Genomic DNA, 107,216 nt, shown 5'->3' on the forward strand with positions numbered 1-107,216 from the left:
GGAATGCTGGTGTGGAACAGTACAAGTAGGGTTTATATCACTTTAAGCATAATAAATCTGTGTTGAAACGGGGTTAAGAGGAATTCAGTTCTACCATCAATTGTAAATGGCGTTTCCAAAAGAAAAATCCTCCTGCAACGTAAAACTTCAGAAATTCCTTTCCTTTTTCATTAACATTACTGTGAAGAAAATAATGCCATTTGTGTCCAAACTAAAATAAGTAACTCACAGGACAAATGCATAAGTGTAAAATCTTCAGCATCCAGAAAAATGAACTGAAGTTTCTCTCTTTTTTTTCCTTTTTGTACTTTTTTTCTTTTTGTTTTGTTTTGTTTTACCAGTCAGGCCATCTTAGGTTTATATACAAAAGTAAAACTGAAAATATAGTTTTGTTCTCTGTACATGTCTTAAGTTTTTTTTCCTAAAAAAGGAAAAAACACCTTGTCTACATTTCTAAATAGAGTAAGATAAAACCAAGCACAAAGATCTCTTTTTCTGACAAGTTCATGTAGTCCACGAATTAGTCCAATGAAATAATGTCTGGTATGCCAAAGATCGATGCCGTGTCTGTGCTGCTTCGATTTGCAACTGGATGGCCATGATTCTCTCGCAAGCTGTTGGAGGACACAAGACTGCTGTTACTGCCACTATTGCTACCATTAGTGGCTGGGAGCGTACTGCTGCCTCCTGCATTCAACTGATCAAGAAACATCTGGGATGAAGCGTATGGGAAAAAACGAGGGTGCAAGAGTTCTGGATCATCGGATGCAGAAAACTGCCGCCGCTGCAGCGGCAAGAAGGGAAGTGTTGTAATGCTGTGGAAAAAAGACAACATTGTAAAGTTACACTTCTGATTCCACAGGTTTTCTTTACAGCAGCACAAAGGAAGTACAAAGTATCTGTGTATTCTAAGCTTCCTGGATTCTAGAAACTGACAACCATTTGTCTATTCTGTGTTATCCAAGTATTACTTTGTAAAACAATTTGTACAAGCAAGTGGACTGAAAACTTTGTTTCTAAAGCCAGAAGAAAATTGGAAACAAAGTTAGTGCTGTCTGCTCCTACTGGACAGTAAGCCATCTCTCACAATTCCAGACTATACTGAGGTACTATTGGGATGGTTGAGAAGCAGTGTAATTTCCCTTTCTTACCCCTTTCTTACCCCTCTCCAACCAAAAAAAAAACCAACCCATCTATTGGAAAGAAACTACTCATACTTCAATAGAATCTTTTGGCCAAAATTAAGAGAGACAACCACCCACTACCATGACATTCAAGTCAGATACTATTTTTACAGTAGGAAGGACCTCTCATACAGCACTCAAGAAACAGATACAGTTTTAAGGAAACACTGTGCTTAAAATCAGTAGGTGGCTCACGGTTCTCAGCAATACCGGGTTTTTTTGGGGTTTTTTTCAAATGTACGAGCAAGCCCCAAAGAAGTGAGCTTTCAGCTTTAAAATGACATTAACGAGAAATACTAGTTGCCAATGATCCTTTTTAAATTTAAAATAATTTAAAAGTAATTTGCATTTGGTCTTTCTGCCCGTGGTTTCCATTTTGCATTTCTCCACACAATGAAAGCAGACTGCTCAGGTTCACTTCCTGCTACACCGATGATGCAATATTTGCCATGCAAACTACAAGGCAATGATTACTTCAGAAGAATTTCCGTTCCTGTTTATTTTATTATTCCAGAAAAATTTCTCATAGCATTCAAGTTTTGTAAAGCCTTCTTTACAAAAACCTACACACTAGCTCAATTTCTGACTCTCTGGAATCCCTTTAGAAGGGATTTACTTAAAATTAACTTATGCTGCATTACTCATTTTTCTACCACTTACCTGATTGTCTCCTGATAGGAAAGGGAAGAAATCTAATCCTGTGAAAGTCAAAATAAAAAGGTTTTCAGTTTCTCAAGAGAACGTTGCCCTCTTCCTTTCCCCTCCTCCCCCCAAAATCAAATAATTTAACCAAAGTGTGATGTGGATGATCATGACATTTAACTCTTAGTTATACTTAGACAGTGAAGTACAGTTTGTAGGAGAGATTCAGTGTTTTTATCCCTTCAAATAAGAGTTAACCTGAGTTATGCATACAATTATCTTCTATGATCCCCAAAATAACATTTTGTATGACTGGACCACTAATCAATTGCATGTTTCCACTCCTTCACAACAGCGTGAACTTTTCACGTGCAATTTCAAAGCAGCGAGAAGCCAAACCTTGTAAATCATAAGGCATAGGTGTCATGTGGAATGGATGCCTGTAGTCCTGAATAAGTGATGTATTCATGTAACTTGTGTCAACAGCAGGAAGGCTTGGGGTTCTTGAAACTGGAGATGCTTGATGGGGTAGGTTTAAAATGCTGCAAAGGAAATAATGTTTTTCACACTTTGTAAACATGGTTGGTTTAAATGTTAAAACAGTTTGAAGATTGCAGATTTCTGCTTGCGGAAAAAAACAAAACCCAAAATACCAACACATGCATTCTACAGAGCTTTAAAAACCAAAGTTAGTTCTGAAGACATAATTCAAAATGTGGCATGCATTACAGTAAAAGCATGTGTCACTCAGGCAAAAGACATATCCCTGACACCAGAGAGGACAGCCCCCGCCAAATTTCCAAGTCTTGTTCCAAAGCATAACGGTTACGGGGTGGGGGGGTGGGGAGAGACGACCCACATTTTTCTCTAATCTGCATGGAAAATTTCAGCCCCCATGGTTATATTTTGTCAAAGTTATAAAGATATGAAAACAGGTCTTATAATGGAAAGTGTTAGGCAACTTTAACTTTAGTCACAGGTAGCACTGCCTATCTTAAGAAACGTATGAATAGCCATCACGAGTCAGGACAAAAATACTGAGGATTTAAGAGTTATATGTATGTATATATAGTTAAAAGTCCACATAAACATCCCTACAAATATTTCTATATACCACACAAGTCATTTCCTATGGAGCAACAGCCAAGGAGATCTTGACAAGACTCACATGATCACCGAGTGGCTTTTATTACTGGGATAATAATCAGTACAATGGCACAATCCCTCTGTATAGACCCAATGTTTTCATCCATGCACGTTTTGCCAGTGCTGCTCTATTAACAGCATCGCTATTTATCTGGTTATTCTGCTATTCTATATAGCTACTTTGCTGGTGGTAGTCTTTGGCAAAAACAGACAATACACCCACATCACACTATGTAAGTTTCTCATATCCAGGGGCGGTTCCAGGCACCAGCACACCAAGCGCGTGCCTGGGGCGGCAAGCCACGGGGGGTGCTCTGCCGGTTGCCGGGAGGGCGGCAGGCAGGTTGCCTTCGGCGGCATGCCTGCGGACGGTCCGCTCGTCCCGTGACTTCGACAGACCTCCCGCAGGCGTGCTGCCGAATCCGCGGGACCGTGGACCTCCCGCAGGCATGCTGCCGAAGGCTGCCTGACTGCCGTGCTTGGGGCGGCAAAATACCTAGAGCCACCCCTGCTCATACCGCTGCTGTTCTCATTTGTGTACTTTGTTGTCGCAATTCTCTGCTAGCACAGATTAATTTCCATGCCTCTCAAAACGTTTGTTAAACTACACACTAGCTCAAGGCCTTTTCCAGTGTTTTCCTTTTTTATCACAGGTCAGTAAAAAATGCTTCATCGTTGTACTATGTTTTGTAGTAAAACTCAAACTTCAGCCTGTGAAGCTGCAGCAAGACAAATATTCACTTCTGCTAGCATACCACCATGTTTATAACTCCCGTCTTTCTGTGAGTTACAAGTACTGAGATCAAAACCATAGTTTGTGGTATCAAGTTATGTCCTGAGTTCATTACAACAGACTTGAATAGTGAACTTCCCAGGGGCAATTAAATTTCGCTTGAAATTTGTTTTCACCATTACTTGTCGTGAACATACTTTCATCTTAACTAAAAATAGTGTCCACTTTATTCTTACCCCTTATTATTCAGTGGTGATGCAGGAGAAATGGAAGGACAGCTCCTCTTGGCAGACGGTTCTTCCTCCTCTTCATCTGAGGAGCTGTCTATGGTTAGATCAATCACTTCTACTTTCTTATTTTTATTTGATTGATGGTGAGAAGACACCTGATGATCCAAAGAAGAACTTATGCATCCTACAAAGATTAAAAAAAAAGGTAGTTATTCAAGGCATAATTTATATTGTAGATGCATTACAATGAAGACAAGCGTCACCTGGTTAAATTAAAATTACACATGCTTGCCATAAATAAAGTTTAGAAGCCAAAACAAAAGTGAAAAGAAAACTACTTTAAAAAAGCATTAACAAAGCTTCAGAAATACAGACAGGCTCACATGGATGTTAATGTTACTCAAACATCTTACTTCAGATTAATCAATAAAAAGCTACCAATACACGAAGAGAACTTTCATGTTCCGTTGCTCATAGAATTCTAGTACTCTTTTAGAAACAAACCCACATTTTAATATTTTACACAATGTGGGTTAACAATACGGGATTTAGCTTGCACCTTCAAAAATTTAAGACTTACCATCAACTCCATTATAAGAAGCAGTTACTTCTTGAACCTCCTTTTTTGATCTCATGGGAGCCCATGACCCATCCTCCTTAAACTGAATTTCATCGCAGTCTGTGCAGTACTTCAAGATTTCCATAAACAACCTGTGAAACAAAAACCTTAATATCCATCTTCAAAAAATAAAATGGAACTGGAGAAGCACTTTAAATTAGATTAAATTAAAGTAAATTAGAACCACTCTTTTGAAAGGATTAGTCCTACTTGAGAATTTTGGGCATTTTTCTCTCCTTAATACAAGTTCTCAACAAAGAAACTGAAATTTTAAATTATTATTTAAAATAATAACCTGCACATTCACTTAATGATACAGTAGAATCTCGATTGTCCAAACCTCAATAAGTTGAACTTCTTGTTGGCAAAACAGGTTCGTGCCCCGCTATGTATATTATGACAAAAATTTCCCTATTTATCCAGATTTAGTCAATGACTTCCCTGACATTTACATAATCAAGAGTATTCTAGGAATCCAAACATTTGGGTAACTCAAATGGACTATAGTACATTGCATCAAGAAATGATGCACAAATTGATAAGTAAGCACACTTATTTCAAGGCAAAAACAGTGAGAAACAATCACTGCTCATAACTGCACACCTCAATTTGTCTGGGTAACCATCAGTTGCTTGTTTCCCTTAAGATTCCTTCCACTATGGATGCAGTAATGTTAACAAAAAATTAAACAAAGCTTCCTTAAACTGGCTGTGAACAGAGCTGGCCTAACCATGGATCAAGCTGTCTGAGGGGCAGCCATTTCTGAAGCAGGCTCTCAGGAATTATTTCATGTGTAAAGTGGACAGGTCTAATGCGTAAAATGAATAAAATGCCTCAAAAGAGGTGGCCAGACAATACTACTTTAAGGAATGAATTTTCTATTCACTGTACAATTAGTTCTTACTTCTGTAAAAGAATATTCTATGTTGATCCCTACTGCTAAGGGATAAAATCTAAAGGAAGGATTAGGAGAGGGAATAGTTAAAATAGCATAATCACTTTGATATATCTTCTTTACCAACAGAGCTCTAGATATTAGCTGTTTAGTGACTCAAGTGTAGCAATCCATAGAGATTTACCATTGGGAAATACGTTTCAACTTGGGAAAGAGCGATCCTTCCCAGTAACATTAAGCTTTTTCTCCTGAACAGAACCACATGATAATTTCCTCATTCCCCCCAGGACACACACACTGCTTTTGGAGAAGCAAATTCCTGCCCAGGTGGACCGGGATCTACAGAACTAATGCTGAGCACTGAATCCAAATGTTGCATGTGTGCATAGAAGCTGGTGCTTGCTTTCAGTGGGGTTTTTAGGTTCTTTTTAATAAGTAGCATCAGGGAAATAAATACATGTAACAACTCCAAATGTGGGAATGTGCATACAATTTAAGACAGGAATGTCTGCTTATAAACTATTCTCAGACATGGTACAACACAATTACAAAGTATGCACCGTATTTGTTCCAAATGTTACTTACCCATCAATAATGAGGTGTTCATAAGGAGCCTTCTTGTCACAAACAGGACAAACCCAAGTAGGTTTCTTCTCATTCATTTGAATGTACAGAGTGGCATCAAAACACTGCAGATGTGAACAAGTCAGGGCCCTACAAGGGATAGTTAGCCGCATTTTCCCAAGCTTTAGGAGGAGAAAAAAACAAAACAAAACAACTGTTGCCTCTTTTGAAAAAGAGCTGTTCACCTGTTTTAATCAGGAAGATACAACTGTGCTACAGTTCAGTTTCTAAGCATTAAGTATTTTGAGAAATACAAGTTCTGATTACTATATTCAAGCCACACACCTTTGCTCTGGCTTTTCTGTATACTTTATAGTATCAATAACAAGTCCTACTACAAATAGATTTTTGTTAAACGAAGTTGAGACATGGGAAATGGAAGACCACTTCATTTTTACGCTGCTGGCCCAAAATGCAAAGTCAATTTACCTTTTGTCACTTACCATAGTGTTTTAGACTAATAAATATGAAAAATAATTATTCTCCCTCATTGGTGTACTAGGAGCTACAGCTAATTTGCCATCCACTACCACACTAAGTCTCTTTCAGCATTGCAGAGTATCTACAGACACACTGTGCAAGACTATATAAGAGATGATGATGTTCACTCCCAGCCTTTGATGCAGGAAGTGTCTTTTTGTTCTGTTTGTTCAGCACCTATCACAATGTGGCTCTGCTCCATAACTGGGGATCCTGGCCAACACCATCCTCCAAATCAACAACTGCCCACCTGAAGTATGTCCAAAATGGAAAAATCTACTCCAAAAGAACAGTGCCTAAGCAACGTAGATGATCACACTCACACGGCATACTACAGATAGAGAGTGGGCTCAGTCTAAGATTTAGACAAGAAATATCTTGACAAAGAAAATACAGTCCAAAACCAATCCAAAGCCTAAAAATATTACAGCTCTCTCATTTAAGTAAAATACCTAATGGAACTGTCTGCAGGATGTTTCAGAAGCTACAAGGTCATGTGCACTCCTAACAGGCAATACAGGACTAGTGCCACAGGGGTGGCCACTCGCTCTCAAAACATCAAAGAAGCTAAAAACACCAACAAAAGAGAACAAAGGCTCTGCTTGTAGTGAACTACTTCCTTCCCAAAGCTTCTCTGCAGCAACCTTTAACAGGGTAACCAGACAGGAAAAGTGAAAATCGGGACGGGGGGTGGGATGGTGTGGGTAATAGGGGCCTATATCAGAAAAGACCAAAATTAGGACTGTCCCTATAAAATCAGGACATCTGGGGTACATCCAGACTACCCGCCATATCGGCGGGTAGCAATCAATTTTTCAGGGATCGATATATCGTGTCTCACCTAGATGCAGTATATCGATCCCCGAACGCACTCCTGTCGACTCCAGAACTCCACCGGAGCGAGCGGCGGTAGCAGAGTCGACGGGGGAGCCGCGGATGTCAATCCCGCGTCGTGAGGACCCGAGGTAATTCGATCTAAGATACTTCGACTTCAGCTACACTATTCATGTAGCTGAAGTTGCGTATCTTAGATCGATCCCTCCCCAGCACAGATCAGCCTCTGGTCACTCTAACCTTTCAGCAGCCTGAAATACCTGCTTCCATTCTCAGCAACATTCATCCACACAGTAGCTTCTAACCCTTATCTTTATTTTGTTTATTCTTCTTCCCTCTGGATTTCAATCATTAACACAAGTCAGCTACAGATGGAAGAGGGGAGTCATACATGTCCCAGAGGAATATGCAGTGATGCTGGTATAGAGATCAGTCAGCAGGAGGTGCTATGCATGCCATGTATTTGGCTACCCTTCCCCCAATACCCATGACCAAGCATATTATTTCTTTCATGCAGTACTAGTCCCCTGATCCATATCTGTTCTAAATTCATCTCCCTCAGATGGTTGGTCAATGGCTCATTTGTCTTTTGGGCATAATACAAATTCACCAACTACAATCAGTATCATGATTAAGCATGTTGGAAACAGAAGACCTTTTGTTTTCCAGAACCTGGATGCTTACATATGATGCAAAATAAACACCAATAGCAGCAGCAGCGCAGTGACACAAAACTCCCCAGGAAAAAACAGGTTAATGAGAATTGTAACAAGATTTGAGGTATAAAACGTTGAACTCGTTCTTAAATACACAACACCAAATAATGCAATGTCACACCCATGAAGAAATAGAAGTTTTCTTCTCATAATACCATTACCATATTGCATATATAATTTCTGAGTACTAGTTAAGAGTTAATAGGATGCCTAAATACAGTGTGTGCAATGTGGACAAGTAACAATGGTCTCATTTCCCAACTTTGGCATGAAAACTTATTAGGTTAGATCCTTCAGTCTGGCCAAGCTGTGTTCATGTTACTAAGGTAAAAGATGCCGAGGGGATGGAAAACACTCACAGATCCTCTTTACACACTACATAAAGTTACAATGAAAGGTTCAAGTCCAATATTTTTGGCAGCAGTCTCACAACATTTAGCCTAATATATTGTCAATGTAAAGAACGGAGTTATCGTCACAATAAAAAGAGAAAAACTAAAAAAGGGAAGATAAGAATTTGCAGAAAATTGCAGAACCACAATAGTTGCCAGATTTGGGGGGAAAACATTCATGTCAATTATTCTCTCCTGTCCTCAAGGCTGAGGTTATTTTTGGAAACACACACACATTGTCTTTCAAACTTCCTCATGAAAACTGTCCTATCAGCAGCCCCTTGGCCTGCTGAATCTTGGGTCAGCTCCTTCCAGGTGCCTGCTTGAATTTCACAAAGTTGGGGTAGGGCTTATTTGCAAAAGCAATTTACAAGGCAATTCGGAACATATTCAGAGGTGATTTTTCAGCCTCTTAGAACCTTTATATTTTTCTCCTCTCAAATTTAGGGCCCAGTCTCACAACTACTTTTATAAGCAAGAATTACTCCTATCAGGGCTGCAGGATGGGGCTTTTAGCAGCCATTTTTCATGTTGGGCTGAATACATGCCATGCTTTACAGTCTTTGGTTCTGGTACTTGAATTACTGGCGATTAAGAACATTTAAGAAAAAAAGATGAGACTTTACTCTCAAAAAGCGGAAGAGATTTTCTTCAAACTTTCCCAAGGAAAATTTACCTTGCGTCTGAGACCAAGCATTGACGGTTTCGGAAAGTTACATATTAGCAAATTAAAACAAGGGTTTTGTCATAGAATTATTTTCACGACCATGAATAGTATGTTATTAGTCACCATCCTTTCGTTTATATTGCAAAAGCCACTTTACAGGACACACGGGAAGATATGATATCTGTCCTTAAGAACTTCTGCAATGACAGAATCGTGAAAGAGGAACAGTGAAGCACTTTTAAACTAGATTGCACTAAACAATGGGCACGCTGAAGGATGACTCCCAAAGTGTGGGCATGTTACATACACATCATCAGGATGATACAGAAAAACATACTTAAAATATTCTGTTCTAAACATTCCCATTTATTGGAAGAGACTAGGCTTAAAGAGAAAGAGGAAGCATAGACTGCAATAAAAACTATTCCACAAGAGTTACTTCTCAATGCTAGCTTGGGTATTTCATTTATATTTCACATCACTAAAAACTTAATTTTTCATTTCTGCATTAACTTTAATTCCGCTATCTTTAAGCTTGCAGCCATGGAGACTGCCTTGCAGAAGTCCTTCCTGCTCTAATGTGAATTTGTCTGAACCAAAACTCAGTCAAAGAACTAACATTTAAAAAGCTCTAGCTAAAAGGACAGACTCTATGAGATCTCAAATTGCATAAAAAAAACCTCTTCCTATCTCTATGCATGAAAGAAAATACCTTTAAGCTTGTTTATTCCTAGATCAATTTCCAGGCATGTTTAAGAGTAAAACTGATAGACGGTTCTTTCCCTCTATAAACAGGGATGAGTAGGACAACAAACAGATGTATTGTTTTAGAAAACTGGTCAGCAGGAAACCAAAACAAAAGGTTGCAAAAACTATGAATTGCCAAAAGTACCAATAAAAGGCAATCAGCTGCTACTGAAGTAAACATCTGTAACCCCAAAAGATGCACAAGGCTTTAAGTGACTGAGCTACTACATTAGCACTGTTAACGCCTACAAATTAGATAGTTCCTGGATTTAGTAAATGAATTCCTATTATTGCTTTTCACTGAACCTAAATAGTCTTTAACTTTAGGAAAAAAGAGCATTGTATTTAAAGAATTAAACCATGACAGCACAGTACTAGTACTTCCTAAGGTACTGAGGTTCCAACAGTTCAAAGCAAAAATTTAACTATGCAAAGATTCAACAAAATCAAGTTGTTAATATTATGAATACAAGTGTGTTCTTGACCTTTAAATTAATGCATTATTTGTATTACATCTCTCAAACCTCTTAAGAACAGGATTTCACTTTTTATAAAAGCAATACCGCTGCACTCTCTTGCGCTGAATAAAAAGAGTACTTTTATCTGGTGACATAAGTGTTAAATACTATTACAGCTAATATGTGCCATACCAAAAAGCCTTACGAATGAAGATTAAATATCAAAATATCCAGCACAGCTATAAACACATAATAATCTGCCTAACCAATATTTTTATGAAAAAGAGTCAGCAAAGTGAATTGTGCTCTTTGCAACGTTGAGCTTTTGTACCCCAAAATATCTTTCCATTGTCAGAATCTAAGAGGCCATTTAATAACCTTACAAATAAGCCCCAATTTTGCCAGGCAACAGAGTAAGTAGCTAAGTCAGCTTTATTCTTGAGAGTCGCATTTCAAAACTGAAAACTTTCAGCGTCACGCTTAAGTGGATCTAGACAAATCAGGAAACAGATGCATCCTTATTCTTGACACAGTTTAGGTTTTAGCTGCAATTAAGACACTCTGTTGACCAATGACAAAGCACACAGTAATGAAGAAGTATGTTACATTTCATGGGAAAACTAAGGGTATACAGGATGCAAAATAAAGTTTAAACCAATTATTCATATTGTAATTCAGCTGGTGATAAGAACTGTAATATGTACAAACTATTGTTTAATTCCTCTTATTTTCCAGCTCCTTTTACCTCAGTTAACAGTTCAATAAATCTGTTTTGATTAATGTATTTGATCTCATTTCCAAATTCCATGGGACTAATAATTAAAGTCATTTGTGAGTTGCACAGATTGGTATGTGAAGCAAGCAATCCTATTTCAAATTTTGCAGCAACCTTTATTTGCTTAAATGTCCTTTGGACTATTGATTCTTTTTTTAAAATTGAAAACAATAAAACTCTATCATTGAAGTGTACATATATACCGATCGACTTCAGTTACAGGAATTTAACTCTTTGGCTCCAGGAAGCCAGTTGTTGGTGTACATGTATACGAGGATACATTCATCCTATTGCTAATAATGGCTGTACCACGGCCAAGCACCCAGGAGTTAAACTATGTTCAATATCTAGATAAACTATCCTCTTTTATCCCAACCCATCAACACTTAAAGGTGATTAACTTAAAGCATTTGCATAGCTCCAGTGAAGTGAATGGAACTACAGTAACTACTCACTTAAGGTTGTAGTTATGTTCCTGAAAAATGCGACTTTAAGCAAAACAATGTTAAGCAAATCCAATTTCCCCATAAGAATTAATGTAAATGCGGAGGTCAGGTTCCAAGGAAATTCTTTTCACCAGACAAAAAACTATTTTATATATCTATATACAGACTGTTTAAAAAGTATACTAACAATTTAATACTGTTCACAGCTATGATGATTGTGAGTCTTGGTTAAGGTGATGAAGTTAGAGGGTGGAAGAGGGTGGGATATTTCCTAGGGAATGCCTTGCTGCTAAATCAGTGGTTCTCAAACTTTTGTACTGGTGATCTCTTTCACATAGCAAGCCTCTGAGTGCAACCCCTCCCCATATAAATTAAAAATACTTTTTATATATTTAACACCATTATAAATGCTGGAGGCAAAGCAGGGGTTAGGGTGGAGGCTGACAGCTCACAACCCCCCATGTAATAACCTCGCGACCCCCTGAGGGGTCCCGACCCCCAATTTGAGAACCCCTGTGCTAAATGATGAACTAGCACTGGCTGAGCCCTCAAGGGTTAACACATTGTTGTTAATGTAGCCTCTCAGGCCACAAGGCAGCAGGAATGGAGGGGAGGGGAGACAGCATAGCCAGGGGCGGCTCTAGGTATTTCGCCACCCCAAGCACGGCAGGCAGCTTGCCTGCGGGAGGTCCCCGGTCCCGCGGATTCAGCGGCACGCCTGTGGGAGGTCCGCCGAAGCCACGGGACCAGCGAACCCTCCGCAGGCATGCCGCCGAAGGCAATCTGCCTGTCGCCCTTGCGGTGACCGGCAGAGCGCCCCCCGTGGCTTACCGCCCCAGGAACGCGCTTAGCGTGCTGGTGCCTGGAGCCGCCTCTGAGCATAGAGACAGAGACAGACACACACACCTTGTGTTTGGGAGAAAGAGAGAGAGAGAGAGAAAAATGCACACTGCCCCTTTAAGTAAGCTGACTCACTCTCAAATGCATTGTCTTTTTAAGTGGATTAGGAAGTTAAGACCAGCAGCTGCTGCCTCAGGCTCTCTCTGTCTCTCTCCCCACCCTGCTCTATATGGAGAAGGAGGAGTAAACGGGGTGTAGGACCGGGGGTGGGGGACTCCCTGACATTAGCTCCCCCCCAGCACAGCAAGCAGGAGGCTCAGGGAGCAGCTCCAAGGCAGAGAGCAGGAGCAGCACATGGCAGTGGGGGAAGGGATAGCTGCAATTGCTAGCCTGCTGGCAGCTGCTGCACAGGGAACTTAGGGGAACAGGGAGCTGATGGGGGGGGGCTGCCGGTCCACCCTGGTTCCAAGCCCCCACCAGCTAGCTGCAAGGGGCTGCTCTTCCTGCAAACAGTGGGCAAAGCAGGCAGCTCCTAAATGACACATTAGAAGGAAGCATTGCACAACTTTAAACCAGCATGTTCCCTAATTGATCAAAAACCTAATTGATCAGCAACAGTAACAACATTAACCAGGACAACTTTGAGAAGCTACTGTATTCACATGCTCAAAGTTAATCACGTGCTTATGTGCTTTGCTGGATATGGGGCCTAGGCACTGGATCCCAAACTCACAGAGTTAACATATAAGTGAACACAGCTTTTAACTTGCATTAAAAATTGTCCCGTAACAGCCACTTTAGTTTCATCAGAACGAACTTTGGAGGAGTTACTTTGACACTTACTGGACAGAGAAGAGAAACTCTTAAACTGGTTGTAGCTATTTCACTGTCTGGGTCTGCAGTCAGTTTCTCTTTTACTGCCATTTGAAGGAAGGAAAAAAAACAGAGAAAGGTTTGTTACACACACTTCACCAGGATGATATAGTAAAACACATGCTTAAAACAATCTGCTTTAAACCTGCAGTGTGCTATGTCTATTGGGAATGAGCAACATTGATTATATTGTCCCAAACTCCTGCAGTCTATAAAGCTGAAGTAAAATATTCATGTGTGCATATGTAGACTGTAGTTCCTATGCAGTTTCTACTCTCCTAAAACTTCAGTGGAGCACCATGAAAGGAGAAACTTCTTCAACACAATATTTCATTTCTAAAAAAGGGTTTCTGCATGAAAATACTAGATTTTTATGGGTAAGCATTTTAAAGGGATTAGCTCTCTAATAAAGCAATATCAAGTTCTTCGGTCAACTGCTGGATTTAGGCACATTAGAAAAAAAAATTTTGTTGTTAAATTCTGCATGTAGGCTAGCATTGCTCTGCCTCTTGGAAATAAGTAGTCAGGGGCTCCAATGATTCAAGGGAAATGCACTAAGGGTGGCAGAATTGATAGGTAAAAGGAAGAGCATGACCAGGCAGGCTCTCTTATAGAATTAGTGTTGTAAGGATTGCAGTCAAATATACGCCCTGGTTCCTCCTTTCTACCCTCCATTTTTGTCTATAAAAAGAGTTACAAAAGTAACACAGTTGAGATTTAAATGCACAGAAATCAGGCAATTCCACAGTTGCTACATGACCCTTAGCTGCCCCTTCTTAGTGGGTATTTCATTAATGTGTATCCTGGTAAGTGTGGTGTGGCCAAGCACAAAGTCCTTGAGAGGAGACGAATAGCTCAGGAAACGTCGTTGGATTGCCTGATTTTTGTGCCCTTAAATCTCAAATCATAATGTTACATTGACATAGTTTCATACACAGGACTATTCAATATTATTTTTGTACTTGGCATTTAGTTGTGTTCTATTCTATGACGGTTCTGATACTGTGTTCATCATTGTAGTACCTGGGTACCTTCCAGAAGTAAATGAAGCAACATGACAAAGATCTGTGACATGTTTGCTCCCTCATCCTCTCCCTGGGAAGAAATGTGCACAGCAGTGTGTTCTGTTTGTTACTTTTATTAAAGTTACCGGAAATTACACACACATTGCTGTATCTTTGTATTAGAGAAGGCAAGATCAAAGAAACACACTTTGCACCTAGACAAGAAGGTGATGAGGTTTGGGATGGTCCTGTGGGGAAAGTCATTCCACAGTTTTAGGCCAGCCCCCAGACAATCACTGTCTCCTGCACACATGAGCTTTACTTCCATTGTGCCAGAGGAGCTAAGTTGTCAACCATGGTCAACACATCAGTATGCTGGTATCAGGGAACAATGTCAGCCACTGAGTTCACATTCGGAACTCTGAGCAAAAGGCCAGGTGAAATGAGTTTACTGGTTTTTAAGAAATTAAAACCGGATTAGTTGAGTGGCCAAAAATTCTCTTGCATTTTTACTCCACGGTGGCAATGGTATTACTGGGCTGGCTCATAATGCAGGCAAAGGCCTTTGATTACTCAGATTTAGACCATACTTCAGTGATAGCCATCAATGGAATGAAAGGATTCTAGGGTTCTCTCTTTTTAAAAGGAAGGTTTGTGAGTTCACCATATTTTTTTCCTGCGAAGGGTGAGTTAAGCAATGATAAGTATTTGCGGGGAAAATAAAAGGCTAGAGTTGCAAAGTTATAGCATGAGTTGCGTGGAAGCCTGAAAGAGCAGTAACTATCACAGTAGTGCAGTGATACAGAATAAACAACTTCTCTGCTAGTGAAGATTTAGTTTCTGAAGGGATCAGAAGGTTTTTCCTTTCCTTCCTTATTCCCATGATTCAAAAATATAGATTTACAAAAAGTAGCCTTGCATATAGTAGCAGAGGCCAGTGCTAAAAATCTTTTTACAAAAGCTGTTTCTTTATATTTAGATCAAGAATTTGAATGTATCAGGCATACTTAGTGCTTTAGAATGATCAGGATTCCTTATTCCTTTTGCTCGTAACCTCTGTAGTAACACTGTAGAAGACAGCTGTTTTACAAGATAAACTGCCATAGAGTAATTCTGGAAAACAAACATATAATGAAACAACTCAGCTGATATAATCCAAACAACAATCAATCTGCACAAACACCATATAAAATTTATAATCTCAGCGATTAGGAGGACCTAAACATCAACCATTGCTACAAAATGGTGGCATAACATTTTCAGAGTAATGAAAATCCATTGTGTCTATGTTCTTAGTTGGTACTAGGAAGTTCTCAGGACCAGGATTTTAGCCTTTAGTAGAGAAGCAGCAAAGTGGATCACAAGCTCCACTGAGATTAGAGCCAGTTGCAAGGGAAGTTATACATTCAGCTATTCTAACACCACAGTTATAACTCTTCTCAAAATTTCAAATGTGCAACTTGGGGCATTTTGTCAACAAGCAATTTATAAAGGATAATTTCATATAAATAGCATTAAGGCAAAGTGCAGTACTGCACACACATTTAAGGCTTAAGACTAAGGACAGGGTAGGCCCACTGCTCAATGAGGAGGGGGTAACAGTAAAGGGAGACTTGGAAATGGCAGAGATGCTTAATGACTTCTTTGTTTCGGTCTTCACTGAGAAGTCTGAAGGAATGTCTAGTATAGTGAATGCTTACGGGAAGAGGGCAGGTTTAGAAGAGAAAATAAGGAAAGAGCAAGTAAAAAATCACTTAGAAAAGTTAGATGCCTGCAAGTCACCAGGGCCTGATGAAATGCACCCTAGAATACTCAAGGAGTTAATAGAGAAGGTATCTGAGCCTCTAGCTATTATCTTTGGGAAATCATGGGAGACGGGGGAGATTCCAGAAGACTGGAAGGGGGCAAATATAGTGCCCATCTATAAAAAGGGAAATAAAAACAACCCAGGAAACTACAGACCAGTTAGTTTAACTTCTGTGCCAGGGAAGATAATGGAGCAGGTAATCAAAGAAATCATCTGCAAACACTTGGAAGGTGGTAAGGTGATAGGCAATAGCCAGCATGGATTTGTAAAGAACAAATCGTGTCAAACTAATCTGATAATGTTCTCTGATCGGATAACGAGCCTTGTGGATAAGGGAGAAGCGGTGGATGTGATATACCTAGACTTTAGTAAGGCATTTGATACAGTTTCACATGATATTCTTATAGATAAGCTAGGAAAGTACAATTTAGATGGGGCTACTATAAGGTGGGTGCATAACTGGCTGGATAACCGTACTCAGAGAGTAGTTGTTAATGGCTCCCAATCCTGCTGGAAAGGTATAACAAGTGGGGTTCCGCAGGGGTCTGTTTTGGGACCGGTTCTGTTCAATATCTTCATCAACGATTTAGATGTTGGCATAGAAAGTACGCTTATTAAGTTTGCGGATGATACCAAACTGGGAGGGATTGCAACTGCTCTGGAGGACAGGGTCAAAATTCAAAATGATTTGGACAAATTGGAGAAATGGTCTGAGGTAAACAGGATGAAGTTCAATAAAGATAAATGCAAAGTGCTCCACTTAGGAAGGAACAATCAGTTTCACACATACAGAATGGGAAGAGACTGTCTAGGAAGGAGTATGGCAGAAAGAGATCTAGGGGTCATAGTGGACCACAAGCTTAATATGAGTGAACAGTGTGATACTGTTGCAAAAAAAGCAAACATGATTCTGGGATGCATTAACAGGTGTGTTGTAAACAAGACACGAGAAGTCATTCTTCCGCTTTACTCTGCGCTGGTTAGGCCTCAACTGGAGTATTGTGTCCAGTTCTGGGCACCGCATTTCAAGAAAGATGTGGAGAAATTGGAGAGGGTCCAGAGAAGAGCAACAAGAATGATTAAAGGTCTTGAGAACATGACCTATGAAGGAAGGCTGATGGAACTGGGTTTATTTAGTTTGGAAAAGAGAAGACTGAGAGGGGACCTGATATCAGTTTTCAGGTATCTAAAAGGGTGTCATCAGGAGGAGGGAGAAAACTTGTTCACCTTAGCCTCCAATGATAGAACAAGAAGCAATGGGCTTAAACTGCAGCAAGGGAGATTTAGGTTGGACATTAGGAAAAAGTTCCTAACTGTCAGGGTAGTTAAACACTGGAATAGATTGCCTAGGGAAGTTGTGGAATCTCCATCTCTGGAGATATTTAAAGTAGGTTAGATAAATGTCTATCAGGGATGGTCTAGACAGTATTTGGTCCTGCCATGAGGGCAGGGGACTGGACTCGATGACCTCTCGAGGTCCCTTCCAGTCCTAGAGTCTATGAGTCTATAAGGGAAACAGTCACGTCAAATTTGGTCTAAAGTTCAAGTTTTGAAAAATAAGCTTTTATAAAACCAAAGACCAGTAGACATGCTTCCATGAACATTTTTCATTTAACTGCATTTGAAGCAAATGGTCTTTAAAAAAACAAAACAATCCACCTTTGTATTCTCTGCAGTGTTTACAACCCAATCTCTACAGGCACAGACTCTGAAAGGGAAGTTGATTACAGAACCCCGAAACCAGTTTTACTGTTGGAGCCAAGAGAACAAACTAAAACTACAGTTGTGAAGATTTTAGATTTTTAAAGTTATTTTGGGGTTTTCATATTAACAATACCCTATCATAAGAAAGTGCATTGTCTTTTTTAAAATAGGCTATGAAACCACACAGTACAAGCAGAAACCCCAAGGGCAAAAAAAAATTGTGTCCTCATGTTGCATGATAGGACCACATTCAAAACCATTTGGTATAAAATTTTCTCTCTCTCTCTCTCTAAACTTGAGCACGATTAACAACTATTTTCTTCAAATAGAGAATAATCAGGTTCTTTTAAATAGTTTATCACAGAAAACACATGCTAAGAATATTCTTTGAGGGCAAAGCCCCACTTCTGGATCCATAAGCCATTCACATTATTTGTTTAGGATAATGATAAATATGAGAAAGGACTTCAACAATAATTGGCAGGTAGAGAGGGCTAGAGGGGACTCAGTCCCCCAAAAATGTATTTTCTGAGCCACCTCATGTCTGCACACACATCCAGCTCAGCAGAAAAACCTCCCATGTGACTGAGCCAGGGCCAGAAACAGGCTGGGGAATGGTGTAGGGATGGCCCTGCCTGAGTGCTGGGTTCCTGGCATGTGGAACTAGATTCCTCAGCCCCAACTGAGTGTGCTGGCTCTCAAATGGCACTTCCCAGGAAGTTTCACTAGGATGGGGTGAGCATCCCTGGGGAACGATCTTGAGGTAACTGGACCCAGCCCCACAGCACAGAAGCAGCCACCTGCATGGTGAGCAAGGGGTCGCCTAAACGCCCCCCCAAAAGGATATTTTTACCAGCCACCTATGATTTCAAGAATAATATATACCATAAAATTTCACCATTTAAATATCGGAAACATCACATTATTTTAAATATTATACTCTTGCTAGAGATGCTTCCATCATTAAAAACCTCTACTGCTTTAACATGTTTAATGCCTCAATTAGGATAGAAGTTAGGGAAATGATAATTAACATTGTGAAATTATTTACTGACAGCTTGAATCTACAAAGCTAGGTACTTGCCCAAGGCAACTGTTCACAGAAGTCTCTGGAAAGCAGATTGTGTAGAAACCACAATTAGAACTTCACTAAAGGTATTCTCTACCAGCTAAGACATGTAACCCAACATTTAAAAAGAACAAATGCCCAATTTTTATCTACCAGGCACATCCATAAAACAAAACTAATTTCTACTGATTTATTGGCAGGATCTCAAATAATAGAATTAGGAAGCATTACTATTTGTGGGGAAAAGATCTGACTAATCATTTTTGTTAGCTATACTGGAGCTTATTTGCCATTACTCTTCTAGTTTTGATGACTATAAATTCAAAAGCTTTTCCCAGATACAACTATGCAATTTCAGTTATAGCAAATGTCCATTTACACCCAGAAAACTTTGTGAAAACAGCTACTTCACTATAAAAAGCAGCATGTTGTTGTTTTTTTCAATATATCACCAATAGACAGAAATAATTTGCAATAAACTAAAGCAGGTGAATTTTTTTGGAAACTTGTTTGACATTTTGAGGCTTCATTTGTTTTTGTTTTTATTTTTTCTTCCTTAAAAAGCCAGTAGTTTTAAAAACAGTGTTCAGCAAGCATCTGTTCCATAATCTAACTGGAGATCTTATCGTGCTTCAACTTAAATCCATTTTGATAGGGGGAAAATACAAGAGTGATATTGTATACCTGACTCTTGTGCACAGATGGGCAATAACTATTTTTCTACGCTGTTTCAATGAATCACGAGTTTTAGTCCACACTTGGAATAGATGACACTACATCTCAGGCTAATTCTCAGACTCTAGAGAAATAGGATGGCTGCCGGTAGCAAAGCCACATCTGATCAGCATTCCTCAAGTCCTCATTGATTTTGTTAAGCATATCTGGCTTTCTTCGTGAACACGCACACACAAGTTCTCAATGCACTGATCACTGATAAAAGGATTGCATCTCATGGACTAACTAACAAAAAAAAAACACTTTCCACAGGCTATTCCAGATGGATAGAATTTCAATGGACCATCAATCATTTAAAAACAGTAATTACATCCTCCCTTCCCCCTACCCCCAAAGATGCTATAAGACAAAACCGGTACAGTTAATAAAGTATGTGGATAAAATACAGCTGTGAGAATTGAAGCGTTAAATGGCAAGTTTAAATCCCCACATGCACCATTGAGTTTTCATACTTTCAAAGATTTACCTCTCTCTGCATTTTCAGAGTTAAGAAACACTCCCCCATGCAACGTGTTATGCACTGGTAGGCTGCCATTACAGATCTTTTTGATCTAAGGTAACATGCTATAGCACACAGGCATAAAGCGGTAGGGTGGGGGAAGAGGAAACAGAACACCCCTTAGTTACCCGTTACTATATTCCGTAAGTGTTTGTCTCACCAATTAAGCTTGCTTGTTAGCTTTCTAACGTATGCTGAAGTACAGATGATTAAAACTTTTCTCTAATACATAGATCTGACCAAACAGTAACTCACTCTTCCAATTTCTGCAGTCCATGAAACGACGATGGTGTTTGGTACCGTTGTAGACAATCTGACAAGTGAGGTAATATTGATTGGTCGGCTAGGTCGCTTTGGTTCAACACCATTTTTGGTTGGTGGAAGATAGCCCTAAAATGAAACAATTATTTTTTCATTTTTCCCTTTACAAGACATATACCTCTACCTCAATATAATGCTGTCCTCGGGAGCCAAAAAAAATCTTACCACGTTATAGGTGAAACTGCATTATATCGAACTTGCTTTGATCCACCAGAGCACGCAGCCCCGCCGCCCCCAGAGCACTGCTTTACCACGTTATAGCCAAATTTGTGTTATATCAGGTCATGTTATATCGGGGTAGAGGTGTATTTTAATCTAATTTTTCCTAACAAAAATGCCATGCACTGTTTGTGGAGGTATATTAACCTGCTTTTTTCCCCCCTATGTATTTAAAAACGCAATCAGTAGCAAATATCTAAATCTTAGAATTGCTAACACCATTCCAATTTGAAAACTACACAAAAATCAATCTCATCTTCCCAATACAAATTTTTAGATTTAGGGAATTTTATGCTAGCCATTCTACATCACTTAATGTTGAAAGTTTGCCACGGTAAATCTCAAAAAACTATGCAACAGTCATAGTAACAATTCCTAGAAATCATGCTAAAAGTTACACAATCACAGACAGGTATTTAGCTCAACATTGCAGAACCAGGCTTATAAATTTAGTTTATAATATTTATCTGTATGGGGACACCAAGGGTACGCGTACACAGCAATTAAAAACCCATGGCAGGCCTGGGTCAGCTGACTCAGGCTCACAGTGGTTGGGCTGTGGGGCTGTAAAATTGTGGTGTAGACATTTGGCTGGGACACAGCAAGTGGGGAGAATTCCAGGACCCAGCCTCCAGCCTGAGCCTGAATATCTATACCATAATTTTACAACCCCTGTGAACCCAAGTCAGCTGACATGGGCCTGCCTGTTTAACTGCTGTGTAGACATACCCTTCGACAACTGGGTACTTAGGTCTGAGCCCTTTCCCTTTCACAGAAGGGTTACACTTTTCAATAACAGTTTGCCTAACTCTTTATCCAGTTCATTCACCCAACAATCGGACTCCCCCCACCGTCATGTCAAAACAAACATTAAAAAACATGGAAGTCACTATTCTTATGATATTTCAGGCAAACATATATCCTTAGCTGAACTACTCACATGATACAAATCAAACGAATCTCTATTACTTACTGGAAGGCTACATGGTTTCCCATTTACTTTCACACACAGATTGGGTGGGAAGTGATCTTCTTGTGGACAACTGGTTTCTGATAAACAAAACCTAAATGCAAAGAGTTTTGATCACCTTTCACATTTAAAATGTCTTACGTTCTTAAAGGACTTCATGTTACTAGAAATGTATTTTTGCTACTGAATTATGTATGTGTGTTTAAGAAGATTCAGATGACGGTCTGGGCAGCATGTAGAATTAAATTTTTAGCTTTGATAGAGAAGTCTGGAATTATTGGGTTGTTCTGTATTGCCATGTGACCAACAGCAGAAAAGCCCCAAGCACAAGTACTTGTTTGGATGAAGAGGGCTTTAGGTTCCTCCACGTGTGTCTTGCTTCTATGACTCGCTCATTATGAGACAAAGCATGTTCCTGATACCAAAATCCTTCAGTGTCTGCCCAGTTTCTCTTCCCTGGATCTCTGCCTGAACTCAACTTACTAAAAGCCAAGGTTTTTGCAAAGGAGAGAATACATGCTACCTCTCCAACTATTCCTTCTTTATGCAAGATAAGCAGGCCACGCTGCAGCAGCTAAGGCTTCCAGTGTTAGTCTGATGCTCAAGGTCAGATCTTCTACCTCAGTTCAGACAGTTTCTGATAATGCTAATCTCAGTATTACGAAGGCATATTTCAGTATACGAAGGCATATTTTCTGCTGGAAGACAGACCCTCTTTTGTCCTGTGAGGTGACTGTAGATCCTCAAGACCTCATACTTGCCAGCCTTACTGATAGGCCAGATTTAAAAGTAACCTTTTAGCTTCTCTAGATGTCTGCTATGGGACTCTCACTATCCATTCAGAAAAACCACTAAAATACAGAGATTAATAGGACCAAACCAAACTATGGTAAGTCTGTCAGTAAACCCAAAACAGACTGATTATGATTTCCCCACCTCCTGTCTCCCTGGTTGAAGACAGGGAATGGAGCTGCTATGCTTGGCAGCTGCACCAGTTGAACAAGTCGATAGCACCCCACAGAAACCATGCCAGAAAACACTCTCTATTCCTCTCTAGATCTAGCTGAGGGAGGCCCAGGCACCGTATCCAACAGACCTGAAGGGGGCAGAGAGCACAAGCACAACCTACAACAGCAAACAGAGGGAAGCAGTGGTCACAGCAGAGTGCCTTTAGGCCCACGTCCAGACTAACCCGCTGTATCGGCGGGTTAAAATCGATTGCTCGGGGATCGATATATCGCGTCTAATCTGGACGCGATGTATCGATCCCCGAGCGCGCTTACATCAATTCCGGAACTCCATCAACCCGAACGGAGTTCCAGAATCGACACGGAGAGCCGCGGATATCGATCCCGCGCCATCTGGACGGGTGAGTAACTCATTCTTAGAAATTCGACTTCAGCTACGTTATTCACGTAGCTGAAGTTGCGTATCTAAGATCGATTTTCCTCCCCTAGTCTGGACGTGGTCTAGCGCTGCTGACAGACTGGATGGAGAGTCAGGAGGAGCATCTGGAAAGCTGCACAGAGCAAGGGCAAATAGCTATAGTCTACTCTTTTTGCAGTAGCCCCAGGCTGGGACTTCTAGCAGGAGTCAGCTCCTTCCTATGCCTCCTTCCCCCACTATTTGAATACAGCAGGATTAGACTTATTTCTTCCCTCATAGCCCCTGAAAGAGCAATAATGATTTACTAGGGAGCATACACATTAGAAGGAGATGTCATAATAAGGTTTATATTCCCAAATATTTAAAACTCCACTGGCCCCAAGATTATACTGTATGAATACTGTACCTTAGCTGGACCTGTACTGTGAAGTCACATTTGGTCCCAGAAATGTCCCTAGCAAAGATAGGACAAATACAAATTAAAAATATGGCATATATTAATAACAAAACCTGAAAAGCAAAGCTCTGATGAGTGAGTACACTACCATAATCTGGGATACTTCATCTCTTGTGTTGGCACGCTCCTCCAAAATGGAGATTTATCACCTGAGGACTCATCAAATGCTCACTGACTATAAAGAACACTGGATTAAGCCTCTTGCCAGTAGTTGTGGCCCATTATTTCACCACTCTCTCTACACTTTGCATCTTCGCCACTATTCATGAACCACCTTCCTTTTCTGGTCTGTCAAAGTATCACGCTCTTGTCTTTTAAACCACTTCTGAACTATTCATCTCTATCATGTTGACCATAATAACTGAATCAATATTCTCAATCTCTGTATCTTCCTTGGTTTTATATATTGGAAGAAAAATTTCCACGAGCATGTTCACATGCTTAAAAGGAGGAATCACATAATCATGCTCATCCCCTCCTCCTCCACCCTTTGTCACTCTCGTCACATCACTAAAATTCAGGTTATGAGCTCTTTCGGGCAGGGTTGTGTATTTTGTATGTATTCTGTGAAGCGCCTAGTATATTACTGGGTATTAAGACAGATTTGGGTTTGTTTTGGTCTTTTTTGAAGATACTGTAAACTGATTCAGTTTCAGAGTTCAGAACTACTACCCTGATTTATAGAAATGCACTTACATTGAACTGCTGATCTGCTGCACTTGTTGCGGTGTCAATGCAAATGCAAAACAGGTTTCTCGAAATCGCTGGCTATTATCTGATGCTAGAAAGAAAAACAAGACAGCATCACTATAAAATACAACAATATAGAAAGTACATGTAGCATGGTACCTTGCTTTGGAATAAAACTAAAATATCTTAATATATATATTTATATCACACACGATATAGTGTTAAAAGTACCTGCTAATTTGTTTTATCAACTTATTTCAAAGGCACCTAAATATACACCTTTAATAAAGCTTTTATAAAAGCTAAAGAAAATAACTGAACATTTTCATGAAAATAATATTAAGGCAACTGAAGAAAGAGCATTTTCTATCTACCAGGCTCAGAGAAATAAAAAAAGGTTAACATTGTCAAGACTATTATTTGGCTTTAAGTACAAAATGAGTGAAAATGCTTTTCAAAGAAGCCTTTATGATCACATTTTTTCTCGACTCATTTTCATTATACGTTCCTGAATTAGTCTATGAAAGTACAGTAATTATATACATGAGAAAAATACAGAATTTACAGTTGAATGAGACGAGCAGCTCCCATCAAAACCACAATATATATTATACACTCATGCTTCGTGAGATGTACAACAACTCAGACATAACAGTTGTGCTTAATTTATTAAAATATAAATCTTTCAACATTGGATCCATCAAAAAATAAATATTATGCATGTATCAACACACCTGTTGGGGAAGAAGGAGTAAATGAAATTCTAAGCTACCCAGGTTTGTGCCTGCAACTTCTCCCTTGCATGAGGATACTACAAGGATCACTGTGTTGTCACAGACTGTACAATCTGTGGATAAAGTACTTTCAACTGCAAAGCTATTAAAAATGGTACCTTTCCTGCACACTAAAAGTTGCTTGCTTTAAAATATAAATATATATTATTTTCTCCATCTAGGAAATTTTAACATGATTATCACTATAGTATCAGAGGACAATTTATAACAAACAAAAGAACATTCAGTTTAAATTACTTCTAACCATTTGTATCACATTCTGATGACTAACTCCTGCTTTGTGTTTTAAACACCTACCAGTTTGATAATTTTCTACTTTGCTACCATGCACTTCCAACTCATTCCTGAGGAACCATGGATGTTTAACAGGATACCAGAAGGATCAACCAGTAGTAAGGCAACAATATACCCGCAGCTTGGATCCAGTTATAAAATGGATACTATGCAGGTATTTGATGGATTCTAAACATCACAGTGACATCTTTAAACTACATTCAGATCTTTATTTTGTGTCAATATCACAGGTGTTGGGTAGTGTCATGTGTGCGCACTGACAACATGCAGAATAGCTCATTTATAAGATATTTTATTGAGCCGTCACTTTGTTCAATACATACCATGAACAGTACTTACAAGGGATAACAACTGTTGCACTATTAAAATTTGTGTGCAGGCAACCAATAAAGCCATATGGATATAAGCAGACAACACACCAGTAACAGCTTTTTCTTTTTCTTTTTTTTATTGGGGTGGGGGGGAGATGGAGATGACTTTAAACAGAAAAAACTGTGTGTTTATCTACTTTCCTGTCACTTATACTAAATCAATTTCATTAACAGAAATCACCCAGGATATATCCTGGCTGGTTAAAGAGATGGAACATATGTAAAGTAGGACAATGTTTATTAATAAACATTTATATTATGGTAGCGCCCACAGATCAATCAGGATTAAGGTTCTAGCACATAAAATCAATCTAACAGCTAACTATCCCTGCGAATCATTCCTACCAACCCCAAACTCATGCTGTTTATTCTTTTTAAAACTCAGAATTCCATTTCTTCCTCTGCCAGACTAGAGACAGCACACTCTGGTTCAAAGACCAAGATCCAAATCAATCACAACTATGATAATTTATGAATTTTGGAAAAGTATAAATACAATGCACACAACGTACAATATAAACAAAACATTTTATACTCCATCTATATTACACAAACACACTACAGCCAGATATAAAAACAGTTTAATAAGTGATCTATTCTGTTCAACCCAAGATAAACTAGCCAATCATTCCAATATGCTGCCCTGCAAAAGATGATAAGATGATTAAAAAAAGCGGGGGGGAGGAGGAGTGAAGAATTTGTTCTCTTTGTTTCTGGTTTTGAAGATACGAAAGGTGGCCTGAAGAATTCTTATTTTGATTTTTAAATTTCTTGCTTGTTTTTTACCTTAGAAATTTCAAGTCTGGTTTTGCTAGAGAAGCTCTGGAAGGTCTCAGGGATGTTTGTTGTAAGCTGCAACACCTTAATTGAAGGACAAAGGTGTTGAATGTTTAACAAAGGCTTCCTTTATCCAACATTTAATTATTCAGTGAAGTTAAATAGGTGTTAGCAAAAACAAAGTTCTAGAACAGTATGGCTAGAAATCTCTTCCTCTCAGTTGCTTAGCTTTCAACTTGATAGACTGGTGGTGCTGCAAGAGCCAATGTGAAACCTAGGCCATGTCTACATCTAAAATTTTGCAGCGCTGGTTGTTACAGCTGTATTAGTACAGCTGTATAGGGCCAGCGCTGCAGAGTGGCCACACTTACAGCAACCAGCGCTGCAAGTGGTGTTAGATGTGGCCACACTGCAGCGCTGTTGGGCGGCTTCAAGGGGGGTTCCGGGACCGAGAGAGCAAACCGGGAAAGGAAACCAGCTTCGCCGCGGTTTGCTCTCTCGGTCCCGGAGCCAGCCAGCAAACCGCGGGGAAGGAGACCTGCTTGCTCGGGGTTCCGGGACCGAGAGAGCAAACCGGGAACGCCGCGGTTTGCTCTCTCGGTCCCGGAGCCAGCCAGCAAACCGCGGGGAAGGAGACCTGCTTGCTCGGGGTTCCGGGACCGAGAGAGCAAACCGGGAACGCCGCGGTTTGCTCTCTCGGTCCCGGAGCCAGCCAGCAAACCGCGGGGAAGGAGACCTGCTTGCTCGGGGTTCCGGGACCGAGAGAGCAAACCGGGAACGCCGCGGTTTGCTCTCTCGGTCCCGGAGCCAGCCAGGAAACCGCGGGGAAGGAGACCTGCTTGCTCGGGGTTCCGGGACCGAGAGAGCAAACCGGGAACGCCGCGGTTTGCTCTCTCGGTCCCGGAGCCAGCCAGCAAACCGCGGGGAAGGAGACCTGCTTGCTCGGGGTTCCGGGACCGAGAGAGCAAACCGGGAACGCCGCGGTTTGCTCTCTCGGTCCCGGAGCCAGCCAGGAAACCGCGGGGAAGGAGACCTGCTTGCTCGGGGTTCCGGGACCGAGAGAGCAAACCGCGGCGAAGCTGGTTTCCTTTCCCGGTTTGCTCTCTCGGTCCCGGAACCCCGAGCAAGCAGGTCTCCTTCCCTGCGGTTTGCTGGCTGGCTCCGGGACCGAGATAGCAAACCGCGGCGTTCCCGGTTTGCTCTCTCGGTCCCGGAACCCCGAGCAAGCAGGTCTCCTTCCCTGCGGTTTGCTGGCTGGCTCCGGGACCGAGATAGCAAACCGCGGCGTTCCCGGTTTGCTCTCTCGGTCCCGGAACCCCGAGCAAGCAGGTCTCCTTCCCCGCGGTTTGCTGGCTGGCTCCGGGACCGAGAGAGCAAACCGGGAAAGGAAACCAGCTTGATTACCAGAGGCTTCCTCCTTCCACGGAGGTCAAGAAAAGCGCTGGTGAGTGTCTACATTGCATTACCAGCGCTGGATCACCAGCGCTGGATCCTCTACACCCGAGACAAAACGGGAGTACGGCCAGCGCTGCAAACAGGGAGTTGCAGCGCTGGTGATGCCCTGCAGATGTGGACACTCTCAAAGTTGCAGCGCTGTAACTCCCTCACCAGCGCTGCAACTTTCTGATGTAGACAAGCCCCTAGATGTAGAATGTGGGTGAAATAAACTAACAGAAAAAAGCATTTTTAAAAACTCTCTCTCTGTCTCTCTCTCACATGCTCTTTCTGTCCGTCCGTCCTCCAGTTCTACATAATAAGACAACCAAAAAAACTCAAATCATAAACTCAATTTTCCACCCCCTTCTTTGCAAGTCTCTTTCAGTCCAATAGCTTGTTTTGTTTTTTACTAAGCAAAAATACACAGGCCCGTGACCTTGAAAAGTAACTTCAAATCCTCTGTGTTCAACTTCATGGTGCTTCCCAGTTCTGCCAAATTGTTATCTTAAAATGTAGAAGTACATTCTTCTGTGCTGACATGGGAGCTTCCATAAAAGTCGAACTTCTCCATATGCTATAGCCATGGCGCATTTATAAAAGAATGGATGCCTTTTGCTTGAATTGATTTAGTTCCAAAATATGTTATTTTATGGAAACTATCATCCCTCAAATTCACAAAACTCTTAAAATATCTGATGCAATCATCAAAATCTTAAATGATCCTTTTTAAATTTAGAATTAGTTTATTTAATTAAAGAACATTACCTAGATTTAAACATACATTGAAAGGGGATAAGAAAAAAATTAGGCTTGTTTTTGCTTTTTTAAACCATTATTGTCAGTTTGTATTCCAAGATAACTGCAATGAAAACATGGAATGAGTTTTTTCTACTCTTAGGCCATGTCTACATCTAAAATTTTGCAGCGCTGGTTGTTACAGCTGTATTAGTACAGCTGTATAGGGCCAGCGCTGCAGAGTGGCCACACTTACAGCAACCAGCGCTGCAAGTGGTGTTAGATGTGGCCACACTGCAGCGCTGTTGGGCGGCTTCAAGGGGGGTTCCGGGACCGAGAGAGCAAACCGGGAAAGGAAACCAGCTTCGCCGCGGTTTGCTCTCTCGGTCCCGGAGCCAGCCAGCAAACCGCGGGGAAGGAGACCTGCTTGCTCGGGGTTCCGGGACCGAGAGAGCAAACCGGGAACGCCGCGGTTTGCTCTCTCGGTCCCGGAGCCAGCCAGCAAACCGCGGGGAAGGAGACCTGCTTGCTCGGGGTTCCGGGACCGAGAGAGCAAACCGGGAACGCCGCGGTTTGCTCTCTCGGTCCCGGAGCCAGCCAGCAAACCGCGGGGAAGGAGACCTGCTTGCTCGGGGTTCCGGGACCGAGAGAGCAAACCGGGAACGCCGCGGTTTGCTCTCTCGGTCCCGGAGCCAGCCAGCAAACCGCGGGGAAGGAGACCTGCTTGCTCGGGGTTCCGGGACCGAGAGAGCAAACCGGGAACGCCGCGGTTTGCTCTCTCGGTCCCGGAACCCCGAGCAAGCAGGTCTCCTTCCCTGCGGTTTGCTGGGTGGCTCCGGGACCGAGAGAGCAAACCGGGAAAGGAAACCAGCTTGATTACCAGAGGCTTCCTCCTTCCACGGAGGTCAAGAAAAGCGCTGGTAACTGTCTACATTGGATTACCAGCGCTGGATCACCAGCGCTGGATCCTCTACACCCGAGACAAAACGGGAGTACGGCCAGCGCTGCAAACAGGGAGTTGCAGCGCTGGTGGTGCCCTGCAGATGTGTACACCTTCAAAGTTGCAGCGCTGTAACTCCCTCACCAGCGCTGCAACTTTCTGATGTAGACAAGCCCCCAGTTATCAATTGAATACCCACTCCATCCCAACATCTGAGCAGAAATCAGCATCTGATAAACCAGTAGTACCCAAAATATGGGCTTCAGACTCTCAATGATCTATTCTACAAAGGTGTGCTTGATCACAAGCTGCAGGCTCTTCTCCCCATTCCCAGGTGCAAAACAACATTGTCCAAATATTGCTTTTCCATGTAAGCAATTGCTGTAATAATCACAGGAATTTTACCCAACTGCAAATGGAAAGGAAGAGTTCTTATGAATTAAGGAAAATTGGTCCAGAAGCCATTTCAAATAAGTCTATCCACCTTAAAACAAGATTTCAGAATCCTAGTCGGACAAAGCAGTAAGCAAATGATCATCACTATCATCACCATCTGCAGGAAACTATGTAGCTCAGTATGTTGGTTAAAGCCAATATTAGTCTGGATGTGGCCTACCAAAACTGTGCCTGATACTATTAGTAAGGAGATTGTCCATCTGAAAAATAGCATTTAAGTGTGAATATGTCAAAGTGTAGAATTCAGTGTGCACTCTATTAATTGAATTTAACCTTGTAAAATTAATATATTCTAATAGGTAACAAAGACCATAATTGTATATTTGCATTTATATAACTTTGTAATATCAAGGTCATAGTCACTTTTTAAATGACGATTGTCTTGAACTCTTAACAACCTAGGAAGCGTTTAAGTTCAAATACATGTACACGTAGAATGTCCAACTGGGTGTCTTGTGTATGCATGCATGAGAGAGAGCTTTAAACAAGATGTGACACACTATACCTCAGGGGGAGCGCCCTGTAACCCCCATATTCATCATTTATATATAATTATGATCTTGCATATAAAGCCTGCCATGTGAGGTATGAGGGGAAAGGTAATGATTTGCTGAAAGTCACTGTTCTATCTAAATCTGTATCTCATTAGTGCACATGAAGTTATGAGATTGTGTTGTATGGCTGTCAGTTGGGGAATCAGCCAGATATTAGCTCCCCAGAGACAACAGCAAGGAAAATAACCAACGCCCAGACGGGCATCAAACAACCATCAACAACCATTGTCCAGCAAGGGAGTTGCAACTCAATGACTCACCTGGCGTAAGGCCACACCAAGGGAATTGCTCAACCTCGCCTGGGGACCCAGCAATACCCACCAGACATGCCTGGACTTGTGTTCTCCAAGGACATGGACTAAGGGTATAAAACAGAACACAGGGGCCCAAGGCTGGGCCTTTTCTTCCCCCCCACCCCCTCCCCACCACGCTGCAAGCAACAAGGACACTGAGAAGACTGAAGACTCCAACAACAGAGGAGACTGGCCCAGTTTTCAAGGGGTGAAACCCGTGTACTAGGAACTGCAATATTCAGGGGGGTGAGAAAAACTTTTAATCTAGATGTTGTCCAGTCTAATAGGGTTGAGACTTTAGACTGTGTGCTTATATTTTATTTTGGTAACCACTCTGACTTTCTGCCTATCACTTATAATCAGTTAAAATCTATCTTTTGTAGTCAAACTTGTTTTACTGTTTATCTTTACCAGTGGGTTTGCCTGAAATGTTTGCTAAATCTGCTCAGGTTTTGCAAAGGTTGTTGTATATCCACTTTCCATTGATAAAGTGGTGAACCAATTAATAAACTTGCACTGTAGTGCAAGACGGTATATTCCTGAGGTACGAGGCTGGGAGCTGGGGGGATTCAATTGGTGCATCTCTCTGTGTGATTCATGAGTGGTTCTGGGACCATTCATGCAGTCTAGCTAGGTGTAGGGCTTCACATGCAGTTGTGCTGAGTGATAACAGCACCTGGAGGGGTTTGCTGCTTCTCACTAGCAAAGCATTGTGAGAGAAGGCCAATGCTGGAGAGTTAAGAGGGCACAGCTGTCCCACCATCCCAGGTTGCACCCCAGAGATCCCGTCACACAAGATATTCATTAAAACCATTTAGAACTACCACATTCAAATTTTTCTGAGGAAGGACAAGTGCAAGATCTGAAGGTCAATCCTGCCTCAAAATATTACTGTGGTTGGTGACTTTGTGCCACTAACTGCACCTGTCTACCCAGGCATCTAAGCTCAGCATTAGTATCTGTAGCTGGTTCTTTTCAAACTCTCTTCCTTACATATGAAGAAAAAAAAATACAGGAATTAATTTTATTTTAAATTAATTTTAACTTCTTCTTTCTGATCTATTTCACTGTATCTCAGCTCTTCACATTTCAGAATGCAAAGCCTTTGTATTAACTCAAAATGTAGTTATGTGCCATGCCGTGGCCTCTGAGTTTCATCAGTAACTGGATCTCCTCATTCTACTTATGTATTTGGTAAGTCTTCATAATATTATTTTTCTTACTAATTTGTCTTAACTGGTTCTGCTTTTGACATAACATATTTTAAAAAGTGAACCAAGAATAAAAAAGACCATGTGGAATCAGCTTATAATAGACAAAATATATTAAATACATAGTACAAAAAACACCATGAATAAACAAGAGTGATGATATATTAAGGCATCACTTAAAAAAAATTCTAAGAAAGCCAACAGATGATCTAACAAAACTTTTCACTTCTCAGTCAGCTTCCGAACTGGACAACTGGCTGCATGTGGTCACACTATTAGTGAAATAACATCAGCCAAATTCTGAAGGAATCCAGTAACTGATACATTTTAAAAAGTAAGGTGAACATATTGAAAATTGTGTTTTCTGTTCAGTCTGGATGTAAGATACTGTCCATAAAATTACTTAACGCATTAGGAGATGGGTGGGTACTTAACACTGCATGACAGTGTTTGTTTCAGTGTTACAAAATGTTACAAGGGTTTGGGCAGATCCTGAAACTCACCAAAAAAAATGTGTTAAGTAATTTTATGGACAGTCCCCATTTTAAGGCACAAGATTACTGAGACTATGTCTTTCCTAGTTAGCAAGCTTGGGAAGAATACAAAATAATAACTACTAAGGGACCAAACAGATATGAACAGTGTGACTGATTTGGAGTTGCTCTGTAATAACTTATGAATATTATGTTCTATTTGTCTGACAGACAGTTATAAGGGGAGTATGTAACAGATAATTACAAGGGGTTAATTCAAGAAGGGATTTGCTGCACTTGGGCAGGAAAGAGGACAATAACTTCAGATAACTACCCATTTACCCAGATCTTAGGGACAATCCAGTCCCACTCACTTTGCTGTGCCACCTCCAAACCCCTATCAAGCCCAGTTTATGAACTAGGATCCTCTTACTAGACAGGGGAGAACCAAAAGCCCTGGAAGCAAAAAAAATTGGTGGGGGAAGTGAGATTATCCAGGAAGGAGAACAGTGGTAGTTGCGAACTGCTGATCAGAAGTGATTCTCTCAGACCCCACAGGCCTGGAGTAAATAGGGACCTGCCTAGGCACTCTGCCAAGGCATAGCAAGCTTCTAGGTAAAACAGACATGCATATAGACGTTTTAATGTTTTAAAGTTCTTTTTCTTTTATGTTTTGTTGTGTTCCTGTTAAGATTCAACAACAGTTTGGTGTAAGAAAGCTGCCTGGTCACTGTATTAACCATTGGTCACAGTTCCTGAAAGTCTGGTCACAGGATTCTCACCACTGTGCGTCTTGATTACTGCAACAGCTTTTTCCCAGGCATTGAGAAATGCATTCTTCTGCCGCTCATAAAGATTCAGAATGGTGCAAAGATAATTTTCCTAGCCCATCACTTCTACCATCTTACCCCCCTCTGAATCTGAATGCAGTGGTTCTCAACATATTTATCATTGTGGACTGCACATGCAGCTCTCTGTGTGTTATGTGGGCCACAGCCACACAATATATATACACACTACCTGTATGGCCCTGAGGATGTCACATGGGCCACAGCTGTGTGCTGAATGGGCTGCAAGCGGCCTGCAGGTTGACAACCACTGCTCTAATGGCTCCCATTTCTCTACTGCATCAAACATAAGTGGCCTGGCTGCACTTTCAGGCCCATCATACCTCTCATCTCTCGCATTCAGTACTGGGGACCACTCCTGCCTCCAACTGGCCCATAAGGCCAGCCTCCTACAACCACTTGTTAAGTTTTCAAACAAGAACCTTCCTGCTTTCTCCCACCTCACATTTGAGAGGTCCTCACTGTAAACATCTGCAAAATTAGCTCCTTATCCTCCTTTAAATCCCTCCTTAAAACTCTCCTTTGTCGTAATGCCTACAAAAAACATGACAACAGTTAGGTCATTGGTGTGCAGAGAGCACAGACTGACCAATAATGTCTCACTGTTTCCTTGTACTCTCCCATCTGTCTGTATCCACGTGTGGTGCCTCTTATACTTAGATTATAAACTCTTTGGGGACAGTCTTTTTGTTCTGCATTTGTACAGTGCCTAGAACAGTGGGGTCCTGGTCCATGACTGGGGCTCTTAGGTGCTATGGCAACAAAGTATTTTTATTAATAAAGGTTCCAAACTGAGTTGGGCCTGCTGAGGGAGAATATTACTGAGCTCTATAAAATCATGACTGGTGCGGAGAAAGTAAAGAAGGAGGTGTTGTTTACTCCTCCTCATAACACAAGAACTAGGGGTCACCAAATGAAATTAACAGGCAGCAGGTTTTAAACAAACAAAAAGGAAGTATAACTTCACACAACACACAGTCAACCTGTAGAACTCTTTGCCAAGGGATGTTGTGACGGCCAAGACAATAACATGGTTCAAAAAAGAACTAGATAAATTCACGGAGAATAGGTCCATCAATGGCTATTAGCCAGAAGCTGGAAATGAGCAAATCATTTCATGATTACCTGTTCATTCCCTATGAGACACCTGGCACTGGCCACTGTCAGAAGGCAGACCTTTAGTCTGACCCACTATGGTCGTTCTTATGAGTAATCACTGTTAGTGCACAAGGTACTCTAGGCTAGAGCCAAGTCTAAGAATGGCAGGATTCCAGTGACAGGTAAAAGCAAGAGGACTAAACAGCTGAGAGGGAGCACTCAATAAGAGCAGAAGATGGGACAGAGCAGAGCTAGCCCTGTACCTGTGTGTCTTAAGTCAAGTCTCTGGTTACTTCCAAATCCTTGGAAGGTCCTCAGTCCCCTGGTTAAAAAGCTCCTATTAGTATAAGTTCACAGTCCAGAGGTCTGAGCAGGAAAGAGGCAAAATGCAGATGTTTGAAGAGCCTTTTACAGCTTCTGCCAAGTGAAGGGAAACCGATTGTTCTCACTGTGGAAAATTACAGGGAACAAGAAGGTGTTCGATGTCACATGGGCAAGCCACATGTCATGTCCATGAATGCTTTGCTAAGTCATAGCAGAAGCCATCATCCATACCCTAGTGAGAACTTCAAAGAAGTCCATTAAGTGTAGATAGGCGCCTCTCATGGTCCATTGTGAGTTAAGTGTTCCTTGATGGGCCATTTAACTTATGTAATCCCTTTAAGATGTGCAGGCTAAATATCTTGTGGATGTTACCACTTGAGCAAACATTTGAAATACAGGTACTCAGGTAAAACAGCAAAGAATCCTGTGGCACCTTACAGACTAACAGACGTTTTGGAGCATGAGCTTTTGTGGGTGAATACCCACTTCGTCAGATGCATGCATCTGATGAACTGGGTATTCACCCACGAAAGCTCATGCTCCAAAACGTCTGTTAGTCTATAAGGTGCCACAGGATTCTTTGCTTTTGAAGATCAGCAGTTTCTCTTTGAAGTCTGGTCCTGAAGTTTTTTTGCTGCAGGATGGCCACCTTAAGGTCTGCTATAGTGTGGCCAGGGAGGTTGAAGTGTTCTACATTGCCATTCCTAATATCTGGTTTGTGTCCATTTATTCTTTTCCTCTATGGAAAAGGATAAATGGACACACATCAGACATTAGGAATGGCAATATACAAAAAACTGTAGGAGAACACTTCAACCTCCCTGGCCACACTATAGCAGACCTTAAGTAGAAAGTATTTGGTACAGGATTAAAGTTGCAACATAAATCAACAGAAATTCACAGTGAAGGCTAATATGTGTTGCTTCTCTCTTAATTTGATTTCACCAAATGCTCTTGTACCAGTCCAGTGTACCAGAGAAAGGCTGCCACATGCAATCATCCTAGGGGAGGGGCAAGAAAAGATTGAATCCTAACCAGGACCAACATACAACAAGATATCCCTAACCAGCTTCACCACTGCAATCCTCAACATCCTGCATACAATATATACTTCCCTCTTGCTAACCCACCACTATCACCAAACCCCTCTCTTGGCACTAAACTTCTCCCTTCCTCTCTAATCAGAGAAACAAGTATTAGCGGCAGCACCTTTTGAATGTTCTATCCTCTGCTTCACTTAATTCTCTACAACTATTTAAACGCATACATATACTACAGAACATAGGATAGAGTCAATTGGAATCTGATCACTGCCATAGGAGAATTTCAGAGGGGTAGCCTGTTTTAGCAAAACACAACAAGGAGTCTTGTGGAACCTTAAAGACTAACCTATTTATTAGAGCATAAGCTTTTGTGGGCTATGACCCACTTCTTCAGATGTATGGAGCCTGCCTACTGTAATTTTCACTCCACGCATCTAAAGAAGTGGGTCATAGCCCACAAAAGCTTATGCTCTAATAAATTGGTTAGTCTTTAAGGTTCCACAAGACTCCTTGTTGTGTTTTGCCATAGACGAATGCGACCACTTACAGGGAAAGGATGCCACTAATCGCTATGGTGTCTATCACAAGGGTCCACAGAGCAAACTGGACACCTGAACAGATGAATACTTGGCTTCATTCATACATTGCCCAGACATAAGAAAGGCAAGAACACATGATAGCTTGGAACAGAACAGTCTAGCACTTAATAAGCAACTGGCAATCAAAACTCCTACATTCCTTTCTTTGTTCTGCCACTAACTCATTTTAACACCATGGCCAAATCATTTAATCTGAGTGTCTCATTTTACTCATCTGTAAAGAGAGTCTTGTAACACTTCTCTCACAGACATTGGTAAGCTTATGTTTGTGAAGTCCTTTGAGATCTTTGGATGAAAGCTGCTAAAGGAACGTGCAAATCAGTCTTCTCTCTCATGGAAACTGACCTCTGGTTTCTGCCTAGATTCTCTGAAGGAGAAAGGTAATCCCATTTGTCTGGGCTGCTATGAAACGGCACTAGATAATCTTTTGTGGGCTATAACCCACTTCAGAAGCATGGAGTGGAAAATACAGTAGGCAGGTATACCTGCCTACTGTATTTTCCACTCCATGCATCTGATGAAGTAGGTTTTAGCGCACGAAAGCTTATGCCCAAATAAATTTGTTAGTCTCTAAGGTGCCACAAGGACTCCTCATTGTTTTTGCTGATACAGACTAACACGGCTACCCCTCTGAAACTAGATAATCTGTCACTGTGCAGACAAAGCACTTACCTAACTGTAATTGCAAGACATATATTGTCACTAAAGTTCAATATTTCAAGTTTTGGTCAGTTTGTTGCAATCTCACATTCATTTATATACACTGAGCTTTTAGCAATCAATTTTTAAAAGTTTAAAGTAAAAAACCCTAAATTTAACAACAAAAACAACTTGTTGAACAAATGCCTAAATGCAAATAATACTGACAGACGGGAAAGACTAAGGGCTACAGTTAACTTGTGTAAACATTATACATTTTACAACTTTCCATTACATATTTTATATACAGAAGAAAGCAATGGAAATTCCATGCAACTGGATCAACAGTTATTTACACTTTACATCTTTTTAAAGCATGCATTACAGTATTTCTGAGTAATGAATACAATCTCTGCAAACTTCCCCAAGGTCAAGAATGAACATCACCATTGACAATTGTTACCCCATCCTCCTCTCCTCACTGCCCAACACTCCATTTGTTTGTTTCTTCCACCAGCTGGATCTTGTCTTTTACATGGTATGTTTGTTTGCAGCAGGTCCTGTAAGTTACTATACTTTTGTACAATGCTAGTGCCATGGAGCCTCAACTTGACTGATGCCCCTTGGCACTACGGCTAAATAACTGTGGAACAACCCAAGTTCTTCACTGAGCACCCTTTCTAAGAGGCCAACTAAGGCAGGCATCCCTTAAACTCTGTCCAAAGTTTTCAAACCTGGGTGCCTAAACTTAGATTCTATTTAGGCACCTAAACATGAGCAGCTTGGTTTTTCCAGAAGTGATGAGCATTCACAAATCCCACTGAAATTAGTGGGATCTGCAGATGTTCAGCATCGCGGGGGAGGGCGGGGGGAACGAGCCACTTGATTTATTTAGGTACTTAAATCTGCATTGAAATTTTTGGTCTCAATCCCCAGAGCACTGATACCCATAAGGATTACTTAGCTGCTATTAAGGGCCTGGCTACACTTACATTTTATAGCGCTCTGACTTGCTGGCTTGTGGAAGTGGATTACCAGGTGCAACCACACTTGCACTTCACACGTGCGACCACACTTGCACTTCAAAGCACCGCGCTTTGACGTTTCCAGTGTAGCCAGGCCCTAAATAACTACTGTTATCAAGGCACCCTTTACAAGAATATCACAATGCTAGTTAAAGGAGCCTCATGAAGTGAAGTATATTTCCAACCGATATGGACATGAAAGTGGCTGAAATTCTATAACAAGCATGAGAGTTTGGGGCAGTCAAAAGGCTTCATTTTGCATGGGAATCTGCCCCTTAAGACATGCAAACAAAGCCCTAGGGCTAGGTAATTCAAGGTAATAATGGCAACCACCAAATCTTTGTGTTTAGATGTGTACACTACCTAAACTGAACACACACACACACACACACACTTTAGCAAAGCACTTCTGCACATGCTTTACTTTGACAATGGGCCTACTCATATGCTCTGAGTTAACCATGTGCTTAAGCGCTTGTTAAACTAGGGCCATAGCTCCTTCTGGCACAAGCTTTCACTCTTAAATATAAAAATCCTACTCTGGTCTTGGACAGGAAACATCTAACAATCAGCCATTGCGGGACCCATTCAGAGGGAGCAGCAGATATGCCTTTGAAGACATGCATACTCCATACTGAAGTGCCTTGTAAGACGCGAGATTTCAGTTCTGAAGATAGCAAGGCATAGAGATTGAGCAATCTGCTATACTGTAAACTGAAAAACTAAAATTCCATCTCCTGCAGCTGCAAAACTAACAGCTTGGTTAGAAACTACACTAGACTTGAAAATATGGATACCTTAGATTATAGAATGCTTGATTTTTTTTAAGGGCTACCAAGTGCAAATAAAAGTTGAAACCAAAAATTACAAGAAATTAATCTGTTGTGTTTCTTGTTTAGTCAAACCACAAGAAAGAAAAATTAGCAGTTCACTCTTGCATTACTAAAAGAGTTGTAAAACCGGAAATCAGAAAGCTCACTGCAGAGCTGAAGGAACTTGGTGTTTTGTTGAACTTCCTCCCACAAAGCACATCAACATATGTGCCTTTTCTTTCTCTCACTTGTTAAAAGGAGATTGAAATTTTTTATTAAAGTTAATGTTTAAAATATAATAAAAGTTTAACTTCCCGAATAAGCCTCACCTTGGTTACGCATAGCAATGGGTCTGCCTACCAATATATGAAAGGCAGCAATTGCTACTAAGTCAAGTATTTGCAGCTTCAAAATTAGGTATCTAAGTGTACAAAATTGTCTAGTGAATAGTCTGGACTGCAGCCAGTGTTACCAAAAAAACTTCACTAGGGGTACGTCTACACTACCGGCCGGATCGGCAGGTAGTGTTCGTTGTATCGGGGATCGATTTATTATGTCTCACCTGGACGCGATAAATCAATCTGCTAATCAATGCCCGTACTCCACCTCGGCAGGAGGAGTAAGCACAGTTGACGGGGGGCGCCGCAGCAGTCAACTCGCCGCCGTGAGGATGGCCCGGTAAGTCAAACTAAGATATTTCAACTTCAACTATGCAAATCACATAGCTGAAGTTGTGTATCTTAGTTTGAACCCACCCACCCCCACCCCCACCCTCCAGTGTAGACCAGCCCTAGGGCTGTAGTTCAGGGGTATGATTTACTCTCAAACGCACTGAATGCCCAAAGGTCAGTAACCACTCCCTTTAATGGCTACTTTTCAAGTAAATGTAAACAAAAGGTGTGCCACTCTCCCAACTGCTTCCAGAAAACAGACATAAGGGAGCAGGATTTCACCCAAGGAAATTCAACTGAAGAAAAGAACTGGGTCTGACTGAGACCCAGGCCATCCAGCAGAAGTTCCTTCCACTTTCCAGACACAGGAATCATTGGAGCCAGGAAGCCAAGAAACACCATGTGTAGGGTTGCCAACTCTGACAGAAGCTATTCCAGGAGATCCCCCCCCACCACCCCAATATGACAATGTCATTTTCTTAAAATATCCTATTAAAATCTCCTGGATTGCTTTCAATAGTCACCAGGAGATTGATGCCAATTCTGGAAGACTCCAGGCCAAACCTGGAGGATTGGCAACCCTATTTACATAGGTACAGGGACATCACTAAAAGCTCTGTTCTTCGGTCTTCCCCCACTGTAAGGCTAGGACAGGTAGACAAAATCATAGCCTTCCAGCAGAGAAAGACAGAAGAAGAACAGAGCTTTTGAGGATGTCCCTGTACCTATGTAAAGGACTTCAAAATCAAAAAGTACATGGCTTATATCTGGAATATCTTTTACATCAGGATACAGGAAGTGCCAGTTTATAGCAGAACATAATTATTTGCTATATGATAGGTAACCCACTTTATTTAGCAAGATTCTAGAAGAGTAAAACCTCCCACAGTACTCGTTACCTTTTTAAGAAACAAGTTCAAAATTCGCAGTTACAAACACACAAATACCATCTTCTTGTAAGAAATGGACGTCAGTATTTCCAATGCGGCTTTCATCATGGTGTAACAAAGTGGAACTGTTCTTAATGTTTCCTCTAAATACTGTAAGGGTGCCTCGGTTTCCCCTATGCATTTCTTAAGTCTCTGGGCGGTGGGATGAAGGCCAGTGTGCATAAATGGCTGGCACTCTGTCTCCTGGTAACTAATTGCCGGGGCCCTTCCCCCCTGCAAGGGGAAAGCTAAAGGTGTTGGAGAACAAAGATTGGGTGACCTCCTGGCCTGGGAAAGAGAAAAAGGCCAGAGAGGATGGGCTGGAGAGTTTGAGTTTGGAGCTGACTGGGAAAATGGAGCAGAGCCCAGATGGGGCTCTGGCCTCCCTGTCTCCATAAGAGGGACCTAACTGAGGGGGTCTTATTGTCTGTACCTGCGAGACCCGTCTTGGACTGTGTTCCTGTCATCTAAATAGGGGCAGGCAACCTGCGGCACGTGAGCTGATTTTCAGTGGCACTCACACTGCCTGAGTCCTGGCCACCAGTCCGTGGAGCTCTGCATTTTAATTTATTTTAAATGAAGTTTCTTAAAACATTTTAAAAACCTTATTTACTTTACATACAACAATAGCTTAGTTATATATTATAGACTTATAGAAAGAGACCTTCTAAAAACGTTAAAATGTATTACTGGCACGCGAAACCTTAAATTAGAGTGAATAAATGAAGATTCGGCACACCACTTCTGAAAGGTTGCTGACCCCTGGTCGAAATAAAACTTCTATTTTACTGGCTGGCTAAGAGTCACGGTGAATCGCAGGAAGCCGGGGATGCAGGGCCTTGTTTCCCCCAAACTCCGTGACACATGGTATCTGAGCACCAACAAAGTTATGGAAGATCAATCATCTCTCAGTGCTAAACACCAGAAAGAGCTAGTTTGTAAGTCTTACATTTAGAATTTAGTCCCTATGCTAACATAAAAACAAGCAATTAGAAACCCAGAAACTGCCTTTCAAATAGGATAGACACAAACAATCACTCTAGAGAGAAATATCTAGGTCGCTCATAGTTCAAATACTTTAAATACTTTAAACATAATTGCTAACATAACTGCAGAAAGGCTAACTATTGTTTCCATTATAACTTGTTGCTGAGTGATTTCAAATTTGGTTCTCCTGATTTGAGAGCACTCAGTACTTGAATGATCAGGCCCAAAGCATGTACACTAAGGCCATGGCTACACTGGCACTTTACAGCGCTGCAACTTTCGCGCTCAGGGGTGTGAAAAAACACCCCCCTGAGCGCTGCAAGATACAGCGCTGTAAAGCCTCAGTGTAATCAGTGCCGCAGCGCTGGGAGCGCGGCTCCCAGCTCTGCACGCTACACCCGTAAGGGATGTGGTTTACGTGCAGCGCTGGGAGAGCTCTCTCCCAGCGCTGGCGCTCCGACTACACTCACACTTCAACTGTAGCCATACCCTGAAATGTAAACTCTTTAACCTGGAGGTAAAAAAATATTTACAGTATTTACCCATTTGATAGCTTATTGGGTAGTTCTACCGGAGAAAACTCTGCTTCTACTCAAGTCAATAATTCTCACTAACTTCAATAGGGTCAGGATTTTACCCCCTTAGTTTTATCAATAGCCTCTCTCTCTCACACACACACACTTTCCAAAATAAAGGCCTAGACCCCTGAGCACCACAGCTATTGTAACAGTGACAGATCCCAGTCGTCAGCAGGGTGGATCAAACCTGGGATCTCTGGAGCTTAGTTCATGAGCCTCTATTGCATGGGTCCCCAATGCGGTGCCCGTGGGTGCCAGGGCGCCACCAGGGCGTCTAAGTGTGCCTGCGTACTGGCCAGCGGATGAGCATTTGCTGAAATGCTGCCAACAAGCAGCGTCACCCAGAGGCATCGCCACTGAAATACCGCCAAAAATTGGTGGAATTTCAGCAGTGACGCCTCTGGATGACGCAGCTTGTCGGCGGCATTTCGGCAGCGACACCTACTGATATTGCCACTTGTTGGCGGAATTTCAGTGGATGCTCGTCCACCACCATGGTCCTCCATGGCTCGTCATCTCGCGCCCGCCAGACGGAAAGGGTTGGGGACCACTGCTCTACTGCATGAGCTAAAAGCCATAAGGCTGTTAGAATCATAGATTATTAGGGTTGGAAGGGACCTCAAGAGATCATCTAGTCCAACCCCCTGCTCAAAACAGAACCAATCCCCAAATCACCCCCTCAAGGATTGAACTCACAACCCTGGGTTTAGCAGGCCAATGCTCAAACCACTGAGCTATCTCTCCCCACAAGGGAAGGGAGCAGGGACAAAACTCTACATCTGAGCAAAGAAACAGCATGAAGTTTCCTTTCTTCACCAGGATGCCTGTGACCTTGCTCCCAGCTGTAAATGCTTCTCAAAGGGGGACAGGACTATAAAAAGAAGGGACAGACCCCAAAACACTCCCCACCCATCGCATTCTCTGTACCAGAGAGGACAAAAGGAAACAGTTACTGGGCTTTGGAGAGGGATCCTGACATGAAGAGTTTTGTTAGTAATCTTGCTAGAAGTATGTGGTGAGAATTGTTTGAATCTAATATAAATTTAAGTTAGACACTAGTAAGGACTTTATATTTTTCTTGTATGCCTCAGTACTTGTACTCATTTAAAATCTCTCTTTGTTACAGTTAATAATCTTGTTTAAATTGTTTTCTGTAATCCAGTGCACAACTTGAAGTGTTCAGGTAACTGGCAATAAGCAGTGTGTATATTATTCCCTTAAAGGAATAACAGATTTAATATCAGAGGGGTAGCCATGTTAGTCTGGATCTGTAAAAGCAGCAAAGAATCCTGTGGCACCTTACAGACTAACAGATGTTTTGGAGCATGAGCGTTCGTGGGTGAATACCCACTTCCTCAGATGCATGTAGTGGAAATTTCCAGGGGCAGGTATATACATGCAAGCAAGCTAGAGATAATGAGGTTAGTTCAATCAGAGAGGATGAGGCCCTGTTCTAGCAGCTGAGGTGTGAAAACCAAGGGAGGAGAAACTGGTTTTGTAGTTGGCAAGCCATTCACAGTCTTTGTTTAATCCTGAGCTGATGGTGTCAATTTGCAGATGAACTGAAGCTCAGCAGTTTTTCTCTCAAGTCTGGTCCTGAAGTTTTTTTGCTGCAGGATGGCCACTTCAAGGTCTGCTATAGTGTGGCCAGGGAGGTTTTTGTATATTGCCACCAGGTGCCACAGGATTCTTTGCTGCTTTTACAGATTTAATGTATTTGTACTGTCCAGGAGAGGGCTGGACCTACATTCCTAGGGGAAAAGCTGGGACTGGGAGTTTTGAGGTCACCCTGTGCTAATCTTTCTGGCTGGTAAGAGCAGAGATGTGGCTGGCTGGCTGCAGCACATACAGTCATAGCTGGGAGCAACTTACATGCTGGAGGCTGTCAGCAGTCCAGGTTGGTGGCTACCCAATGTTCCAGGACAGGGGTGACATGGCCCCCACTAGTCTAGATTGTGCCACGGTATGTCACAAGGACATCTAAGAATTGGGGTTTATTACAGAACAATGCTTTTGAGGGTTTGGTGTAATGCCTCATCACTAGGCTTGACAGAATTAAGTATTTTTTTAATAATTTCAACAGGTAATATTGATTATTTAAAATTTTTTTTAAAAAAGTTATTGATTTAAATTTTCAGTTATGAGAAATTATTAATGGGAGGTCAGACAATTATTTAATGTCAGGAGACATTGAGATTCAAAGTCAACACTTTACATACAAATTGCCTGCATCACGTATCCAAATATAGGAAGTAAATATCCTTATATCATCAAATCATCCCCATTTTTGCTATTCATTCACTAGTCCATTTGTAACGAGCCTAATTCAAACATTTTTCTTTCTATGCCTATCTGTACCTTTGATTATCATTGATAGAAATATATTTTTATTGGTTTGTGTACGTGCAGTGAAACTGATGCTTACTGACATTCACCAGTAAAAATCGAATCCTTCCAAGCCTACTCACGACCAATATGCATTGCTAGAACACACTTAATTATAGATTATACGAAATCAGCTCACATCAGGTGCATCGTCCAATACAGATGCTTTCTTGACTTTACAACACTTAACACTGCTAAAAATCAACTGGTGTTCTGTATACCGCTCAGCTGGAACCAGACATCTCCTCTTCTCATTTAGAACAAAAAACCCTCCACAAGCCTATAGGCAGCCCTCTTGGGGCCAGAAAGGATGTTGTAAATCCCTTCAAGTCTCAATGCTCGAGACAATATAACTATAATTTATTTTTATTAACTGCAGGGCTGTGGAAATGCTAAACAAGAGTTGTGTACTGGAAATGCTCTGAAGGGAAAATGAGAGAATCTGCAATTGAATAGAGCAATGGCAGGTAATGATAATTCTACTACTCCGTGCTGTGGAGTCTGCTATTTTGAGTTTTCAAAAAGAGCTCAGCTAATGTAAAACACTAGCCAAACAGAGTGAAGTTTACAAGTCCAATGTTGCTTTGTGAATATACTGCCCCTGCGCTGCTACAGCTCACTACTGCAAGCTATATGGTATATTATAAGCCCAGAGAAGGTCAACAGCGATTGAATAGCTACTGTATAGCCCTCTAACCTTGGCTGTCTGTCACAGACAACACAGCACCAGGAGTTGCTGCAGCTACTCTAAATGGAAGGTCTCCAATTGTGGGGGAAGTAATTAGCATTCCAGTTTCTAATCAATGCTGCTCGTTTTACAGGCATAAAAACTTGTATGAAAGCTAATGTTTAAAATCAAGTCTACAGAAGTTAAGAAGGAAGGTATTGTACACCTGGGGTCAGGCTTGAGTGATGAGAGATTACAAGTATAGCTTACAAGGTTCACAAGGTACATACATACCCAGACTGGAGTGCAGGAGTTTTCAAAGCATCAGTGAATAAGTGATCTCGGGTATGCCACCCATAGAATGTATTTAGAGTCCAAGTCAGTACTGGTGTAGCGAATAGGTGCATGGGTGGGTTTGTCAGGGAAGGGAGTGGATTATTTCCCTACCCACAGTCTCGTTCACTCTACATTAGAAGATATTTTAACAGTCTGGAGCTACATTCTGAGGAAACAAGTGACAACAAACTTACATCGGTTGCCTTCTTTTGTTCTTGACAATAGAAAAAATGGCGGGTAAATTCCATTTGCCTACCTGGTAATCACATTAATTAATGAACTGGCTACCTATAATATTTGAGTACAAAGGATATAATTCTATTTTGGGAATGACAAATGAAAGATCTAAGCCTTTTCCTAGAACGTATGTAACCGAGTAACTACTCTGAAAAGGATTAAGTGAAACCTAAATAAATTAGGGTGCACAGAACTCAAGAAAAGTCTTTGACCAGTACCAGAGACTGACAACAGGTTCCATTTGTGAGAAGCAGGGAGCTAGTCTCTGAATCCCAATTAACGTCTCCAGGCTGGTCTCATCATGGGAAAAGGGGGATGAAATCAAAAAATTCCTATTCATCTATAAAAGGTTCAAGGAATAAAAGAAACCAAAAAAACACAACAGTGCAAGCTGTATTTCCAACAGGAGAAATCACGAGGGCCTGGAATGTGCATCAGCCATTTGAAGACAAAGCAAGTGGTCTAGACAACTAACACACTTTGAGGGGGAGGAAGGACTTCCTTGCAACAATGAAGGGAATACCCGAATCATTTGGGGGCAAACATCCATTAAATAACCTAGACATTAACGAAAACCACCATATACCCAAGAGCATAAAACAAATATTTTACTTTATTAGAGAAATTAATACACAGCCTTTTTCTATACAATAGTTAGTGGCACAGTGATTGTCAAGGAAGGCAGGTCCTCAATTATATTTACATTTAGAACAGGGTTCGGCAACCTTTCTGAAGTGGTGTGCCGAATCTTCATTTATTCACTCTAATTTAAGGTTTTGCATGCCAGTAATACATTTCAACGTTTTTAGAAGGTCTCTTTCTATAAGTCTATAATATAGAACTAAACTATTGCTGTATGTAAGGTAAATAAGGTTTAAAATGTTTAAGAAGCTTCATTTAAAATTAAATTAAAATGCAGAGCCCCCCAAACCAGTGGCCAGGACCCAGGCAGTATGATTGCCACTGAAAATCAGCTCGCGTGCTGCCTTTGGCTCACGTGCCATCGGTTGCCTACCCCTGATTTAGAACTACCTGTTTGTAACCCAGTTATTTAAAAAGTCTTTTCAAAGTTTTAACATTTTTTTTTAAGCTGAATCAAGTGTTTACATCTACCAATTGCTAAACCTATGGGTTTTTTCCTTACTGACATAAAAAAGCATTAGTATGCATTCCTCTTATATTTGTGGGGTTTTTTCAAAATGCCCCCATTCTGCCTGTAGTCAGTTCTGCTAAAGACTAGACAATTACTATTTACTCTGCACTATAAGAAGAAACCAAAAGGACTGGTTCTCACATGCATGCCAGGAGTTCTACTGAAATCATTGGGACCACCTAAGCACTTAAAGTTAAGAAAGTGCTTTGTTGAACCAGGAACCAGAACAGGAACACAAATGCTGCTTTGTAAGACTCCAAATTATTCTAGTCAGCTACACAAATGTTATAAATTATAACCACAAATACAAAAGTTTGCAGATCTTTCATAGGTTAGTAAATTTAAGTCCAGGAGGGACCGTTATGATTATTTAATCTGATTTCCTACACAATACAGACCACAGATTTTTTGTTCTTGTTTTTGCTGGGCCCAAGTTTTTGTTGAACTTTCTGGTTTAGCCACCTGTTTTTACTTGTTCAGACTTCCTTATTTGTAAGTTCCCTTTTCTAATGCTTAGCGCCACAGTGCTTGTTTTTTCCCATTCCTTCCAATGAGGATGTTGAATTTATTTACACTGGAGGCACCAGTACTTAGTGTCTTAACTATAGTTACTATTTGAACCAACTGATGGGTGTTACTTAAGATGATGTGTCTGTTCTTGTGAACTACAGAACAAGCTGTTCCAAGAGGCAGTCGTTTCTTGTATCTAGAAATACTGGTTCTCTAAATCCTGTCTTGATTAAACATTTAAACCAGCTTATATGCTAGAAGCTGAAGCCCCTTGATCCCCATATTATTATTGAAGAGATATTCTAAATATAGAGTTAACAACATTTATAGCCTTACCTAGACTAGTTGGTTTTATCAGTTCATCCAGCAAGTCGTAAAAAGGTAATTTCTGAAGCTTTATGTCTGGATGGACAGGGTGGAGCGCAGATGTTAGGTGGGGAAGTTCCAGTTCATGTTTAGGTCCCAGAAGAGAAACAGGAAGCAATGGTGACGTTGCAGGGTGGCCATCGTAAGTGAGCTGTGGAATGGTAGATGGAGACAAAGTTGCTGGCATGGAAGTTGAGTGTACGCTGGGGAGAGACAAGTCTGCTGGTGTCATGATTTTCTGAGGGAACCGCCGCCTATAGAGTTCTTTAATTTTCATTTGGACAGCAGGGCTGCAGCCGGCTTTTAACAAATGCAGTGCTTTTGTGAGAAGTTCGTGTTTGCGTCCGTGCTTGTTCCTCCCCGCGTATCCCAGAAGTACTTGCAGCTCAGAAACTCTAAGGCTCATAACCATTTGCTTGAAGACAAACAAAATTCATAAATATTAGTATTACAGTTACCACCTCTGCAGCGTCAATACTTTTCTGTTAATCTTTTTCATCATAGCTTATTTAGAAGCTGATATTTCTATTCCATCCTTGACTATCTAAAACACAACTTAAAATGTGATCGCGTTTATTGAGTACTAGATCTAGAAAGTTTGTAACAGCCTTTTTACTTTAAAGGTACTGATCTTTCATTTGCTAAGTGTGATCCAAGACCATCATGGCAGGAGTGAAAATTTTAGGAGAACGCAGACCAGCTTCAGAAAAAGACCCAGGAGGTAGAAAGGAGAGAAAAGGGAAGATTTGTAATGTGAGATACCAGTATATTATTCATAACTTTAATATGTTTTCTTTCAATTGTACATTTCAGTAAATGCAGTTATGATCCAATAATGTTGGTTCCACTAATATGACCAAAATCTTAGGGAGTGCTTGGAGTGCAGGACACACATTTTAAAACCATTTTGAATTTGCTTGTGCTACATGGAAATTTAGAGTAGTGTTTACAACAAAAAGAAACAGAGCATAAATCCGTTAATTAAAAGAGAGAGCAAGAGAAAGAAACCATCTCTAAAATTCAGAGTCCGTTAACTGACAAGTACCAACTATACTAATAAAATAACTTCAGCATAAAGCTTGTACTGTATTCAAGACAGGTATTTGGAAGGATATTTTGTTATCCATGATCTTACTTGATTCCTAGTCTTCGGACTATACGCTGCTGCCTATCACCATAATACTTGAGCATAGTCAAAAAATGTTAAAGTCAGAAGAAGAAATTACAAAAGTAGTCAGTGTATTTCTTTTAACTATTTCTTTTGTCGTCACTGTTTTTCACCCCTCTTTCTCCACTTCTGCTAGTCAATTTTCAACCCCCGTATCAGTCAAACTTCTCCCCCACATCCCTACTAAAAAGACAGAGAACTTAAGTGAAGGCAAAATAAGATGCAGCTACCTTAGCCACCATAGCTAGCAGCTATTAAGGACTAGCATTCTCCAAACTTGAAAAAATCTTACATTTCATCGAGGTAACTTCAAATATTATGTTTTTTAAAATGCATTCCATTTAAGCTGTTTACCTTAAGTGGCTCCTCTAAACAGGAATGAACAATAAAATATTAACTTTAAAAAATAATATACAAGTACATGTGTTTATGGTCTAGTCCATTTAAGTGTTCTGAAGGACATATCACCTTGGTTTGCCTCAAGATCCATTTTCTCTTAGCCACTTACATCAAAAGCATTATCTGGTGCTGGACTTAGGTTTTTGGGATGGGAATTTTTACATGCAAAGAAAACCTTTCCCACGAGGTGGATAAAAAGAGAGTCAAATCATTTGATAATGTTTAAGTTTGGTGATACTGTCATTTAAAAAGGTGAGAAAGAACTTAAATCAAATGGCAAAGAGGAACTAGAGTGTGCATTTGGGGCAAAGGGAGGGAGGGAGGGAAAAAGCCGCAGGTTTCAAAAATACTTAGAGAAGATTTTATTTCATTTGGCATCGATAGGATACTACCAAATTCACAGCTGTGAAAAACAAGTCATGGACCATGAAATCTGATCTCCCCTGTGAAATCTGGCTATAGTAGGGGAGGGGCAGGGCTCAGGGGGCCCCAGTCGGGAGCTTTAACCATGGGCCGGGCTCCAGGTGCTAGTCGCAGCCCAGGGTGAGGAGGGGCAGGACTTCCTTTTCTCCTGCAGGGGTCGCTCTCAATCCTGGGTCAGACCCACTCCAGGAACCTCCCCACCTGCAGGAAGCTCCAAGGCCCAAACTGTCAGCCCCCAACCTGGGCAGAGAGGCTGCAGGAAAAACCCCAGACATACAGTAACCCATCCCCTCCGCTGCTGGCACTGGTGTCGACCTTATAGCTTGGCATCTGGCCAGCAGTCACTGCTCTCTGGCTGCCCACCTCCGAAGGCGGCACCCCTGCCAGCAGCAGTGCAGAAGTAAGGATGGTAACCCTTCACTCCCACAACTCCCTTTTGGGTGAGGTTACAACCTAAGTTCCCTCTAAGCTGCGCAGCTGCCTATTAAAACCCAGGCACGGGCCCAGGGCTGCGGCCAGGGGAGAGGCGCCCCTCCCCGCCCGCCCCAGTGCAGACCTGCCAGGGAGAGAAGTCCCTCCCTCAGCCCAGCCCAGACCCCGAGCTGCTGTAGTGAGAGGGCTGGGGGCAGTCCTCTCTCCTGACCGCAGCCCCAGGGCAGCCTGTACCCCAAACCCCTCATTCCCAGCCCCACCTCAAAGCTCACACATCCCAGACGCCAACCCTCTACCGCAGCCCTGAGCCCCCTCCCACAATCCGAACCCCTTGGCCCCACCCCCACTATATGAATTTTCTTATGTGCACCAATATGAAGGTGATGTGTGACACATCACCTCCATATTGGTGCACGTAACAAAATACATTCTGTACATGAGCATAAAAAATTAGAGGGTGGGCATAAAAAATTAGAGGGAACACTGGTTACAACACCATGAAATTTCATATGTAAACATCTGAAACTGTGAAATTGACTATTTTAAAAATCCTATAACCATGAAATTGACCAAAACGAACCATGAATTTGATAAGGCCATAGGCATTGACCATCACTGTTAGCTGAATTACTATGAATTTTTCAGATGTCATTTCCAATTTAAAACTAGCAATTCACTTCTATTTTCCTTTTCAAACTCTCAAAATATTATATATAGGCTTCTCCTTTCCATTTATGATTGCATCCTCTGGTTCCTTTACTCTTGCATAGTCTCTCCTCCTATTTCCCAAGATGGCCTGCTGAGTGAGACCAATGACAAGTCTAGATTGCTTCACTTCTGTTAGGGAACTGAGAGGACTTGTGTGTACTGAACGAAACTGAGAATCCTCTGTGCATACATTACTTCCCTACAACCCCAACAGAAACAAAGTCCTAAACAAGGCTCTGGTCAGTTTCTCTTGGGAATCTCTGCTGATGACTGGGGAAGAGCTATTTTCAGAATAGCAGACCAATGTGACACACCACTCTGAAGGATTTTCCTGCAGGGGAATTTTGGAAATGCAAGGGGTTATGGGAAATTAAAAGCCCACAGTCCCAAAATGACCACGTGTTTTTTCTTGTATGGAATTTTCTAAAACCCTATCTTTATTATTCAGTATTTCTGATGTCAATTTACAATGATAGATGTCAAGATAATATTCATTGGGTCTGAGGAGTAATTAGTATAAGTTGCGGCCTAAAATAACTCCTATATTTGGTAGACAGGTAGCATCAGGCTTCCAAGTTTCCACAACCATGGAAACTGCTGAGGAGTCCACTCCCTACCGCCGTTTGCTGCCTTAGTATAATGAAAAATCTAAGGTTCCATAAAAAATTTTTAAAAAGGTGTTGCCACCTGTGGCTATGAAGATAACTTGAGATGCAAAATGAGTATAAAATGATGATTTGCTGTATTCCCAAACTCTTCAAACCACCAAAACAATAGTTCTGATATGTATACTGCCTCACTCACTTAATGAATTAACTCTGAAAATATGACAATATTATAGAGACCTCTCACTACCTGTTTTAGCAGAAACATGCTTATCCCACAAACCCAATCTTCTCCATCTCCCTAGATGTCAAGAGTCTGAAATGTTCCCCACCCCGCTCCTAAAACCTCCAGCTTCCTGCATGAAATTTTCTACAGTGTGGGTAGGTATTGTCAATATAAGAGTCTGTGGTGTACTAAAAACTAAAGGAACACAATATTAAAAAAAGTAGCTGCTGTACTGATTATATAATTCATTTTCATATTTAAACACCTTCATTTTAATTTAAATAAAGTTGTCACAGAATTTCTACATTTCTGTTAACATAAGAATGGCCATACTGGGTCAGACTAAACGTCTATCTAGCCCAGTATCCTGTCTTCCGACAGTGGCCGGAGCCAGATGCTTCAGACGGAATGAACAGAACCAGGCAATTATCAAATGATCCTTCTCCTATCGTCCAGTCCCAGCTTCTGGCAGTCAGAGGCTTAGGGACGCCCAGACCATGGGGTTGCTAACACGATCCAAGGACCACGCTGCAGAAATTAGGGCCAGCTCAGTGTAGAGTACACATGGTTTGGGCACAGTTGAGAGATCTATTAGCATCTTTTACACGTGTAGCTACTCTATACGCCTCTTCTAGCTAAAGGGTATTTCTTTATATGGATTTACTTAAGCAGAGCAGATGAGCTATTTCATAAAAAGAGAGGGTGTCTTAGAACATTTCACTCACTCACAATATAGTGTTGACAACTGAGAGAGAAAGTGACATTTAAGTACATCTGAGACACTGAAATACAACATGTAAATCTTCCTTGTGTTTAAAGAGACCCATTTGTTAAGCTGAAGGGTTTAAACAACTACTATAACCATTTCCTCAGTGGCTAGAATCCCTCATAATTCTGCAGTTTTCTTGCTTTGGTAAGAATATACAGATTCAGTTCTTGGAAACACTGGGGAAACCCAGACTGGATAAGGAAGTTTTCCAACTAGAGAGACACCCTATGAATAGGCATTTTCCCCTTAAAGGTAAAGCACTCAACATTTGTAGTAAGTACTGATATGATGAAAGCATGATCCATAGCATAAACAAACTTCATTAACCAAAATAAATAACATTCTTCACTGGATTACGCTTGCAACATTAAGAAGCTAAAAGTGACATGGTGTTCCCTAAACAAGTGTACTCAATCAACTTGAAACTATTTTAAAGTTGATTTTTGAAACAAACTAGATTTTAGGTATTGTTAATTTTTGTAGTTTTATGATGTTTTCCCATTTCATTGATTTTTCCCCCCTGTTGATTTTATCCCTCCCTCCCTGTTGTAGCACAAGAGCTACAGGAAAAATATGGGAACTCACTAAGGTTACATCTACACTAGCATTCCGCCAACACAGCTGTCAGTTAGGAGTCTGAAGAGGTTTGAGCCCTGACTGACAACTGCGCTGGCAGAACCTCCTAGTTTAGATGGAGTTACACCTCCAAAACTGTGCTTTTACTAGTACAGGTTGTTTTGCTGGGAAGGTGAGGCAGTGGAATAAGCTATGCAAGAAAACCCCAGCTTTGCCAGTATAAGCTGCATCCACACTAGGAGCCCTTTGCCAGAAAAGCATTTCTAGTATAGATATGGTCAAACTATAGTGAGGAAACACCGACTATACACCAAGTGCTGTCAAGCAAAGTAAACAAATCAGAAAAAATACTTCTCTGATTTTTCCAGCCTCAGCTACATGTAAATGTTTTGCTGATATGGCTATACAGGCAAAACTCCTTTAGCAGAGACGTATTTTAATATAGTACATGTCATAAAGCAGAGTATAAGCAGCTACGTCAAAAAACACAAAGGGCCTAGGACAACTTAAGGGCTGTTCAAAGTGCATATCAGGGTAAGATGATAAACAAGCAGTGGAAGAAAAGTATCTGTATTTTGACTCATTAGTCATGACCTTGTAACACTAGAGGCTAGATCTAACTCGAAAATATAAAGCTGATATTTCTTGTTTGGCTACATAACACACAAATATATGCTCCTGTGTAATAATGTGGAGCATTAGTCATGAATGAGAATTATCTTACGTATAAAAATCTCACCCTGGTCTTCCAGTGCTGTGTCTCCCGGTTCATTTTTCACTTTAAGATACAGATGCACTGATGGCCCTGGGCGAGTCATTTAATTTCTGTATCTCAATGTGAGTGATGTGCAGACTAAAACATTTCAAAAAGAGCACTCTACAAGTATTATTCAAAATTGCCCTCTTGGCTTTATGATTCTTATGGCCTTGTTCCACCCCAACTCTGACATGGTTACACACATCTATTTCCCTCCTAACAGAAAAGGATGTTCTGCCATTTGCGCTGCCTCCAGGAGTCTGTCTTCCCCAATCCTTTCCAAACAACTAACTACTTTTAAATTAAGCCAGAGTTTTAGCAAACACTGGAAGTAAAGATTGTACAAGCACCGAAGGCAAAAGAAGATAACATCTCAGGGCATTTAAGGGAAGGAGCAAAGGAAGGAGATTTTTGCCTAAAGCTCCCACATTGGCCAACACTTTCTTATTTCAGCATGTGAAAGATACAACTCAGCAAATGAGTATTTCTACATCACAGTAGTTGGTCAAGTGGCATACTTAGAGAAGTCAGGAAGGACAAATTAGTCCAGTATGCCGACTAAAAAGTTGTGACCCTTCTATGGAATGTTACTGCATTGGCGGACACTTTTAAATATGTATTTGGATGGGCACCCAACCACACTTTTTGCCTAAAGCCACACAAAGACCTTTATGACACTCCACCCAATATTCTAAAAGGTCTTACTCAGTACCAAGGAAGCTGAAGACCTTATTCATCTTTTAAAGGAAGTAAATATTTGTTTTAAAAACAGAAAGGAGGGGGAAGGTAGATAAAGACAAAGGGTAGAGTGGAAGTGGAGGGGAAAACTATAACCCAGGGATCGGCAGCCTTTCAGAATTGGTGTGCCGAGTCTTGATTCATTCACTCTGATTTAAGGTTTCGTGTGCCAGTAATACATTTTAATGTTTTTAGAAGGTCTTTCTATAAGTCTATAATATATAACTAAACTATTGCTGTACGTAAAGTAAATAAGATTTAAAAAATGTTTAAGAAGCTTCTGTCATAAACAGATAGTAGGAGTTAATAGAACAGAAGTACTTTATATCTCTTTTGCCTGTAAAGGGTTAACAAGATCAGTGAGCCTGGCTGTCACCTGACCAGAGGACCAATCAGGGGACAGGATACTTTCAAATCTTGAGGGAGGGAAGGCTTTGTGTGTGCTGTTAGTGTTTGGTGGTTCTTCACTCTGGGGGCTCAGAGGGACCAGACGGGCAACCAGGTTTCTCTTCAATCTCTCAGATACAGGCTCTTATAAGGTCAGAATAGTAAGTATTAGGTAGATAAGGTGAGCTAGGCTTATGTTTGTTTTCTTTAATTGCAAATGTGTATTTGGCTGGAAGGAGTTCAAATTTGTATTTTGCTAAAAGGATTTTAATTTGTACTTGTATACTTAGGCTGGGAGGGTATTCCCAGTGTCTATAGCTCAAAGACCCTGTAACATATTCCATCTTAAATTTACAAAGATAATTTTTACTGTTTTTTCTTTCTTTAATTAAAAGCTTTTCTTGTTTAAGAACCTGATTGTTTTTTTATTCTGGTGAGACCCCAGGGGACTGGGTCTGGATCCACCAGGGAATTGGTGGGGAGAAAGGAGGGAAGAGGGAGAGAAAGGTTAATTTCTCTCTGTGTTAGGATTACTGTGTCTCTCAGGGAGAGTCTGGGAGGGGGAGAGGGAAGGAGGGGGGGAAGGTGAATTTTCCTCTCTGTTTTAAGATTCAAGGAGTTTGAATCACAGTGATCTTCCAGGGTACCCCACGGAGGGGAAGCCTGGGAGAGGAAACGGTGAGGGAAAGGGTTTATTTTCCTTGTGTTAAGATCCAGAGGGTCTGGGTCTTGGGGGTCCCCGGGCAAGGTTTTGGGGGGACCAGAGTGTACCAGGCACTGCAATTCCTGGTTGGTGGCAGCGCTATAAGTACTAAGCTGGTAATTGAGCTTAGAGGAATTCATGCTGGTACACCATCTTTTGGACGCTAAGGTTCAGAGTGGGGAATTATACCATGATAGCTTCATTTAAAATAAAATTAAAATGCAGAGCCCCTCAGACCGTTGGCCAGGAGCCAGGTAGTGTGAGTGCCACTGAAAATCAGCTCGCGTGCCGCCTTTGGCACGTGCCATAGGTTGCCTACCCCTGTTACAACCTTAAAGATTAGCTACAAGTGACAGGGAAGCAGCAGAAAAAACAACAGAATGTGGAAAAAATGGAAGAGGGAAAAGGTACTACCAATAGGAGAACTTTCCCACCTAAAATCAAAGATCAAAATCCCAAATAATTTCTTTTAAATTGCCAGGAATGTAACAAGGGCAATAGTTATAAAATGTCTCCAAAACAAGGACAGGGGGCAGGGAGAGAACACAAGTTTGTTTCCTGGGGTTCTTCTTCCTTCCCGTTCTGAGGTTTTTTGTTTTTAAATGTTAACTTATTTTCTCTCAAGCCCCCCTCTCCCAACAAAAGCCTCTCCAACACTATAAATCATAGTTGCTGCAGAATTTCTACTGAGTTTCCGACAGGAAATACACACTTAATGACAGAAAATTATCAGAGCTAACAGCCCTGGTGCTGATTCCAAGGAAATGCAAAGGTTTTCTTTTAAATATATAACTGATGGAAGTCAAACAAAGTCCCAACGGCATATAAATGGATTTTAGAAGTCTCAGAATATGCCACTAATAAGAACTAGAAGCTGAGAAAAAAGACATCAAAAATTTGGGGTAGCTGTATAGATACAAAGTTTAAGACTTTTACTGTATTACCTGATCCTGCAAACACTTATGCACATATATAATTTTACTCACTTGGTAACTCCACTGATTTACCTGGGACTACTTATATGCTTAAATGTTCGAGGACCCGAGCCTGATATATAAAAGTCCAAGTTATGCTCGCTGTAAACAGGAATCTCTGACGTTATCTGTATATTCATTGAAATAATTAATGATTTACAAAAACAAAAACTGAAAAGGAAAGCTGTCTAATGACCACACTTTGCTCTACTCTGCGCAGAGTATAAGGCAAGGGCCAGCGTATGCTAAGATTTTGTAAGGGCTTCCATCACAGAGATATTGAGGGTAAGTCTACACTACAATCCTTACAGCTGCAGTGCTGCATGCAGCTATTGTTGCTGTAGTATAAGCTCTTGCTTCAGCAATGGAAGGGGCTTTTCTGTCTTGAGTAAATCGACCTCCTTGAAAGACAGTAGACAGATTATAGGAAGAATTCTTCCATCGCCCTACCAACATCAACACCAGAGCTCAGGTCGGCTTAACTATGTCTCACAGCAGTGTACGTTTCTCACACTCCTGTAACTAGATCGATCTAAGTTTTACATGTAGACTAGGCCTGAATAGATAAGGAGAACTGGCAGCAGTTATTGTTCAGATGAGCCTTAAGGATTCAGACACATTTAGTGTTAGCAGAGTTCTCCAACTGTTTCCCAGACAAATACAGACATTTTTTTCTTCTTCTGTGATTCAAGTTATAAACTACTACACCTCTACCCTTATATAACGCGGCCTAATATAACAGGAATTCGGATATAACGCAGTAAAGCAGCGCTCCGGGAGGTGGGGCTGCATGCTCCGTCGGATCAAAACAAGTTTGAGATAACACGGTTTCACCTATAACGCAGTAAGATTTTTTGGCTCCCGAGGACAGCGCTGTATCGGGGTAGAAGTGTACTCTAAGAAGTTTTTAGCATGGTTCTAAAATATGGTTCTGAGGTCCTCAAAAATTAATCTTTGTTCACTATGAAAACCATACGAAAGGCTTAAATCATAATACAGAAAGGGTCTCCATTAATCTCACTATACCTACAACATCCAGCAGTATTAACACATTGTTTCACTGCCAGATAGCTCTTTGACCCTAGGAACAAGTCTCTCTCTCTGGATGTTCTGGTAAAATCTTACAGTTGCTGGTGATGAGGCTTTGTGAAGTTCCCCTCTGGTGTTACCTGGACTGGTGATCTGCTAGGTCACTCCAATTCTTGACTCTGGGAGCCAGCCTTAACCTGCTCTGCTGTGAGAACCCCCACTTCTGGGCTGTTCACGTTCAGCCTTGGGCATATAAGCTGCTCCCAGCTACTTGCAACCGAATCACACTAGCCAATAGCTCCGGTCCCAGACATAACCCTGGGAACCTCTGTCTTGCAGTGTCCAGTTATGCCTGCTGGACGCTGCAAGCTTATATGTGTTCGTCAATTTAACAAAGAAATTGATATGTACCCAAGGGGAGCCTCTGACACGCTTCAAATCAAACACACTGCTTCAGGTAGAACAAACAAATTTATTAACTATAAAGATAGATTTTAAGTGATAATAAGTTGAAGCATAACAAGTCAGATTTGGTCAAATGAAATAAAAGCAAAATGTAGTCTAAGCTGATCTTAACACTTTCAGTTCGCTTACAAACTTAGGTGCTTCTCACCGCAGGCTGGCTGGCTGCCCTTCAGCCAGGCTCTCCCCTTTGATCAGCACTTCAGTCGCTTGGTGTGGTGGTGTCTGTAGATGTAGGTGGAAGAGAGAGGAAGAGCATGGCAAACGTCTCTCCCTTTTATCATGGCCTTTCCTTGCCCCCACCCCTTCAGAGTCAGATGAGCATTACTGAGTCTCTCCAAGCAAGGTTGAGGAATCACCCTGGTGTGGCCTCATGCAGGTGAGTCATTGAGTTGTAGCTCCCTTGCTGGACAATGTCTGTTGATGGATTGTTTGATATCCCGCCCAAGCATTGGTTACTTTCCTTGCTGTTAATTCTGGGGAGCTAATATCTGGCTGATTCCCCCAATTTACAGCATGTTTTAGTGACAATCATACTACATAATTCCCATAACTTTATAAGCATTAATGATATACATGTATGGATAGAGAAACAACTTTCAGCAGATCACAACCTTCCCCCTGGTACCTTATAAGGCATGCTTTATACGCAAGATCACAATTATATGAAAATGAGGGTTACAGCATGCTCCCCTAATACAGAACTACTCTAAGAAGTTTATAGCATGGTTCTAAAATATGGTTCTAAATGAGGTCTTCAAAAATTAATCCTTGTTCACAATGAAAACCATGCAAAAGGCTTAAATCATAGTACAGAAAGGGTCTCCATTAATCTCACTATACCTACAGCATCCAGCAGTATTAACACATTGTTTCACTGCCAGATAGCTCTTTAACCCTAGAACAACAGTCTCTCTGGATGTTCTGGTAAAATCTTACGATTGCAGGTGATGAGGTTTTACATCACGTATGGCTAAGATCTGTTCATCCCTTCAGGGATTTTACAAACTAAACAACTGGAATTCCAGGATCACTGTAAGATTTATGAAAGTATTAGCAAGGATGTCAGGAAGAATAACATATTCCTTCTCTGTATGAAGCCACATTCCCTAATCTTAAATCCCATTTGTAAGACTAGCATGCTGTTAAAATAGAACTATAAAAATTGTAATCAGCCAATTGAAAAATTGCAAGAGAAAGTAAGACCAAAAAAATTCATGGAAACCTCAAGCCCCTCCATGACAGGTTGTAACTTCCAGCATCTGTCTTATGAATACAGAACACTAAACGGCTGAAGTTACAGTAAGTCAATATGGAAGGGAGGCAAAAGCAGAAAAGTACAGTAATAAATATACAACACACTATAACCTTTATGGAGCATATTGCTATTCATAATGAAAAACTCGGCTCCTTTCTGGTATTACCCAAGAAATGTTTTCCCAAGGAGGTGTTAAAAAAAAATAATAATGTACAGAATAATTAGGGCTAACTCAGGTGATTAACTCAAAAAAATTAAATCACGATTAATTGCACTGTTGAACAACAGAATACCAATTGAAATTTATTAAATATTTTTGGATTTTTTCTACATTTTCAAATATATCAATTTCAATTACAACACAGAATACAAAGTGTTCAGTGCTCACTTTATATTATTTTTATTACAAATATATGCACTGTAAAAATTATAAAAGAAATTGTATTTTTCAAGTCACCTCATACAAGTACCATAATGCAATCTCTTTATCATCAAAGCGCAACTTACAAATGTAGTTTGTTACATAACTGCACTCAAAAACAAAACAATGTAAAACTTTAGAGCCTACAAGTCCACTCAGTCCCACTTCTTGTTCAGCCAAGAGAAAACAAGTTTGTTTACATTTATGGGAGATAATGCTGCCCACATCTTGAAAGTGAGAACAGGTGTTCACATGGCACTGGAGTCACAAGATATTTATGTGCCAGATGCGCTAAAGATTCATGCACCTCCTCATGCTTCAGCCATCATTCCAGAGGACATACGCATGTCCATGCTGATGACGCTTGTTAAAAAAATAATGCATTAATTAAATTTGTGACTGAACTCTTTGGGGAAGAATTATGTGTCTCCTGCTCTGTTTTACCTGCGTTCTGCTATATATTTCATGTTATAGCAGTCTTGGATGCTTACCCAGCACATGTTGTTTGTTTTAAGAACACTTTCACTGCAAATTTGACAAAATGCAAAGAAGATACCAATGTGAAACTTCTAAAGATAGCTACAGCACTCAACCCAAGATTTAAGAATCTGAAGTGCCTTCCAAAACCTGAAAGGGATGAGATGCGGAGCATGCTTTCAGACGTCTTAAAAGAGCAACACTCTGATGTCAAAACTACAGAACCCCAACCACCAAAAAAGAAAATCAACCTTCTGATGGTGGCATCTGACTCATGATGAAAATGAACATGCGTCAGTCTGCACTGCTTTGGATCGTTATCGAGCAGAACTCATCACCAGCATGGATGCATGTCCTCTGGAATGGTAGTTGAAGCATCATGGGATATATGAATCTTTAGTACATCTGGCACGTAAATATTCTATTATGGTTTAACAGCACGCTTAACCATGATAAAAAAATTTTCAATCGATTGACATCCCTAAAATAATAAGTATGTGCCAATCAGATGTTCCTGCAATACACAGGTGATGATGTATCATCCTTACCTGAGGAAAATCTTATTTTATTTATTTCTGCCCTGAAAAGAACAGTTCATAATCATTCGTTTTGAACAAACGCATTTATTTATTGGTTCCTTTTGCAAATAAAAAGTTTCAGGTAACCTTATTTTATTGTTAAAAATAATCCGCTGTCCAAGTGATTTCAACAGACTGCAACTGCAAGGAAAAAATTGAACTAGGATTGATCCAGTGTGCTAGTTCTCTCTCTTCTAGATCAGTCACCTTAAGCAGCTCACATGTAACACCACCCAGTTCATGGCTCTGATTTGCTAATGCTATGCTTCTCACTCCAGTGGCAAAAGTATGACATTCAGCTTCAAAAGTCAGATACCATTTACTGTATAATATTCTCACACAACACCTGTCAGTTTTCTTGCTAATAATACCACTGAAAACGCTTTAATATATCAGTTCAAAAAACCGTTTTAGCACTTCAGAGTTATTAAAAATTCTTCTTGGACATCTAAGAATAGAAAAATCATCTTTCTTGCACAGTGGCTTACTGATTTATTATAGATTAACTCCCATCATTTTGTTTTAAGGTCACAGAAATGAGCTGTATTTGATGTTTAGAACCTGTGATCTTGTTTATAACAGACTCAGCAGCTAGTGAAAATTCCAAGATGTCATGAGAGTACATCATTGTCAATATATTACTGGAGTGTGGATAGTAAAGGAATAGCCTCAACCTCTCTCTTTTTTTTTTGGTAGTTTGGCCAACAAACTTAACAAAACAAAATAAATCAAAATAAACAGATGAAAATACCCAACTTATCTGTGTAGGTGGTGGTTTAAGGCCAAGATTTTTCAAGTGTCACTAGGAATTTCTATAAAAAACAACAAGGAGTCCGGTGGCACCTTAAAGACTAACAGATTTATTTGGGCATAAGCTTATTCCCAAATAAATCTGTTAGTCTTTAAGGTGCCACCGGACTCCTTGTTGTTTTTGTGAATACAGACTAACATGGCTACCCCCTGATACTTGATAGCAATTTCTAGTTATCCAAAATGCCCAACTTAAGAAACCTGAGATAGGGACACTCCCTCCTGAGTCCTGCTAGTGGCTGGGTGTGGTACTGCAAAGGTTGTACCCTTTATTTTATTTGTAGGAAACTCAAATTTTCTTCCCAGGGCGTTTGAGCTTAATTTTCCCCAGTGTATTTAGTCTTGCAGATGGGACTTGTTTTACAGTGCTATTCATTAATATAATGCTAAAAACAAGTAATTACAAAAAACTAATTTAACAGGTTTTTTATATGCAATAGTGTGTGTGTCAGTGTCAAGAAAGCTTTTATGGGTAAAGATGAATGAGGAAGGTAATAAAGACATGCTTTCAAGGATTTGGGATAGGGTAATTGTCAGACAAATTTGGTTTTTTATTACAAATGCTCTTACCCTTGACTAAGCCCTCTAGCTGGTTGATGGGACGGTTTTAATTCATGTGTGACAAGACTCACTAGAGTCTACCTAGGGCTACAAACACAACTGGTTGGACCTTGACCAAATTACTGTATTTCAAAGGATAACATGGGGAAACTATTCCATGTCATCTGTGAAATCAAGCCGACTAGTAGCCCAGTCATCAATGGAGCATTCAAAATTCAAACTTTTGTCTATCCCATTTTCCCTTCTAGTATAACCAGCAAAAAGTATCAAAGTGGTAGCTTTTACAAATCACAATGCAGCAAAAAAGACAAGCATCCATTTTTCCACCTTTTGATGTCCAGATTTTAAGCTTCTGCAAACCTGAAAAATTAATGCCCAAATACACAGCAATAAGTATTAAACTGTGATTTGCAGAACAAGAAATCCCATATATGAAACGAGGTGCCACTTTAGCCAGAACTCTTGACTACAGCATTGGCTAGAGATGGAAGCTGTGTTTTTATTTTGTAAGTATCATTTAGTGCAGAAGATATATACCCAAGTCAATTTTTAAAAGAAAAGATGGACTAAGATTTCTTACACTGAAATAGAATGCAAGTGGAATGTAATTAATGTTCTCATACTGTGTTGGGGGAGGGAATGAGAGGACAGTTGGAAGTTGTTTGTGGAATATCTTAAGTGCAAGAATTAAAGCAATTCAAGGTAAAGACAATCTTTGCACTCAGTTTTGTTGCTACTTGGTTTTGGTAGCAGTCATTTAAACCTCTTCAAACTTCAATAGACACATCCCTCTCTTCATCCTTGTCGGCCGAATTAAGTGTTTGTGTTTTGAGTAAACAAGTTTGTTTCCGTAGCACAGATGTTTATGCCCCTTCAAGTTAAAGAAAAAATCAACATCTTTTTAAAAATATTTTCTTTTACTTTTGAGAGCTGCAAAGCGATCAGTTCTTCATATCCTGAAGAGTATACACTTTTCTATCCTTCACAAATCAGAGCATGATACTGAATTTTTTTTTTACTGTTTACCATGAAATGGAATGAAACAACAGTAATTTAATAAAAGTTTAAATTGTGCAAACAGCTAGAAAGAGGATAAGACACACCAAAAGGTACCTAAAGTTTGCAACAGCCGACTTTGCACTCCATGGTCACAAATTCCCAGGCAATGCCATAGGAGATAGCAGCAGACTGCACTGTCATTCATTACTTGAGATATCTATACAAGTTTCTGTTTACAGCTCAGTATCTAAAGTTCATGTCAATGCTAGATACTGAATTGCATTCTGAAGCCACACCCCCACAATGTAACCATGCCTATACCCTGGTGGGTGACAGACATGAGCAAACAGATGTTCCATTTCCTTCGCTGCTATCAGCCCCAAAAGAAAATAAGTGACAAAATTGTTTTCTGGCTTTGTGACATCCCTGTTCACAAGATCTCCCTCTGAAATTTGAATTCCCTCTCCCTGTGATTTCACCAATAGGGATACAAAAGGGAATGTTTCTAATTTGTCAAAGGCTTGTCTGCACATGGAGCTCTGTCTGATTAACTATTCCAGAATAAGGGTGCCCACATATGGAATTAATTGGGATAGCACCAAGTATGGACATACCCAAGTGCTTTGTCAAGGCAGAACCAAGTACTATGGGCTAGAAATACACAATTGATCTTACAAGAACTTTCACTCATATTGCCAGATGTAGGAGATTATTTGAGACTGTGCTCAAAGTACCATTACTACAGTATCCACACAGTATTAGAGTCAATTAACCTTTGGGGGGGCGGGGGGGGAAGAGAGTGCATTGCCCAAGCATGTATATCTTGTATGAAACAGAGAAGCATTTTTCTTTAATATTACAGCCCTTAGTACATTACTGCTTACACCATTCTCAATGTTTCCACTGTATGAATGTGGAGCCTCCAACAGGCAAAATATTCCCTAGGGACAACCTCACTCTTCGCTTAAAAATAAATAAGTTTGACTACTTTTGTCACAAGGAAGATTACTATAATTAATCATTTGACAGCACTGTCTAGTGTTAGTTTCTGTTTCATCTGTATAGTCAATTTCCCTTGGGTTTTTCACAAAACAGGAGAGGAGGGGGAAAAAAACTATTTAAGAATTTTTTTTAAAATGTATAAAAATTGGCAAGGAGACTCAGGGGCAGAACAGGTGTAGTACCAGTAACCACTTTTAAACTTCTTTATTAAAATTGACTATATTTTAAGTTGTCAGTATTCCTTTAAATCAAAGGTTATCCAAAGAGTCATTTCAAAAAAGATAAATGCAAGACCTATTGTTTTATTCATCAATAGGACCTGTTCTTGCAAAGCAGAAAATTACACAAATAAAAACAGTGATTTCTAAATATTTTAAATGAAAAGAAGCCAGTTCCACCATACAAAGATGTAATACACACAAAAACAGCCACACTAGTAAAGACACAGCTATTCAAATGAGACAATCCAAGGGGGGGGAGGGGTGAAGAGGGGAGCAATCAAGTCACTACTAATTCTGATCTCCAAGAAGCATGGTAAGTTACCTCTAATTAAGCCATTTAAACAGCTACCCCTTTTCAAACATGTAACATTTTTAAAAATACCTATCTTTATAAGGTGGAACAGATTTTTCTAACGTATCTTTTTTAAAAAACATATGCTAAGTGTTTTAGTTTGGGTACAATATACAACATGATGAAAATATTTTTTGACATTCACTTCCTTGGGATGACTCAAAATTACATTTGTGGTTTCACTACTGAGGCCAAAGTAGGGAACGAGAGAGATTTCAGACAAGGAACTGGGGCAACGGAGGGCACGGATTTGGGACTAGCTAGGCAAGGAGACTGGGCCAGTGAGTGGGAGGAGGAGGCTGGACTGTGATGAGAAGCCTGAGGTGTGGAGACTGGGACTGGCTAGGTAAGGAAGAGCAAGGACTGGGACAGGTTGAAGGAGACAGGGCAGAGTGATATGCTTGGGCGGGGAGGGGACGTAGAAGAATCTACACTCTCTAGAGCATAGTCCCCTACAGAGCCTAGAACAGAACTCAAGAATTCTGAGTCGCGCCGTTTCTCTGCTATTAGCATATATCTGTGAAACCCACTGTGGATCCTGCTAGTGCTGGTCCACACAGCAGTAACATGTTATCTTCCTCCATTAGCTCAAGTGGCAGAGGTTTGCATTGTGGATCTAAAGGTTCCAACCAAGCTGATGAATCACATTAAAGCCAGTATGATGCCACACAATGGAATTTGTTTTTTTCCCAAAGCAAATAGGATGTTAGGCACCCAAGACAAACTCTCCATTAAAAAGACATTATAGGTGCAAAATCAAGCACTCAAAAGTTAAGAAAGGACAGAATTACGGTTCTAGGTCTCCGCCGCCCTCTTGCATTATGATACAGTATTTAATTACAGGAGCACTAATGAACTATGTACTAATTACCAATGTTTTAAATAAAATATGGAATTTTAGAATTGATCCTTTGAAAACATAACTTTCAGGAAACAAACCTAAAACAAAAACCTTTTTACTGACTTTGTAATGACTGTTACCAAGGATGTACATGGATCCAGACACTCATAGGCAGGAGTCTCATTCAGATGTATTCCTATTTGGAAAGATCACTGTTCTAAAAAGAGCAAAAGTGCCAGAATATAAGCACATAATAAGACTAACCCCAAGGATGTTAAATGTCAATTTTCACTGTTGGTCTCAAAGCTGATTTCAGGTTTTAGCCCAGAGATAACTGAGGACAGCAGGAGGACAGGACACCAGCATGGTCCTGATTCAGTAACATACTGTTGTGGTCTCTACCCTTTCTCAACACCACTCCCTCACTAACTGCTAGAAAGTGTCCAGGCCCCAAGACCAAGTTGTTTCCCAGTCATCTATTACACTTTCAGAGTGAAAGTAACAGCGACTCACACTTCTCTGTCATTCCATGTCCTTCAACGTCGCTGCCATCATCACCAGCCCTTTCAATGTTTAACATTATTCATATTTACACACTTCCATATTGTTAGCATAATACACTGCATCTTACCCAATATCCATAATATTAAGGTCCCAAATGTCATAGCCATGCCATCCAGTTTTCCAAATGCTCCTGTTTTTACTATATCAACATGTAACACAATTTAAAAAAAAAATCACAACTTCTCATGTCTGATTTTGAGCCAAAAAACAAAATGTATTTAAATATTCCAGTATTAAATATTATTAAAATAGATTTGGTAAGTGGATGCAAGACCCTTTCGCTTCTAAGTCACTTATTCAAATCTAGTTCAAAATGATCGGCACTGGGCACTATCAGTCATTTCAGTGTTTACAAGATCTGTTGGTAATCAGTACAATTTTCAGTGGGGTTGGGGTTGGGGAGCCACCTACCTGTGATGTTATCTGTTTAAAATATTACCATATAGATCATTGTTGCAACCGCTGTTACATATTTGCAACAAATCTTATACAAACTGTGGCATGTAAGATGTCTACAAAAAGATTATGATCGGCTGGTTATGATTATGCTATCTGTATGCATATATCATTTTTGGTATTTGAGGTTATCAATATTGGCTCTATATCTGGATTTCAAATGTTTGCTCCTGGGGTAACTCCCACAAGATAGTTAGCCAGCACATCTTGGAGGGACTATTTAAATTAAACAAGGAAATTAAATGGCTCATTAAGAAACACTTAACGGACAATGGACCATGGGAGATGCCCATCTACAATGAATGGACTGTCCTGCAAACATGCTGTGCGAAGTATACGTAATAGCTTCTGCTGTGTCCACATCTTCATGCTTGATATGTGACTTGCCCATCTGACTCCAAACACTATCTTATCACCTATAATTTTCCACTAGCTGTGCTGAAGGCTTTGTTTGAAATAATGGGTTCCCTCCACATGGCAGAAGATATAAAAGGCCCTGGAAACCCTTCCATTTTGCCTCTTTTCTGCTCCAGCCTCTGGACTATGAACGTATATTAATGGAAGCATTCTAACCAAGGAATTGAGGACCTTCCAATGATTTGAAAGCAGCCAGAGACTTGACTTAAGCAAGCAATTTATTCCATCACTGCTACATGCCTGAATCAAGAACTTTGCAATTATTGTATGTATTTAATTCCTTTAACCAATTTTAATTCTCAACTTTCTTTCTTTTTATGAATAAACTTTTAGATTTTAGATACTAAAAGATTGGCATCAGCATGATTTTTGGGTAAGATCTAAGTTATATATTGACTTGGATCCAGTTCTTTGGGATCAGAAGAAACTTTTATTTGAAGATACTGGTTTTAAAGAACCACTCATCTCTAAGTCTAGTGTTTTCGGTGTAATATGAAGACTGGAATGCCTAAGGAAATTGCTTTTATGACTGCTTTTTAGCCAGTGTGGTGGAGTAGAAGTTTACTTTTGTTGCTGGTTTGGTATATCCTATGGGGGATTAGCTAGGAGTCTTAGGGTGCATCTGCCCCATTTCTCAGCAGTTTGTCCTGAATTTGGCATCCTCAGTTTTGGCCCACTGAGGCATAGTTACACTACCCACAACTGTTGGGAGGAAAAAATGTTTTTGGTGAGAGAGAGAAAAAGGACTACGCCATCAATTTATGCAGTTTATGCTCTTCCTTCAGTGACAATTTTAAGCCAAATTTTAAAAAGTGATTTTGAATGACCAATTTGATATACCTTAAAAGGCCTTGATTTTAACAAAGTGCTAAGCATCAATCCTCTAAAATTCAGGCACTCAAAAATCACTAGTCATAAGTCTTTGCTTCACCTTTAGTCGCAAAAAAACCTCCAAACCGAAAGTAAATCAAGGCAGTGAAATGAAAGTCTGCAGACAACTCCAAAGCTTTTGGCACTGCGCACAGATTTCCCATTTACTAAAATTAACAAGACACTGGTCACTTCTATGATTGCTATTCACCTATTTAAGGCAGCAGTGAAACTGTCAAGAATCATGCCAATTTCCTTCTGTGGATACTTGAAAACAGGATGTGCAGCAATAGGGCAATTACATCTATATACTAGGCAAGAGAGAGGTTAAGAAGAGAAACTGAGGCGTAGGAAGTATAGTGGTGACCCTACACTTTCATAGTAGCTAGCACAGTATTAGTTTCTCCACCGCCCCCTTCCTTTCTCCAGAAAAACAGGAGACTTTGGGTTGAAGGGAGTATAAGGGCTGAAGAGCCTAGAGATCCTTCTCCTTTCCAGTATCCAAAGGTAGGGGGAGGAAGGAAAGAAAGCAGACTTCAAATTTATCAGAGACCAATCAGCCACTGAATGGAACAGAAGATGCATTCCCTTCCCTGCGCAAGGTCCATAGACAGAAACCGGGTAAGAATCTCAGCTGGGGGTGAGGGGCTTCTGACTGAAGAGCGTTTCCCCCTCCCCGGGCCTTGTGGATGCCTTTGACATCTTATGTATCAGCCTCTCTGAGTAGCAAGCGTCTAGTATATTTTTCAAGTACTTGGTGCCTACAAGGACTTGAAAAATATACCAGACATTTATTTCATGTTTTCAGATGGTCTCTGCTCTCATTTGCTGGCTGCCTCAGTAGGGAGTAAGGCCTGAATCATCCTCTCATCTTAGGTCTTGTCTATACTAGGAAAGTGTAGTATATTAACTAATGTAACAGCTTTAAATATGATTTTGCCTTAGAGAGGACAAAGATAGTTGTGTTGTATTAAAAAAAATAAAATACAAAAAACATTAACTGGTCATGGTTAATCCCAAAACAAAAATCACATTTAATGTTATGTACATGTTCATGCATTCCCTACCCCACCCCCCACTACAGACAATGCCCATAAAGATGGTTGTTCTAAATTAGGGTTAGCTGTTCTGCAGGAAGAGGGAGTATATCACTTCTCAGCACCATTAATCTGGCACTCCCTCATTCTCTCCTTCAAACACTACATTTATTTCATAATAAAAAGAAAAGATTACCTTAATTTCACTTATTTTCCACCCAATGGAAATAAATTCTGCATTCTAGCTAAAAATGTATATGCCAAATTTAAAATACACAAGTTAAAAATCACTAAAAACAGACTACAGAATAGATCAGGGATGGGCAAACTTTTTGGCTTGAGGACCACATCTGGGAATAGAAATTGCATAGCGGGCCATGAATGCTCACAAAATTGGGGTTGGGGTGTGGGAGGAGGTGAGGGCTCTGGTTGGGGGTGCAAGCTCCAGGGTGGGACCAGAAATGAGAAGTTATAGGTGAAGGAGGGGGCTCTGGGCTGGGGAGTGGGGCGCAGGAGGAGGTGAGGGCTTCAGCTTGGGATGCAGGCTCTGGGGTGGGGGTGGAGATGAGGGGTTTGGGGTGAAGGAGGGTGCTCTGGGCTGGGACCAAGGGATTTGGAAGGCAGGAGGGGGATCAGGGCTGGGGCTGGGGCAAGGGTGTGGAAAAGGGTGCAGACTCCGGGGAGCTCTTACCTCAAGTGGCTCCTGGAAGCAGCAGCATGTCCCTTCTCTGGCTTCTATGCAGAAGCATGACCAGATGGCTCTGCACACTGTCCCACCCGCAGGCACTGCCCCTGCAGCTCCCATTGGAGAGTGGAGGCCCTTGGGTGCCCCTACGTGTAGGAGCCGGGCGTGGGGGGAAGTGACCTTCTGTACCTCATGGGAACACCCTACACTCTCATGTTCATCCTTATAATAAGATTGTGTGCTATCTAAAGCAAAGTCTGTCATGTGGGGTGCCTTCGGAAGGTTCATAATGTACTGAGCATTGTTGTTATAGTAACGTTAGTTATGTGTCCTCATGGCTTAAAGCAAGCCCAGGCAAAAACTCTCCAAGAACAGAGAGGCAGTTCACACCTCATCAGGGCATGTACGTAACAAACCCATCCCAGTCTCAAAGGAAGGACACTGGCCTAGGCAACAAAGGGTCTGTTGGACTCTTGAGTGAGTCAGCCCCACTTCCTTTGGTCAGTTTGGGACAGCGATGAGGTAATGCTCACCTGACACTGAAGGGGAGGGAGATGGCAAAGCCAAGAGGGAAGAAAGAACATGATAAAAGGGAGAGACATTTGCCATGCTCTTCCTCTCTCTTCCACCTCCATTTAACATTACCACCAAGTGACTGAAGTGCTGATCAAAGGGGAACAGCCTGGCTGAAGAGCAACCAGTCAGCCTCTAGTGAGAAGCATCTAAGTTTGTAAAGGAACTGAAAGTGTTAAATTCAGCTTAGAATGTGTTTTGCTTTTATTTCATTTGACCAAATCTGACTTATTGTGCTTTGACTTATAATCACTTAAAATCTCTTTGTAATTAATAAATTTGTTTTTCTACCTGAAGCAGTACATCTGGTTTGAAGCATATCAGAGACTCACTTTGTTAAATTTCTTTGTTAAATTGATGAACTCTCATAAGCTTGCAGTATCCAGTAGGCATAACTGGACACTACAAAACGGAGGTTCCTAAGGTTGTGTCTGGGATCGGAGATTTTGGCTAGCGTCATTCGGTTGCACAATCCAAAGAGCAGCTTACATGCCAGAGGCTGTGCATGAACAGCCCAGGAGTGGGGGATCTCACAGTATAGCAGGGTAAGGTTGGCTCCCAGAGTTGAGGATTGGGGCGACCTAGCAGATCACCAGTCCAGGTAACACTAGAGGGGAATATCACAGAGAGCCATGGTGTGGCCCCCGACCCTGCTTCCTGGAGCCACATGGAGTGGTTCCCAACCCTGCTCCCCGGCTGGAGTACCTGAGCGGGGCAAGCCCCAAACCACACTCCCCAGCGCCAGCTTGAGGGCTGGATTATAACAGCTGGAGGGATGGATCCTGCCCGCGGGCCATAGTTTTCCCACCCCTGGAATGGATATTGCATTTAGCTCTGCTTTAGCCACACTAATGACTGCTACAAAAATAGCAGTCTAACAGGTCATAGTTCAACATCAAAGCTATTTGGTCAAGCTTTCCATAGAAAAAAGAAAGTACAAAAACTACATTACAAAAATGTGAAGGGTGCAAAGTAAGGCACTCAGGAAATTAGAAAGTTATGACGCCTTGTGCAACTTTTTTTTAACTCGGTCCCTTGTAAGTTAGCCTTTTTCTACTATCACATGCTATTATTAACATCCCAGATCCCTGCCTCATTCAGAGCACAAGATGGATGGTGCTCAGTGAATGAAACAGCTGTTCAGTATTTCTTCTCACATTTATTGTTAAGTGTATGGCCCTTACTTCATTTGTCGTACATATCGAAATCCTGCACTGAATAAGGATTTCTCATTTAATAAATCTTTCCAGAGCGATCATCGAAGTATTAGCTAGTGACACACACACATTAATGAATTTATCCCCACAACATCCCTATTACACATATGCAGAACTGAGGCACAGAGAAATGAAGTGACTAGCGCAAGATCACACAGGGAGACTGTGGCAGAGAGAAGAACAGAACTCAAATCTCCTGGGTTTCTGTTGCCACAAGCCCATTCATCCTCTTACAGTAAGCTGCTGTCACATTCACCTTTCACTGTGATTAAAACAATGATGCTCTGGACTTAAACCAATTCACCGCACAACACTACTCAGGTGCAAACAGAAAGAGACAGTCCTGAAGAAGATAAAAAGCATATCATAAGCACAAGGGGATAAATAAAGATAGCACAAGCAATCTTCACTCTGTCACTTCCTGCTCAAGTCCTTCACTTTGTGACTTGAGCATTTTTATAATGCATTTCTGTATTAAATACTATGAACTTTTTAACATTCAATTAGTTCCTTTTGAGTCCTGCCTCTTTCCCAAACACCTTCACTAACCCGTAAGACACAGCACTGTCTATTAAACTTTCCGAAGCTACACATACATGTGCAAAAATAATAGAAAGTTAGCATGGCACTAAAAGATTACAAAAGCCAGTGTGCATGCATGAAGTATATACTCTTATAGTTTTGATAAAACACTAGCTTTAACCAGAGCACCAGAAGTCCCCAAATCGGATATGCCTAACTCTGACAAATTTCAAGTTGCTACCATCTTTTACCAATGTGCTTGAACTGTTTAAAATAAAAAGTATTTTTTTCTTTCACCACTTCTCCAAAACTGCAGAACAATTAACTCAAGTGTTCAGAAAATTTTTACTCTAAAACTGAGAAAAGTATCTCAAATTTCAGCCAGAAAACAATTTTAAAAAAAGACTGAAGTTACAATCAATTGAAAATAACCCCTTAGAATGAAAACACTTATGAAATCTCAACTATAGGGGTCCCTATTTGAAATGCCTGCAACAAAACTGAAATTGAAGCATCTTCTGATAGCTTTTTGTGAACTATCAGCAAGATGCTTCAGCAGATTAATTGAAGAGATGCTGCCAGGTCAACCTAAGTTCCAAGGTTTTACAAAATCTAGGATAAAACGTGTTTTGTTTTTATTCCAATGAAAACTTCTAGAATTAAACTTTCCTCTGCATGACAGAATCATGGAGTGCTAGCAATGCATCGTTAGAGGACAAACAGAGATTCAGATTCAGCCAATTTTTCAAAAGGCTCAAGAATCTACAAGCATACTCAAGTAGTCCTGGAAACTGCTATTTCTCATAAGAGGCTGGTACAGAGCTGCTGGTACAAATTTGGGATCATTTCATCAAGGGATTCCTGAGATACAGTGCATAGGGAGGACTGGCCAGTACATTTTTCCCATCCATAAAACATTTTTGCACATTTATGTGGCACAGATTATGGCACTGATCTGGACAAAATTGAGATTACCCAATTGAATTTGACTTCAGTACATTGTGTGACAGAATGGGATGTGTGTGAAAGAAAGGGACAGGTCTCCATCAAACTGGGAACTCTATTTTATTTTGTGATTTCCACTTTTGTACAATCTCCCATTATGGGTGCTAACTGCCCTTTTGCGTTCAGTGTTGAAAAGTCAAGGTCAATCTGGCAAGGTCAGTCTATTCCTGACACTGCTCTCCCACAGAAGAGTGTAGGACACCCCAGTGAGGATCACCAATGAGAGTATCCTCAAGAGCCATCAACTGATTCTCCACTGGCCCACCTCGGGGGACAATGGATTTCTTGACATGGGACTCTCTTGGCTGGGATTGGAATTACCCAGTGTAGGTTCATGACCAACGGGGTCAGAGACTGTTTTTAAGGAAGGGTATCCTTTTTGAGAAGAGGGCCTATCCGCCACCTCAGAAGATGGGCTGGAGGAAAAGAGAGCAGGAAGGGACCTTCAATGCTGACCAGACCTTGGACTCTCAGAGGGAGAGATCAGATTCAGGGGTGGAGAGGTGGGGTGAAGAAAGACATGTCTCAGGACTAATGCGCTCTGTCCCACTCTAATGGTGGCTGGGCCTTATTAGCTAACAAACTTGGATCTTTAACTCCAACAGCAGAGTCGCATGGTTTTAGATCCAGAGGTTCTAGCTTTGCTCCCCACTGCTGACAACTCATCCAGGGCATCCCATCACAAATGTACTGTGAGACTGGGCATCTTGAACCAGGTGCCGTGCACTGTGTCAGCCATGTAAAGGAGCTCAATCCCTAACACACGTATGTGGGCCAGGTCAGTATTAGGTAAATACACACCTATTCTTCAATGGGTTAGCTAACACATTAAAACCCTAGCAGTGACAGGACAGGCTGTAGTTTTACCTCAATAATACCGGTTGAGTTGAAGTATCACCTTGATTAGCTACAGTGAGGTAAAACTACAACTTGCCAACCTACACTAGGATTTTAATGTGTTGGCTAGCTCACTGTAAAAAAAAAAAAACACCTACACCCCAGGAAGCAAACAGTAGCCCTTGCACTACCCAAAGACTGAATATAAATCCTGCCCTTAGCTGATTTCTGAGAACATCTGGTATGTACAGTACTACTCAGACTCCTTTCTGCTGGGACTGTGAAAGAGCTTCCTCAGGAAATATTGCCAGAAGTGCAGGCTGTGTTATAAGGCAGCACTTGTAAGTCTCAAAATTAAGACTAAAAAATTGTCTCCTAAACAGAAAGATTTGCTCAAAGTGCTCTATAATCTACATGTGTAATACGACTGTTTTGAAAACTGGCATGCCACAACTAGGATAGATTCTGCGGGATAAAATTTGGAGTCACGTGGTCAAGAAATTCCTGACATACCAGTATGAGAGGGGTAGCCCCATTAGTCTGTATCCACAAAAACTAGGAGTCCAGCGGCACCTTAAAGACTAAGATTTATTTGGGCATAAACTTTCATGGGTAAAAACTTCACACCATTAATTTGGGCCTGAATAGGGACTGGGAGTGGCTGGCTCACTACAAAAGCAATTTTTCCTCTCTTGGTATTGACACCTCATCATCAATTACTGAGAATGGACCACATCCACCCTGACTGAATTGGCCTTGTTAACACTGGTTCTCCACTTGTAAGGTAATTCCCGCCTCTTCATTTGCCAGTATATTGATGCCTGTATCTGTAATTTTCACTCCATGCATCTGAAAAAGTGGTTTTTTATCCATGAAAGCTTATGCTCAAATAAATCTGTTAGTCTTTAAGGTGCCACTGCACTCCTCATTGCTCCTGAGATACAGGCCCCCTCCCTACCCAAAAAAAAGCAAACTGCTTCTAAAACTCAGATTTATCAACCTTTCTTTGCACGGCTGACTTTCTTATATCAAGCAACAAAGAGGCCTGTGGCACCTTATAGACTAACAGATGTATTGGAGCATGAGCTTTCATGGGTGAATGCCCACTTCGTCAGACGCATGACCCTGAGTTCAGCTATTCAATAGTACCAGTTTTGAAATATTTCTGTATTACACTACAAAACTCTTCCTATCCCTCTACGAGCTATTGTTTCTTACAGAACTCTTTATGCATGATACACAGTGTTATAGGTGAAAACAGGTACTGCCCCTTGAACTGAAGGTCCTTTGAGTTCAAATCCTCATCAGGAGATTTGCATGTTTTGCATATTAGGGCTCTCCACCCACATTTTTTTGGTATCTGGGGCCACAACTGGACTCCACTTGGAAGCCTGAGTAGTGTGGGCAACTCTGAGGAAGTTCAGCATCCCACAACTGCATGCCCAATGCATCTGCCCAAGTCTCACCCTTGAGTCTGGTAGCTAGCATGGCATGTGACACAGTGATGTGGGGCAGCATCCTGAGTATGACTAGCTACCACATTGAAAATGACACCAGAGAAGCTAACACAAGAGGACCCAGCAAGGACAAATCAGTTCTGTGACAGGAGAGGCTCACTGAACTCCTGCTAGGCACGAGGGATCAGGTCTGTGCTGGGAGCTGGGAACAGATATTCAGTGATGAGATCAGGGGATGGGGGAGAACCCCTACTGAGATGAATGAAATACTTCATACCTCTGTGAGTCTCCTATTCTGCAGAAAGGTGTACTGCAGCCCTTCTCACACACCAGCCAAAAATGGAGTAAGGGCTAGGAGCAGGCTCGGAAGGATTACATTTTTAATCTGCAAAACTGTTGATAAACATGGATTTCACCCCACACATACACACTGACCAAAAGGATATTTCCATTGATAACTGAAATTCACAGCTAGAGAAAGTAAGAAATATATCGCTTGATAACTAAAAGCTTGATTTAGGGATATTTATTTTCTATATTTTAGCATGATGTTGATACTTTGTGTTTTAAGTTTCAAAGCTAACTTTTTTAATCTGAACATCTACTGTCATTAAATAATTGTCTGTCCCCCCCAATTTCCTGCAACTGTGAAAATTTAAAGATAAAAATAGAAACAAGATTTAAAATTAAATCATCATCCAGCAAAAATTATTTTTAAAAAATTTAAAAATCAAATTCTGCCAAGCCTAGCGATGAGTCATCTCCCCTCTCCCTCACTGTCTCCTCCTGGCAGATAAACTCCTCACAGCCCATCGGGTACCACCTTCCTTCCTCTTGGCAGGGGCATGGTGGGGCCAGGAAGGCATACCTGACAGATAAGTGATGTGTCCAGAAATTCCCGTGTCCCTCAGTTATGCTCCCTTCACTACCGCCACTGCCTCAGAGAAAAAAACGGAAATTCACTGCAAAAAACAAAGCTTCATTAATGCAGAGTTAAGGTTGTCTAGCCTTGCCTCGTATGTGTTAAGAACATGGAAGGTGGCTAAACTTAAACCTCTGAAAACCAAGAAGGAGAATTAAGGTAATGTCTCCCACACCATGCCCGCATGCAATCTTTACTCTGCCCCAACTCATCTGTCAGAGAAAACAAAACTGTGTCCTTTCAGAGCATGTGGACACCTAGGATAAAAGTCACATTTAGGATGGGCCAAGTGAACACAAGCTAGCTTAGCCCAACCTCCACTCGATCACTTCACTTATTCCAAACAAACCCCTAAAGACTTGCCAGATGTTAATACCTGTTCATCCTTGGCCTAAGGGTTCCCTGAGACATCACTTTTGGTTCCCTAACTGAGCCTTGTGGTACCCTCTGATGTGTGCAAGTAGACTGGTAGAACCTCCCCCCAGATAAACAATTACTCCTGAGGGCATTCTATGTCAAAATATTAAAAATTCTTTGCCAAAAACTTTTAAAATTCTGCGCACAGTCCCATCCTCTCCTGTCACCAGCTGAGCCAGGACTAGCAGCTGATCCCGGCTCGGGTAAGAGCCAGTGGCTGAGGTGTCCCCAGCCCTGAGGTGATTTACCTCTCCACCGGCTGCTCCAGGTGCCTGAAATGATGTACCTGCGCCACTAGCGAATGGTGCGTGACTGCTCTTGCAGCTTCCCTTTGATTCCCTGTCGGAAAGCCATTTTTCTGTGGGGAAGCAAAGAAATCTGCGGGGGACATGAATTCTGCATATGTGCAATGCTGCAAAATTCCCCCAGGAGTAAACAGTGCAGAATAGAGGATGCACAGCAGTATATGAATGTTAGTGCAAATGTCGAGCTGGGTGGGCAAAGAATATGCAAATGTTAGAACAGCATGAAATGCTTACATTCCCATACCTAGAAGAACGTCTGCTTCTGGAGGAGACAGTGGAACCATTCTAGCAGCCTTGAAACTCCTCAGACATTTACAAGACTCTTTCATGCATTCTTAAATTTTAAAGCTAAGAGGCTTAGGTTTTAGAGCCAATCATCTAATCATACTTCTTGCATGGCAGCCCAGAAAATAGGTATACCGGCTTCCTCTATCTGCGCCTCTCACTTGGCAGGGCAAGATACAGCAGCTTGCTACAACAATGCTTGGATCAACAGAGCTACAGCTGACACAAGGAGGATTAGCAAGAGCATATCAGGAGGAATCAGGACCTAGAAATGAGTCAGTCACAACACAGAACGTGGCTGATTTTGTTAGGAATAGGGCAGGTTTGATTTGATCCAAGTTCTTATTGCCAGGTCAAGGGGGACAGAATGAAAGTTGTGTGGAGACATGCCATGGGAGACATTACCTTAAACTGTATTTTTCTTTGTTTGTTTGTTTTCAAAGGTTTAAGTTTAGCATCCTGTATGTTCTAAGACAGCACTAGACAACCTAAACTCTGCATTAATCAAGTGTTTTGGCAGTCATTATATTTAAGCATGAGAGCCATAAAAGACTAATTTATGTCGACTGATGAAGACGACTGAAATTCCAAAAGTAGACAACTGTTGAGAATTGTAATCGTTGAGAGTCAGAGGCAAATTCTGAGTTTTATCAAGAGGATTCTTTAGGGTTCCACTGTGCAGGCACGTGTCAAAGTAGCCAGCCAAACAATGCACTTTCCCAAAAGGAAAGTTTCTCTTTGGTTAAAATTCAGATGTGTCTACAAAAATCAGAATCAAGGTTCCTACTCACAGTGAACAGCAGTAGGTCAGACATTTGAGGTATGAAAGGTATAGCAGGTACACAGTGGCACCCTTATGAGAAAAAACCACATTTACACTCTGCATCAGTCTTGTAGTTCTCATAAGGCCTTGATTCCCGTCTATACACCCAGATATAGAGGAGCCTTCATTCAGAAAGGCACCTCAGTGTCTTGCATTGGAGCCACAACACCCGAAGCGCAGCAGTAACAGTCAAAAGAGAGACACAGGCACTTCTGATACAAGTTTAAGTACAGAAAAAAATTCTGCCTACAAACAGAGCCAAAGGGCTGAATACCAGTATTTTGAGGTGAAAGGAAAGTAAAGTGCTGAACCCACTTCAGTCACAAACCTCTGGGATCTTGGGTGATCCCAACTTCCACAGTGCTTTCTCTACCCCAAAAAATAACCCTTTTGAAGTCCTTGGTTCACAGCATGAAAAGTAGTTTCTGCTATGGACTTATAAGCATTATTGCAATCAACAGGGATTACTAGACATACTTAAGGAAATGGAGAGGCCAACAACTCAGAGGGAATGGAAGGAATGAGGGTATTTCAAAATAATTACACAAAATACTTAAACCTCAATTGTTGAAAAATTTGAGGGTTTGGTGCTAAGGAAAATATTAATCAAAATGTTGGACTCAATAAGAACAGGTTACAGGGGCTAAAACAACCATGCCAAACACAGTTGTGAAAAGTTTGCACTTATCTTCATGCTTCACATAAAGGGAGGTCAGAGTTCACATAAAGGGAGGTCAGAGTTCACATCACACAAATCAAATTAAAAGACTAACAAATACCTGTTTTTGCTAAGAATGAAGAGGCATAGTATCTATTTGTTGCATATACATCCTGCTTTATGGGATACCCTTTTAAAAGATTCCTTGACATATCTGTCCCACAACTTTTCTCACAAATGGCCAAATAAGCTGGAACCTCTCTCTGTCAGGGAAGGAGGAAATCAGCCTAGAGCAGGGGTAGTCAATAGGCAGACCATGGGCCAGACCCGGACCTCCAGACACTTTCGAACAGATGGCAGTATCCTTTTATTTATTTATTATTATTGTTGTTGCTCTGTATGGACCTTGACGATACCTTGACCAAGAAATTTGGACCTTGACAAAAAATAATTGGCTACCCCGACCCACAGAGTAAGGCTAACTGAGATATCCTTTACCTGTACTTTTTAAAAATCTTCCAATCTTTTAATAATCATATGATTTGTATTACCATACCACCTGATATCTTGACTGTACAATCAAAAGGGAAATAAACTAGAAGTTTCATGCAAAAAATAACTCTCCGAATTTATTAAACTACTATAAATAATGATCGGCTCCTACACCTTTCCTCCTCCTTCCCTCAAAAGTCCATGAATAAAAATTCTGTTTCTAACCCCTTGAACAATTTACGAAGGGTTGTGGTGGATTCTCCATCACAGGGATTTTTTTTTTTTTAAAGGTATGCGTTAGGAATTATTTTGGGCAGCTTCTTTGGCCTGTTACACAGGAGGTGAGGCTATACGATCACAACAGTCCCTTCTGCCCTTGGAATCTAATAATATACCTCTCTGAAAATACTTTAGGGTGGCCTCTACTGAAGTCTGAACACTTCACAAATATGTGCACATTATATGTATGCAATATAATGAAATGCTGTGGGTGGACTTTTACAGTGGAACAACGATGCACAGCCGCCCATTTTATTCATTTGATCTTTGCAGTTCCAGTGTGAGTAAAAGCTTAAAGAAAGATACCCAGTTCAATACACACTGGAAAACATTACTGACGTTGGCAAAATTAAGTACAGTATGAAAATAATGTGATCTATTGACTCACAAGTGAGAAAGACATACTTAAAAGCACAGAAGTGTGCAAGCCAAAATATAAAAGGATTAAGTAAAGATGCCAGTCATAAAGACATTCTGTACATAAAATTCTAATCAAACATTGAAATAGGTAGCTTATGTTTATTAGCACTGACAATGCAATTTAACTTAACTTCCATACAGCACTTCCCCTACTAGGAAACCCATCTATCATTATTATTACTACCTGAAAGCTATGCTACGAATGTGTCCCCATTATAACAGCTTTCCTACATGTAGCAAAAGAGTATTTCCTATTTGAATTTTTGTAAATCAGTTTGTACCCGCTCAATTTTTTGTGCTAATGCTATTATGTATTTTATTATAACTCTCCGTTCACAATTTCTGGTTTTAAAAAAAAGTATCCATCAAGAAACACACCAGGGATCTGTTCAATACCCAAAGGCACTTTTTAAAAATGAGAGAGAACAAAGGAGGAAACCTCCCAGCATGTGCTTTCCAAACCAGCTTTACAGGACAACATCAAGACAGACAATACTAAAATACAAGCTTTTCTTTTTTATTCTTTGATCCCTGTATAACAACTGATTATCCAAAACTGTGTAACGGTTACCAAAAGACTCGAGTACCAGGCAAGGATCAGAACAATCTAATAACCAATTCAAAGAGATGGAAGAAATATTGAAGGAAAGGTTTAATCACCCAAGTATACATCCTTCAATTAAAAAGAGCTTTAAATAGCGTACCTTGAGATAAATTAGAGTCTGCATGCAGTTGTTTGGGAGATGGGGGCAGGGAATAAGAATAGGAAAATTCATACACATCTCTTCTTAGAGTTAGGGAAGTAAAACAGACTAGAACAGACTTTCAAAAGCCATGTTTCACAGAGAAGGGATTAAAACAAAATATTGGTTCCATTTATTCAGAACTTTTAATACATCAAGAAATATGGCAATCCTATGCCCAAGCTCTGCAAAAGACATTTGATGTTATACGAATGTTTTTCCTAGCACCACAAAAATGGTTAAGTCATGTAGAATATTTCAGTCTTTTACATCTTAGTTAGGAAAAAGGACATCAATGTACGCTTTACACTTTTGTCTAAAAATTGTACCTATTACAAGTAAAAGTGACTAAGAAAAAATAGTTTTAATTTTTTTCCAATTTTACTTTATACATATAGTACTGCCAAATATTTAATTGAAGTCCTGTTTTCTCTGTATAATTCTGTAGATCCTTCACACAAACAAGATAAAAATTGGGAGGAGATGCTCAGAGGCAGATACCTTGCAACTACTTAAGTTGGAGTTTTGTTTAAGTTTACTAGATTTCATGTTGACGGTAGTCCTTTAATTGGTCTGTGGATGAGAGAAACGGACAAAAAATTTGCCTGAGAAAAATAAAATGTTAAAGGAACTCATTGTTGACTTTGCAAACAGAAATTTTAATTTGTGTCTTAAATTCTAGTTGAGAGTTTTCATTCAAGTAAATCCTCTTTTAACTTCAAACCTAGGATGAGGAAAACTGTTTTATTGGGGTATATTCTTACTTAATATATTTATTTCACCTAACTTCAAACATAACACCTTACTGTTAACACACTTCCTGTAAAGATTTGCTCCATACAGCATTTTAAATAATAGGATTTCTCAGGAGGGTTACAACCCAAGGTGCAATCTACTCTTAACTCAGTAAATAGATCTGACATCACCTGATGTTTCTTGTTTCACAACATGCAAAGACAAAGATGAACAGGGGAAAATAGAGCCTGAAAAAAATGTATTTGACCTTGGCAGGTGGAAAGCCTTCCATGGCGAACAGGGAGCCCCAGACCCTTCAATTTGTAAAGACTATATGATGGTGTTGTTTATAAATTACAACATTAACCCTTATGGCTACAAATCTAATCTTGCAAATGTACACCAATACAGTGTTGCCCTCTCAGGTCTGGCCTTCCTAACCAGCATCAGAGTGAAATTAACAAGCCACTAGTCAGTTTCACAGTTATCATTCAGAACCCTTATGGCAGCAGTGAAACTGAAAAGAATCTTCTCAATTTCTTTCTGCTGCTGGTTGGGAAAGCAATGAACTGCGGCAGAAGAGGCTGGCATGGGAAAAGGCCAACAAACAGGAGAGAGAGAAAGGCAAAAATAGACACAGAAGACAGGAGATGGGGAAGAATAATGAATACAAATACAGCCCTATGCTGACAGCAACTGGGAAGCTAGGGAAGAAAGAGTAGGAAAGTCCTCCCACCCTTTCTTTCAGCAGCCAAAACAACATCCCTTCCATCTCTCCAAAAACAGTCTTAGGAGGTTCGCATGGGAGCGTCAAATTTATCAGACCTTTGAGATATCCTAGTCCTCCCTCCCACTTCCCTGCCACCTCTCACCCATCCAAAATAAAATGTGAGTATCAGTTTCTGGCTGGCTGGCAAATTTTTCAATCCATCCAAATCAACCAACCTAAAAAACATTCACATTTACTGCTAAACATATCAACCAAGCCCACTGTTGTTCGAGTTAGTCAGCAACATGCACTCCTGTATTTTCTATGCTAAGATGAATTAAGTAGTTAAGCAGAGAAAACCAACTTCAACCTTTTATCTTTAGTATTATGTAGACTGCATAATTTGTGGGGGAGGAGGGGGTGCTTCCTAAGGTCTCATGCAATATCACCAGCAAGATCCCCCTGAAAACAAACAGTGGAGGTTATTAACAGGATTAATTCATCTTCAACACGCACAAAGAATTGCCATCATTGCATACACAGACCCCAAAGGAGCTAATCACCTTCCTGAAGAGACACCTAATGTTTAAAAAAAAAAACACACCTCTTGACAACCTGACAGTTCCTACAATTACGTATACATATAGTATATGTATTTGGGTCATATACCCAAAAACAAAACACTAAGTGGGAAAAGACAGACATTTTAAGGAAACGGAATTCCCTCGAACATATAATAAACATTACATGTTATATACTCTAAAACCTCTTACTGTGGACCTCATGATGCTTCATGCTGATCAGAAATGCATAGGGGTTGGAGGAAAGAAAAGGGAAAAACAAATACATATACATTCCATAACATATAAGATTTCCATTTTGATCCTCAAAGTTATTCGCACTTTACTTTTATTTTAAAAAGAGTCAGAATGAACAGCAAGCAGCTTTTGAGAAAAACTGTAATACAAAAAATGGACTTAGTTTGTGAACAAAGTGCTTGGTTTCTCTCTTTTGTTACTATTACAAATATCAGGTTGGATGTATTGTACAAATAAAGTTATACTGTCTCCTCAAACCTATGATGATCTCTGACCTACCACAGCACTGAGGTTGTGAGAGGATCCACCCATACCAAGTATCTCATTTTAGGATTCATTTTGAAGATTTTTCAGAAATCTCTCTCAAAAGATTGGTTGCAAATATGCATTCTAACGAGACTTTAAAACTCTCATTTAAATAATCTCCTTTATTCAAGTTATCAGAGACATTTATCTAAGTGAGGGGAGAGAGTAAAGGTTCTCTCATAAGAACAGCTACACTGGATCAGACCAACGGTCCATCTAGTTGAGAGTTCCGACATTGGCCAATGTCAGGTGCCCCAGAGAGAATGAACAGAACAGGTAATCATCAGGTGATCCATCCCCTGTCACCCATTCCCAGCTTCTGGCAAACAGAGGCTAGGGACACTTCAGAGCATAGTTTTGCATCCCTGTCCATCCTTGCTAATAGCCATTGATGGACCTATCCCTCCATGAATTTACCTAGTTCTTTTTTAAACCCTGTTATAGTCTTGGCCTTCACAACATTCTCTGGCAAAGAATTCCACAGGCTGACTGTGCACTGTGTGAAGAAATACTTCCTTTTGTTCATTTTAAACCTGCTGCCTATTAATTTCATTTGGTGACCCCTAGTTCTTGGCTTATGAGAAGGAGTAAACAAGACCTTGTTTATTTTCTCCAAGTTCTTTCCTTTCTTAAAGAGAGGGAACACCCACTATCTCGGTTTCCTTCTATCCCTCCTTTTCTGAGAGCAATTTGGGACTTTAATTATAAAGCAAGGGAGGCTGTCAATTCAGGGATATTAAAGGACAGTTCCCTTTCCAGCCTCATCATAACATACATAGCAACCCAATCCCCCAGATTCCCTCCCCCTCTTGTACTAAGTAAAGCATCTCTCCATAGGGGTCCATTTAAAAACTTTTCTGAGTGCTCAGGGATGGGGGAAGGGTGAGCATGAAGACGAGGATCTGAGGCACTGGCAAGCCTCCTCCCTCGTCAGTGAGACGCTGAAAGTGTACTTTCTGCCTGTATCTGTAATTTTCACTCCATGCATCTGAAGAAGTGGGGGGGGTTTACCCATAAAAGCTTATGCCCAAATAAATCTGTTAGTCTTTAAGTTGCCACCGGACTCCTCATTGTTTTTGTGGATACAGACTAACAGGGCTACCCCTCTGATACTTGAAAGAGAGAGAGGCACCCTCCTCCTGTAATCACCACAAAATCACTCACTTGGTTCTCTTTAGCCTTTTTATTTGCATTCTAGCTGCGCAAACCCTCCAGGAAAATACAACCAACTTACTACACGCCGCCAGCACCACTTGTGTTTATTTCCTGAGGCAGAGCCCTTCTATCCCATTCTGTAGTCCTTCATACAGCACTAAATGGCCTCCCTCTCCTCCCCACTGGAAGCTGGATATTTGGGGTGCAGGGATAAGTTCCCTCCTTCAGACACTGTATGTATTTGGGGGAGGGGGAGGTCGCAGCGGGAGCATGGAACCAATGTGATTACTACACAACAACACAATCCGCCCCCGCTCCCCCACCATGGAGTGTGGAGCCTGGGGGCTGTGGCTGACATACTAATCCTTGGTGAGGGGAGCCCCCATTTCCTCCTCATCCCAGTCCTTCGAGACCCCCCCCCCAGCCCAGGGAAGGCTTAGGGGGCAGAAGTGGCTGTGCAGCAGCGCAGGGGGCACGGCCTCTGGGGCTCGGGTGTCCCCCCACCCCGGCCGCTGAGGGAGGGCAGCAGCTGAGAGGGCTGGGGGTCCAAGTCAGCCCCCCTCAATCTGGCCTGCCCAGGGAGGGGAGGAGCAGGGCAGCTTCCCGCCACCCCTCCCGGCCGATAAGAGGGGAGCCAGGGCAGCTGGAGAGGGGGAGCGCTGACCCCCCCCCCCGCATCTGGCTCAGCCCCTGCTGGGGGCGCGGGAGGGGAAGCTGCCCACGCCGCTACCCTGAGAGGAGCGGGCTGTGGGGACAGGCGGGGAGGGGGTGTGCGCGGGCAGGTGGGGGAGGGGAAAAGCAGCCCCCCCCCCGGGCTGGGGGGCGGGAGCCGCTCTCGCCAGGCGGGGGCGAAGGACCGGTCCCCCCAGCAGACTTGGCCCCTCAACCCCTGTTGCTAGGGGGGTGCGGTGGCAGCAGCCTCCCCAGCCGCAGGCAGGGCCCGGGAGCCGCTCGCCCCCCGCCGAGCCCGGCGCTGCAGAGGGTCCCGGCCCCGGCGGCGCGGGCGACCCGAGCGGGGCGAGGAGGGGGGAGCGCGCAGGGAATTGAAGCTGCGCTTTACCTTTAGTTCCGCACTGTCCGCCATCTTGTAACTCCGGGCGCAGGCGCAGTGAACCCCGCCGGGACCCCGCCCCGCACGCCCCGCGCTGCGTTTGAATCACACGGCGCCATTTTGTCCCTGCCCCCCCCCCGGCTCTGGCGGGCAGGATCCCCGCGGCCGGGCCGGAGTCGGAGCTCTGCGCCTCTCCCCGCTCGCGGGGGGCCCCGGGCCCCTTACACCGCAATGCAACAGCCCCCAGCCCGAGCCAGCCGGGGGGGCAAGGTGGTGGGGGAGGGGTACAGGGATGGGAAGGGTCCAGGTGGTGGGGAAGGGGTACAGGGATGGGAAGGGTCTGGTTGATGGGGGAGGGGTACAGAGATGGGAAGGGTCCAGGTGATGGGGGAGGGGTACAGGGATGGGAAGGGTCTGGCTGATGGGGGAGGGGTACAGAGATGGGAAGGGTCCAGGTGATGGGGGAGGGGTACAGGGATGGGAAGGATCTGGCTGATGGGGGAGGGGTACAGGGATGGGAAGGGTCTGGCTGATGGGGGAGGGGTACAGAGATGGGAAGGGTCTGGTTGATGGGGGAGCGGTAGTGGCGGGGATGGAGGAGGAAAGGGTTAAATCCTGAACAGTCTTCAGGAGGGAAGACCCACAGGGAGCAGCGGAGGGGGGTTCGTCCCTGCAGCTTGTCAATGCCTTGCCGCCGTAGGGTCACCAGACAGCAAATGTGAAAAATCAGGACAGAAGGTGGGAGGTAATAGGAGCCTATATAAGAAAGACCCAAAAATCAGGACTATCCCTATAAAATCAGGACATCTGGTCACCCTACGCCACATGCCCGTGCATGACCCCGATGGGCTGCATGCCCATAGGATTTTAAAAACTGAAAATTTCGTGATTTCACTTACTTAAATCTGAAATTTTACAGTGTTGTAATTGTAGGGGTACTGACACCAAAAAAGTGGTGTGGGGGGGAGGTTGCGGTACTGCTACCCTTACTACTGTGCTGCTGCTGATCGCAGCATTGCCTTCAGAGCTGGGCAACTGGAGAGCGGCAGCTGCTGGTTGGGAGCCCAGCTCTGAAGACAGAACCACTGCCAGCAGCAGCGCAGAATTAAGGATGGCATGGTATGGTATTGCCACCCTTTCTGCTATGCTGCTGCCTGCAAAGTTGGGCCTTCAGCAGCTGACACAGTCCGGCCCGCAGCTCAGAAGGCAGTAGTGCAAAAGTAAGGATGACATGATATGCATCGGACAAAATGGGTATTTACCCACGAAAGCTAATGCTCCAATATGTCTGTTAGTCTATAAGGTGCCACAGGAATCTTTGCTGCTTTTACAGATCCAGACTAACACAGCTACCCCTCTGATACATGGTATGGTATTGCCACTCTTATTTCTGCGCTGCTGCTGGTAGGGCACTGGTTTCAGAGTTGGGTGCCCGGCCAATACCAGACAGACACTCTCCAGCCGCCCAGCTCTGAAGTCAGCGCAGAAGTAAGGGTGGCAATACTAGGACCCTCCTAAAATAACCTTGTGACTCCCCTGAAATTCCCTTTTGGGTCAGGATCCCCAATTTGAGAAACACTGGTCGTCCCCCCCCCCCCCGAAATCTGTATAGCATATGGTAAAAGCATGCAAAAGACCAGATTTCACGGTCCGTGATGCATTTTTCATGGCTAGGAATTTGGTAGGGCCCTCCTTATGACCCAGACCAATTAGACTTTATGATAAGAGGACACATACCAAAAATCACAGCACATCAGGTTGTTCCTAGTCCCAAGAGACCAGTCACCTACCCAAGATCAATTGGTACTCTAGATCTTACATCAAAGACAACACTGGTAGCCAATTCTATAGTAAACTAACTAAAGGTTATTAGCTAAGAAGAAGTGAGAGCTATTGAGAGATTAAAGTGAGTAAAATATATAGAGATAAATCACAGTTTGTAATTGTAAATGGTTGCAGTGATATAATCAACTGCCAATTTCCCAAAAGTCTTTTTAGGGTTCCCAGATTGTCTCTGGGGAGGTCTCTGCATTCCATGTTATGCTTCCTTGTAAGAGTTAAGTCCAAAGATGAAGAATCTTTCCCTGAATCCATACATATAGGTCTCCTGGAAAACAAGCCGATAGGATCGCTATCCAGATGGGCTTTTCCTTTGGTGACGGAGTGAGGAATGCATTTAGAGTGTTTGATCTCTGATCATCACATACAATGATCACTTGCTTTGAAAGAAGAACTTTTCTGTTCAAATATTTTCATTTGCATTTTGCAAGGCTTCTTTTTTCTTTGATGGTTTATTTAGCTACAGGGGTATATATACAATGTAAATGCTTGCTATTACATTATAACAGGATATAAGTGAAAACAATGCATGCAACATCCCATTAGTTTTCATAAGTTTAAACATCAGATACACTCATACATTTAACTATCACTTTGATCTATACCAGGGGTGGGCAAACTACAGCCCACTAGCCATTTTAATCTGGCCCTCGAGCTCCCACTGGGGAGCAGAGTGTGGGGCTTGCCCCGCTCCAGCCAGGGAGCAAAGTCAGGGGCTGCTCCATGCGGCTACTGGAAGCAGCGGCAGGGCCTCCCCCCAGCTCCTACACGTAGGGCAACCAGAGGTCTCCACTCCAGACGCTGCCCCTGCCCCAAGCGCCACCCCTACAGCCAATGGGAGCTGCAGGGGCGGTGCCTGCAGATGGGACAGTGTGCAGAGTCGCCTGACCACATCTCCGTGTACAAACCGAAGAAAGGACATGCTGTTGCTTCCAAAAGCCACTTGAGGTAAGTGCTGCCCAGAGCCTGCACCCTTGAGCCTCTCCCTATGCCCCAACCCTGATTGCCCTCCAAACCCCTCAATCCCAACCGGAGCCTGCACCCCTTCCTGCACCCCACCCCCCTGCCCCAGCCCTGATCCCCCTCCTGCCCTCCAAACCCCTCAATCCCAGCCCAGAACCTGCACCCCTTCCCACACCCCAACCCCCTGCACCAGCCCTGATCTCCCACCCTCTGAATCACTCGGTCACAGCCTGGAGCATCCTCTTACACCCCAAACTCCTCATCTCCAGCCCCACCCCAGAACCCGCACCCCCAGATGGAGCCCTCACCTCCCTACACATACCCCATCTCCCCCTCCCCAGCCTGGAGCCTGCTACCGCACCCTGAACTCCTCATTTCTGGCCCCACACTGGAGCCTACAACCCCAACCAGAGCCCTCACCTTCTCCTGCACCTCACCCCCAATTTTGTGAGCATTCATGGCCCACCATACAATTTATATTCCCAGATGTGGCCCTTGGGCCAAAAACTTTGTCCACCTCGATCTATACTAATACACAAGTGAATTGTCCTGGGCCTTTGGCACGAGCTGTCGTCTGGCCGGTGGAAGGTGTCACAGATACTACAAACTTTGCCTTTGAATGCTGAAACAGGAGCCCTGACACCCATGGAAGACTCTTGCATACACTCAAATGGAGCACTCAGAGTTTCTGTGTAAAAGTAAAAGCTAACCCCATGTTAAGTCCTGCTACTATTGAGGAGTTGTGATGATTTACCCAAAGTGTCTGTGGTAAATCACTATGATCTGCTTACAACATGAGGAAGCCTTGTGCATGCCCACCAGGGGAAACCACATTACAATTACCGGTTATTGGGCAACACGAGCTCTCCACTTTGGGCTTCACAAGCCTCGCTCTTTTCCAATGCAGGTTAGCAATTTCCATCCCATAATGCCCATTCCTCCCTGGCTTCCAAGGAAGCAGTGCACCCCCGTTCAACACCCTTCTCAGCACAGTGCACTTAGAGAGGCTTATGCTAAAATCAAACTGAAGTTTATTTAACAGCTTGAGATAAAGATTCAAAATAAAGCCAAGTAAAATGATTTGGAAACATAAGGTTACTAGTAAAACAAAACATGTAATCTATAGCCTCTACTTAAGTTATCTTATTAGACAGGAGTGCATCTCTCACCGAAAGGTCATTCCTTGCAGCACTTGTCCAGTCCCAAAAGCTGGGGTTCAATTTTCATGAGTCAACCCCTTGCCACTCCTCTATAATGGATAATCAGGCTTTTTTTTTTCTCTTAGGTAGTCAATGCCCTATGAGCCATCTCTTCCAAGAACTCTCCTGGGGCTCCTGTGTCTTTAAACAGTGTCCCTCAGGCCTGACCTGCCATAATTGTTTTATTTTACACCTGTCTTGAACAAAATAGACCAGGATAAGGCCCCAAAATTCGTTGTCAGTAAGGACCAAAAGCAGGTTTTGAAGACAGGTCTTCCCAAAAAAGCCAGTATACTTGTCAACTACACCTCCTCCTTCCCCAGCGATTATCTTCATGTTTGGCTTCTGAATGACTGATTCCTTTAAAGTTCTCGCACACCTCTGCACCATATAAAAGAAAGGTTTCTGTGTACAAGAGGAAAGAGATTGGAGAGTTATTTGTGGACAAGTAGCTGGGGTTCCATGCTAAGGAAAACAAAAGTCTTGACTAATTATTTAATGTATAGGGTCCATAATCTGTGCAATTCATCAAAAACTATTTGTACTAGATGGACACCAGCCTATAGGGTAACTGCCTTCTCCATTGACTAGGAAGATGAATAAATCACTTACTGCCAGCACTAGCTGAGAAAACAATGGGCTGCATCCTGCAGGCTGTTAGGTTTTACTCAGATTTTATTCCAGAAACCTCTACAGGCTTTTATTAGCCCTGACAAGGAAAAGGTCACTTTTTAGGAAGAATTTTAAGAATGCTTTCTCCAGGAAGGATGAGCAGTGATTCTTGAGATATTTGGCTATTCATGTAAGAGCATTTCCTGCTCTGGATGGATTGAATCCAGCTTTTGTCAACAACATGCAACTTCGCTGGATTGCAAATGTCAAGATGTGATTTTTATCATTATTTTATTATTGAGTCTCATACCATTGATGTAATGCAAGAAAAAAAGGGGAAGGATAAATGTGAAACAGTTGCAATGGGCCATAACCAATTTACAATAAGGTTTAAGATGAGCAGTGGAGTATAAGTCTCAAAGCTCAATACAGACTAGGGGACTGGATGGCTCAGAAAACTGGAATTGTCCTGGAACAAGCAAGAAGTTGCAAGGAAAAATGTGGAAAACTGCAGGACGTTTCCTCTAATTTTAGCTGAAACATTGAGGAAACTGTGTTAGTTTGGGAAGTATGATGTAATGCTTCCCAGGGGTACCCAGGGCTGTGAGGCACCTTGCTACCACCTGCCCTTAGTGTGAGGAAGCCTTGTCTGTGCCTGCCACACATCTGCTCTCAAACTCCACCGGCCAAGGGAAATGTAAGCACTCCCCATTACGTCTACACAGGCCCTGTTTCTTCTCTTCAGATTAGCAACAGGCTCACTCCAATCATCTCCCTGGTTGCATCCAACCTCTGGTCCACTGGGATCTCACAGTATTCCCAGATTCACTGCTTCCAAAGAAACAGCATACTCCAACTTATCTGTTCCACTTCAAATCACTGCTCCACCTAACACACAGCACTTAGATATGTTTATAGTGAAATCAAGTATAAGCCTATTTATCAAAGCACAGAGATTCAACTAATAGCAAGTAGAAGTATTGGAAACAAACAGTTACACATAAAACAAAATCAAAACATGTTCTATAACCTAGACTTAATTACCTCAATATTCTCATGGTTGTAGGGTATTTCTCACCCAAAGTCTTTGCAGCTAGATTTGAGACAGACATGCTGTCAGCTTATCTCCTAGGTGAAGGACACAGTGCATTCCTTTACCTCCCAAGATATACAAGTCTCATCTTTTGTCTTTATTCATAAATAGGACACTCCCCCTATTCTATTTTGTTTCTTTCTGTAGATATTTCAGCCTTTTGACTGGCACTGGACTTGGTCTGCAAATAGCCCTCCAGGGCGAGGCAGACAGTACACATTTGACCAGACATAGACTCAGAGACTCCAGGACTGGAAGGGACCTCGAGAGGTCATCGAGTCCAGTCCCCTGCCCTCATGGCAGGACCAAATACTGTCTAGACCATCCCTAATAGACATTTATCTAACCTACTCTTAAATATCTCCAGAGATGGAGATTCCACAACTTCCCTAGGCAATCTATTCCAGTGTTTAACTACCCTGACAGTTAGGAACTTTTTCCTAATGTCCAACCTAAATCTCCCTTGCTGCAGTTTAAGCCCATTGCTTCTTGTGGAGGTAAGTGTCTGTTAGCTCCTACCTGAAAGGAACCTGCCCCAGACATGTCACTTCCTGGTGACCTGCCTTAACTCCAAGACCTTAAGGACACAGTTGTCATTATAGATAGAGAACTTCTTAACTATTATCCATTTTGCAATGATTATGATGACTAGTGGGCTACTGGCTCTCCCTAGAGACCTCACATGCCACCCTTTGGTGAACTACTATATACATATTTATTAGGTACTATGAACTACTCTATCTGACCAAGGGGATTCCTGTAAAACCCCTATACAACATCTGTGTCTTCTGCCTGCTGGCACCAAGAGATCCCTGGGTCATACAATGGTCCCGATTCATCATTTCTCAGCACCTTATGCTGTCATTTAAACCAGTGCAAACTGCTGTTCTGTACTATATCAGTACTATTCTGCCAGGATAGCATTTTATACCCACTTTGCATAGGGAAAAACAACCGTACAAGATGGTAGAGAGTCAGGTCCTGTAACAAGTCTTTTCTTCTTCTAAGAGTCTATATTAGCCTTTTCCCCTACAATTCCCCACTGTTGCTATTATCCATACAGATTCACTCAAAACAATGTTGGGAGCATGAGGGTAGGTTCAGCGCTGTCAGCCCCCAGTATTTTAACCACCATGTTGTCTGGACCTGTTCATAGCAGAGTTAGATGACACTGGTGTAAGTGCCAGCAGCTGGGCAGTGGAAGATATCTGATGCAGCTACAGAATGATCTTTAAAAGCGCTGACATTTTCAATTGTTAGGTAATTCCTGTTTTAAAAGAATTGCTTTACCCTAACAAGCACTGCAAATGAAGCTGAGTTACAGTAGCAAGTAGAGTTGATTTCAAACAGCTTATATAAAAACAACAGAGCTACTTATACTGTACTAATTACCTGAAAATTATATGTATGTTGTTTTTCCACCAGTCAATACTACTATTTTTGAACTTTGCTTTGTTCTCATGGATTGTTGGAGTCATGCTGTCTCCAAATGTTCTTCCAATCTCATCATTAACATGCAACCAATTCCTGAAAAAAGTTGAGTTGCAGATTGTGCTGGTTTATTCAAAATCTTTTGTGCTTAATTTCTTTTCCCTCTTCAGCATAGCCTCAGCACCTCACATCTGGAAAATGCTTTTGCAAATAAAATATTTCTAACAAACATTTTAGTATGGACTATATAAGATGGTAACTGCTAATAGATTCAAGAAATAGCATCCATTGGGGATTTACTCCTGTCTGCCAGAAGATATATTTGTATACCCTTCAATTATGTTCTTTTGTTAATTGCCCCTTTCCTACCACCAGTTTTCTGGATAATAGAGAAGTCTCACCACCCTATTGTAATTTCAATAAGAAAAGAATTTTAAACAAGATCATTAGACAACATGGAGTATCTGATCATACTAATCTTGATCAAACTTGCTTGGCATGACCCTGATCCTACGTCCAATAAAATTATTGCCTCCATCAAGAGCAGGAATAATTGTGATTTACAAGAGTTTTGTTTTGTCTCTCTCTCTCTCTCTCTCTCCTTTTAGGTGTGTGTTATTGAGGTCTTTATGATTTTTCAGTAGCGGCCAGTAAAAGCGACCAACCAATGAAAGCAAGGCATGGCCTCTCTGTGCCTCACATTACTCTTTTGTAAAATGGGGATAATCATGTTTATCTCATTGAGATGTTGAGATCAATAATTAATTAACATCTGGAAAATGCTTTGAGGTTCTTGGATGAGAAATGTTCGAGTTGGAATGCCTGCAACATTCAAATAAATAGCAATAATATTAACATGTATTGCTTCTACTGCCTTCATCTTCAAAGCTCTTTACAAATGTTAATGAATTAACAAAAAGAAAAATATCAGTAAAGATCATATTTACCCATTAAAATTATTCTCCCAAAGCATAAATAACTAAGGCAAAAATAATTATTTTTAAAAATCTAAATGCCAACTCCAGTATCAAAGCGTAAATCTCCAGTGGCACCATCCATGGAAAATCTACTTTGAACTAAGGATTATTAGTTTATACTTTTAATTAAGATAATTGGACACTGGGCCCAATCCTGCAACCACTGAGATCAGTGGGAGTTTTTATAATTGATTTCAAGGAGAGCAAGATTAGGCTGTCATTGAGACAAACAAAGAACATCGGGCTGGCCCAGTGGTCTGGTATCTTAGTACCCTGCACTATAGAGTTTCTTTGTAATGAAGTGCGCTTGAATAAGGCAGCTTGTCTGCTGGCCCTCTCCATCAGGGACCCGAACAGATAGGAGATAGCTATTCTCAAGAGCCTGACACAGTGAGCAAAATTGTAAATAAACACATATGCTTGTTGTGCCTATGGAATAATGAATCACAGAGAGCAGAGGAAACACTGCATGAGACACATTCTAGAGCCAACATTCAGATGCAGTATTCTTAAAAATTCCCTGGTCTGAGTGTAGCATGAAAGAGGTAAGAAATCATAACGCACAAGACTAACATTAAACCAGTTCTTATAAGGAGCTGCACATTGGGGGTTTTTTTTCTGAAATTCCATATACCCGCTGGCACTAAATGAAATATGCTATCATTGCAGGATAACAAAATCTGTCAATTTACTGAAGAGCTCATAGGAAACTAGACAGTCAAAATGTATTTTCAGCAATTTTAAACTAATACTTAAAGCATGATAGAAGATGTTTCCTTATATTTTCCCTGTTATATCATTTATCTCTATCTGAGCCTCCTTACTCATAGATTTCAATTGCCACATGTAAATAAAAACAGAAAAATACTCTGGGGTCATTATTTTCTTTGCTCAGAATTTAGCACATTTCTATAGATCTCCTTTACTATACAGATTACAGCGTGTCAATGACATTCCCTATGACCAAGCTCCCTAACATACATTCCAGAATGTAATGGACTATAATAGATTTTATAAAAATCTATGACTCACTCCATATACTGTGCAAGTCATTTTAGGCAGCACATCAGTGTTCAATAGAAATATTTCCTTTTAGCATATTCTCAGTGATTGGTGATATGAACTTGCAGGAAGTGTCCCCCACATAACCTAAGCTGCTGTCTAGCCTCTTCTGCATTTCTGTGAAGAAAAGTCATCTGAAAATGCATTTTGTTAATTTCATATGTTTGTTTCTCCAGAATGGACTGAAGTCTCTACAAAGAGACTCATGCATTAAAATGTCCCAGTTAATCTATTGCACAATGGCATGCAGGCAAAACTTCAAGTATGTTTGTTTGGTCTTTGGATAGAAATCACATATTAAGTCTGGGAAATACTCCTACTGCTTCTGTTAACCATAGTTTTTGTCTCCTTGCAGCAATTTTGTTGAACTGCAAGAGAGGAATGAGGGGTTTTTTGGTTGTTTTTGTTTTTTACATCACGTACTCGTGTCACTGTTGCACTAACCTTGCAATATAATATAATGCTACATATTATTATTGAAAGTATTTTACAAACTTTAATTAATCCTCAACATCCCTAGATGGAAGTCAAGGACCCAATTAATTGTATATCAGATTATTGTCATGACCCCAAAAGGCTGGCACATTTAAACTTGGGTAATTCCTTGTAGGACAGACATTGCATGAACCCAAGACAAAGCTTTTGTTAATAAATATGTCATTGCTACAGAATGTTTCAGCTTGGGATGCATTTTAACAGCACAAACCAGACTTAGACCTCAGGACAAAAAGCCAAGAGATTTCTCTCTCACCATGTGCTCTTAGAATAATCTTCTGCTTCTCTTCTAGCTCCACAGTTCCTCTGTTTGCAATCCTCAGCTCCTAACACAAAGAACTCTTTGTCTGTACTCTGCCCCAAACACATAAGTAGTGTCTATTCTTGGCCATATGCTTTCAAATGGACTGATGGGATCCCAGGCTATAAACAAGACAATCTGGGCCAATGTTACATGACTAGGATCCCTGGCAAATGCTGTAGCTGTCAAAATTCACCACCGGCACTGTTCCGTTGGCAGAAGGAATGCTAGAAGCTGTGCAGCAAACAGGGCAGCATTAAGAACGCCTGAGCCTTGTCTACACTAAAACAGGCACTATTGCTACCGCTGCTAGTGCTGTATCAGTGGTGAACTCTAGCTCTAAAGCTTACTAGAGTAGACAAAGCCTAGAGGCACTAACAGAAGAGAGTGCCAGTGCACAGTACAGTTAAAGCCATGCTAGCAACATCCCAGGAAACTCGGAGAGCAGCTAACTCACAACCCCAGCATGGTTTTCTCAATCAACATAATTATGGTAAAAATAATAATACTCTCATATATTGCACTTTCCATTGGTAGATATCAAAGCACTTAAACAATGGACATCAGTGTCATTGTCCCCATTTCACAGATAAGGAAGCTGAGGCCCAGATAGGGGAAGTGTTTTGCCCAAGATCTCCCAGCAGGCCAGTTAATTGAGCCCTGGCTTCCTGAATCCCAGTCCAGTGCTCCAGCCACCAGGCAATATTATCTATCATGTCTCAAATGACCTAGCTGGGTAGATTAAAGCGGGATATTCACAATGGTCAGGGAAGCCCTGTTTGAACCATACTAGCCCTTGAAGTGTGTGAACCCAGCACTCTACTAACATGGTGGACAGAGCTTAAATTCTTAAAATGTGTGCTCCACCGAAGTCAAGCTTGTTCCTCACTCTTGTCAGAGTGCCCTTTGTTTTCCAGCAGAAATGGAGACTGGATTCTGGAATGGTTCCAGGCCCAAATTCTTCCCTGTCTCTTTCAAGATTCATTGTTGAGTATTTCTTTCCCCATTTTACCACATCATATTGCACAACGCAGCTTCGCTCAAAGTCAAGCACGGAATTGGTTTAACCAGTATACATCTCCGGCTGGTGTCTTCCAACCTACCAAAATAGAAGGGAGAGGGGGAAATACAATCAGATAGTAGCTTTTGATAAATTTTCACTTTGCTGCTGGATGCTTTCCCTCCATAAACGTTTGTTTTGAAACACTGCAGATGTTTGTGACTGCTTTCTTTTCACCATCACTGTCCTACCTGCTTAACATGGAGTTGCTGTGGGATTTTGCAAATTGAGCCTGAGCATTTACTGGTGCTCCAGATGGGGGATGCAAGGGGAAAGCATGTCTTATCTGCCACGCAGCGTATTATCTAAGTCAGCCAGCTGTGCTGGCCGAGAGAGGGCTGGGGGATGGACAATGTAAGTGTAAGTGAAGACACAGCATTCCTGGAGGAGAATGTGCAGAAAAGGGACTTTCCAAACAGTATGTTGCTGAGATCTATGTCTACAAGCTGCACTGGTCATGGCCGTGGGGGCAAGAAGATCTATGTTGAGCATTGTCACTCCATCCAAAGTCACCGCCCACTCCTGATACTCCAACAATCCATCATCTTATTTTTAAATGACACTGTCAAAGCAAACCCAGTTCTGCAGTCTCACATAAGCCTTCCAATTAAAGTCAACGGGATTGCTCACAGATTCGTAGGACTGGAAGGGACCTCGAGAGGTCATCTAGTCCAGTCCCCTGCACTCACGGCAGGACCAAGTATTATCTAGACCAACCCTGACAGGTGTTTGTCTAATCTGCTCTTAAAAATCTCCAGTGATGGTCAGTCCACAACCTAAGGTCCCTCTAAGCTGCAAGGCCACACAACTGCCTATTAAACCCTGTGCAGGGGCTCAGGACTCGGGGAGGGAGAGGAGCCCCTTCCTGCCAGCCCTAGCACTGACCTGCCCCAGACTTTTTGCAACCGGGGAGAAGAAGAGGGCTCTGTCTGTGTGTTGCCCTGCCTTCCAGGCACCGCCCCCTCCCAGCCCCGCAGCTCCCATTGTCCGGGAACAGGGAACCATGGCCAATGGGAGCTTCATGGGAGGTACCTGGAGACACGGAGCCCTGTGTCCTCCTCCTCCTCCCCCAGGGGTCACAGGGACATGGTTCCAGCTACTGAGCAGAGCGGGAGCAGGAGCAGGAGCGGGGCTGGGGCCAGCAGCCTGTCCTGGCCCTGGTGTGTGCCACTGTCACCCCTGGAGCCCAAAGCCCTTCTGCACCCCACCCCCCAACTCCCTGCCCACACCTCAACCCCCTGCCCTGAGCCCCCTGCTGCACCCCATACCCAACCCCATGCCCTGGGCCCACTGCTGCATCCCACACCTCTTCTACACCCCAATCCCCTGCCCTGAGCCCCCTGCCTGCACCTCAATCCCCTGCCCTGAACCCCCTGCCTGCACCCCACACCCAACCCCATGCCCTGAGCCCCCTGCTGCATCCCACACCCCTTCTGCACCCCAATCCCCTGCCTTGAGCACCCTGCCTGCACCCCAGCTCCCTGCCCTGAGCCCTCTGCCTGCACCTCAACCCCCTGCCCTGAGCCCTCTGCTGCATCCCACATCCCTCCTGCACCCCAACTCCCTGCCTTGAGCCCCCTGCTACACCCCATACCCCAATCCCCTGCCCTGAGCCCCCTGCCTGCACCTCAACCCCCTGCCCTGAGCCCCTTGCCTGCATCCTACACCCCTTCTGCACCCTGAGCCCCCTGCCTGCACCCCAACCCCCTGCTGCACCTCAACTACCTGCCCTGAGCCCCCACCACACCCCTTATGCACCCTCTCGGGAGGGAAGAGGTGGGGCAGGGAAGGGGCCTCATGGAAGGGGTGGAGTGGGGGCAGGCCCGGGAGCAGTGAGGGGTGTGTGTCAGTGATGCAGCCCTCATCACTCACGAGTCCCTTGTGGTCATTTGAGTTTGAGACCCCTGCACTATAGTATGGGGAAGACCCTTCTGCACCTGCCCAGTCACAGGCTTCCGTCAGAAAGGATCCTGTCCACCATTTCCTTATTGATCCACCAACTTAGTCCTTAATGCACGGTTTCAGCTCCGAGGAAGGCAATTCTTCAACAAATGCCAAACTAGCTCCACAGGATTTGAGTTCTGGAGACCTAGAGACAGTTATAGGGTGGCAAGTTGATTAAAATCCCCCTAGTCTGTGTTCTAACACACTGCCTTGGAAGAAGGGTCGTTTAGCCTCCGTGAATGCTGCTGAATCAACAAGCTTGTTTGCAAGTGGGGAAATTTCCCCAAAAAATTCTATCCTGGATGCTGGTTGGAGCTATCATGTAGATCAGCCTAATGGCAGCTTGAATCCAATTTTTGCAGAACCCATTTTGAAGCCAGTGTTATATACATGCCACCTTCTTGCAGCTGTTACCATAAACCTGGCATGTTGCTTCTAACTGTGGTAGATACACAGTTTTCAAAAAGAAGTGTGATGACAGTGGATCTTATAAATCCCTCCCCCTGAAAACATCTCTTCAACCAAAAGAAAAATTGTTACTTTTGTTTGAAATGTTCCGGTTTGAAAAAAAATCAGAACATTTTAAAATGAAAATTGAATATTTTTTCAATCAAAAATGGATTTAAAAAACCCCAAATGTCTCCATTTTTCAGAGGAAACTATTTGCAGCACATTTAGAAAGGAAAAAAGCCACCATTAAAAAAAATTCCTGCAATAAACAATTGGCATCTTTTGGCCTGTTGTACTCTGGAATTCCTGAACATCCCGTTCCATGTTCCCACCTGAGCTCCCTCTAACAACGAATACAAATATTCTTGTGGCAATGGTGATACTATGGAGAACACGATCAACCAAATTTTGTGCTCAGAAGTATAGATATTACATATCTGTTAATATAAATGGGAGCCCGGTATGTGAATTTGAGGACAGAATTTGGGCCTTCACCTACTGAACTCCTCTGTGGGAAGAAGACAATTATGTAAAATTGACCCTGTGAAAAGCTAAGGACCAGGAAACAGAAACAAAAAGGAGTAACAAAGATTTCTTCTTTCATATTCACCAGTAATGTAATAGTGTCTCAAGATACAAGGCTTTAGGTCTTGATTTAAGTACCCCAGGCTCAACCTCACACACTGTTCAGCACACTATGTTCCACAACAAACGGAAGTGAACTGTTATTGGTTAATTAGAGTCTGTTCTTTATCAGTTCCGTGCAGTTACAGAACGTACATTTATGTACAGATTCTGCTTTTATTAGAGCCAGTCAGCAGTGAAAGTCTGTTACTAGCAGCGCAGCTGTACTACAGCACAGTAAAAGCCATAACCCCTGAAGCCTGAGACTCATGCGTGGTGCAGGGCATATTAACAAATCTCCCTGCATATCGTGTACCTCAGAAGAACCTGTGAAGGATGAAGTGATGGAGATTATGGCCACATGACCAGGCTTCTCTTCAACGCTCAGTTCTCGAGGTTCAATTTTTGCCACCGCTGCGCCACACGTCATTTGAATGAGTCCTTTCCTTCTAGTGTTTAAGTAAGATGATGGAGGTTCCCCCGTCAGGGAGGTAGAACCATCCATCAGGTTAGAAATAGAAAAGGCCATATCCCCACCTACAGTTATCCAGTCCATATCCCCACCTACATTTTCAATAATGATGGTCCAGATTCCAGAACCCCTTCTCATGCTGAGTAGGATTTACTCACACAAGCAGTCCCACTGCAGAATCATGTAAATACAGCCACCAAATTGAAATTTGATCTTCTTATAGTCCCTTTATCTTATGCTGCAACTGCAATTTCATCCGTTCGAAGCTGTAACTCTTCTCTTATTTAATCTTATAGGAGGTCTTCCAGTAACTCAGTGTAACTGATTCAAAAGGCATCCATTGAGCTCAAGCAGGCCACGCTGTCATTTTCTTGCAGTACCAAGGCCATTTCTTAGGCTCACAACACAATCGCAGACACATTCTGAGATTTGGGGCGAAATCACATGGACTTCAGGGGAGCCAAGATTTTCACACACCATTCACAATCACAATCCTTCATGCCCTTTCTGTACCATGTCCTTCAGATTTTATTACCTTTTGGGGGCCACATGTCCAACAGTTCCATTAACTTCCTTGGGACTATCAGTATAAGTAACTTGAGACATGTCTGGCCGGACATTCCTTTTCATGCACTTTGTTCTGCTGCTCTTGAGTTAATAGGTGCTCACAGAGTTCTTTATGAGGCTCTGGGCTTTTAGCCATTCTCGTTGCTCAGAGTGGTCTTTGCCTATGGACATTATTTTAGCCAGCTCCACTGATTTTTCTAAAACTGAACTCCAGAAATATCTCAGAATATGGTTCTGATTTCCCACATCTGTTATTTTTATGTATTGTTTTAGTCCACACAGATTTATAAGAGGTGTTACATAACTTTGCATTGTATCACATCGTTCAACATGTTTCCACAATTAGAAGCCCACATGTACATTCAAACATGAGCCTGCCCCAGGTTTGTACATCTTTTAGCCTAGCCAGCCCGAGATGCAAAGATGAGCTGTGACTGTGGTTTTCTTGTTTTTCCCAGGAACTAGACTGTCATTTACTAATGGCCAAGTGCAACTGTGACATGTGCTTCATGTATCACTTTTGCGTTTACATTTAAAAAAACCCCATGTATCTCTTGAATCATGCACACTGTCGAGCAAGAACCATTCTGCAATGCAGGCACAAGCAGATATTTATGCGTGGGATTGAACCATCTCTTTTATGTACGCTAATGAGCTCACGTTACAGAAATATTTTAACATAAATATCACTCTTATGAGAAAAAAATGTATTTGCACTCAAAATCTATATAAGGGATGGTATAAATAATGAACAAGTACTGTTTTACAGAAATGAAATGTAACATTCTTGTTGGCATTCACTAGTAGCAGCATGTTGTATGGTTGTTCTCATAATAAGTGTTTTTCATCTTCAGAACGATGTGCAAACATTAACTAATCAATCTGCACAGCCCTCCTGTGAGGTAGCTGAAGATATCTAAAGTTTTGCTTATAATACACTCACAATCTGGGAAACAAGCATTGCGGAGTCAGGGGCCGCCCAGAGAGCAAGACAGTCTGATCTGAGTGGGAGTTTGGTGCCAAATCATCTGATGAACTGACATAGCGACTGGCAGAAGAAGTTGATAAATACGGATCTTTCTAAAATCCTAGCAGTGAAGGGACTACGGCAAATAGGAATGATCTCTGAGTAGCGGAGTGCCTCGGCCAAGGAGGGATCCTGAAGAATCAGTAGCAGCTTCTATAAAGAATCCCATGTAGAATGACTGTGGAGAGTTCTGCATGATCTAGTTTATGAATGAAGACAAAGAGAGCTATATTCGCATGTGGTCCACTTAGCCTTCATGAGCAAAACAGGCATTCTGCCTTTTGCAAGAGAGTAGAGGGCCAGACTTGGAGCTCAAAGGTGGTGATCAATCACCCAATCACTGATCAAGGGGACAAACTCTGAAAGGAAGCCAAAAAGAAACAGACAGTAAGTGGGCCTAATCTGTGACTACATCAGGAAACACGGACTGAGTTCTCTAGCCCAAATCAAGAAGACAGGATGGCGCAGCACTGCCTCCGGTGCTCTAGGTGAAAGGGTATGTTGGGCATTCTCACTCATTGTTCTACTGTAGGAGCAAATGACACGAGCGAAGGAAGAGTCTGTATAATAAATGGACCTGAATGAAGCGCTCAGAACAGAAGCAATGGAGAGATCGCCTCAGTGAAGCTTCCAGTGCAAAGCATGAGCTGTAGAAAAGCAAAGAATGATGCAGGAGACCAGCCAATGGATACACCCAGGCTGTAGAATGGAGGGTTTGGGATTTATAATACATTGCCTTTGGCAATGAAAGTGCACTATTTAGATTAGATGGAATCTATTTAAACTGATTTGGGCATTCTGGTCTATCACGCCACACAGGCAAGATGGACTATGTGATAGAGGGTCACATTACTCCAAAAATCACAACAATATTCAGGTTACTCCCAGTCCCCAGGGAGAGTCACTTACACCAGGTCAATTGTATTCAGATCTCACACCAAAGACAACAGTGCAGCCAACCCTGTAATCAGCTAACTAAAGAAAAGAAATGAAAGTTGTTTACAAGGTTAGAAACAGGAAACACACAGAAATGAGTTACAGTCTTAGATTTAAAAAGATAATATCAGCTTCTATAATAAGCAGCTCTGTGTGTCATTTAGAGCTGACCCAGGCAAGGCAAGATGAGAATCTCTTTATTGCATTTAAGAATCTTTGCCCCTCGGAGTCCAGACAACAAAAAGATCTTAGTTTCTCTTTATCATGGATTTTAGCCCACACCCCCACCCCAGAATTCAAGATGATGGGATGAGATCATGTGCAGAGCGCCCCTTCCTGGAGGAAGTGAGCAATGCAAGCAACAAGATCTCTGTCTTTTGATGCTACACAGTGCCTTGTTTGCCTTCAATGAGCCATCTTGTGTGAAGGACGAGCACTTTATCTGAATTAATGCTGCTTTTCCTGTTTGGTGACTTACACAATTACAGAGGTTTATAATGCAAACATTGAATATAACTTTATAACATGGTTACAGAAGTTATAAGTGAGATCAGTATATGCAGCATCCTACACTATTCATAAGATCTAGACACCAAACATATTCTTACAACTCTAATATTTATCTTACTTGTGGGCTAGTGTTGTTAAGCCAGACTGGTTTCCAGCTACGCACTTGTCAGTCTTCGATGAGGCTCTGGACCTTGGCATGAGCTGGCACCTGGTCTTCCCGCATCACAGGAACAAGCAGCAATCTGCAGTCTCTCCTTAAAAATCAGCTGTCCTACCAGAGGAGAGAAGGTTAGTAAAGATCATACCTATATTTTTGAAAAGAACACTTGAGTGATCTGGGGAATGTAAGACTTTGAGCTTTGCTTCTGTACCCAGCAAGCTCATTGAAAAGACCACTCAAAACAGAATTATAAAATACCAAGATAACCAAATATGAGATATGATCTAACCAACATCGTGGCTTCTGTGAAAAAAAATCATGCCTCACTAATCTACTCAAATTCTTTGAACAGGTCATCAAAATAGTGGGTAAAAACTGGTTGATTTGAACTGTCAAAAAGCCTTTGACAAAGTCCCTCATGAGAGGCTACTCAGGAATCTAAGTAGTCATGGGGTGAGAGAAAGTATTGTCACAGATCAGAAACTGGCTAAGAGACAGAGAACAGAAAGTAGGAATAAGCAATCTGTTTTTCCATGGCAAAAACTTAACAGGAAAGTGCCACAAGGCTCCATTCCAGAACCTGTGTTGATTAATATTTTTTTAATTATCTGCAAAAGGAGTCATTTATCTTAGAGAGGATGCAAATAAGAATGGATAAGATAAAGATACACTAAATAAAGAAGGTAGATTTTCACTCCCTTATAATGCAAAAACAAAGGGACATTAAATGAAATTGAAAGGTGACAAACTTAAAACTGATAAGAGGAAACTTTTTCACCCAGAACACAATTAACCTGTGGAACTCATTGTCATGTGACGTAATTGAGGCCAAGAGCTTAACAGACTTGAGGAAAGGATTGGACATTTCGATGGATGATAAAAATATCCAGAATTATAATAGTAAGGATTAAAAGTAACCAAGAGTTTTGGGAGTAGAAACCCTCATACTTCAGGCATCAGCCAGCCACTAACTAATAGAGGTCAGGAAGAAACTTTCCTTGTAGGCAGGCCATGCCACAGCTGCCTTCTGCATATATTCTTGCGCCTCCAAAGCAGGTACTGGACATGGTCAGAGACAGGATAACTGACCAGATGGACCGCTGCTCTGGTGCAGTCTGGCAATCCCTTGTTTGAGAAGTGCTAACATGGGCACAAGCTTTATTGTGGCCCAGGCCTGTCTTATAAATAACAAGTATCTCTTGTTAGTAGAGAGGGTAGTTTCATTTTTTAGAATGCGTCTCTTCTTTCCCCACTCATTTATTCTTTTTTTCCCCTTCCAGACCCGGTTAAACTAGACTAGAAACCTGTTAAAGCCATTTCTTTACAAGTCTGTGGGTATTTTCTTTTTTTAAAGTGACTCCCACCACCACCTCCCTCTGTTGCTGGAAAACAATTCCCAGAGGAGACCATATTGCTGTGCAAGAGGAGAGACTAAGAGTTTGAATTTGAATACATCTTAATAAGAACTTGTGGCACCTTAGAGAGACTGAAGTGCCACAAGTACTCCTGTTCTTTTTGCAGATACATGCTAACACCGCTGCTACTCTGAAACCTCTCTTAATAAGTGTGAGTCTTCTACTGTAAAGCTTAATCTGACTTTTTCCTATAGGTAAACCACTGAGATCCCTGGAAATTTCCATCCGGGCACTTCTCTAATGAAAAACTCAGGCTTGATCTCTGAGGTCAAATATTCTGAATGCAGCCTCTAGTTTGGACCACTGTTCTGGAAAACTTGATTAGGGCTGTGAAAATGAGTTTTTATTAGGGAGGACTGAGTTAGTGCCAAGGTTTATTTTTCAAGGGTGTAGACCTAGTCCCAGCAACAGTTCCAGGATTGTGCTATTCTGGATGCCCTGGCAATGGTTTATGGCAAATATGCAACCAAAGTCTGGCTTGGCTGGTCATGTTTGCTTTGGATGAGCTGCTATGGGATTACAAACAAAGTGCTTGCTAACTTGGTGCAGGTATCATTCCACCTGGATTTTCTTTAATATTTTGTGCACAGTTTTACACATTCATTATTACAGTTCCTGAGCTCTGTTCCAAAAACAGTCTCAGTACTAAGACACACAAAGACAACCACTAACCAGCTGAAATAGGAGCATGTTGGATCTGCTCGCAGAGACAGAGAACCCACCCATGGATGCCAGGTTTGTATAATTTTTGGTGGTGCCCAGAATGGGTCCAAGCAGAGCTGTCCTGTTCATAGGACAGACCAGGGCACCTGCCCTGGGCCCTGCATTTTGGGGTGCCCTGTGCTTCAGGGGGACGCAGGGTTCAGGACAGCCTGAGGGTTTAGCAGGGGCCTGGCACCAGCAGCAGTGAGTGACCTGGTCCCAGGCCACCCCTCTTCCACCCTGTCATTTTCCTGTTTCCACCCCTTCCCCTGAGCAACACCAGGGGCTGGTGAGGTGGGGTGGGCTGGAGCTGGGTCACTCACTGCTGCTGGCACCAGGCCGCCCTGGACCCCACATCCCCCTGAAGCGTGGGGCCTCCCCAAAGCATGGTAAGCGCAAACCTTGGTGGAGCTGGGCCCACGTTCCTAAATACTGGTGGAACATGAGCACCATGGGCCCATATAACTTGCCAGCTGTGTACACACCCACTCTTAAAAGTCAAAATAAAACATGAAACTCACTCCTAACTGCATGCTTTTCATGGAACTGGTGATCAGCTCTCTCAGCGGAGTTTAGGAGTTTATGCTGTTTAATGACCCTCCCGAGAGGGTGTGATGGGGTGTCTACCCCCACACAAGGCAGAGCAAGTTAAGTTAGGTCAATTAACCTTATAGGTTGCACCTGGAGAAGCAGGGCTTAATAAAGCCAGCTGGAAGATGACATTCAGCTGGGAAGGAGCACATTAGGTCTGTATAAAGGGACAAAGCTGAGAACAGAAGGGAGCCTGTTCTGCCCAGGGGAAGGAATATGTGGTTATTTCCTGGGCTGGGGGTGGGTGAGTAGAGAGTTTGCCAAGAAGTGAAAGGGGGATGTTAGTCTACAGTTACTCCCTGGGAGGAGGGAGTATGGGGTGGAGATGATAGGGAAGGAGTCTAGGGAAATAGCATGGGGTCTAGATGCAAGCAGATCATAGCTGCTGCACATAAGATCCTTGGGCTGAAACCCAGAGTAATGGGCAGGCCTAGAAAAGTGGCCCAGGACCTGGCCTTGGAATGGCATGTGGGCAGCTGATCTCATGGGATTTTAATACCCCAAAGGTAGAGGACTGTACAGGACCCTGGCCGGAGGGCTGAGTCACAGAGCACTGAGAGTCCCAGGGAGCAAGGAGGGATGGAGTGTGAGTGACTGTCAGAAGGGAGTGTCAGATCTGAATGGTGCTAAGCCAAGATGTGGCCACAGGGAGGCACCCCACTAGTGAACAAATGCTATGACAGGGGTTTTACGTCCATAGAGTGAGTAGTCTCAGACTAAAATAAACCAGGAATGCTTGGGGGAAGAACCTGTTGAAATGTGCTATGCTTGCCAGGTTCATCAATAAATGGCATGCTCAGCAAAGGGGGTGGATTGACAGTCCTAGGAACTGAAGGCTTCTATTTACCCCAGAGCATAGGCAGGAGCAGTGCAAGCTTCCCCACATTTCCCCATCATTGTACTTCAGCCCTGTCCTAGACAGACCACCCCTAGGATCATGATCCTGCTGACACATCCCACAGGGAACCAGTTAGTGCCAAATTTGGGCAGGTGTCCCTGGGGAACAAAAACCCAGTTTCCCCATCTGCCACCTCAGCCTAAAGAGACACCCACCAGAGCGGAGTCACCAGGGATAGACCCGTGGGAAACTGTCAAAGTGGAAAGTGTGTAATGAGGATTAACGAGACGTTTCCCAGCCTCAGAATGTGCGAGGTCCTGGCTGCACAAGCACCCTTCTTGGTGCCACCAAGTGAAGAAATGTTAACCACACTCAGATCAGAGAGACAGGCACCCCTGGAAGAAAGTCACAGCCAAGAGCTGGACTGCAAGTAACAACGTGCCAATTAACCTCTTCAAGCAATCTCCTGTCATCACCACCCGAGATCAGGGCAAGCGCCTGTTTGAAGCTTATATTTTAGCCGTGATAGACCAAAGCAGGGGGGTTTAGATCCAGGTTAGGGTTTGACTCTGGGGTTTGGGTCCAAGGCTGATTCAGGGTTTGGACTGAA

The 107,216-nt window shown here is 41.9% G+C and overlaps 1 protein-coding gene across 1 annotated transcript; it reads right to left on the reverse strand.

The window, feature by feature from the left end:
* Positions 1-423: 423 nt before the first annotated feature.
* Positions 424-85,400, reverse strand: PIAS1 (protein inhibitor of activated STAT 1). Its single transcript, XM_030578861.1, is given in 15 exon segments — positions 424-766; positions 768-815; positions 1,845-1,882; positions 2,226-2,368; positions 3,942-4,119; positions 4,516-4,646; positions 6,035-6,195; positions 13,272-13,345; positions 15,313-15,418; positions 20,375-20,509; positions 21,633-21,723; positions 23,422-23,469; positions 24,169-24,253; positions 47,675-48,119; positions 85,348-85,400. Coding segments are annotated over 15 exon segments (1,953 nt in total). The 5' UTR covers positions 85,372-85,400; the 3' UTR covers positions 424-520.
* Positions 85,401-107,216: the final 21,816 nt, after the last annotated feature.

Source organism: Gopherus evgoodei, chromosome 10 (genome assembly GCF_007399415.2).
Source record: "Gopherus evgoodei ecotype Sinaloan lineage chromosome 10, rGopEvg1_v1.p, whole genome shotgun sequence".
Lineage (NCBI taxonomy): Eukaryota > Metazoa > Chordata > Testudines > Testudinidae > Gopherus > Gopherus evgoodei.